This window comes from Patella vulgata, chromosome 1 (assembly GCF_932274485.2).
Source record: "Patella vulgata chromosome 1, xgPatVulg1.2, whole genome shotgun sequence".
NCBI classification, from domain to species: domain Eukaryota; kingdom Metazoa; phylum Mollusca; class Gastropoda; family Patellidae; genus Patella; species Patella vulgata.
The window spans coordinates 43,602,791-43,737,069 of record NC_065879.2 but is presented as its reverse complement, the minus strand read 5'-3'; the positions used below and the strand labels follow the sequence as shown (position 1 = coordinate 43,737,069).

At 35.8% G+C, this 134,279-nt stretch overlaps 3 protein-coding genes across 6 annotated transcripts; 1 reads left to right on the top strand and 2 right to left on the bottom strand.

Moving 5' to 3' along the window:
* Positions 1 to 15,159: 15,159 nt before the first annotated feature.
* On the bottom strand, positions 15,160 to 23,648 carry LOC126820874 (uncharacterized). 2 transcript variants are annotated; one of them, XM_050549017.2, is made up of 3 exons: positions 23,536 to 23,648; positions 18,893 to 19,101; positions 15,160 to 16,704 (listed from the first exon to the last, which is right to left on the bottom strand). In XM_050549017.2, exons 2-3 carry the CDS (start codon positions 19,079 to 19,081, stop codon positions 15,346 to 15,348), a joined length of 1,548 nt encoding a protein of 515 aa, XP_050404974.1. In that variant the 5' UTR covers positions 19,082 to 19,101; positions 23,536 to 23,648; the 3' UTR covers positions 15,160 to 15,345. The 2 variants fall into 2 exon arrangements, with proteins under 2 accessions (XP_050404974.1, XP_050404982.1); XM_050549025.2 differs by lacking the exon at positions 18,893 to 19,101 and having other exon boundaries at positions 23,536 to 23,642.
* Positions 23,649 to 25,538: 1,890 nt separating this feature from the next.
* On the top strand, positions 25,539 to 49,383 carry LOC126820958 (phospholipid scramblase 1). 2 transcript variants are annotated; one of them, XM_050549193.1, is made up of 9 exons: positions 25,539 to 25,668; positions 34,980 to 35,309; positions 36,269 to 36,400; positions 37,062 to 37,139; positions 39,691 to 39,830; positions 40,414 to 40,578; positions 41,187 to 41,348; positions 42,183 to 42,262; positions 45,244 to 49,383. In XM_050549193.1, the coding sequence occupies exons 2-8, from the start codon at positions 34,991 to 34,993 to the stop codon at positions 42,243 to 42,245; spliced, it is 1,059 nt and encodes a 352-aa protein (XP_050405150.1). In that variant the 5' UTR covers positions 25,539 to 25,668; positions 34,980 to 34,990; the 3' UTR covers positions 42,246 to 42,262; positions 45,244 to 49,383. The 2 variants fall into 2 exon arrangements, with proteins under 2 accessions (XP_050405150.1, XP_050405141.1); XM_050549184.1 differs by having other exon boundaries at positions 25,562 to 25,664.
* A 3,637-nt stretch (positions 49,384 to 53,020) lies between these two features.
* LOC126820948 (uncharacterized) lies at positions 53,021 to 90,810 on the bottom strand. Of its 2 annotated transcripts, none has more exons than XR_007680206.2 (6): positions 90,745 to 90,810; positions 64,670 to 64,818; positions 59,319 to 59,572; positions 58,108 to 58,243; positions 53,793 to 53,956; positions 53,021 to 53,268 (listed from the first exon to the last, which is right to left on the bottom strand). XR_007680206.2 is itself a non-coding variant. In XM_050549169.2 (6 exons), the coding sequence occupies exons 1-6, from the start codon at positions 65,833 to 65,835 to the stop codon at positions 53,024 to 53,026; spliced, it is 1,080 nt and encodes a 359-aa protein (XP_050405126.2). In that variant the 5' UTR covers positions 65,836 to 66,137; the 3' UTR covers positions 53,021 to 53,023. The 2 variants fall into 2 exon arrangements, 1 of the variants encoding a protein (XP_050405126.2); XM_050549169.2 differs by lacking the exon at positions 90,745 to 90,810 and adding an exon at positions 65,704 to 66,137.
* Positions 90,811 to 134,279: the final 43,469 nt, after the last annotated feature.

Here is a 134,279-nt window from a genome sequence, read left to right as displayed (position 1 = left end):
AGTCTTATGCGGGACATATTGTGATCAATGGCCAATGTACAATTCGTCTAAAAAAAACTTTTTCTGCTGAACATTATATGGTGGGGGGGGGGGATATTGGACCGGCCATGGAACTACGATGATGTGGCCGGTGTCTTTAACGGGCCGCCACGCTATCACTGGAGTCTGGAATGGGCTGGTATAATAGACTTTCTGGGCCGGGTGTGCTGGGTGTGGGCCGGAATTCGGAATCCTGCAATGGGGATTCCGAATTCCATCACAGGAGGAATCAACTAGGGCTCCGGCAACAAAAATGGGACATTTTACAATGAAAATATTCCTACTTATTCAATATTCCTAACTGGTTAATCAAATGGTCAAAATTTTCTCAACTAGTCCCATTTTTAAACCAGTTAAATTCTCTTGACTCTTGACGATACAATGATAATACGTTAATTAATAATATGACGATATGATAATTTCACAGGTTGATGGTTGTAAATTACTTGTAGGTCGGGGTTTTGGCCTAAATTAATCGATTTATGAGATATATTATTTGACAAAGATTATAATCAGATATGCCACCAAATCGCATATTTGGGGTTCATTAAAAGGGGTAGCTCCGACAAGGGAGCCCGGACCGGTTCCCGGCCCCAATCCGCCCCTGACTGAAAGTTTACCACTATATTTATGCCTGATCTTGCTTGACCCATTACCCACCTAGCTAGAGTGTCAACAATTTTAATGCGTAACCTACAGTTCCCAACAATTTTTATGCATGGTCTAGTCTGACCCACCTAGCAATTTTTGTGTGTGGCTTAGGGTTTTTTCGGTAATTAGTGTCGTTTTTTTCGTTATTTATTGATTTTTCGATATTTGGGGTTTTTCGGATTTTTTCGGTAATTAGTATCAAAAAAGTTTTCGGTATTTTGTCTGCATTTTTCGGTACTTTTCGCATTTTTTCGTTATATGGTACAACCGAACCGGTTTTTCATCAAAGACTCTATGCCTGGCAACTTTTGTGGTATAGTCTAGATAACGTATCCACAGATCCATTTCACAACAAGTTGAAAGTTTAAAAAGAATCGTTGCTAAGATAATTTGAAATGCATTAACGACTAGGCATCACAAAAGTAATGTCGACCAATTTCTTCTTTCGCTTTAGGCAGGCCTATGATATTAAAAGGATATCATCATTGTCGCTGACGAGATCTCCTGTTTCTTCTTGTACTTTGGCTAGTGTCCATTGCTGAAGAAAAACAGTAGTTGCGATTATCACAGTAATTCCAATGAGGTGGATGGTTGTGACATTAACAAATGTATTTCAAATTATCTCTGTAATTATCATTTTTAAACTTAGAACTTGTTGTGAAATACATTTTACACTTTACACCTTCACAATTGACAAATATGAATCCATGATACCATCTGGATAGATTCTAGATGATACCACAAAAGGTTGCCAGACTCTTCAAAGTAAAAATCTATCATATTACCATTTGTGGACCAGAAATGAAATGCAATGTGGGTTAACGTCCTACTGTTCTAACTTAGTCAATGAAGATGGCTATTCGTCATACAGTGTGAAATGAGGTAAAATTTGTCCAGACACAGGGATCGAATTCCGGACCTCGTTGAGCCTTACCCACTGAGCCACTATTTCGGCCAATTTCTGAACAAACAGAATAGATAAATTCTTAACAACTAGATATATTTGCAAAGATATATTAAAATTCCTTACAGTTTTGCTGGAATATTATTAAATCTTGTTTTCTGATTTACGACATCTTGTATAATTAATTCCATCCTCCCCTAAAAAACTACTACACATTTTTATAATAAGCCAAGCCAAGAGAAAGACTGACAATTGTCCCGTTTTGTTCTTAAGCAATAATCTACGATATCCAAAATCTTTTTTGAGGTAATATTTAAGTTTAGTGATCCTAAAAACCCCATAAATGGCATATTACAAGCCGTACAAAACAGAACAAGAGCATCGCTAACGCAGCAATATACGTCCACATTCCTGTTTTGTTTGATATGGTCCAGTTTGCATTGAGGGTCTGTGAAATAAAACTGGGTTGTAGGACTGCTATCAGTTTAACACTTCGTTCACATTAACAGAACACAATTTTATTTTAAAACAATCGATGTCTTTATTCTAAAAGCATGGCGTTTCGAATAGGTATGCAAAGTTTCAAAAGGATCTGTTAAGAATTGCGGTCTGTAGGCAAAACACAAGACACACAAACATTAGGCGTGGCTCTGTCCCAAGGGGTCGAGCATGCACCAAAAATAATAATAGAGGTCGGCCTTAGGATTAAGGAATAAGTATAAATAGTAGCCTTAGGCTATAAGGAATAAGTATAAAAAAGTTTTCAAGATGATCGATTAAGAAATGCGGTCTGCAAGTGACACACAGACATAAAAAAAGAAAATGGGCGTAGCTCTGCCCCTGGGGGTTGGGTATTCACCACAAATAATAGGGATGTTCCTTAGGACAGAAGGAATATGTATGCTAGGTTTCAAGGTGATACGATAAAAAATGCGATCTGTAGATGACAAACAAATAAATAAATATAATGGATGGGCGTGGCTATGCCCCTGGCGGTCGGGCATGCACCAAAAACAATAGGGATCATCGTTAGGGTATAAGCAATTCATATGAAATTTTTTCAAGACGATTAAGAATTGTGGCCTGTAGGTGACACACAGACAGAAAAAGAAAAGAAAATGGGCGTGGCTCTGCCCCTGGGGGTAAAAAAAACAATAGGGATCATCGTTAGGGTATAAGCAATTCATATGAAAAAATTTCAAGACGATTGATTAAGAATTGTGGCCTGTAGGCGACACACAGACATAAAAAAGAAAATAGCCGTGGCTTTGCCCCTGGGGGTTGGGCATGCACCCAAAACGATAGGGATGTTCCTTAGGGTACAAAGAATAAGTATGCAAAGTTTCAAGATGATACGTTAAGAAATGTGGCCTGTAGACGACAAACAAACAAATACAAAAAATGGGCGTGGCTCTGCCCCGGGGAGGCGAGCATGCACCAAAAACAATAGGGATCTTCCTTGGGGTATAAGGAATAAGTATACCAAGTTTGAAGAAAATCCAGTAAGAATTGCGCCCTGTAGGCGACACAAAGACACACGAAAAGAAAATGGGAAATGGGCGTGGCTCTGCCCCTGGGGGTTGGGCATGTACCCCAAACGATAGGGATGTTCCTTAGGGTACAAAGAATGTGTATGCAAGATTATAAGTTAAGAAATGTGGCCTGTAGACGACAAACAAACAAATACTAGAAATGGGCGTGGCTCTGCCCCTGGGGGTCGGGCATGCACCAAAAACAATAGGGATCTTCCTTGGGGTATAAGGAATAAGTATACCAAGTTTGAAGAAAATCCAGTAAGAATTGCGCCCTGTAGGCGACACAAAGACACACGAAAAGAAAATGGGCGTGGCTCTGCCCCTGGGGGTTGGGCATGCACCCCAAACGATAGGGATGTTCCTTAGGGTACAAAGAATGTGTATGCAAAGTTTCAAGATTATTAGTTAAGAAATGTGGCCTGTAGACGACAAACAAACAAATACTAGAAATGGGCGTGGCTCTGCCCCGGGGGGTCGGGCATGCACCAAAAACAATAGGGATCTTCCTTGGGGTATAAGGAATAAGTATACCAAGTTTGAAGAAAATCCATGAAGAATTGCGCCCTGTAGGCGAACCACAGACACACACACACACACACACACACACAGACAGGGGCGACGGCATAATACGTTCACATTATGAATGTGGACGTATAAAAATGACGATTATCTGAAAAATCATTCATTTTAGGGAAAATCTTGCCGCACTCTTGGATTTTAGCCATCTTGGATTTTGGAAATCCTTTTTTTAGATGTTGTATTTAAGTTTTGTGACATCGAAAACCCCTTAAGCGGCATTACAGGGCATATCCAACTGTAAAATGACGATTATCCGAGGCATCGATCATTTTAGGCAAATTTTGACTGCCATTTTGAATTTTCGCCATCTTGGATTTTGGGAAACTAATTTTATAGATCAATTGCAAGTACAATGACTATGGAAACCCTATATATGATATATCACAAGTTTTACCTTGCGTGATACTCATATCCATCCTAACAAGAAATTCATTTTTCGTCAAATTTTGGCGACCATTTTGGAAATCAGACGGATTCAACCGAAAAAGACGTCACAGAAGTGACACACTATCAAAATCGTCTTCAGTGACAAATTTTTCTTCAGAAACAACCGGTCCCCAAATATCGGTGTGATTGCGACAACCCTAAATAAACGTTCACATGGTTAGTACCCTACCTCGCCGAGGCACAACATTTTAAAATTGACAGTCTACTCAAGACTTTTGTTGAGTTTGCGGCCACCGCAGCTGTACAGACTGGGTCACTGACCGTATTTATTTATGCCAAATGAATAACTTAAGAAGACCAGACACAAAATTTGGCTAAATTTACCCTGAACATGATTTGGTAGTAAACTTTTAAAATAAATCTTGAAAAAAAATGCCAAAACGTTGCTTTTTTCAGAATAATCTGTTGATTTGGAAAATATATGATTCATTCACCAACATGTGTCATATAACAGCAGCTGTAGAATGTTATTGCGAACATTTTGAGCCATATTCCATATCAATAGGTCAATCTGTGAAAGAGTTCTGAAGGTTTCCTTGACACGCTCAATTTCAATGAAAAAACGGCGGCCATTTTTAAAGATGGCCGCCAAAATGGCATTTAGCAAAGTGACCCGGAAGTCCATCAACAAAATTTGAACACTTCGGGCACCTGGCTAACTGAAAATCATGGTTGAATTTATTCATCAAATTGGTAATGATACTCCGAAATCCGAGGTCTGCCACATGGACTATTGACCGAAATTGCTGAAATTCAATAGACCTCTGTTTCACAAATTTAAAAGATGAATATAAATTTCATACATATCAGATGATAACTATCATCAATCGAGCATTAACAAGGTTGAACAAAGTGAAACGAGGGCCATAACTCTAGAAGTAATAAACGGAAATTGCTGAAATTCAATAGTATTCTTCTTTTTACAGATCGGCAGATAACTTTTGATGTTAGAGCGTTCACAAGGTTCAATAAAGTGAAACAAGGGCCATAACTCTAGACGTAATAATCGAAAATTGCTGAAATTCAATAGCCTTCTTCGTTTCACTAATTTAAATAATGCATATAAATTTCAGAAAGATAGGATGATAACTTTTGGCATTAGAACGTTCACAAGGTTAAACAAAGTGAAACAAGGGCCATAACTCTAGAAGTAATAAAGTAATTTAAATATTGCATATAAATTTCACAAAGATCAGATGTTAACTTTTGGCATTAGTGCGTTCACACGATTCAACAAGGGCCATAACTCTTTACGTAATAATGCAAACAACATATATCAATTTTAAAACAACTGGATGATAACTTTTGGCGTTAGAGCGTTCACAAGAAATTGTGGACGACGGACGGACGGGCCGACAGACGGACGGACGGACTGGGTGAACGGCAATATACGTCCACATTTCTATGTGGGTGTATAAAAAAAAAAATATTCAAAGTAACCAATCTATCAAAAATTTTCTTCAATTCCCTCTCAAAACTTTGTATTCGCGGGGGATACCTATAGCTATAAGTTAAAGCTGTTGTTAAGACGCAATGTCTGTCAACTTAGCTTCACTGTTGGAGAGTCCATTTTTTAGTATATATTTATCATTACTGATTGTACATTTACAACACATATTGAGGACTAAGTAAATTCATAATTATTTCAGTCAACTTTTTTTTTCCGCGGTTTAATTTCAGTGTCTTTTGTACATTGACACCCCTCAATGTTCCCAAAACCACCTAACCATTTGTTCAAGAAATAACAACCGCTGCCTCACTTAAAGTAGCCAAGTCTCTAACTCAATATCATCCAAAATCTTCAACATTGAAAACACTTATTATTACTCAATTTAAATCAACATTGATGCTGTGATCTTACCGGAAAAAGATGGGCTTTTGATATCCAATATTTATGACAATATAAACATTTCACTATTGGTACACGAATCGAATCGTGTACCATAATGCGTTTCAGCCCCAGTTGTAACAAGAGACTCGAGGAACGAGGCTAGACACATTGCACCAAATCAAAGGCGTCGCCATAAATATTCTTATCTGGAGACCATGCGCAATAAATACTATGTAGACTGGAATAACCAGACGCTAGAAATTTGCATTCGATTGAGACTGCTGGCTTATTTCGCTGAACATAACTGATTTGAAATTAGATTAAAAACCGAAACCATTGAATGTATATACATTCATATTACAGTATTATACGCGTTGCGACCCAATTGTGTCAATTTCTAGGTCCCAAATGTTAGCGATTTAGCTCCTTTAAGCTGGCACACTATAAACTGGCAGATGCGAGTTAGTGACAACCTTACAATTTTGCCCAGTGCTTGCCCCATGGCCGTTTTTCAGGCAATCCAGTATTTATCTAGTGAGATTGGGTGTCTATACTTTCCATATATACCAAATTTGACATATTTTTATTGGAAATAACCACCCGATAAATACTTTTCTGTGAAAGTATCTTTAAAATGAGTATCACTAGCTCTTGGAGGACTTCAATTTTGGTGCACGTTGGCCCCCTGCCTTTTACGCAAAATGTGAAATATGAATGAAGTTTGTGGAACTTCCTGAGGCTACAATTTTTGTTCAGTTCATAAGATGAAACTTTAACTATATGTTAAGGATCAAAAGTACTTGGGTGAATTTGGTACGCAGTAGACCTCACATTCTAGAGTTATAGCCCCTGCTTTTTATGCAAAATGTGAAATATGTATGAATTTTTAGGTTCTTCAGGGGGGAGGGGGCTACAATTGTTGTCCCATTCTGATGAAACTTAACAAATATGTTAAGGATCAAAAGATCTTGAATGAGAGGATGAGCCATACTGATTTTACCTCTTCCCCAGTTCCATAAATTTCTTGGAAAATGTGGGCCTATTTTGTATGGCAACCGCTTGATTTAACTGGTCATAACTGATAGCAGTGACTTATTTGATAGATAAGGCACACAGGGAAAGAGTGTGGGAAAAACTCTATCCCGTCAGGTTTTTTTTAAATTACCTAATCTGTCATAGATACAACGGAAGTGAAATGGGCTTGAAATAAAGATCAACTGTTCAGTTAACTAATCGTGAGTCTCGCAGCTGGGAGTCTTTTTACCCATCGATCAGTATAGAGCATAACAGTTTTTTCTTTTGAAAGTCTACTTTCTAGATGTCTCACTTCTATGTTAAAATCAGACCTCGTTGTATCTAAGGCATAATTACTTGTGTACAATAACCCAGAGAAAAGAGTAGGTTTGTTTTATTTACTATGTTCACATAGAATTGTGAGTAGAATTGTTCAAGTGTAATGGTTTATTAACATGTATACACCTGTGGGATATACACAAAGATGGTGGTTGATCAGTATCTTCTAAATGACATGTACATTTGTCTACATCACAAGCGCAACAAAAAAATGGAGCTTGAAAAATCCTGAACTGGGACATTCTCATCAAATGTTTATTGCTGTAATCGCACTGTAAAGAAGTGCATTTACCCACCTAAAAAAACGTAATATAATGGTTAACAAGGTAATATTTTATTATCTTGAATTCTTTGACAAGAAAATACAAAATAATATACAAGTACTACCTAGCTAACAGCTCAAGCCTTTTTAACTACCCAAAGTAAATTTTAATGAGTGTAGTATTTATAAAATCTATTCAACAAATTCCTCTAAATAAGTTTCAAATATCACACCCATTGATGAAATACGCATGAAGGCCCAGCTTTGCTAAAAGCAGTGAAAATAGCTTTGGTATGAATTTAGGAATTTTTCATTGCATAGGTCTACAATATACTTTCTACAGATTGTCATTATCTTTATATCTTGCTTTAAGTTTAATTAAGCTGTGATTTTGACAATTTCCAAAATAGAATTCCTTTAATTCTATGTTAGCAATAACAAACAAATCATAAAAATCATGTATTGCCAGTTGTGGTTTCTGGGAGGTTGTGCTGGAACTATTTTGTTGTGGTTTTAAGTAAATCATAACATTAGAATTATCTCCCTTTGTTTAACCTCGGCAAGCATGGCCGCTACTTCAGCGGAAACTTATTTTGTTTATCCTGTGCAATTTACAGTCTTTTTACCCTTGAACATGTACGTTGGTTTGTTTGACAGTCATACTCGTCACTCAGCTAGCTTTCACAGAGAGTTTTCATTGGAATAAAGGTCATTCAAACGGATATTCGTCTATCTTACTAGGGTGAAGAGAACTCGGGGTTAGCTCACTGTAATTCCTCCCTCGTCCCGAGCGCAGTGGAAAGGCAGTTTAGTAAAAAGACTAGTTTGCACATGTAAACACGGACATCATAGCTTCAATCACAAGCTATAGGAACAAAATATCAACGTGAGACAACCTCTCATTGTCTGATATAGGTGCTTGGTACACTTGTAAAACAAGTCACGCCAAAAATTTCTGGAAAACTACGGTGGCCCGGTTCAGCCATTTGTAAAAAACAACGATTGCAGTTTTTATTACAAAACATTCTAGGAACTTTTTCGTTTGTTCTATTGACAATAACATTAAATTTATTTGTATGGAACACTATTCCTGCCAAAATAAATAATAAAAGGCATAAATGACAATAAAAGGATTCTTGAATATTTACATTCTTTTAACATTACTTACTACATATTCATTGAATAACGGTGAATATTATCACGGCAAGGTAAAACTATATTTGTATGGACAGCACTTACCGCAAAATATTAATTTTCCACATACAAATATGGCATCGGATAATGGACGTGACAACGACTTACAAGGCCCCTCTAGGTCGATGATTACAGTGTCGCGAGCGGCTGGAACAAGCAGATCGGACTCCAGCTCTATGATATTAGAAAAACAGACCAAAGCAGAGACAGCTCGTGCTAAGGCCCAATTTGCGGAACAACGAAAAACTGTTCGTCTAAAGCGTGCTAATGCAGAATTGGATGCCGAATTAGAATTTATTCAACAGCAAACTGACGTCGCTATCGCTGAGGCTGAAGTTCGTGTTTTTCAATCACACAAAGGCTCAAGTTTTAGATCATGCGAATCAGAATTACGAAGTTTACCAAGGGAAAATACAATGGAACGCACACAACAATTTGTCGATCAGAATCAAGATACACTATTTGAAAACAACCTAACCGATTATCAAAATCAACAATATGACCCTTACGATAATTATAATGAACAACATTATGATTATCAATCCCAGTGGTACCCGTCTAATCATCAGTATGATTATTACCACAGACCATATTATCCTGAAGTTGATAGCCCTCAAACACGGGTATTGGAACCTGCTGCTCAGCACACACAACTTCCCAGGCAGGCGCCTCCTCTATTACAGGAACGAAATAGGACTCAGGTACAACGTGGACCACCCACCAATGCACCATCTATAAAAACTGACGCAACTGCATTTTCACAACCTAGTTCACTTCCACACGCAACTTTAAATAGTAACACCACCATAACAGGTGAACTTTCAAGGTTTTTACTTAAGAAAGACTTACTCCTTTCAAGGTTTACAAAGTTTAATGATCAACCAGAATCCTACGCAGTATGGAAGTCAGGTTTCTTACATATTAAGTCGGAACTCCAAGTCACAACCTCAGAAGAAATGGATTTGCTGATCAAGTGGTTAGGATTGGAATCGTCTAGAAATGCTATTAGTCTTAAGGCAGCTAATGTCAGCAACCCAGCTCGCGGATTAGCACGGATATGGGAACGCCTTGATGAAAGGTATGGAAGCCCAGAACTGGTGGAAGCATCACTCAAGAACAAACTTGCTAACTTTCCGAAGTTATACACTGATAAAGACAATAAGAAACTCTTCGAGTTGTCCGATATTATTTCTGAAATCGAATCGGCTAAGGAAGACCCGATGTATGCTTCACTTTTGGCCTACTTTGACTCTTCATCTGGAGTTATCCCCATAGTAAACAAACTTCCCCGGGGAATTCAAGAGAAATGGACCGGCCAAGCTGTCAAATATAAGAAGACATATCAAGTACCATTTCCACCATTTTCCTTCTTTGCGGAATTTATACGAGATGTAAGCAAGACCAAGAATGATCCAAGTTTTGCCTACGACCGCACTTACAATCAACCAAATAATCAACGGGATAGGCTCCCTTCAAAGGTATCAGCTCCAGCTTTAAGGACGAATATTTCCACACGGAAAACAGAAGTTAAACAGCAATCTGAGGTCACGGATAATAGATCAAAATGTCCAATCCATCATACTAATCACTCGATTAACGAGTGTAATGCCTTTAGATATAAACCCATCAGTGAACGGAAGGCATATTTAAAGACTATTGGGTTTTGCTATAGGTGTTGCGCAACAAAAGAACATTTAATTGCAGCTTGTACAGAAAATATCAAATGCGATATTTGCAATAGCAACCAACATGCTTCTGCTATGCACGTGAATTCGGATTCAGTTACCAGTGGAACCTCTTCAGCTCCAGTCAACCACGGCGGGGAGCGTACGGAACCAAAACAACTTACATCAAAGTGTACACAAGTATGCAGCGATAAGTTTAGAGGCAAGTCTTGTGCGAAAATAATTCAACTAAAAGTCTACCAAACTGAAAATCCAGTTAAGACAGTTCAAGTTTATGGCATCTTCGATGATCAAAGTAATAGGTCACTCGGAAACAAAGGCATCTTCGACTCACTCGAAGTTCAGGCAGAACCATTCTCTTACACACTATCATCGTGTGCAGGCACGTTTCCTACGTCTGGCAGAAAGGCAACAGGAATAACTATTGAATCTTTGGATGGAAGCGCGAAATTTGAACTTCCGCAGTTAATTGAGTGCGACCACATACCGGCAATTAGAGATGAAATACCTTCTCCGGAAGTAGCTCTTCATCACTCTCACCTACAGGACATAGCTGAATTCATACCACCAGTGGATGATTTGGTTAATATACAGCTGTTAATTGGCAGAGATTTGATTGAGGCTCATCACGTCTTAGATCAACGGATAGGACCGCGTAATTCACCTTACGCTCAACAACTCCCATTAGGATGGGTAATTATTGGAGAGGCTTGCCTAGGCAACATACATAAACCGGAAGTAATCAATGTGAACAAAACTCACACTTTACCAAACGGTCGAAATACATTATTCGAGCCCTGTCCGAATAATTTGGAATTAAAGGATCTACATCCAACAAGGTACGATGTCTTCACATCACAGGATTCATTCAACGATGGAATTGGGGAAGCCGTATTTAGACTCTCCCGCAACGACGAAAAACTAGGACCATCGGTAGAAGATCGCGAATTTCTCGTTATCATGGATCGAGAATTCCAGCGTGATTCAAGTGGTAATTGGGTTGCTCCGTTACCCTTTAAGGAAAATAGACCCCGTCTACCAAATAATCGAACTCAGGCAGCCAACAGAGCAAAGTCGTTAGATTATAGTTTAAGAAAGGACTCAACTAAAAGAGCCCACTTCTTCACATTTATGAAAAGGGTATTCGATAACAATCATGCGGAATTGGCACCTCCTCTTAGAGACGATGATAAGTGTTGGTACTTACCCATTTTTGGAGTCTACCATCCTAAGAAGAAAGACCAAATCCGAGCAGTGTTCGATTCTTCAGCTCAGCATGAAAATATCTCCCTTAACAATGTAATGTTGACAGGTCCTGACCTCACCAACAGCTTACTTGGGGTACTTCTACGCTTTCGCAAACATGAAGTCGGCATCACAGCGGACATCCAGCAGATGTTTCATTGCTTTTTGGTACAGGAAAACCACAGAAACTTCCTGAGATTTCTTTGGTACAAAGATAACATATTCGAAAATGAAATTATCGAATACAGGATGAGAGTACACGTCTTCGGAAACAGTCCTTCTCCAGCAGTGGCTACGTATGGACTGAGACGGTCTGCACTCATAGGACAGGAAACATTTGGCATCGACGTCAAAAACTTCGTAGATAGGAACTTCTACGTCGATGATGGTTTGGCCTCACTTCCCACATCAGAACAGGCCATTGATCTTATGAAAAGAACTCAAAAAGCCCTTCTCGTTGGAGGCAATCTTCATCTTCATAAGATAGCTTCGAACAGCCCAGAAGTCATGGAAGCATTCGCTACCGAAGACCTGGCAAAGGACTTGAAAGAACTCAATTTCTCTACGGACTCGCTACCTATTCAAAGGAGTTTAGGCTTAGCTTGGAACTTAACGTCTGACACATTCACCTTTCAAGTATCACAGGAAATCAAACCTTTTACACGGAGAGGTATATTGTCTACCATAAACAGTCTGTTTGACCCGTTTGGATTTGTCGCTCCAGTCGTCATCCAAGGCAAAATTCTATTGCGGAATCTTATGTCGTCAACTACAGACTGGGATGAACCTCTGCCTACCAAACAACTCACGGAATGGGATAAATGGAGATGTTCATTACAGCATCTTGATAATCTACGTATACCTAGAATGTATTCTGATACTTCTTATGGCATTGCTCGTAAGGAACTGCATATCTATTCAGATGCTTCCGAAAAGGCCGTAGCAGCAGTAGCTTACATGAGAACTACATACACTGACGGAAATCATCATGTTGGCTTCATCCTTGGAAAGGCGAAGCTAGCACCAACTTCTGGTCATACTATCCCCAGGCTCGAACTCTGTGCTGCTGTCTTAGCAGTCGAAATCCACGACATTATCCAAGAACATCTTGATATTACTCCGGATGTCATCACGTTTCACACCGACAGCAAGGTTGTGTTAGGATATATCTACAACAGAACACGTAGGTTCTATCTCTATGTCACTAATAGAATAGACCGCATTAGGAAGTCAACCATTCCTCTACAATGGCAGTTTATCCCTACGGATAAAAATCCTGCAGATCTCGGAACCAGGTCCGTTCCGGCATCTGATCTGGAACATTCGGTATGGCTTAAAGGTCCTACTCACCTTTACCAGAAACAGCAATTCGAAGAAGATGACTTCTACGAACTACGGAATCCAGAAGAGGATTCTGAGGTACGACCAATTGTAACAACGTTACTCACTACTATCAACAAAGGCAAGCTGGGTATTCATCGGTTTGAGCGATTCTCATCATGGAAAACACTTACTTGGACAATCAGTAGATTAATTCACATTGCTCAAATGTACCACAGTTCAGGAAACTGTAAAGGATGGCATGTTTGTAATGAATCAAAAAATACTGAAGCCCAGCTTAATTCGGAACGGTTCATAATCAAACAAGTTCAACTCGAAACTTATGGAAAAGAACTGATCAAAATAAAAGCTGACAAACCGTTACCAAAGGACAGCACCATAATCACACTAGATCCAGTCATCGACGAATATGGCTTGCTGCGCGTTGGTGGAAGGCTGTCAAAAGCAGAGTTACCCTTTCAAGAGAAATCACCAATTATTTTACCGGCATCTGCTCACATATCAACTCTAATCATCAGGCATCATCACGAACTGGTACAACACCAAGGCAGACATTTCACCGAAGGAGCAGTTAGAGCGGCAGGTTTTTGGATAGTTGGAGGTAAACGTCTTATCTCCTCTATCATCTTCAAGTGTGTTAAATGTCGAAAACTACGAGGAAAACAAGAGTTCCAGAAGATGTCAGATCTACCTGGAAACCGCCTAAAGCCAGCACCACCCTTCACGTACGTTGGTGTTGACACGTTTGGTCCTTGGTCAGTTGTCTCAAGGCGTACTAGGGGTCACCAGGCAAACAGTAAACGATGGGCGATCATCTTCACCTGTCTTACCACGAGAGCTATTCATCTGGAAGTCATTGAAGACATGGGGACTTCAGGATTTATTAACGCTCTCAGAAGATTCATCGCAATTCGAGGCAACGTATCCGAGTTCAGATCCGACAGAGGAACCAACTTTATTGGTACAACTAATGAACTCAACATGGAAGTCATTATGGACGAAAACGGTCCTGTTATTAACTTTTTGAATAATAGGAAGGCTAAATGGATCTTTAATCCACCTCATTCATCACACATGGGAGGCGTTTGGGAACGTATGATCGGTATAACCAGACGCATCCTAGACTCTATGTTAGCTGAGGTATCTTCAAAATATCTCACACATGAAGTATTGGTAACTTTCATGGCAGAAGTTACAGCTATAGTCAACGCTCGACCTATAGTTCCGGTTTCAACAGACACACAGTCACCAGCCATTCTCTCACCACAAACTCTCCTCACTCAAAAGGTTGATCACATCACACAACCTTTAGGACAATTTAATATAAAGGACTTATATAAATCACAATGGAGAGCTGTTCAATCTATGGCTGATACATTCTGGAACAGATGGAGACGTGAATTCCTTCACACTCTACAACCTAGTACACAACCAAACCTCAAACCAGGAGACGTTGTTCTACTTAAAGATAACCAACTTCATCGCAATGATTGGCCTATTGGTATGGTGGAACAGATTTTCCCTGGAGATGACAACAACGTCAGGAAAGTTACTCTACGGATCATAAAAGATGGTGAACCAACTGTTTATACCAGACCAGTTACTGAATTGGTATTACTTGATTCGGAAACGAACAATTAACATTTTGATAATTTAAAGTGACTCTTCCCAAAGATTGGACATTTTATTTTTAAGTGTTTTATTTCATAAAGTGTTTTAATTTTATTCATTTAAGTGATATCCAGTACAGGATATCAGACGGGGAGTGTGCTGGAACTATTTTGTTGTGGTATTAAGTAAATCATAACATTAGAATTATCTCCCTTTGTTTAACCTCGGCAAGCATGGCCGCTACTTCAGCGGAAACTTATTTTGTTTATCCTGTGCAATTTACAGTCTTTTTACCCTTGAACATGTACGTTGGTTTGTTTGACAGTCATACTCGTCACTCAGCTAGCTTTCACAGAGAGTTTTCATTGGAATAAAGGTCATTCAAACGGATATTCGTCTATCTTACTAGGGTGAAGAGAACTCGGGGTTAGCTCACTGTAATTCCTCCCTCGTCCCGAGCGCAGTGGAAAGGCAGTTTAGAGGTGTTGAAGAGGCTTGACTAATTTACCCATACCCCTCCCTATTTTGGTACTGTGCTGAATAATAATGTTAATTTTGTTTTTAAATACGTCTACTTGGTGTTGTATTATCTGGTTTAATTGTACTGAAATGGTTAATGTCACTTATTACGAAAGAAACCTCATTCAAAACCAATGCAATACACAACACTAAAACGCTAATGCCGAGTTTTCCAGATGGCCGTAATTCCCGTAATCTTCATCGTCATCTTCTTCATAAATGTCATCTAAGTATTCTTTAATATTGCTGTCGAATCTATCTTCTAAGGTTGCATCTTCTGCATCATTACTATCAGCTATTATTGCTCTGCCAGTGAAACCCACAGACTGTTCTATATAGTATTGTAAAGAATTCAGCAGTAATATTTTATCTTCTGCATATTTTTCAAAAGGATGTAATTCGGGTCGATGAGGAAGAGAGGATGCAAAATTTTTCAAATACTCGTGCTCGTGTCCTAAGACTATGGGAAAAGCTTGCAGGTCTCTCAAAGAGAACCCCTGTGCTTGAAGAAATTCAACATTATTTTTCATATTAAGCCTTTCTGACATCCACTTTGAATCCAAGGAACGTCTGAGTTTCTCACAAGGCATCCCAAGTTTATCAGCTAAGTAGGCATATTGACGAGCACCACAAGATTGTTTAGGAATTTTTTTAAAGTTACAACGGATATAAATTTCGGCAATGGTTTGATTTTCAATACCAAACTCTGCTGCATGTTCCACAGCTTCTTTTATTTTATCATAAGAAACTAACATAATGTTCGGACGATTTATCACATCCATTCCACTGATTCCATAACTTTTCAACAATTCATATTTCTTCAGAATGAGATCCAAAGAAACCCGATTGAAGTATGTGACTGACTGCAAGTCCTTCTTGGTCACTTGTAAAGCTTCACTCAAGATATCAGCACGTTCAGGCAGAACACTCCAATGAGTTTTCTTTTGAATGCTTTCCTTCCTGGATACCTGACACAACCAAGGAGCGAAATTAAAATCTTTTTCAATATATCCAGCCTCTTTGAAAGAATCTATCTTATGAATCTTATCCTGTAAATTATCAAGGGAGAATTTTAAAGCCGAGGAATATTTGAAAATATCTTCAGGGGTTAAACCTTTTTCTTTCAAGTAGCCTATTTTTTGTCGAAGATCCTGTGAATTAATTTTTTTAAGAAATGAATATTTGCTCCACAAGTCAGTCACATCTTTATTAGATATATTTAGTTCATCAACTAAAACTTCACAGACTGGCTTATACTTTACTGGAATGCTGGAACCACCCTCGTTAAAAAGTTCTGAAAATTGCTGTTTACTGAAATTATTGCCCCGTATTTTCTGTGCATGTTTTAAAATGTCACACTCTGGCAATTTAACTAAGAAAGCATTTTCCACAATATCATTGATGGAAAGTCCAAGACTCTGTAATAACGTGACACGACTTTGTAATTCCTCGTTACTTGCCACGGTGATAATCCGTCCATTGATTAACTCATTAAGGTGCTCTATAACCTGAAAGACAGAAATTTAAATTGATTTAAAAAGATAGGTTCCAGGCAACTAAACATACGCCCACAGCAGCTACATGTATATCGTCCGGGCAGTCAACAAGAGTTGTCGCATATTTTTACTTTTTTCGGTAATGAAACATTTATAATACATTAAAATCTGATTAAGAGTAACATCTCATTGAGTAATTATCAGAAAACCATTAGAATTTGTTTGGTTTTTATAAAGTTCTGCCCCATACGTTTAGTATACGAAACTTTTAACATCACGGATTTATCTGTTCAAGTCATAAAGATTCATTGAAAATCAATATACTTGTTCGTCTCAAGACCTTAAACACTGTGTATCAATTTAAAGTCAATCGGATATTAACTTTAGCCTCTAGAGCGTCCACAAGATTTTTCAAAGTGATCAAGGGCCATAACTCTGGCAGTAATTATCAGAAATCGCTGAAAATCAATAGGCTTCCTCGTCTCATGACCTTAAACACTGTGTATAAATTTAAAGTCAATCGGATATTAACTTAAGCCTCTAGAGTGTCCACAAGATTTTTCAAAGTGATCAAGGGCCATAACTCTGGCAAAAATTATTGGAAATCGCTGACAATCAATATGCGTCTTCGTCTCATGACCTTAAACACTGTGTATAACTTTAAAGTCAATCGGATATTAACTTTGACCTCTAGAGCGTCCACTAGGTTTTTCAAAGTGATCAAGGGTGATAACTCTGGCAAAAATTATCATAAATCGCTAAAAATCAATAGGATTCTTCGTCTCATGACCTTAAACACTGTGTATAAATTTAAAGTCAATCGGATATTAACTTTGACCTCTAGAGCGTCCACAAGATTTTTTGAAGTGATCAAGGGCCATAACTCTGGCAGTAATTATCGAAAATCGTTGAAAATCCATAGGCTTCTTTGTCTCATGACCTTAAACACTGTGTATAAATTTAAAGTCAATCGGATATTAACTTTGACCTCTAGAGCGTCCACAAGGTTTTTCAAAGTGATCGAGAGCCATAACTCTGGCAAAAATTATCGGAAATCGCTGAAAATCAATAGGATTCTTCGTCTCATGACCTTAAACACTGTGTATAGATTTAAAGTCAATCGGATATTAACTTTGACCTCTAGAGCGTCCACAAGCAATTGCGTACGACGGACGGACGATGGCGACAACAATATTCGACCACATTTCAATGTGGGCGTATAAAAATGGAGATAAATGGGGATCAATGGTTGCTTGAAGACATTTTTATTTCAATAATATGCTCGGTGCAGGAATCTTTAGAAGTGAGAAGAAATTGGATTACCCAGAGAAAAGCCATGAAATTCAACAGCATGGAGCTTACTTCTTCACAAACCCAGGATCAAATCCATACATCATGCATATATGTAGTAGTGATGGTTCGATAAACGGTTTCAACATCGGTATTGGTCAAAAAGTGGCCTATCGGTAGAAATCGGTATTGATCTATACTCAGCCATATAGCAGTATATCGTTGAGTTGAAAACAAATCACTGGGTACCTTTATTTTAGTTGCCGTCCTTGAGGCTATTTAGACATAATATAAGATTTTCATGTCGTGGGGATGGGGGATGGCAGGCCCCTATTTGGATTCGCCCCTGTGTATTTTGCTGTCAATAACTGATATCAATAAAACCGATAGTAGTCATATCTGACCATCAATAATATGTAGATAATGTCTTATCATACAATAATATTGTGTTGGATCAGATGACTCAGCCCTTATCCATGATGTGTTATATTTATAAGGACAAGTCTGGCAAAAAAGATAATCTTTCTTGCTTTTCTTTCTGAGCATTTTGTGGTCAATGTCAAATATATATTGTTCCTATGAATTTGATTAAAACTACCCTATTCATCATAATTACCACCAGATGAACTTAAATGTTAAATGCTTACTTTTATAGCCAATGTTTTAGGCTTAGAGCGATTCTACAATGAAATTATGTGCATGTTGTGAGGGCAGGGTTGCTAACTTGCTTATTATCATAAATACTTTTTTTGAGCATTGTCGAATAAGGTACCGGTATGTTAAAGTATTTATTCAAGCATAACCCATTCATTCAAAGCGATTGTATCACTCAGATCCAATGGACACCTCTTGCAGGTTCGTGTACCGGTACCATCAAAAAGGACTACCTGTACTTGATACTTTAACTTACATCTCTTTGGACATGGTTTTCATTTGCTGGTTTATCTCTCCTTTTCCCATACTGGTTAATCTGGTCAGCTGTAAGAGCAAGTGTGGTGGACAATCTTTGACATTTAACTGGACAATCAACAAGAGGAGAAAACTGTCGATTAAAGTTCAGAGACCATATTCGGATAAGGGATCTTCCTATGGGTAACATTCTGTTGTGTAAACCCAAAACTGAAAAAACAAGCCAACAGTGAAGCTGATTTCCCCCGCCGAAATCCCAAAATAAATAGATGACACATATATATTAATTATTTTTATTTTTTTCAAAAGTATCAAGCAATCAAACTGATTATCAACTATACACTTAGTTTCATCACTCTCTATCAGATAGAATCAAAGTTAAAAGTTGAAATTCTAATGTTTGGGCAATTATTTCTGCCAGGTTTCAAAGCAATTGCTCAAAAAATAAAATTTGGTTGGTACATAACATATGCTAGTCGAAGACTCTGGATGATACTGGTACGGTATTGAGTTAGAGACTTAGCTACCGTAGGCCACTTGGCGCAGTAAGTTGATCCGGCTACTTAGGGTTAGGGTTAAAGTACTTAGTAGTGGAAGAAACGTACTAGGCCGGCCACTTTGACTTTAATTAACAGTTTTAACGCATTAAAGGAGCTAAATCGCTAATATTTGGGACCTAGAAATTGCCACAAATGGGTCGCAACCATCTGATTGTATATGAACCGATTTACATTTAATTGTTTCCATTTTGACTTGAATTTCAAATCAGTTAGGTCCAGCGAAATAAGGCATGAGTCTCAACGGAATAGAAATTTCTAGCATCTGGTTATTCAAGTCTATTGCGCATGCTCTCCAGATAAGTTATGGCGTCGCCGTATGACATGAGTTGTGGAATACGTCTAGCCTCGGTCTTTCTGGTCGCTTGTTACAAATTACGATGGAAGGCACTATGGTACACGATTCGTGTACCAATGGTAAAATGTTTATTTTGTCTTGAATATTGGACATCAGAAGCCTACCTTTTCCCGGTATGATAACAACATCAATGTTGATTTGAATTGAAAAAATAATGTGTGTTTTCAACGTGTAAGACTTTGGATGATATTGTGTTAGGGACTTACTTAGCTACTTTAAAGGAGCTAAATCGCTAATATTTGGGACCTACAAATTGACACAAACGTATATAATAATGTAATATGAATGTAAATAAACTGATTTACATTCAATCGTTTCCGTTTTTACTCTAATTTCGAAGCAGTTATGTTCGGCGAAATACGCCAGAAGTCTCAATCGAATGGTAATCTGTAGCGTCTGTATATTCCTGTCTACACTGATAGTATTTATTGCGATGCTCTCCAGATATGGGGTCACCGTTTGACATGACTTGTGGAATATGTCTAACCTCGTTCTTCCGAGTTGCTCGTTACAAATTGCGCTGGAACGCATTATGGTACACGATACGTGTACCAATCGTAAAATGTTTATTTTGCCTCAATTATTGGATATCAGAAGCCCATCTATTCCAGGTAAGATCAAAACACCAATGTTGATTTTAATTGACAAATAATTTGTGTTTTTATTGTCAAAGGTTTTGGATGGTATTGAGTTAGTATGACAAGCCAAAGCGGAATTAATTGCAAGACCGTTTTTCTGCATGGAAAGAGAAAAAATCGAGTATATATAACAATTTTTTCATCACCTTCCAAGCATTTTTTTCTGTACAAAACGACATATAAAGATTCAATAAAGATTATTTTTTTCCATTGCTGCTCTTGTATTTTGTTATAGTCAAGTCAATTTATACTGTTCATGGAAATATTTTACCACTTACTATATTCGGTTTTTATAAACAATTCAACAAAATTATTTTTCACATGTCAAGACAAAAAAAATACACATGTCAAGACGAAAAAAATTCATATGTCAAATAAAAAATTCACATGTCGAGACAGAAAAATTCACATGTCAAGACAAAAAAAAAATTATATATCACGAGCACGTGACCCTTTCAAGAGCATGTGACCCTTCAAGAGCACGTGACCACAAAAACCAACATGTGAATTTTTCCGTCTTGACATGTGTATTTTTTTGTCTTGACATGTGAAAAATAATTTTGTTGAATTGTTTATAAAAACCGAATATAGTCAACTATTATAGTGAAAAAATATTTCTGTGAACAGTATAATTGACTTGACTATATAACAAAATACAAGAGCAGCAGTGGAAAAAAAATAATCTTTATTGATACGTCGTTTTGTACAGAAAAAAATGCTTGGAAGGTGATGAAAAAATGGTTATATACTCGATTTTTTCTCTTTCCATGCAGAAAAAACGGTCTTGCAATTAATTCCGCTTTGGCTTGCCATAAGTTAGAGACTTAACTACTTTAAAGTAGCTAAGTCTCTAACTCAGTATCATCAAAAATCTTTGACATTGGAAACACGAAGTATTTGTCAGTTTAAATCAACATTGGTCTTGTGATCTTACCGGGAAAAGATGGGCTTCTGATATCCAACATTCGAGACAAAATAAACAATTTACCATTGGTACACGAATCGAATCCTAGCGTATTCAATACCAGGCTAATTCATTACCGGTAAAATCGGCGTATTCAAGACCAGTATATTATAGGGTTGGTTGATCGGTATATAAAGGTGCTAAGTAGTACTCATCAGTGTGGATAGAAGCCGATTCGATAATTATTATAGATGATTTTGATGATTGGTGTTTGATGTATTAAAATTGTTTTTTTTTTATTATTGAGTTGTTGTTTAAATTATTTAATCTTATTGAGTTGTTGTTCAAATTATTTAATCTTAAGCTTAGGGTATGTAATTATTTTATATTTAGTGTATTTACTTTACGCAATTGAATATATTATATTGTTTTGTGTGTTTAACAATGTAATTGAATGTAATAAACATAATTTAGTGTATTTACTTTGAATATATATATTGTGTTTTTCAGAAACAATCAGCTAATGGAAACACAAATTGGCGCTGTGTTCACCATCCGAAAGTGGACTACTGTCGGGCGACAGTAATACAGACAGGGGATGAGTACGTGGAGAACCAATGGATATCGAACCGAGTGTTTAGTGCGAAGAGTTGGTCCGTTTTTATGCGCTCCGTTCGCACGAATAATGACGTCGAGGGGTGGCATAACCAAATCAACTCTCGACTGAACACTCGGGGACCACTTCCATTTTATTTATTGCTTGTAGAACTACACAAAGAAGCTAAGAAACTCAAAATGGATATGGTGATGCTCACCGAAGGAAAAATCAGCAGATGCCAACGAAGCAGAGTTGGACTTATGCAGACACGCATATTCTCTCTATGGACCAACTACAATGCAGGTGAAATGGATACTAGTAGGCTATTGAGAGAGTGTGCGTTTCTGTACGGTCCCTCTGCGGAAACATCGTCGTAAGTGTATTGTAGTGTTGTTTGTGTTGTAAGTGTATTGTAGTGTTGTTTGTGTTGTATCAACCATAAAAGAAAAGAAAAAAAAATTAATAGTGTATCACATTTATGAACACAATACCCCGTTCAAGTATAAAACTAAAAGAAAAAAATTATGAACACAATACCCTGTTCACAGTTTTTTACGAACTATTATTAATCGCATCAGCTGAAAACATTGATTTTTGATGTGATAAATAAAGAAATATTAATAGTAACATCAACACAATACTCAGTTCAAAGTTGAATACGAAACTATGGCTATTATTAATCGCATCAACTGAATACGATGTTTTATATGTAAATATTGTCTTCGAATGTTAAATATTTCAACTCTTGTTTGTATTATGATTATTTAAAATATATAATATTAATAGTAACGTCAAGTTAAACACAATACTCAGTTCAAAGTTGAATACGAAACTATGGCTATTATTAATCGCATACGATGTTTTATATGTAAATATTGTCTTCGAATATTAAATATTTCAACTCTTGTTTGTATTATGACTATTTAAAATATATAATAAATACCTTGTTAATCCTTCTATTGTCTTGTCTTAATTGATCAATTAACACCCATAGACAGAGTACTACTTAGCACCTTTATATACCGATCAACCAACCCTATAATATACTGGTCTTGAATACGCCGATTTTACCGGTAATGAATTAGCCTGGTATTGAATACGCCTGATACCCACGAATCGTGTACCATAGGCATAATGCGTTTCAGCTCCATTTGTAACAAGGGTCTCAAAGAACGAGGCTAGACATATTCCACAAGTCATGTCAGATGGTGACGCTATATTCTTTTCTGGTGAGCATGCGCAATAAATACTATTGGTGTAGACTGGAATAACCAGACGCTAAAGATTGTCATTCAATTGACACTTTTGGCGTATTTCGCCGAACATAAATGATTAGAAATTACAGTAAAAACAGAAACAATTGAATGTAAATCAGTTTATATACATTCATATTTCATTATCATATGCGCTTAGAGCCATTTTTGTCGATTTCTAAGTCCCAAATATTAGCGATTTAGCTCCTTAATAACTCAACCGCATGGTTACGTAATTTCAATAAATTTGATCTTCACTTCATGTAACGGTAAATAATTAAGTGTCAATAAAAATGTTACACATGTTCGATCAAAAGAAATATGAATGGAAATTACCTTTTCCTCCATTAATTAAACAATGTTGTGCACCTCGACATTGCTTTTAACCATTTGCCCTTCTCTCCATCAGCTCACGTTTGCGCGTTTTGGACATTTTGTTTGTAGACTCGATCTCAAAGTCTGTGGTTGATAGACAGAACGCCATTAAACCTAAATCATACCTAAACGGCCAAAAGATTTGACCGAAACGGCCATAATAGATAGTCAAAACGGCCAAGTAAAATATTTGATATTGATTATAAATCCAGTATAGATAGAACTCAATGACCATTAAATACCGTGTATCCCTGCGCAAGTATTCCACGCCTAGCCCCCCCCCCCCTGCTCCCCTGGGCCTGCAAAGTATTCAATACAAGTACAGAAATATGAACGGAAACAATAATATGGACGGACATAAAATCATGCAGAGCATACATGATATGAAAATACGAAGCAAAACGTACAAAGTATCAATTCACATAACGAGACAGAATAAAACCCACATACAGGATATATACATATATGGATATACAAAACAAAACGTGCGTATTTAAAAGATAATAAAATATCATGCATGTTTAACAGTTCAGTTGTCTTTCCGCAAAAAAGAGAAATCTAATTAATTGTTACGGTATGAAGACATTTTAAATTCAAAGAAACGTAGGACGTTAGTACAGAAAAGGCCTAGTTTGTGTCGAGTGGCCGTTAAACCACAGTTACTGAGACATTTTTGTTGATATAGACCATACCGGGTGTCCTAAAACCTGAACTGCCGTACGGTACAATAACAAGTTAGTACAAAATGGAAAGCCGGGTATTTTTCTCGTTTTCTGTTTTTAAACAAATGTGTTTCTTGTCATTGTTCAGAAAATGTTTCCCAAAATGTAAAATTCTATAAATTACGTATTCAGATCGATATGCACATCCACAAGAAACATATTACAAAAATAGTATAATTACCGTTCAAAACGTTCAACTTTGTAACTTTGGCGTCTATCTTGTTATGTCATATGTCATGTATATGAATTGTATGCGGCATGAAATGGGTGTTATGATACAATAAAATCTTATCTTATCTTATCTTATCTTATGTCGTGAACTCGATATAGTTATAGTAGTAGAAATCACGACTTCCGAGGCAATTTTTGTAGTTACGATCGCCATTTATTTACCAATTCGTTAGTCGTATTTTCCATAAAACCGAGGAGTAACGAATACAGCAGAGTTATAGAATAAAATTACATAAATTTAAAGATGCAAATGTAAGAGATAAATCTGCATATTGCAGGTCTTTCTTTTGACCTCAAATTTGCCAATGACACTATTTGTTTGCTTATACCGTTTGTTTTTTTTGGGTTTTTTGTCTAATGGTTTGGATTGTTTGTACTTGGTTTTATTTCACTAATAGGGGACTACAAATTCACAATTGTGTATAGTTTCAATACTTTTTTTTTAAAACAAAGTAGGCCTATTTAGCAGCTCATTTCATCACAGAAACCAAATATTCTGTTTGACTACATTGGTCGTATTAAATGTAGGCCTATGTATAATTTGTTATTCATCATAGTGTTAATTTATGTGGTTTTGGACCTAAGGAAGACATATTTTATAAATCTCTTTTTAGATGTGTGAACCATGCTGGCTTGCTCGCTAATTCTTAAAAGTTACTCAGGATTTTCCAGCCTGGTTTCCCATTTATTGCCAGTCGCCGGATGGCTAATTGCTAGGAGAAGATGTAGATAGTTGTTGCAACAGTAGTTGGAATTGGACAAAAAAAAAACGGGTTAGCCCACTTAATTGACAACGTCAAAAACGGCGATTCCAGTGTAGGTAACGCGCACTGTAGAAAGCTAGACACAAAAAATACGTACACACGATGTCATTGAGTAATATAATAAACGGTGTCATGCCATTCAAGTTCACACACACACCCTTATGAGTAATTGTTTATCTGGTATTAGTGGTAATATTATTATGTGTATTAATCCGAGGAAATTAAAGGAAATTATTGCAGTGAATACGGTATTTTTGAAGGGAAGTAACTCTTGTAATTGTTTGGCGATCACCACTAAACATTGAGCGATACAGTCTAAATATTGAGCAACAAAACCGCACCCAAACTCAACCATAGAAGTCTAATCAAACTGGTTTGTTAGTATTTATATATATTTAAAAGTATTTATTCTTGTTTTCTTTGAATTCGTTGATTAAACTAGTCATATCGCGCGGTATGAAAATGGAACACAAGATCTTGAAGATGGAAGGAATGGCAAATAAGTCTAATATTAATAATGAATTGTCTGTTTTTATTCAGTTTACAATTAAGCCTACATGTAAATAATGAATAAACTCTTGCACACAGTGTAATAATATTACAACGAATGTGGGGATTCGTAATCAGTCATGCTGATATTAGTATCATTTCTACCGCAAAAAAGTAATGAATAGTCTTAAGAAAATCCAAGGCAACCATTTAGGGTTTACGAGAAGATTTCTAAAAATAGACAAAAAATAGGTCAAACTTCGGTACCGTGCTTTCTTTTATTTAATATACGTACATATTTGTAAAATTAAGGGTATTTTTACAATTCTTTGTTCTAATCACAAAGGGTAGCTTATTTTTTTTTTTCTTTTAATTTGCTTTCCTGGATCTTTAATTTAATTTAAGAATATTATGGACTGAGGCAGCTCAATATGTTGAATAACTACTGTCTGAACCATCGTAAATTTTAAATGGATTTCTTCGATTATGATCAAACTACTTAACTTTGGTTATTATAAACTTACCTGTGTGTTTGAAATCAACTCCCGTTAATTAAAATCCATTGCACAATTTAATATCCCAACGAATAAAAAAGTTCTCTCTTGAAAAAATTGACGTATTTACTTGTATTTTTGACTGAGTTCAAGACAACATGGCTTTGCTCCCGTGTTGGACGAAACCATTGAATTTGTTGCGGGGTATGACAGCTCCAGAAAAAAAAAATAGCCTTATTCTAAGTACTAGACGTGTTAGTGTCCTACCTGTTGTGTAAATTATCCATTAAATCCTATTTTACTTGTCCAGAGGGTTCAAAAATATTTTTAAATCCAAGTCACATTTGAAAAGCTTTACGTCAGGCTTTTCAAATCATTTAGTTGAATTTTTCCAATTTTTTAAATTAGGTGTGTTAAGATGAAATTTGTATCATCAATTAATTGGAATATTGTAAAATAGTACAATTTGTTGACCAGAATAAAGATTGGGACATATTATTCAGTTACAACAAGAGTTGTATTGAGCCTTTAACACTCATAATACTTATCACCACTTAGCGATAATAATAAAGTATGGTAGAGAGGTGTCTCACCTTAGACCACAATTGCTTGTGGACATTCTAGAGGCTAAAGTTAATATCAGGTTGACTTTAAATTTATACACAGTGTTTAAGGACATTAATTTTTAGCGTATTTCGATAATTACTGCCAGAGTTATGGCCCTTGATCACTTCAAAAACTCTTGTGGATGCTTTAGAGGCTAAAGTTAATATCTGATTGACTTTAAATTTATACACAGTGTTTTTAAGGTTATGAGACGAAGAAACCTTTTGATTTTCAGTGATTTCCGATAATTACTGCCAAGAGTTATGACCCTTGATCACTTCAAAAAATGTTATGGACGCTCTAGAGGCTAAAGTTAATATCTGATTGACTTTAAATTTAAACACAGTGTTTAAGGCTAAGGTCATGAGACGAAGATGCCTATTGATTTTCAGCATATTTCAATAATTACTGCCAGAGTTATGGCCCTTGATCACTTCAAAAACTCTTGTGAATGCTCTAGAGCAGTGGTTCTCAACCAGTGTGCCGCGGCACACAGGTGTGCCTCGAGATCTTCCTAAGTGTGCCACGAAATTTTTCACAGCACACTAAGAAAATGCGAAAAACCATGTGATCCTAATTGAGTATTTACTGGAGTTCATGGCTGTGTTTTTCTTTATTTAGTTTGCGTCATTTTGTGAGTCTATGACTAGTCTGTATGCCGTCTGACTTATCAGTATTCTATTTCGCAAAACTCAATTTTTTTTCACATATAGTTAGCCACGTGTGCCACTATCATTTCATGTGTCTCAAAGTGTGCCGTTGGCAAAAATAGGTTGAGAACCACTGCTCTAGAGGCTATAAGTTAATATCTGATTGACTTTAAATTTTTAAACAGTGTTTAAAGTCATGAGACGAAGAAACCTTTTGATTTTCAGTGATTTCCGATAATTACTGCCAAGAGTTATGACCCTTGATCACTTCAAAAAATCTTGTGGACGCTCTAGAGGCTAAAGTTAATATCTGATTGGATTGACTTTAAATTTATACACAGTGTTTAAGGGCATGAGACGAAGAAGCCTATTGATTTTCAGCAATTTCCGATAATTACCTCCAGAGTTATGGCCCTTGATCACTTTGAAAATTCTTGTGGACGCTTTAGAGGGTAAAGTTACTATCTTATTGACTTTAAATTTATACACAGTGTTTAAGGTGATGAGTCGAAGACGCCTATTGATTTTCAGCGATTTCGGATGATTACTGCCAGAGTTATGCGACATATCTTGTTGACTGCCCTAACGATTTAGTTGCTGTGGGCGTATGTTTCGTTGCCTGGCAACCTATCTTTGGTTTAGAAATTGTATTTTAATATTATCATATATATACAGTAGGGAATAAGCAAACAGGACACACATTAGCTTGAAAACTAAGTGACATTATTATCTTTTGTATTAGCCCTGAAGACGCCATTAGGCCGAAAGATATTGGCACTATGTAAAAGTTATTTAAATATAGATTATTTCATCCAAATATTAGTATTAAATATTATATATATATCCAAAAAACAATAGTATGAACTGAACAACTATATCATTATTAATTGTTTAATCACTGTGGCGGAAATATTAGACAATGATTAAACAATTAAGAGCCATTCCACGAGAAAACCATGCAGAAGGTGGGGGCAGCCGATTGAGTTCATATTTACTGGGTTTGGTCGACCCATCCAGCCTACTCCACAGCCAAAATCGCCGATTTTAGAAATCAACCGTTTCTGAGATACGTTTTCATTAATTAATTTCTGAATTAACCCCCTCCGATGTAGGATTTGTATGAGCAGCCACTCCTTGTAAGCGACATCTCCTTGTAAGCGGTCACGATAAATTCCCCCCCCGTCGAAATTCTATTGTTTCATCTCTTTAATCCACAGCCACTCCTCTAATGCAGCCAGCGGTCACTCTTTTACTAATAAATTTAGCAAAATAGCGTTTATTCAACGGCCATTGTTGAATGATACCATCTTGTCGTACTTCGTAGCACCTCCGCTAATCCCATGATTAATAGTTAATTATCTACCCCCCCCCCACCGATCAGGTAAAACGAACCGTAAAAATATCAATAAACCCGGGATTACCTGTTAATTAATCTTTTGTTTTATTAAATGACAAACCCTGATCATTGTTTTCACACGTATTGAAACATTATTAGATAATGATTGAATAAACTAATACTAATAGTACCGTCAAAGCCGAGTTTTGTCGCGATCATTTAGTATCTATTTTCCATTACCACTTTGTTGCTAAACAGAAGTTTTAGCACCTCCTATATTTCATACAGAGTTACACCCCCTAAATATCGGTGACAAATTCAGTGATGTTTTTTTGGAGATGTGCTTTTTGATAAAATAAAATTAATTCATGTATTTTCTTTGCAAAAATGGATAAATAATATTGAATACATCATAATGGTTGACAGTAGTATCAATATAGGTACAAAATGACACGTTTACAGAAGATATATCAGAGATTTGTGTCAAATAATTTTCCTCCCAAGCAAGTTTCAGCGACGGCCAAATTTACTGATGCAAGTATTGATGTTTGCCCCCAATGCATCCAAGCGTAAAATTTACTTGATTTTATTAAGCGGTCACTCCCGTTAGGCGGCCAGTAATGAAAATTCCCTTGAGTGGCCCTTAATACAGATTCTACTGTACAGTCTGATTACGTTTTTAGGCTGATTTTCGAACATTTTCAGGTCTAATTTCGACCATTTTTGTAGCATTGCTATAGCTGTTAATCGGCCAATGGCGACTAAGTTTTGGTTGGTGATTATAGTTAAGGTCTCACCCTACTATATTATAATGGTCACCCAGTGCAACCTCTCTTTCCGTAGGTGTCATGACACTACACATAATACGTGTCTGCAGAAACCTGAATTATACCTATCTTCAAATTGCGATAGCTCCACTGGAGCAGGGTTTGCGATAAAAATGAAAATCGTTTTATTTGTAGCTTAACCTGTTCTAACAACATAAAAAATAAAATCGTTGTCAACTAAACTTCAACAGCATGTACATTTGTCTCAAAAGTTACGACATTTGTCACTTTTCGCGTCGAATTTCGGTTTCTTAAGTCTTGGGATTTCGACGGTATATTCCTGACATGTCCTACGCAATTTTCGAAATGTCAGCCCAGGAGTATGCCCAATCGGACATCAAGATATGATGAATAATAATCAGAATATCAAAATTAATATAGTGAACTGAGTGTATAACTACCACTGACATTTTACTTTGTCGGGAAATTCATCAATCTAATCTTGAACAGAAGTGATTGCTTCTCTTTTGTCGGACTATTTATCAATGCAATAAGAGTGAGTATCAACCTTATCTACGTGATTACCTTGGTGATTTCTCCATTGGTGGACCATTTAATCTCATTGATATCAACCGACAGTACGTAGAAATTAGTCCTTGATGTCACATATTATCCTAATAGTATATATAACACCCCAAATCAATGGACAGTCGTTATAAATTTCAACACCTCTGTCTATTGTTAGCTATTAAAGCTTTAACTTATTTTCCGTAATGAAAATACTTCTTTTAAGACACCATATATAAAATCGCTTACTATATTAGGCAGAGCTTACTACGAAACTACTGTACATGTATGTGTTATAGTTAATGGTCATGTACGCCATACGCTGAAGTTATGTATGCCTTTTACAAGTGATTTAACTATCGATGTAATTTTAAAATACCATTTTACGAAAATGATTTGACATGACCACAAGCAATTCTTATTTTGGACGCCTTTCTTTCATTTGTTGCCGTATAAATGAACACTCAAAATTTTTGGGGAATATTACTGGCGTGAATTTGATTGAAACAGGCACGGATTGACAAATTTCATTCTATCGTATTACGAAAACACGTAATTTTGTAGGAATATTATGACATAAATTTGAATACCATACGGGAATTAATTATGAATAAGCGGTTGCCATGCGAGATACACCTACATTTTGCAAGAGATGGACAGAGAACAAGCTAAATAAAAAGGGATTTTTCGTACAATCAGGGGCCATCATTAGCGTGTAACGGTGATATATTAAAACGTTTTTCAAAATCGAATAAAAATTGTGACCTCTAGAGGGGCTACAAGCTAAAAACGCGACTTTTTGTACAATCATGGGCTATAATCCAGGAAGTTAAGATCTGATATGCGGGAATATCAAAAGGAACTGAGATCTTTGGGTTATAAACATACCTTTTAAGTTTCATCAAAATCGGATAAAAATTGTGACCTCCCGTGTCCGCAAACTAAAGCAGGATCGGCAAGCTTCCATTTAATGTATTACGAAAATGCTTAATTTTGTAGGAATGTTACTGACATAAATTTGAATGCCGTACGGGAATTAAATATGAAAATTAGCGAGGTTCACCTATTTTTTTTATTACGTACAGGATTTGAATATTTTGTTGACATGTGATTTTTAATTGTGGTATGAATTGCATACCGTACGTGAATTAAGTATGAATTTTTATTACGTACGGGATTTTAATATTTTGTCGACATGTGATTTTTAATTAATGTGGTATGAATTCTGCTGCTTAAATAATGATAAGAGTTATGCCCCTTTATTTTCGGTAAAATGTCCGACCAGAAAAATTTTGAAATCCCATCACTGCTGGATACCAAACCACACCAAGACTGAATATTTTGGCAAAGCAGGTTGAAGGGGAGCCGTAGTTGATATATTGACCCTTTGAATAACAATATAGGCCATTGGGTACCTGAATAATCCGCCAATGTATCCTAATCAAAACTAAAGTTTTTGGTAACTTTCGACACAAATTTTCATACTGTTGCAAGTTAACTGACAATGATTTTATTTCTTATGTTGTTAGAACTGGTCAAGCTGCAAATAAATTGATTTTAATTTTTATCGCAAACCCTGCTTCAGTAGAGTCATCGCGATCTGAAGATAGGGTACATTTCAGATATCTCCAGACACGCATCTTGTGTAGTCTCCTGGCACCTATGGAAAATGAAATTGAACCGGGTTACCATGATAATGTGATAGGGTAAGACCCCGACTATTTTGAAAAACCAAAACCTAGTTCGCCAGGGTCATGTAACAGCAATAGTAGTGCAACAAAAATAGCTAAAATTTGGCCTAAAAATGGCAAAAATCACCAATTTCATCTATATTACTTATGAGGCAAATTTTGGCATGGCCCCACTTTTTCCGGTCAGATTTATATTTTTTATATACATACATTGTATGGCAATGTTTGAGAAATAATTCTGATCCTAGTACTTATGAGGCAAATTTTAGCCCTTTTTGGCCCTTTTTATCTACCCCTCCCAGCCAAATGCCCCACTGAAACCTCGTAAGACTGGGTGTTTTGAATTTGCCCTATCAATAGCTGCCAGTTGATATGGACAAACCTTCTATTACTTAAGGGGCAGTTTTTTCGTCACTGGCTCTTTGTCTATATATGTTACCATCTCTTATCTCAAGACATGCTGGGTTCAGAGATGAGGTTTCTTATCTAGTTAACAGGAAACCATGATTTCATCATAATGGTGTTAATCACTACAAAGAAATTTCATTTGTCATAATAAAGAATGTACAGTTTGTAGCTGAGAATTAAGTTGAGAATTAATCAACTTCATTTATTAAAATTGTGTGCAGTAGACTGATTTACTCCCACTGTGCCAGTTTTATTGTTTAGGGATTAATCAAATAATTAACGATACAACAATGGGGATTAGTTAGGATTAAGGGTTAATGGTTTACCAGAGGATTAACAGTTTAATTTAATATTTTATTCCATTTTAAATCTACCTTTTTTTACATACATTGTATTATTATACTAAGATACAATATTTAAAATTTTTAGCATATAATGTACAAGTTAGCATTTAAACATTTTATTTGATCAAACATTTTCCTATTAATAATACATCTTCAACAAAATACATCTTACAATCCAACTAAATGGGAGACAGCATCCCCGTACTCGATGATGGTGTAATGCCCTTCATGGAGGCGTCGCTTTTCTGTTACCAGCTGGTCTGTCTTCCAAGTGCCGGTACTTCCTTTTTCTGGGTTTGCTAGAGGCACCAGCAGCAAGCTGTTTCAGGGTTACAGCAACGAATGCCTGTTCTTGCTTGATTAGATGGATAAAACGAAATATGTTTATAAATTTATGCCCTCTATACACCAGATTTTGGCCACCCTAAGCATTTGGTATGAAACTAACATCTACTTGAACGTTTGCCATCTTGTGATATCTGTCAGATCAATGTTGTTGACAAATGACAGTGGTTCCATATATATAGTGTCCTCTGAACGGAGTTCACCACTTAAGTAAGTTTTAACAAAAAATAAGATGAACACAGTTTACATGCCATATGCTGAACGAATAATCTGTTGAACACACACAGTTCTCTACACCATAAAATTGGCCCACTTGATTAAGCCAATTAAGGCTGTAGTTAAAATCTGATAATCCAGGATAATCCAGGGATTAAAAACTGGCACAGTGGGAGTACCCCAGTAGACTTGCCTTTAATGAATTGTCCTAGTTTAAATGGACAATTGTTGAGACTTTGGTGTATAAGGCCAAGCTAATTAATTTCTTTTTAAAATAGATTTTCTTACCCTAATTTTGTATAGAATTGGAAAAATGCCCAAGTTGTCTTCCAAACACAAAAAAAGCAAACTTTATTTTAAATAAAATTGTGCAACGATCATGTCTTACATGACAAATATTTGTATTTACTAATTTCCATTAATTAAATGCAAAATTAAAATGATAGTTCCCAATTTAGTGGATGTTTACAGCTGGCCCCTGGATCCATTCACTTTATTTGATATATGCGTTTGTTGTTTGTTGGTTTGTCTTGTATAATTGTACTTCCCCTGTACTTATTACTATAAGTAGCTTAAATTGTTTCAATGGCATTTAGTAATTTAACTGGAACATACAGGTCACAATGGAATACAATTACTGCTTATTACTGAGCGACGTTTCGACTAGAAAAGCCTAGTCCAAACATCGCTCAGTAATAAGCAGTAATTGTATTTCATAGAATTGTGGCCTGTGTATATGTAGCTTAGAATAGTTCTTAAGGTCTAACATTGAGTCAAGTATACATTGAGTAGTTTTGAATCGATCCCAGGCTTGTACATAACATTGGAGTAGGGTTACCTGAGATTCACCTTCCAATCCTTAAGACCCCTGTGGCAAAGAAATTAGTAAGATAAATAGTTAGTCCCAAAATGATACAGTATATGTTGAGTTGACAAAAATCAGATTTCTCTATCTCATACATACATTATTATGAAATTTAAAGCGAGAATTTCATATTTTCTAAGAAAGTCAAAACATAATTATTTCTATGTCTTTTGCTCAATAGGTTGTCAACTCACTATTATACGATCATAGGTATCATTCTCCTTATCCTTGACCCCGGAAATAATAACACAATTACCTCCCTTGTTTTTCTATTCCCCCCCCATGGAATAGCTATCTTCAAAGGTTTGAACTTGAAGTTGAAAATGATATTTTTGCCAATTTCTTAACTGGCAATATTGAATTATAGGATTAATAGGATTATTCTTTAACAAGGTAGGACTGTTTATAGTATCTATTTTAAGGCTTTATTTTAATACATTTTAAAAATATAACTTAAAAATATGAAATTGCAACTTTAAGAACTAGCAGTGACTAGTCAACTTACCAGATACTAGTAGTTGAGGAGCTGTTTTCCAAAGCACAATTCATAGGATATCATCCATATTTCAAAACAATTTTTATATTCCTTACATATACATATTGTATATCACTAATTGAATACTGTGGTGTTTATTTGAGAAAATGCAATTGATAAATTTTTTTCATACTGTATTACCGATAGGTTTTTACATTTATATGGTGCAGGATAAAGGGCTTGGCAAGAGACAACATGTAGTTTTCATATGGGACGCAAAAACTGATGTTGTGTGTACACATTGCCGTGGACATAAAATATCCCTTTGCTGTTGGAATTTAATATAAGATTAAGCTGAAGCACTGCGGTCTTGGCAAAAGTTTTTTTTACATTTATCAGTTATCTAAATTGTTATAATGTTTCCTCTTTTGACAGTTTAACTTAAAATGGAAGTCAAAGAAACACGAGCTGGGCCAGGTCTTGGGCCTGTTCCTCAACCAAATCAGCCAGGATATCCTCAGCTAGATCAGGGCGGTCAGCCAGGGTATCCCCAGCCTCAACAAGGATATCCACAACAAGGTCAGCAAGGTTATCCACAACAAGGTCAGCAAGGTTATCCACAACAAGGCCCAGTAGGTTATCCACAACAAGGAGGTTATCCACAACAAGGTCAACAAGGTCCTGGAGGTTACCCACAGCAAGGCCAACAAGGTCCTGGGGGTTATTCTGGTGGCCCACCAATGATGATGCAACCTATGGGAGGAGGTTTGAATTTTTACTTTAATCTGACTGGTCATTTATAATGATTTTTACTGGTAAATATCAGATTGAAAATACTGCTGTTTCCAGTTACTAGGGATTAAGGGACCATTTCGTAAACAAGCTCACATTTGAAGCTAGTCCTCTACGCTGACAGTGTAACTCACACTACAGGGAGGGTAATCACAGTCACCTAGGCATTGTCTGATTTCCCATGATTATAGTTAGGAGCCATAAATCCATTTCCACTAATTCACTGACTTTCCTCTGAGTTAGCTTGACTGATATTTTGGAACCTGTAAAAGAATTTAGATATTAAACAAAATACAAAAAATACTATTGTTTAGCTTTTTGTTCATGTACATTTTGGCATGCATGTTAAAGGACCTTTGAAAGTTGTAATTAAAAGTCAAGTAGGGGAGATGCTGCTGCCTGGGCAAAACAAATTTCATCTGTAACCATAGAAATGAATTTATCATATGTTATTCTCAAAATAAATAAAGAATTGTGTTGACTTGACTGTAAATCCCATTTAAGAATGTTTCACATGCACCAAAAATCTCTCTTTTGTAAGATCTTAAATAGTTACATTTTGTGGCAAACTATGGTCAATAAAACCAAAATATCCAAATTTATCTTACTGATCAAACAAGCCAACTGAAAATTTTAAGAATTGGGTCAGTATATCAAAATTATTGTTGTTTCTCAGTTTACCTGACATTTTATAAATTGTTAATTCCAATGTATAAGTTATAAAGAATCGATTTGCATTTTGGCTAAAATATAAAATTTGTTATGCTATATATATAGATGTATTATTTAACGCTAGATAATCTCCCGGTTTGGATTCAGTCTGTGCTACATCTGGTTATATACAAGCAGCATAGATGGATGAATTTTCAATAAAGTATTCTGATAGCGCTAAATGATGCATCAAACCTTAAACAAATTATTGCTTTATATAGGAGCCCCTATAGGTGGAGCTGGTGGTTGGATTGGAGCACCTCAACAGATACCTAAAGATTGTCCACCAGGTCTTCAGTATTTAGCTACGGTGGATCAACTCATGGTTAAACAGAAAATAGAGGGTATTGAAGGTTTGTACTGTATTCATTCAATAAACATACCTTATGATTTCCCCTGTGATAACAACTCTTTAAGGGGGTTGGGTGGCCAAATGCTTTAACTTTTGCGCATTAGATTATAAGCTCTGTCATTGAGTCAGCTGGTGTGACTTTGATTCCCAGCTTGTTCGTGACAAGGAGTAGGGTCACCGTGTAAAAGTATGTAATACAAAGGTTGTGGACGCTCTAGAGGTCACAATGTTTGTCTGATTTTGATGAAACCTAAAATATATGTTTATATTTTTTTTTTAGCTTGTTCTCTATTATCCATCTCTTGAAAATGTGGGCATATTTTTTATGGCAACCACTGGTTACAATAGATTTGTCTCTTGTTTGTAAATGTCATTTATGCTTGTAGAAAAGTTAACTGACATACCGTAGTTACTGTGTTGACTGTACCTGATATCCGGCACAAAGTAATAAATTCCAGATAGAAATTCATAAGTGCCTGATACATTGTATAAATGCCTACATTACATAAACGCCTGGATAATACCACGGTGTACACGGTCTTGCACGTCTGAAGACTTTGGCTCAGAAGGGAGTGCACTATAAATATATGCTGTAAAATAATGAAAAAATATTATTACCTACTTAACATGTCACGTTTTATTTTTATTTTTATTTATTCTAGCTGTAACCGGTTTTGAGACCAACAATAAATATGAAATTGTTAACAGTATGGGTCAAAAAATTTACTATGCTGTTGAGGGTAAGTGTAAAAGTCTGTTGGTTTATTTTTTTGTGATAAAACAGCTGCAATGCCATATTTCGGTAAATCGCTATTTACTGGATCTCTTATGTGTAATGAAGAGTCGCCTGCCTAACCCTGAAATGACCTAATCTCTCATATGAAATAAAATAAACTTCTGTAGTGATTGTATTTGCCTGTTTTTCATGGCCGATTTTCTAGTTGTGAACTCAAAAGTAATTTTAACACTCAAGTTGACGAACATCTTCCTTTTGCACAAAACACTTAATATTTGCATTCATGGTATGCCATTTTTATGCTGGCTGTAGTAGAGAGATTTAAGACTTTAAAATTTAGAAGCAGTAAGATAACCTCCCCTGGACGCTTCGTTGGCCAGATGTGCAAGGTTTGCACAAAAACCCATTGGTACTAAACTACAACTTTGACATCAAATGAAATAATATTTCCGATCTATGACTGTAAATAACATGGATTTTTCTCAAGGTTTTTGTAGTACCTTCCCACTCGGCAAGAATTCCTTTGTGTTTGTGTGTATATAAAATACTGGAATTAAGATTATAAGATGCATTATGTAAGACAGTTCTTGCTATAATAGTTCAAAAATAGATATATTGAAAATTTCTGTCAGATTACTTTATCCTGTTTGAAGTTATGAGTGTTTGAAGTTTTGACAAAAAGTAGCATACCGGTAGCTTGTTTGTCATTATAGCAATTAGAACACCCCGGCCATTTATGAGTTTAACAATAAAACAGATAATCAAGACATTCTTGATTGTCTTGATTATCTGTTTTATTGTTAAACTCATAAATGGCCGGGGTGTTCTAATCTACTTAAAATCTGAGCCATCCAATGGCCCAGAGGGTTGATTATAGGCTTATGTTAATAAATGTTGGAATAATAATTTATATAATATTTGATGCCAGAAAATAGACATACAGTAGACAAATTTACCTCTAAAATAATGCATCTCTGACCATATGTTGTCCCTAAATAAACTAATGAGTGATAATATATTTTTGTACACCTGTTGGTCGCCCATATTGAAATGTGATGTATATTGTCGTTGCCCCTGCCTGTCTGTCTGTCCAGTGGTCAGGTGTTCACAATTACTTTCGAAGGCTAGAGGCTAAAGTTAATATCAGATTGACTATAATTTTATACACAGTGTTTTAAGGTCACGAGACAAAGATGTCTTGATTTTTAAACCTTACCGATGATTACTGCCAGAATTATGTCTCTTGACCTCTTTGAAAAATATTGTAGACACTCTAAAGATTGAAGTTAATAAATTTTAATTTATACAGAGTCATGAGACAAGGCAGGCTATTGATTTTGAACAATGTTTATGGTTGTGCGGTGGCTAAGTGAGTAAGACGCTGGCTCACTAGCCTGGAGGTTCCAGGTCGAACATGCTGTTGGTCGAGAAAGTTTATCAGGATTTTCCGGCGTGGTTTCCTCTTGTCAGTGATGCTTGAATGCGGGGGAGGGGAAGGGGGGCCTGACAAGGACAGCTGTCTAATTGTGTGGATTGGATGAAAAATCATGCATGTAAAAGATCCCTTGGCAGTTGGAATTCGATATAAGAGTAGGCCATAGCGCCACTGTCTGACCAAAATTTTCCTCATAGCCCACTGTATGGGGTATGCCCGTCTTTATTAGCCCAGTTGGAGCAAAACAGTACGACATTAAACCCCATTTTATTTCATTTCATTTAAGGTCTTGTGACAAAGAATCCTATTGCTTTTCAATGATTTCTGATAATTACTGCAAGAGTTATGGCTCTTGATCACTTTGAAATATCTTGTGGATGCTCTAAATGCTACTAATATCAGATTGGCTTTAAATTTATACACAGTGTTTAAGGTCATTAGACGAAGAAGCCTATTGATTTTCAGCAATATCCGATAATTATTGCCAGAGTAATGACCCTTGATAACTTTGAAAAATCTTGCGAACACTCTAGAGGCTAATGTTAATATCAATTTATACACAATTTTAAGGTCATGAGACAAACAATCGAAACAAATTCTAATGATTTCTTATAATTATTTAATGGTCGGTTGTTACTCATAAATTGATTTTAGTGTGTTGCAGGAATGGGATTTAGCCTGTATATTCCGGACTTGTCCAACGCTATTTTCCAAAGGCCCAAATTTGTCCAACCGAGAATATGCCCCATCGGACATCAAGACATGGTGAATAATATTCAAATTTCCAAAATTAATATAGTTTACTGAGTGTATAACTACCACTCAACCTGATTATCGTTGATAATGCGCTGGATTGATTAGGTAATTAAGTAATCAACATATTTATCGTGTTATACCACCTATACACCTACCTTGATTAACTAGTTAATCTGCCTTAATCTTTTATCGGACAATTCATCAATCCAACCCTGAACACTTTGTTGTTTTCATTACTGACAAAAGAAAAAATATGGGATAACCCTTGTTGATTTCCCTGACTACTTAGCTGTTGTGGGCATATATTTCATTGCCTTGCAACCTGTCTTTCAAATTATGACAATCAGCTATTTTGTTCTTTTAGATACATGTTGTTGTACTAGAAATTGTTGTGGTGCATCACGGCCATTTGATATTAAGATATTGGACAATACCAGGAAGGAGGTTGTTCATTTGTCTCGACCTCTTCGTTGTTCTACTTGTTGGTGTCCATGTTGTCTGCAGGTAATTTATTTTCTCTTTAAAAAGTCCTTTTATTAGGTTGAAACTGTAAGTAAATTAATTGAGATCAAAATGACTGAAATATTTCTTTGAAAGTTACAAACTTTACTTTTGTTTTGATTATCAAACAGAGGTGAGTGACAAATTCTTGTTCTGGTACCTTGTATTCGGACAGTAAAAAAAGATTTTTCTGGCATGAGTATTATCTATTATCTGATTGAATTTTACTTAACATATGACAATTTTCAGCAATTTCTTCTCTTTCTACATATTTGTTAATTAATGTGAGATTCTCACTGTCATGCGATGCGTTATGATAGCATTGTTGCTATTGAGTTCATGATCTGCAACATGCAGATACATTCAGATACGTTTCGATACGATCAGCAAGATTACTATGACTGACAGCAATATATGATAAGAACTGATAGGATGACCATGATTACTCCACGATTAAAACCATGATTTCGATCGTGTTAGTGGAAACCTAGCATTATGAAATAAACATATATCATAGTAGTTCCAATGTGACCAAGTTGTGATGAGTGGATGTTAAACCCTATTTTTCTAACTCTCTTTTTTGCAGAAAGTAACTGTTGAAGCACCACCAGGACAGACTGTTGGATATGTCAGACAAGCATGGAGTTGTTGTAAACCTAAATTTAAAATCAACAATGAGAAAGATGAACCTGTCCTTCGTATTAAAGGACCATGTTGTCAGTGGAATATTTGTGGAGACATCGATTTTGATGTAAGATTTTTGAAGGAGAAGCTTTTCTTTAATTTCATTACTAAACATATACTTAATATCCGAAAAACTAATATTTCCAGTAATACTTATTATCATGAACAACTAAACATTGTCTGAACAACTAAACATATTATCTGAACAACTAAACATATTACTAAACATATTATCTGAACAACTAAACATATTAAACATTTTGTCTGAACAACTAAACATAGTGTCTCAGTTTAGCTGAACAACTAAACATATTATCTGAACCTGAACATATTATTTGAAAAGCTAAACATAATGTCTGAACAACTAAACACGTACCTATTACTGCACAGCTTAACCTATAGCCAATGAAATTCAACAAAAGACGTGATTTTACTGTTTTTACTGCCTAGCCTACCAGTATCAGATTACTGTTGGGTAGACTGGAAGACAAGGACAGTGTGTCTTATTCAAGGAATCAAGGATCTGATATCTAGTAGACAGCAAGTTTTATTGAAATAATGTGGTCACATATCTTACTGTAGCTAACTGCTCTGCTGTTTTCCTACCAAACTGCTCAATGGCATTACTGTCCTGACCCTTGTAAAGTTTTAATCCCATGGTATTTCCAATTACAGGTTACGTCTGCTGATGAAAGTACTGATGTTGGTCGTATATCCAAACAATGGACTGGATTGGCTAAAGAAATGTTTACCGATGCTGATAATTTTGGAATGAGTTTCCCACTTGATTTGGATGTTAAGATGAAATCAGTTATGTTAGGAGCTGTTTTTCTTATCGTAAGTAATCTTTTATACAGATAGAAGAGGGAGCTACAGTGTCTCATTGAGTAAGACATTGGCTCGTTAACCTGGAGGTCCAGCGTTCAATCCCTGTGTAACGGTTTTCTGCCATAGTCCCCCCTTGTCAGTGGTGCAGGATGGAGGGCCTGGGAAGGAAGAAAGTATAGTCATTAGGATGGGACAAAAAAATGTGTCCAAAGGAACACATTGGTGTGCACATAATAGAACCCATGACAATATGAATTTGAAATAAGAGTAGGCCGTAGTGCCGCTGTCCAGGCAAAATCTTCCTCATAACACGCTGTAAAACAGTAGGACATGGAGTCCCATTTCATTCATTTATTCACATATAGAAGATTCTGTAACACAATTTACACTAGGATATTAATACAGAACTGCATGCAGACCTGGAGTAATATCACTAAATTATCTGAAGCATATTATACATGTAACTATAAGTATTGCCATGAATAATTCCACACTTATTGAAATCTATCACAGTCGGACCTGGCATTAATAGTTTAGGTGATAATAGCAAACTTTGTAGCCTATTTATAATCCAATTTATAGGGATTTAAACGGACAATAATATTATTGTAGACAAAAGAATGCTAGGAGTTTCTTGTGATCTCTTATAACAATTCAGAAATTGCACATTTGATTTTGGACAATACCCCCTGGACAATAGTAAATATAAAATTAAAACTCTTCTGTTGCTTTGTAGAGTTGTAGTCAGATCATCAACTTGCTAATTGCCTCTTTAACACAAGTTAAATAAAAGTACACTTATATTTACACTTTGGATAAGATGCACGTTTTTTTCTATTTCAGGACTTCATGTTTTTTGAGAAAGATAAGGATGATGTTAAAGATGAAACAAAACGTTTACATTAAATGTAAACAATGGCAAGGTAAGGCTATACATAGATCTAAGGATGTATATAATTTCGAAAATATAATGATGATCTATATTTTGTAAAGTCAAAATTGTGAGACATATTAATTTCAACCTGGTAATTTGCATGTTGTGTGTGATCAATCTGTGTGAATAGACTTTTAAAAGTAAAAAACAAAGTCATGTAATTTTTATTGTCTTTCATCCAATTCCTGAGAATTGTTCTATGACTTTGGTTTCATTACTGTTCTTTTCTTATCTCCCTTTTGAGAGGTTATTTTTCAGTTACAGTCATAATTGTTGTTTTTAGTTTTACCTAACACTACCCTTCAGATACCCAATAGCCTTGAAAAGATAGTTTTCTTTCCAATTTAATTTTTATAAGTCCAGATTCATATTGACATATATTGCTGTGTTCTGACGTCTGTGTGTATGTATGTGTGTGTGTCTGTGAGTCACCTACAGGCTGCAATTGTTAACTGATCTTCTTGAAACTTTACATTCTTATTCCTTATACCCTAAGGATGATCCTTATTATTTTTGGTGCATGGCTGACCACCAGGGGTCTAGCCAAACCATTTTTGGTATTTGTTTGTTTGTCGTCTACAGGCTGCATTTTTTATGGATCCACTTGAAACTTTTCATACTTATTCCTTATACACTAAGGTTCATCACTATTATTTTTGGTGCATGTCTAACCCCCAGGGACAGAGCCACACCCATTTTCTCTTTGTGTATCTCTGTGTCGCCTAAAGGCAACAATTCTTAATGAATCGTCTTGAAAACTTTACATACTTATTCCTTTTACCTTAAGGATGAACCCTACAATTTTTGGTGCATGCCCGACCCCCAATTATTAATAGATTTGGATCCAATTTGGCATGGTCCATCATACAGTTGTACCTATTTATATTGGTCCATGGATCATCTTGGAACTTGGCACGTAAGGATAGCAACTATTTAATTTGGTGCATGTGGTACCACATCCACTTTTTTGTTAATTTTTTGTCTGTAAATATTCTACAGGTTGCAGTTCAAATTCAGCATGTCAATCATTTCAATAACAGGGTGGTACCTATTTATATTGTTCCATATCCAACACCCAGGGGCAGAGCCACAACCAATTTTTGTGTTTATTGTCTACAGGCTGCAATTTGGAATGGATCATCTTGGAACTTTGCATATATATTCCTTATACCGTGAAGACAGCAACTATTTATTTTGGTGCATGCCCCGACCCGCTGGGGTGGTGTCACACTCACTTTTTGTTAATATTTAGTCTGTAAATTTGGCAAAACAAACCAAACGCCTAGCGGTCTTTATCTCTTGTCATATTACAGTCATTGCAGCCATTTCGTATATCATGCTCTTCATTTTAAAAAGTACCATATCAATCTAAGCAGGAATGTGGACGTATATTGCAGCGTTAGTGATGGTCTTTTACCTTGTACTATAGACTGAAGTGCAGAAAAGTGTCTTATCTTAGTGTGAATCACAGGGGCTTGTAAAATGGAAGGGGGTTCGATGGCCAAATGGTTATCACGTGCGCATTGTATCATAAGGTCAGCCATTGAGAGTCAACTGGCGTGGTTTCGATTAACTAGTTGTACGTGACAAGGAGTAGGGTCGCCTGTCCAACCTCATCGGTTTTCTCAGTGTCCTCTGGTTTCCTCCCACTGCTAAAGACCCCTACAAAGGAATAAATATGTGACAACCCTTGTTTGTTTAAACATAGTTTATTGTACTATAGAACATAAATAAAGTACAAAAGGATTGGGACAAAAGTTACGAAAACTTACCGATGCCCTCTCCACATACATTGTAATTGACAGTTATGATAGTACAATTGAAAAGAACATACAAAAACGGAGGATATAGATGTTATAATAGATAGTTAAAAATCCCATTATAAAGAAATTCTTAGATATTTGGTTTATGAAAGTAAATTTTCCGACATGCTCAAAGAATCTCACTGGGGGATTTAGTATCTTCTTTTGAAATTTAATATGAGTAATCACCCTTGCGAATAAAAATCGAAATCGAAAGTTTGAAGGGGAAACTCACAAAGTAGTAGTATTACGTACACAAAAATAAACAACAACAACAATCAACACATTTTTACAGTTGTGCAAATAGAAAAACAAAACAAAAATGAAACTACACTACGCATACTTATAAATTGAACCTTTTAGTTGATTTAATATATTTTTGTACTTGATTAAATATATAAATGTTAATGTCAGTATTTAAACTAGAATCACCCCAAAGAAGTATATTTAAGGTTATGGTGGTGAAGCTACGTATAGAATTGAAAAGTTCATTTCTTTCAATATCAAACAAATTACATTCCAAAAGATAGTGCTTTGCGTTTTCGGATGACGCGCCACAAGAACATTCAGGATTTTCAATTAAATTTATCCGAAAAAGATCTGAGTTGAGGGAACTGCACCCATGACAAAGTTTTGTGTGTAAAATACACAACTTTCTATTACCACTCGCATAATAATTTGGAGCCTTTATTATCTCGAATCTCTCAGACAATTTTATTTTGAAAGTTTTGATATTTTCTATTTTCTTTGTTGATGAATCCAATAAGTTCCAGTCTCGAATTGTTGACGGAAAGAACGAATTTTTATATAATGATGTTCTACAGAAGGGTGGGGAAATATGGACAATTTAGCTGCTGTGGGCGTATGTTTCGTTGCCTGGCAACCTATCTTTTGTTTGCTTTAATCAAGAATGAGCATTGAGCAGCAGATCGGATCCTAATCCAGTAAATATTGGAGGCTAGCAATGACATTGTGAGTTGATTATGATCTGGATAAGTTAATTAATGTCTTATTAATAATTTAGATAACATTTCAGCCCGAGATCAAGCTGGCATACAATAAGCTACCATACAATAAGACCACTCACCATACAATAAGACCTGCAATAGGCAGATTTAGTTTTTGCATAATGCATGTTTAATTGGTTTGTTTTGGGTTTTTTTTGTAGATAATGCTGCTGTGATGGTTAAACCACAACCCACCAAGAGTGAAATATACTGTAGATATTATTAACATATACTTTTAACATCTCGATTTTTTTTTTATTAATTAAATAATTTTTATATTGTTGTCATCTTTGCTTTTTATAAACACACCTACACATAATCTTTATATTTATAAAAACAGAAATTGATTAATTTTATTTTTAAAAGTTATTCACAAAAGAATTCAAATACTGGTACAAGGTCATGATTACAGTTGTATACAATGTACTGATCTCCTCATTAATTGTGAACTATTTGTTGTTTGTTCTAATATTAAAATAAAAGTCTATTGATTTCAAGCCGCCATCATAAATATAACAATGTAAGTCTGAAAACATTTCCACAGTAGTCCATTATACAGCTTATTTGTGCTTGGGTTAAATTGTCTCTTTATTACATATAAAATTATTATTACATATATAACTTAATATGACAAGGTGTATGTCTTAAGGGGTTGCTTAATAGAACAATTTGTATGTCTTTGAAATTGTTTATAATTGAATTTTATCCATAATGTACCACATATACTAAAACATGTATTATAGTACTTATTATATACCAGGATTTCGTATAGTTATACATACATGTATATAAATCCTTACTGATATTGTAAATGTTATTGTAGCTATTACTAATACTGTAGTTATTATTGATACTGTCGTTGTTACTGATTTTGTAATTGTTACATATATTGTAATTGTTACATATATTGTAATTGTTACATAATTAATATATTGTAATTGTTACAGATATTGTAACTCTTACGTAACTGTAATCATAATACATGCAGTTTTGTACCTGTAACGCCTATGTATTTTTCTATTGAATTAGCTTTTCAAAGCATTTTACATTTTTAATTCAAAATTCATTGATATTCTATAAACTATATGTATCTATCATTTGGCTGCTGAATTTTTCGAAGGTTTATTTAGAATTTAAATACTGTATGTAGAACAGAAGTTGATTTTGAAGTATTTTTTTTAATCTTAAATTAACATATTTAGTTAACAGTTTTTCTTTCACAGAATTAGCATAACTTAAAACAAATTTTAAAAAAAGTTCTTAGCAGATAATATTTTATACTTTAGAAATGATGAAAGATTTTATATTTCTTGGTCAATTGTAATATATAAATAATTCAACTAATTCACATAGGGTTTTAAATGACAATTTGTATTCTTTTTATACTATTACAGGGAGTAACCAAGTAGGCCTTATTAGTATCATGTTCTATTAAAAACTGGTTTGTGATAATGATTTTTTTGTTACATTTGTGCATACATACAGGGTCTAAACAAATGGCCATGTTCATCTTTAACTGTTAATTAAAATATTTACATTATTAAATTAATACAGTTTTGCTCATTTTGTATTGCCTACTTTTATAACTATATGTATATGTATATTTTAAAACTGAATTAATAACTGTTGTTGATAACCTTAAATCACTTGAAACTGAGATACATTGTTTAATGAGATTGAGTTTATTAAAATCACCAACCCACTTTTCTTGATCAATTATTTTTTATATTTCATTTATATTTATCCTTTTGAAAACAAAATGTAGTTCTAGATGGAAAAAGGGGTACAAATTTATTCAGAAATAATGTCCGAAACATAAAGCAAGACCACTTCCTTTTTAGTTGATATCACTTGTTAACAACCTTTATATTACTTTGCTTTTTATGTATTAAGAAGTTAAAAGTTAGTCCCATGTTAAATTTGATGGCTTTTGGTTGTGACCATTTATTTTTAGAATGTTAAGTCTACTTCTTATTTTGAGATCAAAATATCTGGGTTGGGGTTTTTTTCTGTTTTTTTTATATTTTTTTTAACAGAAAGGTAAAAATACAATGATTAAAAACTCTGTTTTTAGTGAAAGAATATATTGCTGTATTCCATATTCTTGGCTAACTTGGATTACTTGAATCATAAATATATGCACACTGTTATTATATTAAAATTTTGAAACCTATTTGTTTAAATTAATGTAGAACCCAACAATGACCTGGAAAATTCTTGGTCTATATTTGAAATATTATTTAATTTTATGCATAATACTGTTTATATATTCAAAAATATCATGCTGCACATAGGTAAATGCATGTGTAGATAATAATGGATTATATGTATATTCTACTTTTTTTATTCAAATTTTCTTATTTATACACATATTCATTTTTAATAGATATTGTTTTTATCCTTTTTTTTATATTCTTCCTTTGTCAAAAATAATTAGCCTCAAATTACTTTCGTTATCTGGGTGTCTTTATATCAAACAGGATCACAAAAGTTCAGGTTAACATGTCTTGTTTGCTTGCAACGAAAAGCACTTTGACCTCGAAACTGGTCTCACTTAACTAACCTTAATAACTACTGGTAGACATTGTCAAAACAATGTTGCGAATAGAATCTGCATCAAGCAGCCACTCAAGGGCATTTTCATGACTTGCCCCTTAACGGGGGTGACCTCTTAAAATCTCAGTGTTTGTTGGTGGCGTTGGTGCTGACCTCAAGTAAATTTTACGCTATACTTGCTTGGGACGAAAATTATTTGACTCAAATCTCTGATAATATATCTCCTGTAAACATGTCATTTTGTACCAACACTGATACTACTGTCTACTTTTGTGATGTATTCATAATATTTATCCATTTTTGTGAAGAAAATCCATGAATTAATTTTATTTAATCAAAAATGCACATGTCCAAAAAAACATCGCTGAATTTGTCACTGATTTTCAGGGGGTGTACCTCTGTATGTAATACAGGAGGCGCTAAAACTTTTGTTTAGTAATAAAGTTGCAATGGAAAATAGATAATAAATGATCGTGACAAAACTCGGCTTTGGTAAGCTACCCGTAGGCTCATACCATGGCCCACCGAGGCCTGCCTGTGATCATCACCTCCTGATCCTCTTGTCTTGATACCATACGTGCGTTGTACATTGTGAAGCGTGTTGATCTACTGTCACTGAACACGTGTACTCGCTCATCACACTCACGTACTCGCGGCTCCTCTCGCGTAATCCTACCGGCCTAGCACCCGACTCTGTCCAGTGTTGCCATTTGCACTGGCAGAACATTTTTGAACGTTTTGAGATTGAGAATTCGAGCGCCAGAGGCTACATAGTTTATCGCCATTTTCCTGAGACCGGCCCTTTTATACCCAGGTTGCGGGTTAAAAGAGGCCCTGGTTTATTCGTTCGCCTACAAGGCGCCGGTTCAAATGTTGCCTATTGTGCAGCCTATACTGTAATTCTATAATAGAATACCCATAGTTCACTTGAAATTTGATACTACAGCTGTATTGCCCGGTCTAGAGTTCTCCGCGTAAATCAAAAGACACTCTCTACTACCCTAAAGATGATATCGGCGGGATGGGTCGATGAAAGAAATTTCAGAAAATTCAGCCATAAAACCCTGCCTGAGGCACTTCAATTTGACGCCCAGGAATGCACTCAGATGCGAGGAGAGAGTACCAAATTTTCAAAATTTTCTGGAGGAGGACCCACGGACCCCCCTCGCCCTGGCTCGCGCCTTTGGTGCTTCGCCGGGCGGTTTAGCTGACACATCCACAGCCCCTCCAAAGAATTCCATAGCCCCACCAAATTTTACGAGCTGGCTACGGGCCCGGACGGTACTTTTAGTTTATTCAATCAGTATCAAATAATGTTTCGTTGCGTGTGAAAACAATGATCAGGGTTTGTCATTTAATAAAACAAAAGATTAATTAACAGATAATTCCGGGTTTATTGAGAGACCGTTGATTAAAGAGATGAAACAATAGAATTTCTACGCGTGAAGTCATGGTGACTGCTTACAAGGAGATGTCGCTGAATAGGAGTGGCTGCTCGTACAGATTCTACATCGGAGGGGGTTAATTCAGAAATTAATTAATGAAAACTTGTGGCATATGTATTTGGTTTACTTTCAAAACTGATATTTAAGGATTTTGTTTTTGTTTTGTTAGTATATTTAGTTCATTATGTGTACTGTTTTGTTTGGTGTGTTTAGTATACCTATTAGGTTTGTATTGATGTATTCTTTATTATGCTCAATCTGTTCATATTATACATTAAATAAAGTTATAATACAAGTATATATCATAGGTGTGTTCTTTCTCTGTTCGACATTTACAGTTAATTCAATGATATATAGTGCAGAAGGTTTAGTATAAAAATACGGGAACCGCAGCCGCAGTGACTCAGTGAATATAACACTAGCTTGCTAACCAGGAGATCTCGAGTTCGTCCAAGTGTTGGCTGATAAAGTTCCAGATTTCCGGCACGGATTCGCCTTGTCAGTGGTGCAGTACTGCCTTGTCAGTGCCTAGGCCCCTGTCAGTGTCTAGGCGTATGGGTGGTCTGAAAAAAGAGGTTGTGTACACATTGGTATGCGCGTAAAAGAAACCCTGACAGTTGGAATTCAGAATAGCTGTAGGCCGTAGCGCCATGTCCCGGCAAAATTTCCCTTAATAGAACACTGTATGGCGTAAGTCATCATTAGCCTCGAAAAGTAGGATGCTAAATCCCATTTCATTTATAAATCTGGATTAAAGGTGTTTTGCTATCTCAGTTCAAATTAGTAATTAAGCATGTAACATATATCCGTGTATAACTGATCAGGACGTGTGTCATTAATTCTTCCGGATAATTCAAAATTGAAAACTTGTGTATAAATTTATGTTTCTGTTGACTCCCGAAATGAAAGCCGTGCTTTAAATATAACTAATAAGTAATTGATTACTTCAATAACAATGAGTTAAATCACTGAAAATATCCTTCAAATGCGATTGACGATTTCACAATATCCCAGTCCACCCAATCCTAATGCTACCCAATTAGGTAGGATTGACTCTATAATATAGCCGTTCTATTAAGCAGGGACCACAGTCAATCCCACTTGTTTTCACACGGTGCATATATTTTTAAACAGGATGGACTGTAATGACAGTAATAAATTATGTTCGTCTTCTATTTAACTACGTTATTTTATTCTTTACTATAAGGACTGAAAGCAAAGGAGTTTAGCGCCTCGTTAGCATAATATTCTGGGAAAATCAGACGGTTATTTCTGCTACATGGGTGGTGCGAGGTCAGTGTTGTTTCCGGACGACTGCATTTCGACCTATAATATTTAATCAGAACCTATTTGTCAATAAAATAGAATGAATACACGGCCAGTAATTTTAAATTTCGTTGAATTTTCGGATATAATCAGATGAAATGTTTTTCGTTCTACGACCCTTATCGCAAGGACCATGTGTAGTTGTTCGACGGAGAGAAAATCGGAGGTCCCGTGTACATTTCGGCGTGCACGTAAAAGAATCACTGACAGTATTCAGCTGCTATCCGGGGAAAATATCTCTCCTACCACACTGTATGACACATGTTCGTCTTCTTTAGCCCGGTAAAGAGTAAAGAAAATAGAGAGAGACGGAGAGAGAGAGAGAGAGAGAGAGGGGCGTGGGGTAACGTCCACTCGACACAAACTAGGTCCTTTCGGGACTAACACATGGTTCAATTTTATTTCAATAATTCGCTTGACAGTCGACACTACTCCTTGTCACGTACAACCGGGGAAACGAAACCACGCTAGTTGACTCGATGGCAGACCTCATGATACAGCGCGCACGTGCTAACCATTCGGCCATCCAAAACCCAAAGAAAATAGAACGTTAAATCCATGTCACTGAGTCAAGTGGCGTGCTTTCGATTCCCCGAGTTTTCCCCGGATCCCCCGGTTTCCTCCCACAGGTAAAGACCCCTACGCGCAAGAGAATTATTGAAATAAAATTAAACCATATGTTAGTCCCGAAATGACCTAGTTTGCGTCGAGTGGACTCTAAACCCCATTTCTCCTCTGTATATATCACTCTTAAACATGCCTTTCAATGTACAAATTGTGTGATCATGTTGTTTTTTAATCCTTTGATCTTGTTGTTGTCATGCATGGTTTCTGAATTGTTGTTATTGCTTGTCTATATATAATTGCTCTACACACTTGTTTCTGTACTTGCTTGAAAACGTTGAGAGAATACTCTTCGAAACGTCGCCCAAATAAATCAGTAATTGTTCTTCCATAAGTATGTGTTATAGATTTGTGCCGTATTTGGCGGAATGTGGACATCAAGGACGTCAAATTTAGATATTATTTGTGTTGAGAGAGAGAGAGAGAGAGAGGTGGGGTTTAACGTCCACTCGACACAAACTAGGTCATTTCGGGACTAACATATGGTTTAATTTTATTTCAATAATTCGCTTGTGCTTAGGGGTCTTTAGCAGTGAGAGGAAACATTTGTGTTTAGATATGTGTTATTATAGTAATATGATATTGGAACCGTTCTTTATAATTAATTTATCAACACATAAAATAATGATGTTTTAACCCCTATTCAGTTCCCTATCATTCCAATTGTTAAATCCTGTTTCAAAGATGCTATAAATATGTTTAACTTTGTTAGTATCATTACAGTCAACTTGAAAGACCATCAGATTATAATATACTATAACAGATAGGTAATTTCTATTTTCTCTCGAGGTTAAACATATTTGTTTTAAGCCAAAATAGTATGTTGAATTGGGATAATATAGTAGGTTATTTCCATTAGTGATAAGACCAAATCCATACGATAAATTTTTCATTTCCAAATTTTAAGCTTCAATATGTTTATGTACGATATTTAAACATAAAATCCGTTACATCTCAATACTTACTTCATACACCAAAGTGTGATATTAAAACATAGCATAAAAAAGGACAAACCATGGATATAAGGTCCATGGACAAACTAGCACTAATTTATATGGTATCAATACTTCAAATGATGTTTCAGTGCCTGTTCAACTACCGATCGCCCAAATTGTTAAATCTTGCAGGGCTGGGGCCATTACATTGCCAATGTAATTAATTACATTACCATTACCATTACTTTTTAAATGTAATCATTACAATTACTTTCTCATTTTTAGCAATGTAATTAATTACCATTACCCATTACATTGAAAGTAATTAATTACCATTACCCATTACTTTATGACTATACATGTATAAATAAAAAAAAATGTTTTTCATGGAAATTAAAAAGAAAACCTTATTTTTCTGCCATGAAGTACCTACAAAATCAAACTAATCCTTGATTCATTAATAGATATTTGTTTATGAATTATTATTTCTAGCAATTATAACATCAAGGCAAATTTTATAGTGATGGGCAGTGGTGACAAAAACTGACATTTTCACTGTATGACTTGAAAAATGAATCAAAACTATAGTTAATTAACTGTATTTTCTTTTTATGTAATTTTTTTAAAATTGTAATCAGTCCAAATAGTTTTTCTACAATATATTGTAAAATAACTGGTAAATTATTCAGCATGACTCTAAAACAAAATATATATTAGTTTTAAGTAACCATAAAATGATGAGATACTTGAAGGTCATTGTTTGGTCTGTCACTTGTTACCTTGAGATTAAGATTAAAGTGCAGTAAGACTATTGTCTTTGAATCTTTGAAATTATGCGTGTACGGAATAAAGGTCTGGCTGAAAGAGGCAAAGGTTTCTATGGTCAAAAGAAACATTTTTCAAATCGTTACACGGAACATGAACTCACATATTCCTTGTGATATCTGGGTACATGTCTGAGTAGAAATATTTTATGAGTGAATAGGGTTCTGATAGAAAGGATATATATTGAACTAATATTTATTCAATATAAAATTTATCCACCAAATCAATGCTTATGGAATATGATATAAATCAACGGTCCCATTTGGGTTGCTCCCAGACAAAGAACAGTAAATGTTCTCTTTATAAACAGGCTGATGTGTTGTCACTGTGACATCAGACGCATAGAATGTGACGCTGTTGTTACCAAAAAACTGGCCAATCACAATATCTGTTACAAATCCTGCTCCTTGATAATTGGTTATCAGTTTTGATTGGGTAACCCTTACTTCCTGTGTTGCTTGGACATAGTCATAATCTGAAACAATATGCGGTAAATACGCCTTTAATTAATCTGAAGAAAGATGTACGACTAGTTGGTCGGGGTTCTACCTTTCGCTGCAGATTCCGTAGGTGCATATCACTAGGGTTTTGGGGCTTTAATGGAGCTGTAATATACTTCAACCCGCCACGATCAAACTTTAAACAACAGCACTATATGGACCAGACATCGAGAATAACGTCATCTCCGTCACCTTGGAATTGTGATGTCAATCCAAGGACACGTATGTCATTTTCAAGTCGATCGTACTTGAAATGGCGGAGCTTGGGATGTTTTGAAAAGCGTCGCCTCTAAAAAGAACAACAAGATGAGAAGTGCTTGGGGAACAGTTTCTGGTCCCAAGGCAAGACACGGATGACCTACACATATTTGACTCTAGATCTTAGGCTTAAAAGTACAAGAAAATAGTAATAATGTATACATCTCATTTTCATGTAAGTTATACTAAATACCTCAAATGTTACCTACAAAAGAATTGGATACAAGCACAACAATATTACCTTGGATAACTCCACCTGATATTGCTCCAGCTGATATACCAGTACATCCTCTATAATCAGCAGTAAATCGAACACTGGCACCTTGTTTTAAGGCTGTGTAGAGATCATAGGTTGATGAAATATGTGTTATTTGTTTAAAACTAGTATAAAACTGTACACTAGACCTGTAACATGAAATCAGTTAATGGTTATAGAATGTAAATTATATGGTCCATTGTTTAGTTTACGCACACTAAGTATTGGAAACCCGTCTCAGATTACCAAGACCATGATAATTTTTCAGGGGGCCATTTCATTATTAAAAGCTGAGTTTAGATTCTATTATAAGAGAGGAGTGTCATGTCATGTCCTACTTATATTACTTCCAAACCTTTTTAAGTATGCATTATTTAAAGGGGAATATTATTGCAAAAACCTGTTTTAATATGAAAAATAACGTTAATATTAAAATAATTTTATCCCTGCAAAGTTTTAAAAGTCATTCTGAATATTTTTACAAAGGAAAAATATACCAAAAAAAACAAAAACAAACCCGAATTGACATTTATGCATATCTGCATCCTGTCATTTTGAATTTTGACTAACTGGAAGCATTAACATGTTCAATTGCTTGGGGATGTACTAATGACAAAAAGAATAAATCAGGAAGCACGTGTCATTTTTTTTAAAAAATTTCCAAGCGAGGCAACACGTAGAAAGGTCTGACCAAAGCGATATCTAAGAGGCGAGAAGGGCTGGTCTCCATCAAAAAACGCTCCTCATTCTCATTGTTCGGAGCATTCGAGTTATCTGCTTACGAACGTGATTTTAATAATATTATTATGCCGATCAAGATATAGCAGTTATGTTATATTTCTATGTTAAAGAGGGGGGGGGGGGGTGCATGGCCGAATGGTAAGCACTAGCTACGAGAACGTAGCTAAAAACGTTAAGATATACTGATGTGTTTGTTTTTAGCTACGATTGGATGCCTTTAGTTCCAAGTGGCAAACTCAATTTCTTTATTAATGCATATTACATCTTTAAAATAAGATGAGGTTATGCTATTATGATTAATTAAACTTACAGAGGCCAATGTAGTGGCACAACTGTCGCCTAAATATTCGCGTTTGAATTAATGAAGCGCTGTTTTTGTCTGACTTTCACCGCCATCGAAATCCATTCATAGTTAAAATGCTTTAGATTGCCCTTTTGATTGGCTGTTATAAAAGCCTTATATTTAGCCCCGCCTTCATGATGACAGCGTATCGTTTAAAAAGATGGCGGTCTTAGTAACGGCTTAACGCCTCGATTTTAAAAATGACGATTTGTACCCGTTTCAGGTAGGATTATATGCTAAATTGTAGTTGGATGTGGCAGAAATATTATAAACTAGCAGGATACCCGGCTTCGCTCGGGGTCATAACTCCGAAACCGGAAGTGGTAGACTAACGCCACCTGGCCTATGTTACTCCCCTGTCCGAGCTACCCCTATACCCCAAATTTCAGACTCGGGGCAGACCTAATGTAGCCACGAACCCCGACCAGACCGGCTTCGCTCGGGGGTCATAACTCCGAAACCGGAAGTGGTAGACTAACGCCACCTGGCCCATGTTACTCCCCGGTCCGAGCTACCTCTATACCCCAAATTTCAGACTCGGGGCAGACCTAGTGTAGCCGCCAACCCCGAACAGACAGACAGACAGATAAACGACAGTCACAAATATATATATAGATAACAATAATAAATCGTTGTTTTGATTAAAAATATTGTCAATTTTGTTTACAAATGCCGGGTGCGAATCGCCCCCGCATGTGCTACATTGGAGTTAATGGCATCATTTCTTATCTCGAAACACGGAGGGTTGATAGGTAAGATTTGTTATCTAGGTAAGCACGTGCGTGCTGCTGTATCATACTGTCTGTCATTGAGTCAACTGGCGGGGTTTCGATTCCCCGGTTGTACTAGACAAAGAGTAGGATCGCCTGTCCATCCTCGTGGGTTTTCTCCGGGTCCTCCGGTTTCCTCCCACTGCTAAAGACCCCTACGCGCAAGCGATTTATTGAAATAAAATGGAACCATGTGTAAGTCCCGAAATGACCTAGTTTGTGTCGAGTGGACGTTAAACCCCATTTCTCCCCCCCCCCTCTCTCTCTTTCTATGTTAAAACTGTGCATAGTTCTATGGTGAAATGACTGATGTAACCATAGCAACGAAATGTAAACAACACAGCTAGGTAGCCTAATTACTAATGTAAATTAATATTCCCGTTTCGAAGGGTCTTCCGCGTCAGTAGTAGGTGTAGGCCTATGTCGATGATTTTGCAGTCGATCATAGATAGTCCTAGATGTTTGAAGTCTGTCAGATTTAACTAGGTAAATGAGTGTGATAGAAAACAATTTCAGCGATAGGTAGCAAATGCTAATATTGCTATACGACGTGACCCTCGTTTTTCAATTGTTGCACAAAGAAAGTGGGCTAGGGCATATATTACCGTATTACCCAATGGCGAGGGAAAACTTGTTGGAATTAATAGTTTTTCTCTGATATATTTTCGCCGATGAAGCGTGAACATCAATAAATGAAGCGAAAAGTTATGAAGAATTGAAGGACTGTGATAAGACAAGGTACTTTGACCTAACCAGAACACAGCCTGCAGCGATTGTTCTTCTTCGCTAGAAATGGTAGAATGTTCCGAACCATCATCGTCACCGTTGTTGCTCGCATTTCTAATTGGCTCGCACTGATATGGAAGAACATTCGGGGCGAAATCAATGTCTGACAAGCGGTCACTTTCTGCCGATGCCATATTGAAATATAAATACCTGGACTGCTACGAGTGTCGCCTCTTACGTCATATCACGTGATTTAGCTTCAGCTCATTAATTATCGGGTGTTTCCGTAATCGCGGTAATCCGAAAGTGGTTTTTTTTTTGGTTTTTTTTAACGTTATTTGGTAATAAAACTTAAAAAAATAAATAGATAAATAATAATTCTGAAATGCGTTACACAATGACCTAAGTAAATGATAAAATTAAACTTTTATTATAGAATTCTCCTTTAAGAGAAACAAATGCCTATTGCATGTTTTTGTTTTCTGGCTTCAAATGTTCTATAAATTATTATTTTGTCCAGCCCATACTCAACTCTCTAGATCATCGGATTTCTACGATACTGAATGGATTAGGCACTGTTGGCCATATCTTCGTTAAACGTTAATATGGACGCCATTCACTGCGATTCAGGGACTGAAAATTGAGACTTCTTTTATTATTGTGTCAATGGTACTTGGCACTTGAGACTATTTCTTGTCAAAACTTCAAACACCGATATCTCCGCTCAGAATAAAGTGATTGAAAGTGTCAATATATACATTTGTCATTACGTATTTGTAAACGATTATTGCAAGAACGCAAGCTTTTTTATCTAAACCTTACATAATGCATCTTTAACTGATACAAATTGGTGAGCCATACTACACGGCTAGCATACATCTGAATTGTAATATCTAATTTTAAAGATACATTATGGGAGATTAGATAAAGAGCTGGCAGTTCTCACTATAATAGTTAAAAACTAGATAATGTAAAGGGAATTTGCTAAAAATTTCATTTCAGTCAAATTGGTCCACCCTGAACCGAGTATTTAGCGATTGAATTTTGGGCCTAGCCTCGATCGGTACGATAAAAAACATAGTCTCGATTATCACAGGCTAGCGGTGCCATCGAAAGTTATTATGGTCTGGATAAGTTAAAGGAGCTAAATCGCTAATGTTTGGTACCTAGAATTGACACAAATGGGTCGTAACGCATATAATAATGTAATAGGAATATATATAAACTGATTTACATTCAATCGTTTCCATTTTTACTCTAATTTCAAATCATTTACGTTCGGTGAAATATGTCTGAAGTCTCAATCGAATCAAAATTTCTAGCGTCTGCTTATTCTAGTCTACATAGTATTTATTGCACATACTCTCCCGATATGACTATGCCGTCACCGTTTGACATGGCTTGTTGAATGTCTAGCCTCGTTCTTCGAGCCCCTTGTAAGAATGGGCCTGAAACGCATTATGGTACACGATTCGTGTACCAGTGGTAAAATGTTTATTTTGTGTTAAATATCAGAAGCCCATCTTTTCCCGGTAAGATCACAACATCAATGTTGATTTAAATTGACAATGTCGAAGATTTTGGATGATATTAAGTTAGAGACTTAGCTACTTTAATTAATGTCTCATTAATAATTTAGATAACATTTCAGGCCTAAAGAAAGACCTGCAATTGGCAGATTTAGCTCTTGCATAATGTATGTTTTATTATGTAATATTACCCAGATGCTGAAAAGCTACAGTTGATGGTGACAATATCCAGAACAATAGACAGGTCAGATGTCAAAGTCGTGATTCTCATGTGGACTCCATCTTTTTCATATACAAAACCCTCCTTTAACACCATTACCAATTCGCCTGCATGATCAAATGATAAATATATTTACATTAGTAAATCAGTATTACAAAGTGTGACACTAAATGCTTATAATTTGTTGATTATATCTATTGGTAGACATGGAGTTCTGGTCTGTGATTGAATCATGCACCCTAGCTATAGACCCCTGCAAGCAGTAGAATTATGGACTTAAAGGACATCATTGGTGTCAGTCATCAGATATGTGATAGAACTCGTTAAACAGGTTCCAAATATAATTTTAATACAGAGATCATTGCTTCTACAAAGGGAAGTGACGAACACAGAAGGAAAACACGAGTTATCCTTCTATATAAATGGCTGAAGTGACGAGTGATAACAGATACACGGGCGAATTTCTGCTCACTGACAATTCCCTCGAAGACGAAAGTTGTTACGCGAGACTGTAAGAGGATATCTGACAATTCAATAAAGTAATTGGATGTCATTAGATAAGAGAACACGAGAAAAATAGAAATAGTCCGTACATTCACTTGTTTTATTTATTCTATACTTAATAAAAACATGGTAATGCACGGACTTTTTCTATATTTTTTCGTTTTCTCTTTTCTTGTGACAGTCAATTTCTATTTTGAACTGTCAGACATTCCCTACAGTCTCATATAACGACTTTTGGTCTTCGAAGAAATTATTAGTGAGCAGAAATTCGCCCGTGTATGTGTTATCACTCGTCAATTCAGCCAGTTATATAGAAGGATAACTCGTGTTTTCCTTTTGCGTTCGTGATTTCCGTTTGTTGAAACCTTGATTACGCATCTATCGTAGCAATGATCCTTTTTTAAAATTATATTTGGAACGTGTTAAACCAGTTCTATTCCATATGTGATAATGACCGACACCAATATTGTCCTTTAACGCTATGCGATATCCGCAAGGATCTAGTCTGTGGTCGGTGGTTGTTTAATTCAATTTTTCTATCCTGTGGTTTTCAAAATGTCTCATGTAGCTGAGGTTCCTTCCATATTAATTCACAACGCTTTCACATCCGGTGCCCAGGACAGCACCCACAAAAACCATCACAAGATCACACAGCTTAAAATACACAATCATAATTACCAGACTTATTTAATGCCACGTTTGATGTGGAGAAACCAAAATAATGCTGAGGTCCAAACAAGGGATCAAAAAAGTATTCAAAATCTTCTATATAGCCACCTTGAACCATCATTTTACCACTTGGTGAACTGACTTGACATTGGCCAGGAGAGATAAAATACCGCACCGCATGTCCTGTAGTTAGAGCTGTAACTAATGAATTGAAATCGAGCAGTTGTCCTTTCACAGTATCGCCAATATGTTTTTGTGGTATCCTAAAAAACAGAAACAGGTTAGTAGTGGCATAGTGTGTGTGTGTGTGTGTGGGTGTGTGTGTGTGTGTAATAGCTTTATTCAAAGTCTGTTTCCAGCGTAGTGATATCGCCAATAATGCCGTGGAGATGTTGTTCCTACCTTTTTTAGCCACTTGTAAACCAATTATTTATCAAAAGCTTTTTGAAAATCAATGGATTAAAGACCAGCGGCTGCCAGCCAGGATACGCCTACATTTTGCAAGAGATGGATAGAGAACAAGCTAAATACAAAAACGATTTTTTGTACAATCAGGGGCCATAATCCAGAAAGTTATGGTCTGAAATGCGCAAATATCAAAAGGGACTGAGATTTTTGGAATATAAAGATATGGTTTAAGTTTCATCAAAATTGAATAAAAATTGTGACCTCTAGTGGGTCCATAACCTTTGTATTACATACTTATACACAATTTGCGTACAAAGAGAGGCCCTGTTGTCGGGCAGTTTCATTTCGATTTTTTCCGAAATTCCAATTCAACCTTCATTATGGTGGAATGGTGATATATCTAAACGGTCTTTAAAATCGGAAAAAAAATTGTGACCTCTAGAGAATACACAAGCTAAAAATGAGATTTTTCGACCAATCAGGGGCCATAATCCAGGAAGTTACGTTCGGATATGTGGAATAATCAAACGGAACCAAGATCTTTATGATAAAAACATATATTAAAAGTTTCATCCAAATCGGATTAAAATTGTGACCTCTATAGGTCCCACAACCTTGATATACCATATTTTTACACTATTCGCGTACAAGCAGCGGCCATTTTGTCCTGCAATTTTGGTCCGATTTTTACGAAATTCGAACTCAAACTTCATTACGGGGTAACGGTGATATAATCAAACGTTTCTTTTAATTGAATAATAATTGTGACCTCCAGAGTGACCATAAGCTAAAAGGGGCGATTTTTCGTACAATCAGGGGCCATAATTCAGGAAGTTACGATCCGATATGCGCAAATATCGAAAGGATCCAAGATCTTTGGGTTATAAATAAGCATTAAAATCGGTTTAAAATTGGGACCTCTATAGGGTCCACAAGCTAAAAACGTGATTTTTCGTACAATCAGTGGCCATAGCCCATGAGGTTTCGATCCGATGCATGCCAATATCGAAGCAACCGAGATCTTTTGGAGAAAAACCTATACTTCAAGTTTCGTCAAAATCGGATAAGAATTGTGACCTGTAGAGTGTTTACAAACAATTGTGGACGGACGGACGGACAGGGGCGACGACAATGTACGTCCACATGAAAATATGGGCGTATAAAAACTAGTAATTGTTTTAATTTTTGCAAGATAAAAACGGTCATCAATAATACGAGTTTTTTCTTGTATACTCTTCAAAAAGAGATGCTTTGAGAGTATGTCCACAGATGAAGAACTTATCGCCCCAACAGAACCATTGAGCTGCAGGCGCGACACGCAATAGCGCCATACGCGTGGGAGGGGTTCATTGTCTATTTTGACATTTCAAGGAAGGGTTGATGAAAACTGCCGAGTCCTGGTTTATCCTATCCATGTTTACTGCTTAGCGTATCTTTGCTTTAGTGTGTTACGTTTAATTTGCAATGAGACGTCTTCAACATGATGAACGTCTACGTGCTGTTGGTATGCTTCAAATGGGTTCTACACAGCGAGCAGTAGCCAACATGCTTAATGTGTCACAGTCTGTGAACAGCAGACTGTGGAACCGGTACCAACAAACACACAATGTTGATGATAGACTTCGTTCAAGTCGTCCTAGAGCCACTACACACGCCCAGGATCGATGCATTCGTACACAGGTCCTGCGAAATCGAGGACAAACGGCCAATCAGCTTTCTGTAAACCTGTACCAAGTTACAGGAATTCGAGTTACACCCCAGACGATTAGAAATTGTGTTGTGCCTTCATTAACTCGCCAGCACATGGCAATCAGGCGTCAATGGTGTAGGCAGCGTAGAAATTATGGTAATCGTCGATGGTCGAGTGTAATGTTCTTAGATGAGCCCAGATTTACTCTGGATTTCACCGATAGGCGTGCTCGTGTTTGGAGGCGTGTAAATGAGCGTCTTGCTAACGTTAACGTCAGACAGCATGACAGATTCGGGCTTGGGTCTGTTATGGTGTAGGGAGGAATCACCATGACTGCAAGAATTGGCCGTGGCAATGTAAGAGGAGTGGGTCAGATTGTCCCAAATCGTGATTGGACGGTTGATTAGGAGCATGCCACGACGAATAGCTGAATGCCTGAGGATTGGTGGAGCAATTACTCATTATTAAGACAAAAAAACAAAAACGTCCATTTTCACTTTTGACAGTGTATCTCTGTGCGAGAGAAATGGGGCCGTCAGATAAGCCGCCCATATGAACTGTTTATGTTCATGTGTAGGCAATTGGCCTGTTATTAACATACACTGGTTACCTCTAATAAAAGTGAATTTCCGCAGTTTTGTATTGTTTCTGAATATCCCCTACTTTTTTTTTTGAAGAGTATATACGGCGTTTAGGTATAAAGGCAGTTTGATTTTGATATATTAAATACTAAAGGAATGGTTTTAAAATCCACTTGCTAATTTTACGTCTACAGTTATAAGTGTAATGGGGCGCCAGTTTTTAAACCAAATCGTGAATTTACGTTCGGAAGCGTATAGGGGGTCATGCAAAAATTTGTAGAAGGTCTCGAGATCCTGCGATCCTGTGATACTTTCTCGAAATCCCGTGATCACCTGGTAATTTTCTCGAGATCTCAATTTAATGTTCTCGAAATCCCCTGATAATTTTCCTGAGATATTGACATCCTGTGTAAATTTTCTCGAGATATTGACATCCTGTGTAAATTTTCTCGAGATCCCGAGTTAAAATGAAACCTTATATGATAGTGCCTCCACGTTGTGATGCAACCATTGGCCCAATACTTTGCACCAAATTTGATACAAAAAAAACTCTAACATTTCAAAGGAAAACTGCTAACTAATGAAAGAATAATCGGACAATCGATAGGGTACCCATGATTTACACTAAATTTGAAATACGTCGTAAGATTAAAATCGATAGGGTTCACCGTCTTATGGCTCAAATACTTCATACCAAATATGAAATTCAACCCCCTACCATGTTATCTTTAATATGTGAAGCTTTGAATTACAGACATGCTTGTTAAATTATTTCAATTTAATGTTTGGGCGAGTTTTAATAGAAAATGTCATTTTTTGCATGGTTTTCAGACCATATTTTAGAATAAAGCTAGACACAGAGTTTATTGTCTTGTGGTACAAATGCTTCGGAGCAGATTTTAAATCCAAAATCTTGAAAAACTCTGGGCTCTAACGCGTTCACAAGGGTTACCGGAAGATAGGAATAACGCCATAACAAAAATAAATAAGGTTCCTCTGCTTATGACACTAATGATTCAAATGATAGCAACACAAAGTGTGCAGATACGCCTACGAAGCATCTATGCCTCAACAGCAGATTATTCGAAAGGAAAACTTGGATGTTTAATAAATTGAATAAGGATCTAGCATTCTTCAAGAAATCTAATCTCTGTCGTGTTCAGGTGCTTGTTATATCTCTGGGAAAGAAAAACTTATATAGCTGAAAATTGAATATCAATAAAGTTCATGACCCCAAAGCTTCACACAAAATTTTAAAAGTGAAGCCTCTATGGCGAGAACAAGGCTTTCGAGGGGCGGGGGTATATTAAGGAAGACAAGGTCACAGAATGCTTCACACCACATTTGAAAAACAAAATCAGTTAAAAACTGTAGCCTCTATTGCCTTAACAAGTTTTTCGGATAGGGGGATAACCCCAGAACGATAAGTGTGAAGCATTGGGGTCTTGAACTCTATTGAAAGCCTTGTTAACGCGGTAGAGAATTGCGTTTTTAACGTAATTTCGATATTCAGTGTTCCGCGACAAGGATGACTCCTGTTGAATTTTAAAAATATAAGGTTTGCTGTCACAGAGATATAAAAAAACGTGAACAGATAAAGATTAGATTTCTCGAAGGATGCTAGATCCTTATTCAATTTATTCAAAATCCAAGTTTTCCTTTCCGATAATCTGCTGTTGAGACATAGATGCTGCATGAGCGTCTTTCCACACACTGCGTGGCTATCTTTCCAATTTCTTTTGAAGCATTGGTATTATGAGTAGAGGGACCCTATTTATTTTCGGTGTTCCGTGGGATTAATCCTTGTGACCGGATAGATTTTCGGAGGGATTGTTGCAACTAGAGAAAGAACCTTATTCGTTATGGCGTTTTTCATATTTTTCTGTCTGGTGAACTCGAGAGGTTTTCAAGATTTTTGTTTTAAAATCCACCGCGAACCATTTGGGCCACAAAACAATAAACCATGTACTTATAGCTTTATTCTAGAAGAAATATGGCCTGGAAACCATTCAAATTATGACATTTTCAATAAAACGTTGCCCACACATTAGATTGAAATAATTTAACAAGCACGTCTGTAATTCAAAGCTTCAAACATTCAAAGCTAAAGCAGTAAGGTTTTGATTTTCATATACGGCATGAAGCATTGGGGCCATAAAACGATGAACCCTATCGATTTTAATCATTTTTCAAATTTAGTGTAAAGCATTAGGAGAATGGACGAACCCTATCGATTGTCCGCGTATTCTTTCATTAGTTAGCAGTTTTCCTTTGTAACAAATGCTAGAGTATTTTTTTTTGATCAAAGTTGGTGCTAAGTATTGGGCCAATAGTTGCTTCACAACGTGGGGACACTATCATATAACGTTTCATATTAACTCGAGATCTCGAGAAAATTCACACCGAATGTCAATATCTCGAGAACATAAACTCGAATTCTCGAGAACATTTACACAGGATGTCAATATCCCAAGAAAATTATCAGGAGATTTCAAGAACATTAAATTGTGATCTCGCGAGAATTACCAGGTGATCACGGGATTTCGAGAAAGTATCACAGTATCGCAGGATCTCGACACCTTCCACACAATTTTGCATGACCCCTATACGCTTCCGTAGTTTTGTATGATTGTTTTGAGATTTAATGAGAGAAAATATCTAAAAAATCATTAAATGCTTACACGTTAGATTCCTGATATTTGAGTGGAAATTTTGTCATATTATATGGAGATGGATAAACTTTCAGAACTGACTGATTCTTGTAGAAAATCCAAGTTTCGTCGGCTGTAAGATAGGCGTCTGTTAGATTATTACGATCAATAATCAAAACCTGAAATAAAATAATTGTGAAGTAGTTTGCCAGGCAAAGAAACACTGAAAGATAGGTTGTCGGGCAACATTAACACCCCATTAAGTAATTATCAGTGACATTGGCTTTTACTTCTTTCCGATACTGAATTCCGACAATGTAAGTTTTGATGAAATAAATTTCTCCGTCATTACCCATCAGGCTGAAATGAACTTTATATTTTTGAAACGCCTACTCGAACCAGTATTCAATGTTTAATATTCGTTATATTTAGTTACAAGACATATATTAAGGCAGCATCGGGTCACATTGACTGAACATCACTGAGCCTCGGTTAGGTGTGCATTAAACATTAAAAATCATAAGTTTATGTTTATGATATCCTAATTAATTTCCCCTTTGATCAGATCGTCGGCCAAACCACGATGCGTGAACAAAATAGAGCACTAAACATGCGGCAAATCTGTGTGCTTACTATAGAGAGCAGCGAGCATGTTGAGAGCCAATTTCATCGTTTTTATAAGTGTTAATTTTGCGCTTACAAAAAAAATGGTTTTGCTTGTTATATACATGGGATTATTTCTGAATATAAATTTAACATTTATAGAAACTTTGTTGGGAAACATTGGTCTTCTCCTTTAAATCGGGTGATGGCGGGTTAGTGCTAAATAATAAGGCCAGCTCAAATTTTCGTCATTGGTCACGAGATGTAAACAGGGCTAGCGCTAATCCCAACGCTAACTCTAACCCTGGACCTAGCCCCAATGCTTACGCTAGCCTACAATCTCGCCAACAATCTCGTGCCCTGGCCTTATTTACATCTCAGCGACCTTGACAAAAATTGAGCTGAGCTTAACAAATAGAATTAGCCGTGATGGCGTGGCATAAGCTACATGTTTATCCTACCTCAGTGCCACCTATGTTTACAATGCACGTATTAAACATGTGAGACCGGAAGTAATTATCCGCAAGCCTGGTCCAGTATACGTCACATCCTTCAGCATATATTATATCCCCCATGGTAAGAGCTGTAAACATCGGGGAATTAGGAGGAGCGTGAAGAAATTTGGAAGGGTCTTTAAATGAATATAGCTTCAGTACAACTTCATTTGTTTTTGCGTCAATTCCGTAAGAGTAGATTCTCTGCCGGATAACATCACTGGTGTTTCCATTGAGGTACTGTTCTACATAAAAACTTTGATAACCAATGAGAACTGGCACCTGCTCCGGTGTTGCAGTGGTAATGAGATGCAGATGTCGCTTTGCGATTGGTGTATGCTCTATATCGTAATTGTACTGTGCAATGTTGTCATATTTTCCAGGGAATAGCTTTACTAATGTGGCCATATCATCCTGAATGTCACAAATGACGGCACCAATCAAAACTACAAGGAATGTCACGTAATGAAGATACGCCATTTTTTAATATCTGAAAAAGGGAATATTCATTTTAATTAAAATAATGAAATAATCAAACCTAAACTTTAGACGCCTTCCCAAATTTCACCTGGTATGAATGCTAAGTTAAAGAATTTACTTTGATTACTAGGAACGTCGGAATACTGATGGACAGACTAAATCAACGACCCCGGCGAAAATTATTTTTGACCAGTGGTCGGGTGGAAACTTGTTGGTGTTCAGAAAATCGTTTGAGTGTATAAATAGTAAACAAGATGGCCGCACAAAAGTTCTATTTTACGAGATATTGTTGTAAGTTAAATGTGTGTAAAATAAAACGTTATTGGCCGATTCGTCTGAAATTTGGTTAGCAGTCATACCCAGTCACCGTGAGTATCGCGTTCAAATTTCACTGGAAATACTATATATACGGAAGTGCAGTAGCACCGCCGAAGCGAAATCTTGCATGTGTACAAAAAATTTCACTATTATGATAATCAATCAATCCTAATATTATATCCCTTAGTGTACAAAATTTTCTCATCTTTTCTTTCGGAGTTTGAACACTTACCTTTAATTAGTACACATCTATATAGGTTGAAATTGCAGATAAGAATGACCTTGGTATACACCTACAGCCCATATTTATAGCTGATAACAATATAGACACGAATTATTTGTCAATTCAAATCAACATTGGTCTTGTGATCTTACAGGGAAAAGATGGGCTTCTGATATCCAATATTCAAGACAAAATAAACATTTTACCATTGGTACACGAATCGTGTACCATAATGCGATTCAGCGCCATTTGGAACAAGGGACTCAAAGAACAGGGCTAGACATATTCCACAAGTCACGTCAAATGGCAACGCTATATTCTTATCTGGAGAGCATGCGCAATAAATACCATCGGTGTAGACTGGAAAAACCAGAAGCTAAAGACTGCCATTCACATGAAACTGATTAGAAATTACTGTAAAAACAGGAACGATTGAATGTAAATCAGTTTATATACATCCATATTACATTATTATATGCGTTGCGACCCAAATATTAGCGATTTAGCTCCTTTAAGTAGCAAATAAAACAAAAATCTTTATTAATGAAGCCTTGACACATAGAAAATCTCAGCTGTATAAAAAGACACGCGAACTCTTCAAACTGAATAAAATTAAAAACTGCTGGACATATGACGGTCGAATATTTGTCAGAAATCTAAATGATGACAAAAATATATTAATCAATTGTGAAAATGACATCAATCAGTTTTATGATACGCCAATTGTTGAACAGCAAATGAACACTGATCAGCCCGATCACCTGACATTGAATAGTGCATCAGCCATGTTAAACCAACAAACAGCTAGATCAACTTCATCTGTATCCACAGCTCAACCCGTTAATATAGCTGAATTAAATCAAACAAGCCCCTTGTTACGACAACAGTCCTTGTTAGATTTAGGTTTATTTACTTCTACACCCAATCCAAAACTGAATGAAAATGTTAAATAAGGTTGATTATAAAGGATCATACAAGTAAATACTAACACTAACATGTTAACATGCTATGTGCGCCATCGAACTTCCAAATGTATTTCAAATAACAAAAATGCATGCTGCTTACATTATACCCCTAACTTTAGTCGTTTCTAACTTGATTACTATATATATAAAAATATTGATTGATTTACCAAAATGACATAGCATTATACAAAGAGTTAATAATCACCCAGCACTAACAAAATGAAAGTAGTGTTGAATGAAAGATGATATATCAAATAATACTATATATATCCTGATGAAAGTTCACTAACTTAAATTATTGAAGTTAGAGACAAAAAAAAACAAAAACCCAACAACCTTATTTGTACTAATACAAAGATAATATTGTAGTTATTGACACAACCTATTATAGGTATATTGAATATCTTTTTACGAACTAGAATCAATTAAATTATACAGAAATCTTGTACTCAACAGTATTCTACATAGAAAAGTACTCTGACATTGAAAATATTTTGAGATATTGATCGAATAGCACACTTTCATCCAATTGTCCTTGTTACTGTAGATGTAATATTAAAGATCATTTAGATCACTATCAACGAACTTTACCTACTTGCATCTTGCATATATGATTAGCCCCCCCCCCCATACACTAATATTACTCGACTCCAAGACTTGAAATACAATTTAAGTACAATGTAAGTAATTTATCTGTTGGAGATGTAAACTCATACCTCGATATAAGTATGAATTTGTTTGTAATTGTGATTGTAAATACTGTTCTGATGTTTTCATTATTGTTATGTAGTATATTGTATATTTGTTTGTCTCATTTTCGTTATTCCATGTATCTAACTTCTAGGAGTGTAAAATGTATTAACTAGATATTTAAAGAAATCTCTAATATGAAGCCATATCTCATTATGCATACGTACCTAAATATATATAAATATATGTCTGATTGTTCCGATCTTACATGTGAACGTAAAATATTACTTAATGACAGCCACGATTAAAACTAATACTATTTGGCCTCTCAAACGGAACGATCAACATGCCTTATATGTGATCTTACATCCTATCTCGTGTTATGGTATAAATATGCATCTATTGCTGGTAATTAAAACTTTGTTAATTGTCGGTTGCATAGAACAAAACCCTGGTCCGTTTAATACATTAAATACAGGGAACATTTCCATTGTCCACAATAATGTATGTAGTTTATTGCCAAAACTTGATATAATTGAAGCTAAATTCTCCAACTATGATATAATATGTATTACTGAATCTCATTTAGACAACACTATTAATGATTCAATGATTTTACTGCCCGGTTATAGAAGTCCAGTTAGAATAGATAGAAACAGGCATGGGGGTGGGGTTGTTGTTTATATAAAAAATAATCTACACTTTCAGATTAGGCATGATCTCATAAACTCTGATATTGAATTAATTTTTATAGACATATTTACTGATTACACCAAATTCCTACTCGGGGTAATATATAGACCCCCAAATACAAAGGTTGCCTTTTGGGACATATTTTACGATACGTTATCTAATGCATTAGATAGAGGTTCCTCTTTTATCCTAACGGGGGATTTTAATATCAACATTTTAAGTAATTCAAGTAATTGTGCTAAATTTAAAAAACTATTACAAAGATTAAATCTTGAAAATCTGATAAAAGAACCGACTAATTTCACAACGCTCCCAGGTTCATGCATTGATCTTTTTATTACCAATAGGAAATCCCTTATATCAGATACTAATGTTAATGCTCCTATATGCAGTACACATTCACCAATAACCTTATCTTTAAATATAAAAACATACAAACAATTAACATACAAAAGAACTATTAGAAATTATAAACTTGCAGATTATGAAGGTTTAAATAACGAATTATTAACTGTCGATTGGTCAAAAAATGTTTTTAAAAATGATGATATTAATAAAATTTATCAAAGCTTTTTAGATGTTTTAAATAAAGCATTAGTACAATATATCCCAACAAAAGTAGTAACTATAAGACCAAATGATAAGCCATTTATGAATAACGCCATACGTATAAAAATTCGAAAACAAAATAGAGCACACAGACGCGCCAAAAAAACAAATAGTCCTAATCATTGGCTATTATTTAGAAAAATAAGAAATCAAGTAATAGCATTAATTAGGGAAGCTAAAAATAGTTTTAAAGAGAAATTAGAACAACAAATAAATAATAAAACCTTGCAACCAAATAAATGGTGGAAAATAGCTAAATCTATTACAAATTATGATAATGTAAAGGTACAAACCTCCCCATTATTATTTGAAAACTTGATAAGGCAAACATCCTAAACTCTTATTTTGCTTCGATTTCAAAATTAAATGATGTACCTGACCTTCCATACTTTGCTTCTCGCAGTAACAACGAACTACAAAATTTCATTGTAAGTGAGCAAGAAGTGAAAGACCAGTTACTAATTCTTAACTGTTCAAAACCTTCTGGTCCCGATAATATCAGTCCAGCTGTATTGAAAAAGATAACTCCATCAATCACAAGCCCTCTCACTAAACTTTTTAATCTTTCATTAGAACTCCAATTATTACCTGATATCTGGAGGACTTCACATATCATTGCAGCGTATAAAGGAAAGGGTGATCCGCAGTTCCCTGAAAACTATAGACCAATTCTTTAACATGTTCATTGTGTAAAATACTAGAAAAAATCTTATTCAAAAATCTTTATAATTTTATAAAAGAAAATAACCTGTTATATAAGTATCAGTCTGGTTTTCAACCTAACGATTCTACAATAAACCAACTTTTAGAAATTTATGATGTTATAATTAATAATCTTGATAAAGGAAAGCAAATTCGATTTATATTTTGTGATGTATCAAAAGCGTTTGACAAAGTTTGGCATATAGGCTTATTGTCTAAATTAAAACAATATGGAGTTGATGAAATATTATGTAAATGGATTGAACACTATTTAAGTAATAGACAACAATGCGTAGTTTTAGAAGGTTTCAAATAAAACTATTTGTATACTGATTCTGGAGTCCCCCAGGGAAGTGTGCTGGGTCCTTTCCTATTTTTAATTTATTTAAATGATATCTCCGATAATATTACTAACAACATAAGGCTATTCGCCGATGATACTTCACTTTTTACCATTATTCATAATGATCCTCTAAGTAGCGCGAACTCTATGACTGAAGATCTGAATAATATCTCATCATTGGCTAAACAATGGTGTATAACTTTTAACCCCAATAAAACTAAAGATATTATTTTTACTAGGAAAAATACAATCCATCCAGACGTTATTTTTGAAAATACAAAAGTTGAAAACGTAACTACTCATTGTCATTTGGGAATAACATTTCAGTCTAATGCATTATGGTCAAAACACATTTCAAATATATACCAGAAAACTTGTGGTCCATTAAATATTTTGCGTATACTGAAATACAAAATTAACAGAATTTCACTTAACAAAATATATCTTGCTTTTATTCGTCCGATTTTAGAATGTGCCGATATTGTATGGGATAACTGTTCAAAGAAGGATTCTGATCTATTAGAAAGTGTTCAAACTGAAGCAGGTAGAATAATAACTGGCCTTAGAAGAAATTCATCTAAAAACAATTTATACAAAGAGCTTGGTTGGGAATCATTGTCTAATCGCAGAATAAAACACAAATTAATTTACTTATACAAAATAAAGAATAACCTAAGTCCCACTTATCTATCTGAAGCCTTTAAAAAATTTGAACCGTCTGTATCAAATTATAACCTTCGAAATGAAAATCTGAACCTCAATCTACCATTTTGTAAAACGAGTTCATATTCTAATAGTTTCTTTCCCTGCACAATTAAACTTTGGAACAACTTACCTGAAAATATTAAAACTTCACAAACGTTAAGTACATTCAAATTGGGCCTTTCACGCGTGTATCCTTTAATTAGACCACTACTATATTATAATACTGGAAATAGGAAAGAGAATATTATCCATTGCCAATTAAGAAATAAAGCTAGTAACTTAAATAATCACTTATTCTACCATTTTATTAGTGACACAAAGATGTGCCCTAGGTGTAATTCTGCAGACGAAGATAATTACCATTATTTTTTCATATGTCCAGCCTACTCTGCCCCAAGAAAAATTCTAAAAAATAATCTACACCACCTTAATCAAAATGTTACAATTGACCTGATCCTATATGGCAACCCCTCTCTTTCAGATAATACCAATTCCAACATATTTGAAATAGTGCAAAAATACATAAAAGACAGCAAGAGATTTTAAAACTTTAACATTTAAAACTTAAAATTACACTTCAAAATGTATATATGTTTGTTACTCACTGTCTGTACATATGTCACCACTGTATTGTAAACATAAGATTTAACTATTTTATATGTTTGGAGAGAACTTATATAGGCCTTGCCTGTTGTTCAATCCAATTCAGTTTATTGAATAACATATTGTTTAAACTAAACTAAGTAGGGTTTATTCATGACCGGTTGTGATGAACTATCTATTCAATATTTTAAGATAGCCACACAGTATGCCCACACAGCAGCTACGTCTCATAATCGGCTTATCCGAAATGAAAATTTAGAGAAAGCCAACCTCTATCGTGTTCACAATCTTTCGAACTTGATTAAAATACAAATCTATATTTCGTTTCGTTTGTTTTTATACTTTCAATGACTTCCACTACATGAAGATTTGACCTGTTGTAGTGGGAGTGGGGGAAGGGGTCGCCCCAGGGGTCATACTAGCGACTTTTGGTCCTATGACATCAGCCATTTGATATTTCGTCAAAGGGGATAGGGTTCGTCCCCTAATGGCAACAATGTTTCACACCAAATTGGAAAAGAATTCGTTAAAATCTTTAGCCCCTATTGTACTCGTAAGTGTTTCACCAAAAAATATTAAAGATATTCAAGGGTGAAGTCCAAGGCCCGCCGTTCTCTAATCAAATAATTAAAACAAGAATTTCGATGTCAAAGTTTGCGAGGAATTCAGTTTCCAACAGAGAAATGGTTAAGTTTTTTATAACCGTAATTGAAGTAGTTTGTTCATAATCGAAGAAATCCTTTTGAAATTTATAAAGGCTCACACTGTAGCTCATTTATCTTTACTAATAGGATAAACTATTTGATTCTGTACGTGACCAGGACACTTGATATGAAATGAGTCGGCGCTCGTGAGTCATAATTAATATGGCCAATCATGTTATATAGTAAATAAATGTGATATTATTTAAGTCGGTTATTAAAACTTCAGATAAATCCCAAGAAACGGACAATGCGGTTTGTTTTCGCCCACAATTTATTTGGACATACAACATAGTTTTGAAACTGATATGTGTTACCCTTTATTACTAAAACTTGTTATCATCTTAGAGATTTCAATTTCTAAAATCAAAACTGGTTATTGATCCCATGAATCTTTTTGGTTTTCAACGATATTTGATAATAACTTTATTCCCAATTGTTACGAAACATTATTCGCGCCCGCGAGGCTTTAATTTTGATCTTTTCGAAATCGTTATGAGTTGTTCAGCTCATTTGAACAACTTAGCTGCATGCTGATTGACGTATATATTTTGGACGGAATATGGGTTATGTTGGGTAGACTGAAGTCGTATTATACAGTTCAATACGAGATCTTTTATAACTTGGGACGAAGTTCACTGTTTGCATTTTGTTTTAGAAGGAGCTAAGAGTTTCATATCTTAAAGTCACCAGTACACGCATATCTTTCTTGTTATTAGTACTTTGAACTCTTAGCAACAGACCAGCCGTAAATGGTTAACATAAGGGATAAGACAAAGTCCAAGGTTATTTTGTAGAAATAAGAGACGAAATACAACGTTGTAGGTTCTAATCCCTTTTATCTTTTCGATAACCGAATACGAGGGTTATCTGAATACAGGATCTTTTTTTAATAATTTGGACGAAGCCACTCATTGCTTTTCTGTTTTAAATTCTGTGAACTTTCATAGAAACAAAAGACCAACCCTAAATGGTTATTTATCATTAGGGTTATGGGGGAATCCAACGTTATTTTGTGGAAATATATTATAAACGAAATATAAAGTTGTTGGGTCTAACTTTCAGGAAGGTTTTTTCCTCGAATTTATCTTTCCCACAAAAACCGATAACCAGGGTTATCTCGAAAGTGCGTTGTCTAAGTTTCCATTTAACCGTCAACACAGTTCTCGTAGTGGTGACCCATGTATACTGGACAGATTGTTCGAATGTGAGTTTACCAAATTCCAGTTGTCTTAACTTTAACAATTCATAAATAAAATAATCGAATCACTGTCTTGTTCTTAAAATAAGTTGAATAAAATTTTAGAAAATATATTAATAATAAATTATAATTTTAACTAAAATGACTAGAACTACAAGATACGTAAAATGACAACGTATATGCTCATGCTATTTTATTCACATTTCATTGCTGACGTCAATCGATAAATATTTTTCAACTTCCTTACAAATAAATTGTATTTGGAATTGCATAATCCATACTGTGTCAATTTTATGCATATCAATTTATTAAAATCATATAAAATTTATATGTTTTCCAAACTATTTTTTTTTTTGATAATCAGACCTGATTAAAATGGATTTGAAGATCAAATATTAAGATTAAGCACATGAAGGGGGAGGGGACGTTGGATGAGTGCTAAACCAATTGTGAGAATTTTGTTTTTGTTGCAAATTGGAACGATACTGATGCAAATTATTCTAAACGTTCAATGGAAAATACGAATTATCATTATATATAACTGACTGAAGGAACGAGAGATGGCAGATACTGATATTTCCGTTAAAGACGAAAAGTTGTTATATGAGATTGTGCGAGGATATCTGACAACCATTAAAAAAAGGAAAAAAAGATCTTAAGTCACTAGATAAGAGGAAACGTGAAAAAAAAAAGAAAAAAAAAGAAAAGACACGTGCTTTCGCTTGTTTTTATTCATTCTCTACCTATTTTCTACTTATTTCGTGAGCTAAAATTCGAAAGTGTATCTGTTATAAGGATAACCCTTGTTTTCCATTTTTTAAGTCACTTCCCGTTTTGTCAAACCATCATTACGCGTCTACTGTAGCAATGATCTATGTGTTAAAATGTAATGTGTTTAACCAGTGTAATGATTGACACCAACATTGTCCTTTAATACTAGATGAAAGACTAAATTAGATATCTATGCAACAAAAAATTAGTTTCCAGTTTAAGCATGTAAATATTTTAGACATAATCATTTGGAAAGTTGTTAGGTGCATTTCATTCTACTCTGTATAACAAATTAAAAAAGTTTTTTAGAGCTTCGTCTATCTCAACCTGCTTGAATCATCTTTTAGACATTGACAAAATAACATTATTTCCGCCGGTTTCGTTCCACTCTGTACTCTGCGTGTATCATCTTTTCTTAACCAGTGATGTGAATATTGTTGCTTTTAGTTAATCTGTGTTATCCAGAAATCCCTGGAATCTGATGGGTTTTTTTTTATTATCTTCTTGATATGGTTTTTTACATTTCTGCTTTTGACTTGATATCAGTTCTATCAGATTATCGTATAATTTATTAGGCTCTATATTATATGTTTATGAATGCTTTTTGTTTGCTAATCCACCTTAGCAAAGGTATTCATATTATTAATTTAATATTATTGAGGTCGAGTCTTTCCTTTGGTACTAAGACACGTTTTTTTTTTAAAAAATAAAACAGATCAATAAATTTGGATGATTTTTATAAGGAATTTGCACTTGCATAATGAGGATTGACTGACTGACTTTATTATAGGTCTAATATCGGGTAACATTATATACTTGCTTTATTTAATGATCTATTTTAGCTGAATTATTTACCAAAAAATCATGACCTAAATTAATGCGTGATATATTTATTGAAAAACGCAAAACAAGTTGCCGCTGCCCGGGCAAAATTTCCTCCCTCATAGCACACTGTATGGCGTATGCCCGTCTTCATTAGCCCGGTATAGGAGCAGAACAGTAGGACGTTAAACCCCATTTCATTTCATTTCATAAATTTCAAAATCGTGACCGCGATCCATTTTATCACCACAGCCATTTTATCACCACAGTGCTAAACTATGTTTACTAATCGATTTCCCTGCTAAAGCCGGTTTTGTTTTATTAATATTATTGAAAAATTGATATTTTATATTGTTCGTTATTTACAAGATATCAATGGATTATGTGGATACCATCAGTATTAACACCAAATAAATTATTACACAGTGTATATGACATTTCGCTTTTATAACACAGGCCAGGTCGGTCACATTTATCTCAAAAGTCAAAAATATGTAGTCGGAAAATAATCACTTCAAGTAACAAATATTTATATGGCTAATGCACATAAGTATGGATGTGTGAATTCGATAAAAATAACAATGTAAACTGTAAATAGATTAACCTTAAAGTGGCAATTTCATGTTTTCTGAGAAAGTCAAAATACTGAGCGCCATGGAAAACGCATCACTTTTTTTTCCCAAATATTTTATTACTAGGTGTTTTTGTATGTATAATATTATGCAATACTATGAACTATTGTTTCACACAATGCTCCCAAACGTAAAAAATATCGGCCCCTGTGAAAAAAAAAAATTGCACAAGATGCATATGAAAAACCCAATATTCACTTGCAGCATTGTGTGTGAGCCCTTTAAAAGCATGTTTTCAACTTAATGTGCAGTACATGAACTGTGAAACGTCAATCTCTCGTAATTTGTTGTTGGACGTGTGAAGGAATCGAGCTAGAGATGCCGAGACTTACTGAAAATCAACGGAATGAAGCCATGGTAATGTCCAGGGCTGGCATGTCTACACGTGCTATTGCCAGACACTTCAATTGTCATCAGTCCACTATTGTAAGGTTGGTGGAACGTGTTCGAGTTACTGGATCAACACGTGACCGTCAACGTCCTGGTCCCCAACACGTTACAACCCAGGCTCAAGACCGCTACATCCGGGTCACTCATCTGCGTGACAGATTCCGCCCAGCGACTCGAACAGGTGCAGCAGTCGTCGGAAGACAAGGACCAGTAAGTGCCAACACCGTAAGACGTCGTCTACGAGAAGTAGGACTCCGTGCACGACGACAATATGTTAGAGCTATCCCCAGGGATCATCACCGTCAGCGGCGTTTGATATGGGCTCAAGGACATCAGACATTGAGAAAAGTAGACTGGCAAAGTGTGCTCTTCAGTGATGAGAGTCGCTTTCATCTTTATCACTCTGATGGCCGTCAACGTGTGTGGAGACGTCTTGGGGAACGTCTTGCAGACTGCTGCGTCTTCGAAACGAATCGATGGGGAGGCTTCACATTTCATCACCGGACCGCCCTACACATTTGAAGGGGTCGCGTTAATGCCGTGATGATGTCTTGCAACCAATTGTTGTTCCGATGTTTCGAGCGCACCCACAACTTCAGCACTTCCAACAGGATAATGCACGTCCGCATACCGCCCGTTTTAGTATGTACTACCTGGCTGCTAACAACATCAATGTCTTGGACTGGCCAGCCATGTCTCCGGACATGGCATCGATAGAACATTTCTGGGATGAGATTGGACGGCGTCTGTATCGGACACCACAGATGCACACCATTGCTGCTTTAGAAGCTGCTCTTGTCCAAGAACTGAACAATTTGCCCCAGGCCCTCTTTCAAACATTGGTAAATTCCACGCGACGTCGCTGCACAGCGTGCGTAAGAGCCCGTGGAGGACACACGCGCTACTGACATCTGTGTCGTACTTTTGGTTTTGACCCCTCTGACTTTGTACCGTTGATTACAGATTAAACATCCATAAGTGTACAAATGTGTTGTTATTGATGTGTTCCCATTTGAATATTGTTCACAATAAGAAGCAAAATAAATAAGATATGTTTACAGAATCATTTTGTTATAATAAAAACTAAGTGATGCGTTTTCCATGGCGCTCAGTATATAATTATTTCTATATCGGTTGCTTAACAGGTTATCAAATCAATAGTATGCCATCACAGGATAAGTCCTGGCCATTCAAATACAAATGTTTAATATTTTCTACTCGTATGCGGTACTTGGACATTTTTCAGTGTTAAGAAAAACAAAGTCTGCATTATGTAAGTAGAGAATTGTCTCAATTGTCAATGTATGCGGTTAAACCGATAAGGATAATGATGCCTGGTTGACCGAGGTAACAAAACCTCACTTTTCAACAAGAAATTTATATATTTGACTATTTTAACCATACCATTTTTTAAAATATGCAATTGTCGCTTTAAGGTATAATCGATTGATTTAATAATGTTAATTTCGAATGGATGACTCGTAAAAAACGTTATCTTAGTATTCATCAAGTTCCATGATACTTTTTCGCAGATAAACATAACGTGGTTGGCATAGGCCCAAATATTTGACGCCTGCGTGGCTATATCTACACATTTGCCTAAACTGAACATTGGACTACCCTACCTTAAATGGGTTAATCGCTTAGTAAATCTAGCAGTCATTTCGAAACTGCTTTAAAATGTAATGAGACACCCTTTTAACAACGGGTAAGCAAAGGTGTGGCATGTGGAAATTTTGGAAGGATCTTGAACATGTTGTCAAGGATATACATTGAACCTGGGCTTTTAATACATCCGTCTTGACTCCCAGATAAATGGTAGTTGGATCTTAATGAAGTGTAGCCGAACAAAATATATTATTTCAACCTTAATAGAATAACGACGTGGGTTTAATTGTATTGTGGATGCACGCATTGTCGCGCTGTTGGCTGTCTGAAAAGATAATGCATGTAACGGTTTTTATATGTAAGTTACAAAGTATGTATTAATGCAATAAATGGCGTTGCTGTGTCAGTGGGATGTCGGTTAATTGTTCACGAGCACAATGTTCATCAATAGCAAAGCGACGTAGGAAAAAAAATCATTAGTTTTGCTATATCGACTGTCCATTAACGAGGACGGAGAGTGCAGATTCCCTAGACATTAGTAACAACCCCGAGACAATGTATTCATGGATGTTTATTGTTTGAATTATAAGTAGTACAACTTAAAAGTTATCAATAATATAACAGACGAACTTCCTCAGTCGGAAGGAATTCTCTTTATTATATGGCGATCAATTTTCCTGTTATACTAGCGGTTCTAATTATGAATCAATCTTTTCGAAATATATCGATGTTATTTGTTCGAATTATCAGAACAGCTGAATAGATTAAATAACATAACAGACGAATGTCCTCGGTTAAAATTTTCTTTTTAAATGCGTAGTTCCGTTATCTTGTTATCGTCCAACACGTGACGAAAGCCAAGATGTCTTCCACTTTGTAGAAAATATAAGTAAACACGTCAAATTTTTCAAGTGAGAACTTTTTTATTCGTTGGGATATTTAATTGTGCAATGGATTTTATTTAACCGGAGTTGATTCCAACCACACAGGTAAGTTTATAATAACCAAAGTTAAATAGTTTGTTCATAATCGAAGAAATCCGTTTATAAAATAGCAAGGTTCAGACAGTAAAAGCATACTCAGTGTTTTCGACTAAAATCGTCGATGTAGGAATTAAAATGTCGGGTAATTAGCTTAGGGCCTGTTCTCAGGCGGAGCTAGCTGTAGACAGACAGCCTAAGTTTGGGATGCCTAAATGAGAGAAGCTCAAATTATTCTAAATGCGTAAATTAATGATGACCGGACCAAATTGCCAAGTATACGTTCAATAATAATAAACATAACAGAATGAAACATTTCAGACAAAGAACGAATAGTAATAATAATAACAAAAATCAAACATATAGATGTTATACATATTTGAAATCAGCGAAACATACTACATATTTTGATAATACAATTAATTATAAATGAATTTGAAATATATACATTATTTACATAAATCATTTATGAATTTGGTTTATTACCCTTATAAAACGAAGGCGAAACGACTGGTTTGTAGACTGTTTCTTGATTGGTTCGTAGACCTTATCTACAATCAAGGCCATGGCAGATAATTTGAAATCGTGGAAACCCCATGGATTAACCCAGGGTATAGTGGATTAGAACGGAATGAAAGGACTGGGGATACCGAGGATGTTTGCTTCCATAAGCAATCTTTCTTTTTTCAAATTTGTATATTGTTATATCTATAGAGGCCCGGATCCAATTGTTTGTCGGACTTTTATTTTATAATATACCAAACATGATAAAACCAGCGGCTGCCAGGCAGAATACGCCCACATTTTCGAGAGATGGATAGAGAACAAGCTAAAAACAAAGTGATTTTTCCTACAATCATAATTCAGGAAATTACAATTCGATATGCGCAAATATCGAAAGGAACCGAAATCTCTGGGTTATAAACTTACATTTCAAGTTTCAACAAAATCGGATAAAAATTGTGACCTCTATAGGGTCCACAACCTTGATATACCATATTTTTAAGCTATTTGAGAACGAGGGGCGGCCATTTTGTCTGTCAGTTTTGGGCCGATTTTCACGAAATTCGAACTTAGCCGTCCTTAGGGTGTAACGGTGATATAATAATACGTTTTTTTTTAAAATCGGATAAAAATTATGACCTCTATAGGGTCCACAAGCTAAAAACGCGATTTTTCGTACAATCAGGGGCCATAATTCAGGAAGTTACGGTCCGATATGCGCGAATATCGAAAGGAACCAAGATCTTTGGGTTATAAACTTACATTTCAAGATTCAACAAAATCGGATAAAAATTGTGACCTCTATAGGGTCCACAACCTTGATATACCATATTTTTACGCTATTTGAGAACGAACGGCGGCCATTTTGTCTGCCAATTTTAGGCCGATTTTCACGAAATTCGAACTCAGTCGTCCTTATGGTGTAACGGTGATATAATAATACTTTTTTTTTTAAATCGGATAAAAATTATAACCTCTATAGGGTCCACAAGCTAAAAACGCGATTTTTCGTACAATCAGGGGCCATAATTCAGGAAGTTACGGTCCGATATGCGCTAATATCGAAAGGAACCGAGATCTTTGGGTTATAACCTTACATTTCAAGATTCAACAAAATTGGATAAAAATTGTGACCTCTATAGGGTCCACAAGCCAAAAACGTGATTTTTCGTACAAACAGGGGCCATAATCCATGAAGTTTCGACCCGATACATGCCAATATCGAAAGCTGCCCAGATCTTTTGGAGATACACCTATATTTCAAGTTTCGTTAAAAACGGATAAGAATTGTGACCTGTAGAGTGTCCACAAACAAATTGTGGACGGACAGGGGCGACGGCATAATATGAAAGACGATGACGATTGATTCTCTTATTTTTTATACGCCCACATTTTCATGTGGACGTATACCCACATTTTCAAGTGGGCGTATAAAAAATAAGAAAATCAATCGTCATCGTCTTTCATTTCATTATGGTGTATTACAAAGCTGGCCATCCTTATGTCAAGGGTATTCTTTTTTAAATGTGGCTGTATAATGGGACTTTACCATTAAAGATGCATTATGTAAGAGCTAAATCGGCCGATTACGGGTCTTTATTTTGGCTTCCAATATTAAATAAACTATTATTAGACATTTATTCACATGACAAGCCTAAATTCAACTCTCTTGAGCATCGGATGCCGGAGAGTTAAACGGTTTAAAGTAAGGTCGAATAACATCCGTTGTTACGACAATAAAGAATCTGCGCCCATGAAGACGCCGTTTTCATTGGACGCCAGACGAAGTCAACGACCAACGTGTCCATATCAGTATGGGCGCAACATAAAGCCGCCGAGTGATTGGCTTCCTTCAAATTTTTAAAATGTTCATATCAAATATTAATATCATAATACGAAAATATGCAAATTCAGCCTCAAAATTGAAATTTTCCGTCATTTTCTTATTTCCTCTCCTCAGGTGCAAACCCTATTTCGGCGCCCCCAGAAGCCCCCCCCCCCCCCAACATTTTTCTGCTAGCTACGTGTCCATATCAGTATGGGCGCAACATAAAGCCGAGTGATTGGCTTCCTTAAAATTTTTAAAATGTTCATATCAAAATGTTATAATACGAAAATATGCAAATTCAGCCTCAAAATTGAAATTTTCCGTCATTTTCTTAGTTCCTCTCCTCAGGTGCAAACCCTACTTTCGGCGCCTCCAGAAGCCCCCCCCCCCTCCTCAACATTTTTGGGCTAGCTACGAGCCTGGGGCGTGCGGTTAAGACACTTTAATGACGTATTATAAAAGCGACCATTAGTCAATAACGATAATCTAGTTTTTATCGTAAAATGAAATACATCGATAAGACTACAGGAGTCAGTATTGATTATATTCAATAATTTCAGAGTTCATCCCGGTCTTTAATATGTATGTATGTTTTGTGTCACTGCCACAGTATATTCAGATACTTATCTTGGCCAATTGAATTCCAGATGACGATGACCACAGATTTATTGTAATTTAAAGGGGTTGTGCATGTTCTAATACCTTGCGTAAAATGAGTATTAAACCAGGTTTTGGCATACGTACGGGCCCGATAGATATTAGGGAGGGAGGGGCGGTGCAGACCTGAAATGCCCGAAACAGAAATCTCAGAGTTTATCGTGTAGAAGCCTCCCCAATTGGAAAACTTGGTAAACATTGGTAAACATTAGCTGGTTCTGTGGAAATAAGAATATCGTGTATTACACGTGATAGGAAATTTATGATTGCCTCATCTGGCTTGTTTAACCAATCCCTATACTTATTACATCATATTTGACCAATTAGATAATTGAAGGTCCAAAACCCAAAGCTACAAAACTATCATACTTGTGAGAATTTGCCAGACAACAGACAGATTCTGGACGGGAAAAGATGTAGCAATTTCTATCAGCAGACTCGCACAGCGAGCCTGAATGGTTAGTGTTTGAGAATGACTTTAGTATTGTAATCTATACTATGTTTGTATCCATGTATCCGGCTATGATATATAAAATGTAAAAACGAACTGTTGCATTGTTATAACTACTGAGAAGACAAACGTCTTAACTGAGATAGACAACAAGAAGTAAATACACAACGTCAAGGGGAAGCAAAGACAACCAGATATGTAGTAAGAAACGGTGCATGGGTCATACGTAGGATGTGGCGACCGGTTTGGGAATATCCCTCTCTCCACGTCTGACAGAACCGCCCATGGTGCTACAAAACAAATTTTGGGGGTAATGTGAACAGCGCCCTTTGTGGTACCCTCAAAAGCATATTAGGAGGTCCCGGTCACACAGCTACTAATTTCAGGTCTGATACCCTCTGTACTCAATAATTCTAATTAACTTTTTGCCAGCTCCTGGCTATCGGGGTCATGAGAGTGATGAACCCAATCCATTCGATATTATGTTTTCTGTGACTATCCATTTCAGAGCCATTTCCCCCTGTGAACATAATAGAGGCTGCTATACTTATTATACGCACACATTTTCGTGTGGACGTATATTGTCGTCATCCACGCGTATCGGACTGTAACTTCCTGGATTATGGCCGCTGATTGTACGAAAAATTGCGTCTGTGTGTGTGGGGGCGGGGGGCGCCTACAGTGCTGGATCTCAACACAAGGACTTGTGTTCAAAATATGCTACACAAGCTTGTTTTGTTTTACATTGCATTAACACAAGTTTGTGTTCTTTGCATTGTCTTAACACAAGTTTGTATTCTTGCCAATGTCTTAACACAAACTTGTGTAGATTTGTAAAATCTTGTGTGTTTTTTTCATATAATTAATTACGTCGAATATTAAGATAACATTTATTATGTTACTTTAATATATTATGATTTTTATTTATTGAGAAAATCTGAATGGGATTCTCAATAAATGTGAATTTGAATGTCGAGGAATTCACTCGATTTCTTTTAAATATTATCTAAAACCTTATATTAATTATTACAAACATTAATGTACAAGTGGATAGAAGATTTTCTCAACGACAGGCACATCAGAGTACGAAAAATTCAAAATAGAAAACGGAACGCCGCAAGGATCCGCCATCAGTCCAATACTTTTTAACACCATGATAAATGATCGTCCTAGTTATATGGGGAAGGGCACAGATGGCAGCTCGTTCTGGAAAGCATCCAGAGATATAGGTAAAATCAAACAATCACTTCTCCAAATGGGCAAATGACTGGGGCTTCAAAATATCAGCGGGAAACACGGTAGCAATTCCGTTTCATCCGACTGATAATAACAGGAAAATGGATTTAAACCTAAACGGTATTAAAGTTGAATTCAAATCAGAGGCCAAATTTCTTGGCATGACGTTCGACTCGAAACTAACTTGGATGCCGCACCTCGATGGCATAGTAAGTCGCACATCCAAAACGCCCAACATGATGAAATACATTAGAGGGACTCACCGGGGCGCCAACATGAACACTCTGATGTTAATATACAGAGCACTCATCCGCTCGGTAATCGACTACGGATGTCTGGCGTATGCAAACGCAAGTGACAGTCAACTTAGTACGCTAGACACAATACAAGGCAAAGCGATAAAACTAGCATTAAGAGCAGCAACAGGGACCAAAACAGTTGCCCTATTACACAAGCTTGGAGAGCCCCCGCTTGATCTTAGGCGCGAGGAACTCTTACTCAAGTATTGGGGTAAACTACAAATGCTAAAAGAAAGATGCCCAACCTATAAATGTCTCAAACAATTTCAACGGATAGGTTCCAGGACAAATACTAGGCAAATGTCATTTGGGCAAATGTCAAACGACATTCTAAATAAGCACAATTTGAAAGGAACGATTATCGAGACAAAAACCTTCCCCGACACACCACCTTGGCAATTAAGCGACCCAATCATCAACACGCACTTATGTGACGTCACAAAGAAACGCGATAATTCCATCGAGACTAGAGCACTAGCAGTAGAATTAATAGACACCAAATGGTACGGCTTTTGCATACCCAAAGCAAAGCTAAATATCAGGAAAAGGCTACCAGGACATTGTTCTGTGTACACCGCAGAACTGATGGCCATTAACACTGCAATATAATAGCTAGCTACGCAAACACACCAAAAAGCTGTAATCTTGTCTGACTCCTTGAGTAGCATCAAATCCATAGAATCAAACTACTCCAAAAGCCGACAGGACATAATCCATTAAGTTAGGGACCTTCCCATGTCAATATTTTCGGCAACGAACAAGCCAACGAAACTAGCCAAGCAGGGGTTGTCACTAAAAGAACTAGAACAAAAAGTCCATGGGAATCCCGTCTAAAACAAGAAAACACCCATCGCTATCAAATAGATCGCATTCTTGTAGACAAGGCTTACATCAATCATCTTTCAATCAAAATATGCAAGCTCATCACGAGTCTAAAAGGCTCAAAACAATAAAGGTAGTCAAAGACTACACCTATACACCAATCAAATGCCCGTGTGGACGTATTGTAACCGCCTCTCACTTACTAATAGATTGCAATCAGTTAACAAACAAACGACAACCAATGATTGACAATCTAACAAAGAGGGGCATAACCTTGTGTCTCAATTCTCTCCTTTCCCCACACCCAGATGTCAGATACTGCCCCCCCCCCTCCGCCTTATCTGGGACTTCACAGAAAGTATAGGTATTGAAAAATTCATACAATGATAAACGAAAACAAAAAGCTAGATAACGAACCAACATCAAGGTGGCGCGCAAAAAGGTCCCCTAGAGGGTAACGCCAACCACCTTGCACCACAAAACCAAATTAAATACATGAACTAATCAATTTAAAAGCACAAAGCAAGGAAAGGCGCAAAAAGGTATCCTAGAGAGAAACGCCAACTGCCATGCACTACTAAAACAACTCGACAAGGTCAAAACGTAAAAATGTCCCCACAGAGGGAAACGTAACACACCCTGTCCAAATAGTATCTCAATTATTTTTTAGTTATATTTTATTTTATCTCTATTTTTATCTTATTTAAAATAAATAAACATTGATTTTAGATCAAATCATATATTCATGTATGTAAATTTCAAACGAAACTACTGCCATAAACACTACCAATTTTCCCCACCCCTTCTCCTCGAAGCCTTACTAGACGATTCAATCTGATTAAAATACAGATCTATATTTCGTTTTTTATACTTTCGATGGCCTACACTACATAAAGATCTCACCGATTGTAGCAATAGGTCGCGTAAGAGGTCATACGACCGACTTTTGACCTATGATATCAGACATTTGATTAACCAATCAGCATTGATGTTACTAGTGGATTATCCACAGTTCCGTGCAAAACACACCTAAAGCTGGCCGTAACAAACCGTTTCATTGGCTAATACCTCACACCTTCCAGAACACGTCAATGATAACAATTCTTCCAGATCCTAGTGTAGTAAAGACAAGTAAAACGAAATTTTGAACTAAAAAAAACGAAACGAAGTAGGATCTGTGTTTTAATCAGATTGTAGACGAATCTCTCTCCCCTTTCTTTTCAGTTGCTGGATTCTTCCTTCAGAGAACCAATAATAAAAGGAAAGAACAAAAAGAAGCAAAGATGAAACCTACCACCATACCGGATTAGAAGATGAAATGGAAGGAAGAATGGTCCAGGCCCCACACTCCCCAACAAACCCCAAGAAAGATGTGCACCGCCCTGCCATTCAACCGGACAAATCGACCTGACCGACAGAAACGACTGTACATACTATGTCTAAATGTTTGTCCACGTCCATCGCTGTCCATTTTGCACTTGTCATAAAAAGTTTGGTCCCGTCTTTTACTGTCTTCTGTACATATATATATATATAAATATCTAATAATTCTTTAATACTTTTGTTCACTAATCAAATTGTAAATGAAATGAAATGTAATGTGGTTTAACGTCCTACTGTTTTGCTCCTAAACTGGGCTAATGAAGACGGGCATACGCCATACAGTGTGCTATGAGGGAAATTTTGCCCGGGCAAATCGAATTCCAACTGCCAAGGGATCTTTTACGTGCACGCCAATTTGTACACGGGACCTCGGTTTTTCGTCCAATCCAATTTTCATTGGCCGAAAGACGTGTGGCTAATAGTAATATGGCTGGCGGCCAAACTGACCAAACATTTCGAGGTGTTTCTGTGTGATTAAATATTCAAAAAAATCATTCTTAGAATACAACCCCAACACCAGTCAGTCCTGAATTGCAATGTTTGTTTTGTCTTCTGGGCGCCATTTCGAAAAACAGACATGACCTACATTCATAATAGAACTGATTGTATTCCATTTTTCAGATGGCAGTAGATTTTAGCAATACAATCCAACGATAGTGCAGTCTAATTGCTTTAAAAGGAAATTTGAATTCGCAGAAAGACCTACAATAAATACACGTGCATTGGGAAAATTATTCATGTACTTTCTTTATGAAGAGTAGCTATTTAAATTTGTAAATGCCCAGTTGTCTTAGACAAATAATTCAAATCAGTTATATTCTTGATATGTTGTATTTATTCAAATCATACCACGAAGAATTGTATTTATCCAATTGCATAATAATAAATACTTGACTTTTATTTTTTTATTTCTTTAGGCCAAGAACATGGAAAATTGGTAATTGCCTTGTATCACTGCAAACTACAAGGCACAGGGAATCTTGAGCAGAAATGATAATAAAAGGTAATACTTTTTTTTAAAAAAATACTTATATTAAACTTAATAGGTTCAATATGGTTCTCAGACATGTTGCTGTGTACAGACTGCACAAAAAAACATTTATACACTTGCTATTAGGTTATTTTGCTCATAGAGAAGCGGGTGTGTAATCATCAGAAACAGATGTAAACTGAAAATTGCTTGGCATTCGCATGTGACCATACATATGAGTCTCAAAATAATACCTATTGTTAAATTATGCTCTTTTTACCGCCCCCGCGACTCAGTGAGTTATTTTACTTTTTTTCTGCCATCTAAGTAACTCTGTACTCATGACTGGTATGCCAAGGTAAAACCAAATCGAAACCAAATGTATCTATAAGTGTATTTATAATCATCACTTTTATATTTTTCAGAGACTTGAACATCCTTGAGGAAGTACATGTATTTAGTAAATATTAATGCCAAATAAAGAAAACAACTCTTAATTCTGAATATAAAGCCATCAAATTCTTTTATAGATCTTATTGTGGAAACCAAAAAGTTATTTGTCACCATTGCCCTTTTTTTGTTTTATCTCTTTATGTTTTTGTTTTTAATGTCAAATGCCAAACTCATTATATAGACTCCAGTGTAATCCTAAACACTAACAATTTGACCTGAAAACTTAATGAGGGATTATCAATAATTAATAGTAACAGTCGATAATTATAAAAATGTATCATATTGTGGGATGAAATCAACCTTTATTTTAAAACATTTAGTGAACATTTCGAATGTTAATGCCTCTTTTATAGGAGATGGTTTTATTCATCAATATTTGTTTTACAAATCTTTAAAATTCTCCATTTTATTTGATTTTTATGCTATTTATTTTATCTATCTATAATTATTTGTCCGGTACCTTATCTATTAGTTCCCTTTTATGTACTGGAGAAATTTTTGAATTCCTAATCTTTTAAAGGGAATATTTCTTCTTAAAAGTATTTTAATTTAGTGCACAATTAAATGTCTTTAATGCTTGGTTTGGGTTATAAAAATGTATCATATTGTGGGATGAAATCAACCTTTATTTTTAAACATTTAGTGAACATTTCGAATGTTAATGCCTCTTTTATAGGAGATGGTTTTATTCATCAATATTTGTTTTACAAATCTTTAAAATTCTCCATTTTATTTGATTTTTATGCTATATTTATTTTATCTATCTATAATTATTTGTCCGGTACGTTATCTATTAGTTCCCTTTTATGTACTGGAGAAATGTTTGAATTCCTAATATTTTAAAGGGAATATTTATTCTTAAGAGTATTTTAATTTAGTGCATAATTAAATGTCTTTAATGCTTGATTTGGGTTTGGTTGTTATTAAATTTATATATATTTAAAATGTTTTGGGGGCATGGGGTAGGGACATTGTGTACATATCAATTATATTCTCAGTTCTTGTTAAGGTTAATGGTAAAATTTTGTGATTGGGGATGGGGAATTTTGTTACTATTGAACACAATTTTATTGTATTGGAATTAACTTTGTTTATTAATATTCCAAATGTCTCAGTGCTTGTTTTTTTTTCATTGTTAACACAATTTTATTCGTAGTATTGGAATTAACTTTCTTTATTAACCTTCGAGATATCTGTTTAGTATTGATTTGGCATTAATTTAATTTTTCATATCATTTATTGAATAAATAATAATTTAACAAACAAAATTATTGTTATGTCATTTATCAAACATTAGAGTTTAAACAGAACAAACTGACGGGGTTGCATGGGAAAGGTTGCTATACTGGATATAAATTGGCAAAATACAACACAAGTTTTTGTTGGTGGTTATACACAAGTTTGTATTAAGTAACACAAGTTTCAGAAATTTCAACACAAGTTTCAGAAATTTTATCACAAGTAATGTGTAGATCTTCACACAAGATTGTGTTGTTTGATATATTTTAACACAAGTTTTGTGTTGTTTCAAAATTTAACACAAGTTTGTGTTGTTTCAACACACGTTTGTGTTGTTAAATAGAGACACCTAACTTGCGTTAAAAATAACACAATTTTTTTTATAAAGCCAGTTTTATTATATGTTGCTGAGATATGAATATAGAAAGGATATTGAAAAAGTTCAGTCTCAGTTTTGTAAATTCGTTCTTCAAATACATAAGAGTAGTTCTCCATAGCAGCAAAGGGAGAATTTGGCAGGTATTACATATCGATCCACTATATGTTAGCTTGCGTAAAATACTGGCTTAAACTTACTGTAATGTCAATTTACGTTAGCCCACAATTTGTTTAGACGTAACTAAAGCAATAGTCCTATTTGTACAATATGTAACTGTAGTATTATCGAAGACTTGTTTCATCTAATTCTTGAGTGTAACCATTATACACATTTACGATCAATTTATATACCTCATCAGTATATCAGCCACCCCCTAATAAAGCAAACTGCCATCAACTATAGAGAGTGCTCGTTGACGTCACGGGAGTGTTGGTTACGCCCACTTGCCGCCATCTTGGTAGACAACAACAATGGCGAAAGCTAGGCCTGTATGTCTTGACATTTCACAGCGTAAGTTGTCGTATTATGACACGCTAGAAACTATTTATCCAAAATATCGACGATAGATAAAACTGATCCGTATAGCATACACAAAGATAAATGGGGCAGTGATCACGATTTATTTCCTAACGTGTCATACCCTGACATAGTTAACTACCTCGTATACACACCAAGTAGTTATACATTAGATGACCTAAAATCGTATAAAGGCCTTGATGCATACAATCAGCTGGTGTGTGGATGGGTTAGAGAGGTTGTATCAACAGAAATAAACAACCTGAAAATTATTAGTGCAAGGTATTTCAAATAGGCTAATTATTATTTAGTTTACCACAATGGACTGTAGTTTATGGACATCAATGGTCTGTAGACTGTACCCAATATCCCTATCAGGCGGAAATAATGGACTTGTGGCTCAGTCCTCAGTGAATAACTTCAATAAGACCATACATCGTTGTCCCAGCCCCCCCCCCTCGGTCGATGGTGCAGAACGGAAGCCCTGCCGCTCGTATGGAAGGGGCTGAAAATTTAGGTCCTGTGTATACGTACAGGCCTAAATTGCCGTGCACGTAAAATAACCCTTTGGCAGTTGGAATCCGAAATAAGAGTAGGCTGTAACGCTACTGCCCAGGCATAATTTCCCTCATAGCACATTGTATGATGTATGCCCCTGTCTTCATTTGCCTGGTTGGTTCAGAAAATTAGAACGTTAATAATACCCCCCCCCCCCCAATTCCATTTCATCATTTGCAAAATCAAGCTTCAGATGAAGTTACGCTTCACTGCATAGGGTTAGTAAAGGATATGTATACAAAGATTAAATACAGTGTTACACACTATTCAAACTTACCTTAGACAAGACATGTACATCGGATACATTTCGTTTTTACTGCCATATATTATAATTAATTTTTAAATTTCTCTTCGCAGGTGATGCATTCTCAGAGAATGAATGCAAGTCCACTCAAACCCTGGATAATAGCTGAAAAAAAATGGAATAATTGTTTCAGCACACTGTGACTGTATGGCTGGTTTAGGAGAGGCCTGCACACATATAGCAGCAACATTGTTTTGGATTGATGCCACTGTCAGACTCCGTGATTCAAAAACTGTCACACAAGAAAAGGCTTATTGGATGTTACCTGCAGGAGTGAAACATATCCCATACTCCAAGTTGTCAGACATTGATTTTACATCAGCAAAATGTAAGAAGTCCTTGTTGGATAAGAAAATACATACCGGCAACAACGACTTGAATGAGACAAGCACGAGAAAAACTCCAAGTGTGAGTAAACCGACATCAGATGAACTTACAACATTCTTCAGTGATCTTGCTTTGTGCGGGAGTAAACCAGCTATTTTATCGCTTGTGCATCCATACTTTGACAACTACATACCGACACCTTTAACAAAGTCATTCCCAAGTGTATTAACAGACTTGTACGACACTAATACGCTTACCTTGAATTTTGAGGAATTAAAAGTAAAATGTGAAAATATCTGTAAGTGAAATAGAGGCACATAATGTGTTTGATGCAACAAAATTACAGTATAAATCAAAACTTTGGTTTAGATTTAGAGCAGGGAGAATTACAGCGTCCAGAGTGAAGGATGTATGCAGGACAAATTTGACAAAACCATCACAATCACTGATCAAGTCTATATGTTACCCAAATGAAAGAAACTTTTCAAATGCTGCAACGCATTGGGGATGTGAGCACGAAAAATGTGGTATCGAACAGTACAAACAGAAAATGACTGAAATTCATGTCAACTTTCGTGTTAATGAAAGTGGGTTGTACCTTAATGCTAGCTTTCCTTATTTAGGTGCTTCTCCTGATGGAATTATTGTTTGTGACTGTTGCGGTGAAGGATGTTTGGAAGTAAAATGTCCTTTTTGCATACGCACTGAAGACATCAATGAAAATACTGTTTGAAAATTGTTGATGGACAAATGCAATTAATAAAATAAAACCAAGTCCTAAAAAACGTTATAGGCAAAATAGTGTATTCAAGCAAAATAGTGTAATCAGCAAATGGACTGCTCCTCGTGTACAAAATACACGACAAACAGTGGTAACAGGTGTCTGGAAGAGTATGCTTACCCTGCCTGGCGCCACACCCGCCATAGCTGCATCCAACTATTAGGCGAAATGTCGGTATAATAGCGTGATTGGTCAATGAACTATCGGTATGCAAAATGCACGCGATGAACTGTGTTAACGATGTAGTAGACATTATCAGGGAGATAGTAATAGTATACGTGTCAATTAAATATATCTAGAATAATAGCCGAGAGAGACACGTTATATTTACCAATCAAATCAATATGACGGCCATAAAACCTTTTAAAGGTTTTAATAAGTTTAGTGCGCAAGTATCCTTGTAGTTGAAGCTTAGATGACAAATGCCTCGATCTACTTAAAAAATCAGAATAAAAGGAACAAGCTCTCGCGTAACGAATTAGCTGAGACACAAACACTCCATAAGCTGGTGATATTGGAATGTTACTACTAATAAATGGAAAGTTAACATTAAATCATGAACATAAATACTATTACCAAGTACAAACTCAATTATTAGTTAGTGAGAAAGAAGACGTTGATTTTGTTGTTTGGACATTAATGGGTTTGCACATTGAAAGGTAGTTCAAGAAATCACTTCAAAATCAATCACGTTCTTTAAGCATGGACTCCTGCCTAAACTAGTTGGAAAATACTAAACACGGACACACATACCTTTACAGCAAATTGACGCCAATAGGCCTACATGAAGTGGGGACACTGGCAGTGATCTAACTGACAACCAAATTGAAGACTGCGCAAATGTATTTTGAATATGTAAAGGACCAGAAAATGGTCGAATGGTTCAGTGTGGCAACGAAAATTGTAAAATTGGTTGGTTTCACTTAAGTTGTGTAAAGTTGAAGCGTTCTCCTAGGGGGGACTGGTATTGCTCCAATTGTTCAAAAAATTACAGTACCAGTACTTTTATGATCTGGAAGGGGTTAGTGGCGAGTGGTCTAACCTGTGCACTTTAGATGATAAGGTCTGCCATTGAGTCATAGTGTGGATTTGATCGCAATCATGTAAGTGACAAGTAGGGGTCGCCTGCCTAGCCTTGTAGGTTTCTCCGGTTTCCTCCCACTGCTAAATACGCCTACATGTACGTGAAATAGTATTATAATATTAGTTTGATAATTCTACAAAATATACATGATATCATGTAAGTATTCTGAATTAAAATAAGTTAAGAACTTTTTTTTAATTACATTTAATAAACATTGAGTGCATGAGGAAATATTTACTACTTGAAATGGTATTATTAGTTTGATAATTGTACAAAATCTACATGATATGTAAGTATTCTGAATTAAAATAAGAACTGATTTTTTTAATTCCATTTAATAAGCATTGAGTGCTTGAGGAAATATTTAGAATGAGTAAATAAATAATCCAAGACCTTTGCCATTTTACTTTAGTTCAGTAAATTTTATAACTGCCATTGTTGATAAATTATACAGAAAGGGTGATGTCTAATTAAAATATACAACAGAGTCACACAAGTTGGTAAGACCGCAACAAATACTGACGATTTTGTCTAGTGTACACTATTCAATTTCTCCATCTTTAACATTTAAATAATCAATTGGTAAAGTTCCCTGTAAAACAGTATATTTCTGTCTGACAGATCCTATAACACGTTCTACATGAATACGAACATTGGCAATATTTCGAGTTGTTTCAATGTCTTTAGCTGACAACTGTTTTTTTTTCCTTTAGTAAATGCTGGAATGTATACTTCGGCACACCTTACACCAACACTCTCGCTGATATCAAAACCTCTATCCGCAAGAACAAGATCACCTGGTAACAGTTTGTTAAGGAATCCTGAGTCTTACGTAATTAGCTTGTCACTGACACGTCCACCATATCCACTTGATATAAATGATATTACACCCTGTGGAGTAATCTCAATAAGATAGTTTGCCGTATTGTAGTGTTTGTAAGATGACCAGGTTTGTGCGCGTGCCATTAAGTTAGAAGGACGATCTATAAAGATTTCAAAACAGTCTACTATTACCGCCACTCTGGTTCCAAAGTTAGTTCGAAAACTCATTGGCATCGTTTTTCTAAGTTCTTCCCTACCTGGCCAGTGTACAAGAGGTTTCATCCGCACACACATTATTTCAACCATACTTAAAAATATTCTGGATGTAGTTGCCATAAATATTTTAAAACGGTAGGACAAGTCTTGCATTGTTAAATTTAACCTAAGTTTAAACAAAATAAGCAACATTTGTTGAAACTTAGAAAGCAAACTTCTACCAGTGTATACAATACATGGCTCCAGAAACTTGAACAGATCATCAGTACAATGTAATTTGTTAAACCTGTGAAATTTTTTACTTTCTCATCTGAATCATTAAAGGTCTCTGGTGAAAACAGTTCTTCAATTTTTTTTTTTAATTCCTTATTTTCTACTCGAAGACGTTGGACCTCTGACTCCATAGATGTTATAAGGTCCACATTTACAGAAGTCTGAGTGGCAACACCAGTCTCGCCTTCCATCTTTTCAAGAACAGGGTCATATTGTTGAAGTTGTTGCAGTGTCATTCCTGCCTCACTATGTTTTTTCTTGGTTGATCTTTCCAAATTACGGGAATACCTAGAAGCTGCATCAGTTGGTAGTGGGGACACGAGATGTTTGTCATGACCTAGTTTAACAGAATGTATCCAGTCTGGATTTAAACTGTCATACAATGCAGAAGGTTTACCTAAAAAAAGAAGTTAACCAGTGCAAATAATGACATAAATACACCATTTTTTTTTCATACCTAATGTGATGTTTCAAAACGTGAGCTTGGGGTTCCTATTTTTAAAAACCTGCAACAAACTAGGCCTATTCGTGCCTGTTAATGTTATGTTACATGTAGGCCTACATGCCTGGGCCATATACATGCGTCCACTGTGACCTACAAATGTATTTTTGTTCGTTTTTAAATAGATATATACTGTAGTTAAATTCCGAAGCATTTCAATTTATTAACAGAACTTCCACAGTTGATCCCTTTAAGTTTAAGTAGGCCTACCTTTACCTATTGCCCCCCCCCCCCTTCTTTTTTATTTGGAAAATCAACACGAAAATTTACATCAATGCAAATATTTATAATTACCAGTAATAAAATGATCTGAACACACTCGTGTATTGACCAGGCTGTCCTGTTTTATGTCAGCTCTGGAGATGTTTGACAGCCATTAATCTCGCCGGTGTTTTGACAGTTCCTTAGTTATGTCACCTTGATGTTCAATTTCTTTCGGTAGCCGATAAAATGATTTCTGGTCCCTGCCGTGTCTGTTTGAACAATTAACAACTGCACAAAAGGAAGGCATTATGGTAATATCACAATTTGTTGTCAATCGATCGGGTCTGTTAACTTCACTCAAGTGAAAATGTCACGGATATCGTTATATCTATATTTAGCGCTCTTTTGTTTGTCTACCAATATGGCGGACAGCGTCAGCGAGAACCCTCTATGTAACAGTAACAGTATAATTGCTTGAAAATATCACTATGTATTATGTTCGAATGTTATTTGTATCTATAGATCGTATGATCTCCATACTGAATAAATAAATATTATAACTAATCACGGCCATAATGTTATTATAAATATGTGTTCTATTAGGAGACGCCTTGAAAACTTTCCATTTTCTAACCCAACATCCATATAATTATTCATGCAACATGCAAATATATATATACGCTTACTATAGATTAAACATGCAAGATTAAAAATGACCAACGCTCAGAGTTTTTATACCAATAAAAACATAAAACAACAATATTAAAGAAAAAACACAAATAATCGAAAATCAATAACCAGAAATCAAACCTCGCATGCAAAAGCTCTTCAAAGGTTTATCATGATAGTTCACTTTAACCTAAACACAGAAAATCACAATTATAATTGTTTATTAAATCTTCAAGTGTCCTAACTTCAAAATACTATAACACTACACTTAATATTTCTAAAGTTCAGTTTCAGCTTAACTTCTGTCTCGTGAAATCTCAATTTGGTAAATTGGTAAACCATCTCTTCTTCTTGGATTTCCATCGGTCTGTTTCAACTTCCATAGTCTCAACATGAAAACATGTTCTTCTAAGTAAGAATTTCGCGTAAATCACAAGTCCCCACCTCTAAGAATTTTCAATCAGCACTTCTTCGATGACTAGTTTTGGACTATCCTCAAATCAAACATTTCATTGTCATCACACCAAGTATTCCTAATTTAAAACTTTATTTTAATAATAATCTAACATTATTATTCCCAAATCTTATTATTTACTTCTACTGTTAATTAAAATTAAACCTTCATTTAATTATTAATAAACTCTGATGTGTCTCTTTAATCATCAGAATTACTTTTTGACCTTAACGATCAAATTTAGCAGTTTGACTTGCGATTTTTATGTCAACCAAAACAACTATATTGTTATCACGCACCACTGAATGTCTAAAACAAGCCAGATCCTTAGCCTTGTTCAACATCAGTGTTACATAAACATTATTTAGAATAGAACTAATGTCCCAAACAAACGATTGCAGTTTCATTCAACTGAACATTAGTCTATTTTTTTTTTATCTAAACCCAAATATCAGTCTACGTTGTTTTTTTTTTTATCTAAACCCAAACATGTATTAAGTTTTTACTCATTAATAATTATTCCAGCCACCCATTAATAAATCTCTTATCTAATGGCGTTTTTGTGAGTCGATTAGATTAGGTTTTGATTTGCTAGTACGATTTGGTATGATTTCGATTTGATTAGCTATGGTCCACAAATGTGAAATTGGATTATTACGATTTGGTAAGATGGCTGCCATCACGAACACCGTTCAGAAAAAAAAATTGTCTCTGCTAATTATTGATGACTTGTTAAAGACAAATGAAGGTTATCTACGCAAAAAAGGAAAAATGGTTGCCGTTAGAAACAATCTCCTATGTCCAACAAGTTCAAGTATTTTTTTGAAAACTGAAGTGACAAAACATGTAAAAAGTTTACAGAGAAAATCTAGGATCGAGGAATATATTGAAAAAACTGTAAATGAATAAAATTGCTTAGAGGTGATCTAACATTCTTGTGGACTATAAAGTTAACATTAAACACGTCAAATGCGTTTTAAAAAAAACATTTTTTATGGAGAAAAACAACAATAAGCATTAAAAATTACTTACGACGTCGAACATTCCGCCATTTTGAAAAAGTCAAATCTAATCGCCTAAACACCTCCTGGGACGATTAGGTCGATTTGCCTAATCAGTTGAGTTAAATCGTCTCACAAATGTAACGATTAGCATAATCAACTTGGTTCACAAATGCGTATAATAGCTAATCGGTCTAATCTAATCGGTTCACAAAAACGCCTAATGTTTTCATCACGTGACTTGCACACTCTGAAGAGCAGACGACATAATATCAGAATCTATTGGGTTTTTTTAATAACCAGACTAGAGAGTAAAATATAAAATCATCTCAAATTACACATTCTTAATCACATCGCGTGAACAATTTAAAGCAAAATTTAATGACACAAAATAAAATACATAACGCTTGCAGCTATATAGGATTATACATTTTAAAGCAACAATATACGACATCGTAATATACTAAACCACGGACTCGCTCGATAATCTCGTAAATTTAACGATTCTGTTATTATAAACACATACGCGTATTCTCGCGATTTATAAGGCACAATAATTAATACTGGCACTTTTACTGCCATAACTTTAATCTCAATACTCAAAGGTCATATAACTCCCTTTATTCTTAAATTACTCCCTAAACGCTATTCGAGATTTACACAGTTTTATTTTTGTTCCTATTATAATCTAACCTTATATTCAAAAGTTAAACTACTTATTTTAGCCTTTACTAGCCTTGCCATAATTTTGAAACTTGGCCTAAGAGTCTCAAAATCAATTTAGCTATAATTACTGTCTGTTCCAAGAGATACTCTGACTCTCAAATTCCTTGCCATTTCTTCAGTTTTCAATTTAAACGGCCAAAAATTGGTGACATACCTGAAATTGTCATCCCGTTGTTCGCTTCGTCGAGCCCTAACGCCTAAAAGTTCGATAAGATCCACTCTCCTCTTGGAAATTTCACATATTTCGACATCGTTTCTTTCTCAAAACATCAACATTACGAGTGCGTCTGCGTAATGGGAGACTTGCATTTCGCGTATAGGGGAGACAGGTATCTCCTAATCGGGTACATTCGGTTAGAAATATATAGTGAAGGAAAATTCGCCCGTTTCTTTTGCGGCAGTAATACTTAGGTTTCAGACTGTGGATCATGTTTTTTTGTCGGATTAATATTATGTTCTGTTTGAACCCGCTTTTTTGCAGAAACTGCGCATTAAGCCACTCGGTTTTTGGGAGTAAGGTCTAGAAATATGACATTTTTATAAACACTTTATTAGTTTTCCAATGTACATAGGTTCTGATCAGCTGTATATGAATATTCAAAATATATTTGTCCAGATTATTTCCCTTTGGCCTTGCAGTTTTTAGCCTTTAAACTAAATAATAATTATCCGATTGACACAGCATCAACGGCATGCTATACATGTTGGCACTATCTATAATAATAATTAATACAAAATATTATCGTATCGCAAATTAGCTGATATATATCTGGATAGTCCTTGTAAATATACAGAGCAAGGCGGGAATCGATTTTCGTACTCCGTTTTCCCGCAAATGTTATTTAACTTTTTTATTTTATATTTGTATTCTAAACATTTATCCACACGTAGGGTTGATATATAATACAAACCAAATATCCATGAATCATTTTGAATTTTTGCTATTTCTGAGAAATAGGCAGTTTTGTGGGAGTCACTTTTCAAAAGAATAAATTATTGTTCTATTTTAGTGACATTTGCTCGATTTGATACTGCAACTGTTCATTATTGTAACATTCTTGTCATTAGAAATGGCATCATTTTGGCAAAATTGGTACTTTTAGCCCTTATTAAACAAACTTTAATTTCAAATATACCTGTTTGTTCATAATTAAATTTTAAAACTTTAATTCCACATATCGAAAAGCACAAACCACTGCGAACATATGAATATATCAAAAGATAGTTTGTAATTTTATGCAATTGTTTACCAAAACACATCTACAGTGATTTTGAAAAAAAAACCAACAACATATTTTCAACCCTTAAAGCAAACATGTTTTTTTCTAAAGAGTGTTATTCAGTGCCATTTAATAATGATGTTTACTAATTTCGTTTAAGTAATATTGTGTAGATATACGACCAAACATTGGTCATTTTGTAAGGGTTCCACACGTTAACATGCTATTATAAATGGCATTTTCGCCTAAATACTTAACACGTGTAACATGCTCATGGGAATATGTTAAGTGACGTCCGTTAAAGGATTACGAGCACCGGTGAAACCCGTCATGACTGCATCTCAGTTAAAGTTTTCCATAATTTTCTGAGCTCTTTCTAAACCCCCTTTTTTACAACATAAATACCGTTATTTTAATATTCCTTGCAGTTCACTGCTGGATCTTAGTTATTCATAGTATTGTTATTTGACAACAGTTCAGATTTATTTCAGATATTCAGCTAGAAAAGACAAAAAAGGGGGATCTTCGAAAATATAACCCCTTGAATAATTGATTATTGTTATCTACAGTTTAATATTTGAAGATGAAAATTACGCGAGATGTCAAGGAATGAACCAAACTATTGTGTAGTTATTTCGAGAAACAGAATTAATTACTCCTCGCAGTGTTTCATTTGAATAGATCTAATCCCACTTAAAGGCTCAATACCACCCTTGTTGTAACTGAATAATATGTCCCAATCTTTATTCTGGTCAACAAATTGTACTATTTTAGAATATTTTAATTAATTGATGATACAAGTTTCATCTTAACACACCTTATTTAAAAATTTTGAAAAATTCAACATAATGGTTTGAAGCGTCTAACGTAAACCTTTTCAAATGAAACTTCGATTTAAAAATATTTTCGAAACCTCTGGACAAGTAAAATAGGATGTAATGGATAATTTACACAACAGGTAGGACACTTAAACATCTAGTACTTAGATAGAGATATTATTCATTTTCTGGAGCTTTCAAGCCAGCAAGAGTGTTATTGTCCCTTTAACACTGCTGTAATGGAAGCAAATGCCTGTTGCAAATTATGACTGGTCAATAGTCCGATTAATAACCGATAGCTAACCGCGTAACAATTTCATTAGGCTTTAAACAGAGCTCCAAATTGGACCAAATATCTTTACATAACGTTACGTCATGACTCAAGAAATTTACGCCCAATTAACCAGTACATAGCCAAAATTGCAGAAAAACTTATTGCGTGACAAACGAGGCTGTCAAAACGTATACAATATAAACAATACTGTTTGGGGACCAATAATACTTTTACCGTTTTTAATACCTTAAATCACTGTCCAAAGATTCAGGGAAAACCCAAGATTAAACGAAGCGCTGTGAATTTGCTGTACTTGGGATAGATTTGATTGAACGGGAAGAATAGACACACTCCAGCAAAAGCTCAAGTATCAGAAGTCAATCCAGCAATGGCCAGAAAGGGATTTCTTGGGACAATAGCTTCAGGAATATGTGTTCTGCGTTGCATAACCTTGATTGAAGATATGAAATGAAATGATGTAATTGATGTTTAATGGCACGCCAGCATCAACCGGGCGCAATCTGGTTAATAATAAAACACAGATCCCATTTCGTTTCGTTTTTATAGTTCAAAGAAACGAAACGAAATATAGATCTGTATTTTAATCAGATTGAACCGGGCGATAATACGCTAGACATAATTATTATATAAAAATCGTTTTACTTTTGTTGTAGGCTTCACGAGAAATTAGGTTACATATACATTTAGTCTAATCATTGCTCCAGCCTAAATTCAACTTTAAATTGTCTAAAGGCAAAGTCGTAAGCAAGGGAATAACTTATATTAACTATGCAATTCGCGATTACTTTTGCATATTATGGACCAAGTTATTGTGTACGCCTATAGCCCCCGTCAAAATTTCCATCACATGCAGTTCAGGATAAAATTTGTACGCCGTTTATATGAATATCAAAACGCTACAGCCCTTGGGGCCAATTAAATATTCAACTCAGTTGGACAAACTGCGGTGGTCTTTGATTCCCTAAAAATAAAAGTTATATACTACTGGGCCGAAACAACTTCCTTGACATCCAGGTAGATCGAAACGACTCGAGCCAAACCAACGCCCCCTCCCTCTTCGATTCTTCCGGATTACTAGGTCAAACATGGCTGATGTTCCACAGCGGTATGTAAACAAACTATGATTTTTCATGAGAGAGAGGTTATATAGCTTGATCTGAATTTGGTTTCCTCGTGTAAGAAAGTAATGGGGTGGCAATTCCAGGTATGTCACTAAGTTTTAGTCGTCTAAATTAAAAATTGAAGAAATGGCAAGCAATTTTCGTGTCGTAGTGTCACTTGGAACAGACAGTAATCATATTCACATTGTTTATAAACCCGTTTATCAAAACTTAATAATATATTTCATTCCCTACGGTTAAAGTTATACCTGTATTTAATAATTTAACTACTGGGCATTATTTGATCTGTTAAACAAATTTAAACATGTTTATTTTTCAGAAATATTTACCCAACTGAAAATATTTTCACAAATTTGTCCACCAGATTTCTTTTGGTTTCTGGTTTATACACGGGTTTTCTCCTAGACAAATTCTCCCCTTAAAGGTCGAATCTGAGTTACAGCCTCAAATTAAGAATGTAGATTCCGTTGAAGGTTGAATCCTTGGAACGGGCACCAACTCAAATATATTTTCATCCAGATCACTTCTATACCTTAAAGGTCGATACTGAGGCACGACAACGAAATCTAACTGTAGTACTATTCGATCTTTAAGCTTCACGTTGCCTTCAGATTCGTGGCTAAAATTATAACTGCAGTTCAGTCATTAGTCACAAATCTTCTTCGTACTCAATTAAGTAATGGTTGTTATGATAGGCGATGTGAGTTCTGCCAAATGCTATCCACCCACTCTCTTTTATAGGGCCCGCACCTTAATTGGGTTGCGTCATAGATTGACCATTGTCCCAGTTTACAACTATGGAATAGGCATACCCCCTACTCTGCACTCTTGTTACTAAATTTGGTCAACAGACACATGGCATTCCTGACCATGAAGATGACATGACAAATGTGTTTATTAACCTATAGTTCAATTCATGTAGATTTTTGTTGTTTCAGGTGTTATTTTGATTGATTATCAATCCATAAACAATTAATAGTCAAGGCCATTATCACAATTGGTGGAAATATTCTCAATTGGGTAAATACATCTTTTTTGAAAAATTAGACATGTAAATTTGTTTAATAGACCAAACATTTTAGGAAATGAAATTATATTCATTATTAAGTTTTGATGGACAGGTTTATAACAATTTAATATGATTAGCTTTCGGAATAATAAGCTGGATTTAAAGTGAGTATAGGGCTAGATTACAAAATTTGTCTTCAGTATAACTTAGGAAAAATAATAAGGAAATAGGAAATAAAATAAGGAATTAATCCTGTCCCCGGATCAAAGTAGAAAGACGGCAGAGCTAAGGATGAAGTTTGTGAGAGATTACTCCTGATTGTCATGGCTGGTCTCCTTCTGCTGCCATTCGTTATGTTGTTTGTATCGTTCATGTATGTGTTTAGCTAAGTAAGGCTAATATAGTTGTCAGGCTCTTAGCCCAAGCCCAAAGTTATAATGAAAGCCAAGTGAAAGCTTAAATAAGTAATTTAACTTTTGAATATATAGTCAGGTTAAGTAAAAAAAAAATTGCTGGTATAAGAACAATGAGAACAAGGTATAGTTTTCCTAGGAACTAAAATAAATTGCTAGTTGGAATTACAAGATTATCGCAAAGTCATTAAATACGAGTTTAATTAGAGCCAAATTTTATTGTTTTGGGTATGTTATGTTATTGAAATGTAAAGGTTTCCTGTCACCTTTTCCAACTTCCCAACCGTACCTATCAAAAAAAAGCTATTCTATGGTTAATATGTATAAAATATGTTAATATTAACCATGGGTGCAGTAACATTGTATGTTTAATAAAGGAGAAAATTACAAAATTCTATTTTGAAGGCAATTAATTCAGAGCAAATTCAGACAGTCAAAACTTTCGAATCCCAAAGGGATGGTGCGATTCTTGCGAGGTCTTACAGGTTTTTTTTAGCATTATAAACCCACCCAAAAGACGCTTCCAAGGTTGCCGTAACATGCTTATAGATGTCAACTGGTTATTATTGGATTGTAAGAATGATATCAAATTGACAATACTCTCGGAAACTTGTAATTGTCTTCAGTTGATATTTTTCGTTGCCCAAACTCAAACGATCGAAATGAGGACGCTTTGTTTTGATTGCAACACGTGGTTGTCAAAATCTCTGTCAAAGTTAAAATACCCCCGCAACAGCTTCAATGGTTTCGTCCAAAATATGAGGAAAGCCATGTTGTCTTGATCTCGGTCAAAAAACAAGTAAATACGTCAATGTTTTCAAGAGAGAATTTTTTTTATTCGTTGGGATATTAAATTGTGCAATGGATTTTAATTAACGGGAGTTGATTTCAAACACACAGGTAAGTGTATAATAACCAAAATTAAGAAGTTTGATCATAATCGAAGAAATACGTTTAAAATTTACGATGGTTCAGACAGTAGTAGCCCCTTCAGACGCTTATTTTTAAACCAGTTCATAATCGCAGGGGTTTTTAAGACAGCATCGTGTTGCGTTCACACGTACAATAAGCCAAACCAGTTTAAGGACAAGGTAAAGTGACACCATCTTGTTGCATAGTAGTCTCAACACCAACAAGGCTGAAGATATTATTTCCCAACACAGAATAGTTGGATACAAACGTCCAAAATAAACTCTACTACTCACAATACACTATTTCACTTTCAATACCCCTTTAAATCGTACATCCGCGTGTTATCACGTAAACGAAAATTTCAGTTTCATCACTTTCTTGCCCAATCGCGGTTAAACCTACAGACAAAACGATAAAACTTGGTGACAGCTATTATCTCTCTATTTATACTCTGGTCTATGTAGTACAGTAGTCGAGTCTTAGATTTTCGAGTTGCTTTCCTATTTCCTTGTAGTGTGAGATTTCCGCGTCCTTTCTACCACGCGGTTGGGATCCGCCATTTTCTTTTTCAATCTTGAAAATGACTCTTTACATCTTTAGACGAGTGCTGCGAATAATCGTTAAACTGACAACGCTTAGCGGAACATTGTATCGATATGCAAAGGTTTCATTTACATCACCATACATACTATTATGTCGTATTCTCTTTAGTAATAACACATTTCGCCGTTGTATAAATGTAAACAATGTTTCGTAGGTAGCTTTCGTGTCCGAATATCTGGTATGTCCTTGACCTTATGTTAATATCAATGAGCAAAGTGTTAATTTTAAATACAAATTTTTATTTTTTTAAATTAAAGTAGCTAAGTCTCTAACTCAATATCATCCAAAATCTTCAACATTGAAAACACGATTAATTTGTCAAATTAAATCAACATTCATGTTGTGATCTTACCGGAAAAAGATGGGCTTTTGATATCCAATATTTAAGACAAAATAAACATTTTACAATTGGTACACGAATCGTGTACCATAATGCGCTTCAGTCCCAGTTGTATCAAGAGACTCGAGGGACGAGGCTAGACACATTGCACCAAATCAAACGGCGTATGTAGACTGGAATAACCAGACGCTAGAAATTTGCACTCGCTTGAGACTGCTGGCTTATTTCACCGAACATAACTGATTTGAAATTGGAGTAAAAACGGAAACCATTGAATGTAAATCAGTTTATATACATTCATACTACAGTATTATATGTGTTGCGACCTACTCTTGTCAATTTCTAGGTCCCAAATGTTAGCAATTTAGCTCCTTTAGCTACGATTAATTCATATCAAAATACAAATGTGGTGTCATTTGCGGGATTTGATAATATTAAAAAAATAGGTCATCCATGAACTTATTGATGCAAGCAACACTTCCTTTGAGCGGTAATTCGACACAGAAAGGTAAATAAAAATGCAGTAAATACTTTTTGACTTATACTATAGCAATTATCCTTACATCAGGTGGTAAATCGTAATATTATAGACTATTATGCTTCATTTGCAAGAATTGTCACATCTTTTAATAGCAACATTATTCATATGGACCGTTCTGTAAATTGATGAAAACAGATTTGTCAAATTCTAAGCTATCATGGCTGCCGTTGTCATGTGTTGGTAAATGTTAGCAAAAAGCCTTGTTTCTAAATTTTTGGATATATTATTACTGATTTATGTTAGAATAATAATCATGTTGACGGTCTGATATAGAATTTGTTACCTAGATATAATTTTTGTGGGGCAAATTCATTTCTATGGAGTACCATTTGAAACACATCATATTTTCCAATCAATCATTCAGCTGGACCTTTCCACATTCAATAGTGGGCTATTAAACAATGTGTTGAGTGTGGATAAATATTGAATAAAATTTATAACAATTTATTTTACTGTAAAAATGTTCAATGTTTAATTGTCAATGCATCTTTATGCTCCCTGGCACAAAGTTTCAAGGGGTGAATTAAGAAGTAATACAAATGATACCCATGTGTATTCATTATAAACAAATTGCTGAAAACTAAAAGCAGTTTCAAGGAAATTGTGATGCAGTGTTTACAATTTTCCATACAGACCCGAAACATTTAATCCAAGTGATGTTTATGATAGTACTCCATACAAAAAGTCTGAAAGTAGTCCCTTGAAAAAAATAGAGGATATTTGAAAAAAAAGTTTTATTATATAGCCGTGGTGTGCTAAAACAAAGATAGTTTTCAAAATTTGAAGTCTTGATGGTTGTAGTGTATATATTCAGGTATCTCTGTGAGACTTTGTGATTTCCCATGTTGAGTTGTTTACCCTGTAGCTGCGCAGTGCTGAATGGTATATTTGGTTCATATTTTCCAAAGTTAAAAATTCCAAAGTCATTATTTTTGATTTTCATCCATTTTTTGTTGTTCAGTATCATCTCAAGCACATTCAGACACCAAAATAAAGGCACTAAAGGTGTTGTGAATGATTTTTTGAGGACCCCCCATTTCAGGTTTTGTAACATTTTTTGTCACTTTACCTTGCCCTTAACTGTTCTGACCTCTTCGGTCGGAGGTTGGAGTTAACTACGCATGGGTAGCTTCATATTCTTTATTCGGTTCTCGCACGCTTTCGATAACATTGGCACCGTCTGACCCCGATATTGTCACAAGAATGTAACTTACTGCGTACTGCGTATGCTCAAAGCAAGCTGGAGCCAGGGTTTATAAGCCAACCCGTTCAGACGGCTAAGATGAACCAGTTTAAAATAAAGGCCTTCTCGAAGACTGGTTTAAACTGGTTTATTTGCCCCACATTTTCGTTCAGACGCTTAAGTTAAACTGGTTTAACGACCCCCGGGTTTTTTTAAAACCAGTTCAACTTAAGCGTCTGGACGGGATATTTTTAGGCTATTTTGGCACGGAACCCTTCAGGTGGAAATGATGTCACACTGTCCTTCAGTCTGGTTATTAAAAACAATAAGTTCTAACACTGTGTTAGATTTGACGTGTACAAGTCACCTGATGACGTAATAAATTGGATATAGTTATTAACGATTAAAAGCTAAGTATGTTCTGAGTGTTGTGTTTATAAAATATAGACTAATGTTCGAGTGAATGGGTGCGCAACATTTGCTTGGGACATAGTTCTAAATAAATTATAGTCTGGTATTGTCATAAGTTTGAGCTCCGCTTGTGTCAAGGTCAGTCTGATAGGAAATGTTTATGTAATATTGACTCGTGTTTATAAAAAAAAACGAAATACGAAATTGTAAATGATTAGGTCAAAAGGTTAAATAACTGATGGTTAAATTTTAAAATAATAGTGTGGTTGTTTTGACGGAATTATAAGACAAAAAAGGAAAACTGTTTCAGAATTCTGATGATTAAAGAGACACACCAAAGTTTATTAATAATTAAATGAAAGTCTTATTTTAATTAAGAGTAGGAATTAATAATGAGATTAAGCAATATTAATATTAGACTAATTATTAAAATAGTGTTTTAAATTAGGAATAGTTAGTTCTTGGTCTGATAACAATGACGTTTTGATTTGACGGATAAAATTGTACTTTGTCAGGAGATCACTGTGGCTAAGTGGGTAGGTAACACGCTGGCTCGCTAGCCTGGAGGTCGGGTGTTCGATCCCTGCATTGGCCGAGAAAGTTCATCCAGATTTTCCCGCGTGGTCTCCCCTTGTCAGTGATGCAGGACGGGGGGGCCTGACAAGAACAGCAGTCTAGTCGTGCGGATGGGAGGAAAAACCGAGGTCCCGTGTACACATTGGCGTGCACGTAAAAGATCCCATGGCAATTGGAATTCGATATAAGAGTAGGCCATTATAGTGCCGCTGCCCGGGCAATATCCCTCATTGCACACTGTATGGCGTTTGCCCGTCTTCATTAGCCTAGTTTAGGAGCAGAACAGTAGGACGTTAAATCCCATTTCATTTTTGTACTTTGTCCACCCAACTAATCACACTTAGAAGAAAAAGAAAGTGTTCATTATTGAGACTATGGTAGCTGAAACATACCAATGGGAATCCAATCAGAAGAAATTGTTTACCAATTTGCCGAATTGAGAATTTCTGAGACATTATTTGAAGATGTTATACTGGTAACCAAAGATATTGACTTTAAAGGGAGAACTGAACTTTTAAAAATTGAAGTGTAGTGCATTAATATTTTAGAATTTGGACACTGGAGGAGAAATGAAGATTTACAATTATTTGGTTTTATGTGGTTAGGTTAAAGTGAACTATTATTGGACTTTGAGGTACAGTATGAACTTTATTTTGATTTTTGTTTATGTTTTATTTGACACTTTTATTCTAGAAACAGATTGAAGCAGATTGTGAGCATATGTAATCTTGTATGTTAATCGTATAGTAATCGTATAAAATACATCTATTTGCATGTTGCATATAAAATTATATAGTGTAGTAAACGGAAGTTTTTAAGGGTCTCCTACCTAATAATTTCGCACAAATCTTAAAACAAGGGGAGGTAATGTGATATCGATAGCGAGATTTGTGCTACATGTATGAATACTTATATAATCCTATATATGTTGGTATGGTCGTTGTAAAGGTTTCAAGGGATCTTTTACCTGATACAGAGCAAAAAGTCTTAAGAAAGGGAGAAATGTAAGACTATTGTAGAATTTTTGCTTTTTAGATCAATAATAGCATTCTATTATATCTTTAACTAATTATTGGGTTCAAATTATAGAGAAGTCATGCCTCATGCATAAGTGACGGATTGATACATAAAGAGATTTATAAAACCAAAACATAGCTGGTTCTATGTGATAACAAAATATCACCAGATCACTCATGGTGGAAAATTCATATTGTATCATTTGGCTTAGTAACCAATCATTATAATTAATTACGTCATATTTGACCAATTAGCTAATTCAAAGTCGAAACCCAAGGGTAGAAAACCAACAAACCTCTGGCTGTTCGGCGCTGGAGCAAGCCTATTTTGTGACTTCCTCTAGCAAGTTTCTTAGGCAACACTTGTCTATGATATCACCCTTGGTCGAAGTGGACGTAAAATTCCAGGTACGAACGAACAGTCGGTAAATTCGGGAGAGACCGCCGAGGTTCAAGGGACACCAGCTAGATTGACTAGACCCCACTGAATTGTAGGAGAGCCATATGATGTTGGCCATCCGTCAGTAAATTCTATTTGCAAATTAGTGGGCGGAGAGAAAGACGTGTTAATTTTAAGTATTGTAGTGTAATCTATTATGCATTGTAACCATATGTATCGAGTGCTTGACAAAAAATGTGGAAACGAACTGTTGCATTGTTTTTTCCTGGCAAGACAGACGTCTTAACTACTGATATAGTATGAAGAATACACACAACGTGAGTGCTAGCCAAAAGAAGAGAATTAAAAATATAACCATAGATAATACTAGACGATCTCAAGGCTATTAAAATATGTAGCAGAAGAGAGTATGCCTCACACGTTGGATGTGGTTTTTTTTTCGGCTTACTGGCTTTCCACATCTATCCGGCGACGCATAGCACTAGGCATAGTACTACAGATCAGGGGCGAGGTGGCCCATAAATTTGCATGGGGAACAAAATCCTGCCCGGGCCCCAAGAACAATATTTATGTGTGTGTGTGGGGGGGGGGGGTCGCCCAGTAATATTGGGTTGTATGGAGCATGCTAGAGTCGATTTGTAGCATATCTGACCCATGGTTTATATTGGACGCTGGTTGAGGATTATAATGATTATAATGTTGAAAACAGCATTGTAACCGCGTGATTTTTTGCCATTTGCAAGGGGCGCAAAAACTGAAGGGGGCGTTCCTCTCACTTAACCCATGCTACAGACCTGTGGCATGTCATTTGGATTGCCTTGTCATAACTCTTACTTTCGTTAAGTTAATATTCTATCGGGATACGACGTCGTCAATTATTTGTACAGACTTATTTGGGATGTGTAATTGGTTGATTTGAACCGACAGTTTAACTGGAACCGTCGGTCTTTAAATATCGGCTTCTTAAGGTGTGTCGCGTTGATTTATGTTTAAATACATATGCAATGAGCTTTAATGGTTTGAAGCATGTTCTCCGGCTTTTGGGGAAAATATTCTTCGAAAGATATAAAAAGTGATTTGATACAAACGGACCTGTCATCAAATGCACTATCCCTTGATCATAAAATACCCACATCTAGTTGTTGATTTACCTTCATTCAATCTGCGGGCCTTGTGGTGGTATGCAAATCTGGGATGGGTAACCGCCATGTTTTGTTCAGTATAAAACAGTTAAAATTATCTTACAGGTCGCTTACAGTGGATGTAATACCAAGAAGATAGGAGCATAAGTAGGCCTACAGTGTCAACTATTATTGGAATAATCTTTAAGCCTGTCAATGAACTGTTCAAATTTGACAAGTATATTTTTGATGGCCTGCTTATAATCGACCCATTATCTCTGTCTACAAATATTTTAATATTTAAAAATATGTGAGAGGATATGGAAAAGGTACGATTGGCCCTAACCAGTATTCAAAAAGTAATGCCGTATACAAATTAGATAAAGTGAAGCAATAGTATATCGCACACATAACCGATCTCGTTAATGAAACATTTAGATTCCGATTCAAAATGAGTGATATAAATACCGGAAACATGAACTGCTGATATGAGCGTCTAAAATATTATAAAATGAGATTTTATATTTTTATATTTACTAACAGAGTGTAAAAATGTATTAATAATGGTTTTACATACATTATCATATATTACTCGTAAGACTTAGGTTTACACTGCATAACATCGTAAACTTACAGTACGACTATCGTATTTAATAGATATACGATGTCGTTGTTTATTACAATCTTTCTGTGTCATTATAGCCAGCAATTGACATATATATTTAACTGGTGTAAAATACACAATAATCACCATCACTGAAAGTGGACGGAATACATTTGGTCGGAAATTATTATACATCATTAAATATTACCATAGTTAATAGTACATTGATTGAACAGGGGTTAATAAAAATCTTAATAAAAAAGATGGTGTGGATTATCGAAAATTGCCACAATTTAGTTTATACAGAGATCATCACTAATATTATCTAAAGTTATTCAGTGTGTTCACCAGTTTTCTGCAGAATTAATGGAAGATAGATCAAATTTGTCTGTTTTGAAGAGCAACATGAACTGATATCGAATCCATTGGAATTGAAGTCAATTAAATAGTTTTCAAATAAGATCGTTTTAACCCATGGTAGTCTATGTATACTCCAATAACCGTACTTTCGCCCTGGGCTGTGGAACATCAACCTTACCCCCACCCAACATTTTCTTCTTCATAATTCCCATTAAAGAATACCACAGGGCAAAGTAACGGGACGAAACATTGCACCAATCATTCTTATAATATTAGTAACTTTGTATATTAGTAACAACGATCTAACATTCATAATACATGCAAATCTAATAATAAAATGGCTGTATATACTAATGGTAACTATTTAGATACAATGTCTTAATATACATTATTATAAATTAATTATCCAAAATGGTTGACCTGGGAATCAAACACAAAAGTGTTGTTGTTTCGTGGTTTAAGTCAATATTCAAGATATATCTACACAGTGGGTGTCTACCTATGATTGTCGTAAATTTCATTTCTCAATCCTGAACAAAAATAATAAAATGTTATTTCTACATTTTTCTACTCTCTGTTTCAACTAGCTCATCATTTAAAAATAGATAATTTGTCATCTTGCGACCTTCGACGTCACTGTAGATGTGCACGTGATTACTTTGGATGTCAAACTTCAGATCAAGGTCAAATCCTTTATCCGTAATATAAGCCTGAAAATAGAGAGATTTATTATTGATTTATTACCATCAACTAATACATTAACATTTAATAGATATTTGAAAAGGTGCAGTACATTTATCCTTTATTATTTACGATAACCTTGGCGAACTTATGCGACAAATCGGCTTTCACTTTACTGCGCTACCAACATGGAAAATGAAATCCAGATGTTAAATCCATGATAGTTCTTGGCCTATGACATATCGATTATCCTAATCCTAATAACCACAACGAGTCCAACATGTTCAACAGGACCGGATTAACCTTGTGGGGAACTAGGAAAAGTCAATCGAGGGGGAGGGGGTGGGGTGGAAGGGGGACGTAAAAAAGGGCGAAAATTACCGAAGTAATCACGTGCATGTTTTTGTTTATACGTCGCCATTTTGGACTATTGAATTGAAATAAAAAACAAAATGGATAGTAATACGAAGTCAGACGAATAATCAATTTTCTTTAGCCAACATATTGACGATGGAATAGATGTGAATGCAAATATCGACGAGGATCTATTCAAAGCCTGCAGAAATTTTGGACCAAAAGGCATTCTTTTCCAAGAATTCTGACAGTGAACCATGATTGAAGGTTTTCGGTATGTTCAGAGAAGGATTTGACCGACTGTTTTAAGTGGACTGTACCCAAAAATACTTTACAAAGGAACTATTGGGCGATAAATACTTTCAAGTCTTGTAGTGTGTGGAGAAATAATCGCAATGTGGACGAAAAGAAAATTCTGAAAGATGTCTTAGACATGGATAACCGATCTAAATACATGTATGTCAATAAGTACGCCGTCTATTTCGGTCCTGAATGTTAGAAACTGTACCATAACAATTTTGAATTGTCAAAAGAATAAAAATTTATTTCTGTGGTTTTTTTTTGTATTATTTCGATCATCTACGTCATCAGCGGTTGATATGAGCCGAATATATTGACCTGAGATGACGTCATTAGCGGTTGATATGAAATATCAACCTGTCATGACGTCATCAGCGGTTGATATGAACGAATATATCAACGTATGATGATGTCATGACAGGTTGTTATGAGATATAACTGCTATGGACATCAAAGTAAAAACTACCGCCAGTTGTATATGAGATAAATATTACCCTAATCGTGGGTTGATATGCATTCAGTTATCGACTGCGACAGAGGGGTTCAAGTTAGATGAACACCCGAGTTAGCGTAATTGAACACTTCCAACGCTGACGCGTTCTCAGTGTACAACCTTGCACGAGTTCGGGTGTTCATCTAACTTGAACCCCTCTGTCTCAGTCGATAACCCTTACTAACCGAAGGCCGTGGGTTATTTTACATATCGACCGAGGGTAATATTTGTCTTACATACCGACATCAATGTAAAATCTATCCTAATAGATTTCACCTGAATATGACAAAATTAAGAACCAAGTCTTCAGTTGCACGTGCATTACATTTTAGTAACTGCGCGTACACAAACTTACATTCATTTTGTGCAATGTTGTCAAACGATTCGGACTATGAACTGATCCGAGCAAGTCAGTTTGTAGAAAATATGGTTGAAAAAGAAAACGTAGATTCTGACAAAGAATCTAGTCAAAGTGAAGAATTTATGCAGAAAATATTTAACATATGGATTTAAAGATACATTATGGGAGATTTTTATCAGGAGTTAGCCATTCTTGCTAAAACAGTTCAAAAATAGATGATGAAAGAAGATTATATTGAAAATATCAGTCAAATTACTTTATTCTGAACATAGTTATCACCAGTGTAATTTTTGACTAGAAATGGGATTGAATTCCATCTTCACCGATTCTTAGTATGGCCGATCATTTGATTGACAGGCGTTAACTCCACCTACATAATCTCTGCTGTCTTTTGTCTGCTGTCATCATATCCGAATTTGTGTTTTACCTTTTTGGATTTTTATAACAATTGGACAAAATGAGTGAGAGGGTAAATTTTCATTCTTACTTGTATTTTGGACATGCATTAAATCAATTGAATATAGGACATATTATAATACAATTATGATAAATCTATACGTATACACCAATGGCGTATATTTTTATTGATATTATTAAGACAGAAGACCTGTCCGTCTGTAGGAATTGTATAATTTGTCATTATCTGTGTTTAGTTTATTGCACTTTAAATAGTTTAGATGTCATTTGTTAAGGCATCACTCAACAGCGGCCTCGCTTCATACACTCTATCATTTAGCCTCGATCCGGGCGTATGACGTCAACGTAACGGTTAATCTCCGCTCACGACGCCATTTAAAATTAAATCAGTCAACGAAATCCCGTTTAAATCCAAGCTGAATCTAAGCCATCCGTGGGTCTACAGAGTTGATTTTGAGCTTGTGTAAATAAAGATCTAATTTATAATTTGTATGACATCTGAAGCCTAAATAAAGACTTGCAATAACCAGATTTAGCTCTTGAATAATGTATGTTTAATGTACTCGGATATTTCGGGTTGTTAGGAAGATACAAATGATAAACGCTTTTCAATTTCGAGTGACAAGACGTCAATGAATGTGCCAACAATTCCGTGCCCATAAATACCTTATGCAGACATCAGTGAGCTGTGAACTTTGTTAAAAGTTGGTCAGTGTGACAGAAAAATAAACACGATAGTGAGCGAAAAATCCTGTGTGAGCTGGAAGATATAAGGATACATGATCTTATGTTTTGGATGTCTAGATTCGTCTTGGAGGTAGGCAAAATAAAATGATGAATATTACCCACCGAATATTTAGTTATGGGAATAGTTTCACATTTACGGATTACGAATAAAACTGATGTGGATATACTACACAATCCATATTTTGAGAGTTTCAGACAAATTCTTGATAGTCAGATGAAGAAACTAAGTAACATGGGCCTGGCAAAGTTCGTCGTCCGAATCGTTTGACAACATTGTACAAAAAAATGATTACAATGTAAAAAGAAAGAATGTTTGTCACTTTTCATTGAAGAATGATGTAAACCTGTTGTGACGTCATCAGAGGGTGATATAATGTGCATGGGGGGGGGGGGGCAAAGGAATTGAGAGGCTTTCGCCAAATTTCAGAGTAAACCTCAAAACCGTATACAAGCTCTCATATATATTTATTTATTGAAATTATACGCGATTGTACTGTTTTATTCAAGGTGATCACCCGGGGTTTTAAATGCGCCACTCCAACGTTACCCACTTACCGTGCATTGAACTTGTTCGCCATCCACCAATACATACATATTATCCCGAGCTGAAATATAATAAATGAGGTATAATAAAAGAAGGAAGATATAAACGAATCTAACCAGTAGACTTCTTATAGTCCTTGGAAAAGTAAACATACCCTGTTTAGGACTCTACACCACCGGTGACATTGCGGTTAATTAAAGCCGAACGCAGACGATGGAACATTTATCTCGGAACAAATATTTTTGTTTTTGTTGTCAGCAGACGACGAACATAGTCTCGCAGACAAATGTTTTAGCATAGAACTGTACTAGAAAGGAAGTCCGATTGGTTGGTTATGTTATACATCGCATGCGCGAAGGGGTTTTACCCCACCTTACTTCCGGTCAAACAAAAACATTAAGGACTGAGTGTTAGTTTTGTGAGTTTGGGAATAAAATACATAAGAACTACTTCTGCACAATTACCAAGATATATCCGAAATGAATGTTTAAAAATCTGTAAGTTATTTTGTATCGATACGATTAGTTGTCAGTAAATGTCTCGTTTGTATAAAAGGGTATTATCTACGTATTTTACCATACAGGCCTAAAACTAAAAGAGTACAATTTAACTTGTTGGATTATAGTAACCAAAACAACTCGATAAAACATAACAATATGTGACCAGGAACATATCTTATAAAACCTAATTTGTTTTTATCTGAAATAATATTTTGTCGAACGGTTCGTCGACTCGAACCTAATAAAAACCAAGCAGCTAGTCTAGAATCTACAATTTTCTAATTAAACAGGCATATTATAAGGCAGGGTGATGATTTTTTATCTTCATTTCTTTGGCGTAGCCTGTCATTTTTATTATTTCAAGGTTTCTTCATAGCCTCAAAAAAGTATGTTAATGGCTAACATTTCTTATTTGGATTGTCAGAAAAACTGTTCGCGTAGAACTTTATAGATATACATGTATAAAAATAAATTAAAAAAAAACTTTGTTTTTGTTAACTGCATTAATTATGTAGGAAAATTTCCTTAAAATTCTAAGGAAATTCTCTATAAAAGTTTTTACCTTGATTATTGGTTTCAGTGTTTTGCCAATTTCAAAGAGCTATCGGTATTTTAAATAGAAACACATGTGTGCAGACTGAAATTTCAAACTGAACATTTCTAAATATCTTTTGAAGGGGTCTTTGTGAACCAAGTTTCTAAGCTTTGATATAATATTTAAAACATCATATTCATTCTAATCCAGTTGTATTGGTGTATATTAAAAGAGGCACATCGCTAACTTAATATCATCCACAGTCTTCGATATTGCAAACACGACTTATTGGTCAATTTAAATCGACCTTTCTGTAATATGTAACTAAGTCTCTAAGCTTTGATTTAATATTTAAAACATTATCATATTCATTCTACTCCAGTTATATTGGTGTATATTAAAATAGTCATGCCGCTAACATTGCAAACACGACTTATTGGTCAATTTAAATCGACCTTTATGTTGTTATCTTACCCTGAAAAGATGGGCGTCTGGTATTCAATACTTAAGACCGTTTTTTTATTTATTTTTTTTTTGTTGTTTTTGATCTGAAAGAGGGCTTGAACTTTTTTACTTAAATTTGAAAAACACGGTTATTGAACTGGAGAAATCAAACAGTTTAAATATAGCAAGCGGTTGCCTTGCACGGTGCGCCCATACTTTGCAAGATACGGACAGAGAACAGGGAAAATCGATAGTGCTCATCCTCTCATTGCCTCAATGCTTCACACCAAATTTCGAGCAAACCGCAGTGACTCAGTCAGTAATGCACTGACTCAATAACCAAGAGGTCTTGGGTTCAATCCTGGTGGTGGTTGAAAAAGTTCCCCTTATCAGTGATTCAGGACAGGGGGCCTGGCAAGGACATTTTCTAGTCGTTCGGATGGGAAGGGGACCTGTATTCGTTGGCGTCACCTTAAAAACCTTTGACAGTTGAAATTCGAAATATGAGTAGGCTATTACGCTGCTGTCTAGGCAAAAATAGAACATAAAACCCATGTTTCATTTTACATCAAATTTGTAGTATCCATCGCGTTCACAATGTTTTTAGTAGAAAAAGCGGGGAACTCAAAGAATGGAAGGTTGTGGACAGTGGAGCACTGAATATCGACAGGTTGTCCTCCAATGAACCCAATTTTCGTAAAATCAGAGGCATGATCAAGAAATTTACGGGAAATAAACATACATTTTAAGTTTTATGGAAATCGGCATAATACGTCCACATGGAAACGTGGGCGAATAAATAGTACTTATAAGAATGAATAGAATGAATAAAGAAGTCGTTTTTATGTATCAGATTGTTATTTGTTTGGGGGGGGGGGTATTCAAGAGCTTAATTAGGCCGTATTGATGTTATATAAATTATTAATTAGACATTTATTAACTTGCCAAGACCATAATCAACTCGGATGCCATCGGATGCTCTAGATTTTCAACAGATTTAAATACGATTTGCGCTAAGCCCTTTAATGGTTGTAATTTCAAATTATTCTGATTTTGATATTGCAGAATATAGCTAATTCTCATTGACACATTATTTTACAACCTCAACGCATTAAACGTTTAATTGATAGAAATAAATACATTAATATCTGATTTTTTATTTAATTTTATTGACGATTAACATTCATAAGGTTTTCCTTCGCAGTAAATGTTAGTCGTTAGAATAAACAAGTGGTTACCATGCAACAAACGCCTATATTTCGCATAAGATAGGACCCATCCTCTCTTTTTCGCAATGTTTTACATCGAATATGAAAAAAATATGTTAGAAAATCGTAGCTTCTATCGCGTTCCAAAGGCCTTTAGACAAGGGAGATAGCTCCGAAACGGAAGGCCTCTGAATACTGAATATCGATAATGTTTGTCATCTTATGACCCCAATGCTTCACACAAAATTTGAAATAAATCCGGCACGGAAGGCGCTGGAACGCTGAATATCAGCAATGATCGTCCTCGGTATGCTTCACACCAAATTTGAAAAAGAAAATATGTTAAAAATAATAGGCTCTATTGCGTTAACATAAGGTGGGCGGTGTTTTAAGATAATCACAAACTTCTAACAGTAAGTCAAGATCCTGGTTTACATTTAATAATCTTAAAATGAGTTAGTACACAAATTAGTACACAAGTGAACACGATCACATACATTGAAAACTTTCCTAAATAAGCAAAAAAATCAACACAATAATTAATGTCGTCCCATTAATGTCGTGTTTGATTTCCTACTTTTCTGCACCAATCGGACTTTTGAGGATATGCATTTATTCATCGAATTCAAACTGTAACGGGATCAGTGTGTATACTTCTAATATTGAGATGGGTATGATTAAAAAGCTCAAGTATGAAGAAATGAAATGAAATGAAACGAGGTTAACATCCTACTGTTCTGCTCCGACTGGGCTAAATATACAGAAACATAATTTTAGTATGTCACGAATTGTTTTTTGTTGTTTTTTGCTTTGGAAATATTTCTAAAGCATCTTTTTTTTCTTTGGAATATTTTTGAAGAATCATTTTGGTTTAAAAATCCCATGTTACAAAAATAACCTGAGGCAATTTACCTTCGCGCATGCAATGTACAACATAATTCGTCGTCCAATGACAGCTACTGTAGGGTCAGTTACGGTGTCCATAATATTATATTATTCAATCTATGGTTTTAGTTCAAACAATACACTACCGCACAATATTAAAGATACATTAGTTAAGAGTTTTATAAAGAGTTGGCCATTTTGCTATAATAATTCAAAAATAGATGATAAAAAAAGAAAATGTTGAAAATTTCAGTCAAATTACTTTGTTGTGAACGGAATCGTCACTGTTAGAAGTTTGGACTAGAAATAGCCATCAATTGTGTCTTCACCGTCTATGAGAATTGGCGATCGTTTGATTGACAAACGATAACTCCACCCCCATATTCTCGATTATCGAGTAACATGCTCAATGGCTATGGTAGCTTCGCTTGGCAGGCTTTTATCACCGATTTCCGGTTGTGACATCAGCGAGTAACGGTAAACGTTAGCTTGGTCCGCCATTTATTGATTTTAAATAGACGAGGCTGTTTAAATCCAAACTGTACCCAAGCCATCCGTGGGTCTACAGAGTTGATTTTAAGCTTGTGTAAATAAAGGTCTAATTAATAATTTCTGTAACATCTGAAGCCTAAATAAAGACTTGCAATAGGCAGATTTAGCTCTTGCATAATGTATGTAACATGCGTCATTACTACATAAAATCGCGTGATTTCAAAATGGCATACATATCGCGTGATAGCTTCAACGCAGGCGACGGACAGAGTTCCAAATATCTAACACGTTTGATTTCACGAACATTTTTAGGAACATTTTTGTTCGTGTTTTTTGAACCCGCAGACTGCGAATAAATTGATAGGAACAATGTTTTCATGAATGTTCGGCTAAAATGTTCCATCGTCTGCGTTCGGCTTAAAATAAATACGGAAACATTCAGATCAACAAATAAGATAATAGCATTTAGATATTAATAGTTTCCTCGGGACATAAATAATAAACTCGGTATGATCTAGCATATTGTATTAAACGGTAAAACAAATGAAATGAAATGGGGTTTAACGTCCTCTTGTTCTGTTCCGAACTGGGCTTATGAAGACGGGCATACGTCATACAGTGGCTATGAGAGGAATTTTGGCGGACAGCGGCACTGCAGCCTACTCTTATATAGAATTCAAACTGTCAAAGGAACTTTTACATGCACGCCAATGTGTAGACGGTACCTCGGTTTTTAGTCCCATCCGAACGACTGGACAGCTGTCCTTGCCAGGCCCTCTATCCTGTATCACCGACACGGTGGAACCACTCCAGAAAATCTGGATGAACTTTGTCGGCCAATGCAGAGATCGAAGACCCGACCTCCAGGCTAGCGAGCCAGCGTCTTACCCACTTAGCCACCGTGACCCCCGCGGTGAAACAAACACTCTCGTTTCGGAAGGTAGAAGTTAGTTACATTCACAGTGGAGGAGATTTGGAACAAGTTCGGACTTTCAAGATATATCAAACATTTCAGTAACAATAAATTTCAGTCTGGTCGCCCTTGAAGTGACCATCCAAGAATACAATCGTTGCTGTTCCAGACACATATAGCTACTGCACATGACATTAGCAAAACATCAGAATTATCCATGAACATTTGCACATGAACAGAGTGCCTGCCACTGTGTGTCCAAGAACAAAAACGTCAGAGAGTCATATTTAGTCAATAGTTTACTGAAGGACTATCGAGAAGATCAGCAAACTTTCTTGGGTCATATTGTTACATGGAACGGTCGAAGTATGCAGTGGAACCATTTCAAAAAGTTACGAAGAACGTCTGCCAGTGACAAATTTTCTTGGACTCCTATTACGCAAGTGAATTGCGATGGTCAATTCTCAAGATCTAGCGCCCTCTGAATTCTTCATCTTCCCACTACTCAAATCTTAGGGGCCGCAGATTTCGAACGGGTGATGAAGTCATCACTGCCATAGAAGAGTTTTGTTGAAGTGGGGGGTGGGGGCACGTGACAGACAGTAGTTTTCTGACAGGTTAAATGTGCTGGAGCAACGGTGGAACAAGTACATTCATGCCAAGGAGGATTATGTTGAAAAGAAAAATATGTTCAACAATGTGCATTGCAGATTGCATATTAATCTTAGAGGGGTCGGAAACTTTGGAAATACTCCCGTAGAAACCATGACCTGCGCGATTATACGGTTGTATAAATGTGTCCAAACAGTGGATTCTGGATTTCACACCAAGTCAAAATACAAGCTAGAAGGAATGGCATGAATACCATTTTGTCATCTCTGGATGCAATTATTTACAACGATTATCACTTGAATTCTGTTACATTTTTTGTTAATTGTCCTGGCTATAAATGTACACTATGTAACCTAAACGGAATTGAAGATGAATTTCATTTTATTTTAAACTGCTCTTGTTATAATGAATTTCGTAATCGATTCACCAAATCTTACTTTATACAAAAACCTAAAGCTCAAATTAATTCAATAATTATGTACTACTTCAATTACCAAACTACGGAACTTATCCAAACTTCTCATTCCTGCCAATTTGATAATAATGCTGTACGAGGTGTATACTTTATGTACGACCATGCATATTACAATGTGTGCATATGCTGATGTTTTCTGTCATTTTTATGTCTCTGTGTCCTATATATGCTTTAATCCTAGCCATTTATTTAACTCAATTTATTTACCCCACCCCACACTTCTTTTGTGTGTTTATTTATATTTACTTGTCATGACATATATGTTGTTTGTATGTAACTATATATGTAATCTGACGAGTCAGTAAACAGAATGTAGCCTCTGTATCCTATTTATTCTTTAACCCTGGCCATTAATTTAACTCAATTTATTTACCCCACCCACACTTCTTTTGTGTGTTTATTTGTATTTACTTGTCATGTCATGTATATTTTGTTTGTATGTAAATATACTGTGTATATATGTCATCTGATGAGTCAGTAAAGAACTGAATTGTCAATACAATGTAGTCCGGCTAGATTAATAAGATATGGGCACATGGTGTGTGGAGATGTAAAGGGTATTCAATACTTACAGAAAGCTATGGTAGTTGGTTTGCCACCAACACATGTAGTCCATGAATGGGTTAATTTAGGCTCCCCACTTTTATCTAACACGCCTACTTTCCTGAAAAAAATATGCATTTTATTATAAAGATGTTCATAACATAGTTATTGTCCAAGAGAATGCTATACAACTGAATAATGAAGCTTTCATATTTTGATTTGTTGTATCTATGTTTGATTTTACTGACCACAGGATAAAATAATATAAATAATTGTTGCAATGATATCACTGATGTGTATTTGATAATGTATTGACATATTTCATTGATACCAGATGTAATGTTCAAAATCTTTATAGCAGTAATAATATAATGTGCCAGTGCATACATGCAGAACATAGGTTAAATGGGCGTTTAATCGAGTCTAATTAGCATCATGTAGAATAGTACCTAGTGTCTAGTAAATCGAGTATATTGCTTAGCAACCTAGCGGATGTTGAGAACATGTGTAAGTGAAGCAGAAAGTTTGTGACTTTAGCTGGTGACAGCGTACTGTTTTCTACCGCAGTCCCATAGGCGTACGAGCTGGGGGTGGGGCTGGGGGGGGGGGGCGGCTGCCCCCCCATTTTGGGCACCAAATGCTGGGGAAATTTGGGCACACAATTGTATTTTGTAAAAGTTGTATAAAAAAAGATATTGTGTTCTTGAATGTGTCCAATTTAACAGCGAATTTACTTTTATTATGTAACATACTAAGAACCTAACTACATTTTTTGGGCACCAACCACCACCGCCACCCCCCCCCCCCATTAAAAATTTTCCCCGTACGCCTATGCGCAGTCCTCAACGCAAACGCAACGTTATGATTAATTTTACGTTTGACATTTGATTATCTGTGTACAATAATGTATCCAAGAGTGTGACTTGCAACCTGTGAACTTTGTGTGTAATATGTGACGGTGGATACATAGTTGTTATTGTTTCAGTATAGTATCGTGTTTCTTAGACATGTCATGGTTTTTCGACCCCGTATGGAGCGATATACTGAAAAGGGACTATAGATAGCGATGCCATGTGAAAATTTAAGTGAACATCATCGAACTAGTCTTCGCCAGCTCCGCATATTGTTTATAAAAAAAAGAGAAGTTATATCCTTAAAAGTCGTCAGTGAAACGCACCATCACTGCATCTTAATTTAAGCCAAATGGATTTTGTAATGAATAACAAAAGGTAATTTTGGCAGAAATAAAGGGAATTGGGCTAATCAAGTCGGGCATGTGCGGCCATGCAGTGTGCTATAAGCTGCATTTTGTTATTCACCGAATTCCAGCTGTCAGTGGTTCTTTTACCTGAAAACCAACGAGTACATGGACGGATCTGGAACGGCATGTGCGGCCATGCAGTGTGCTATAAGCTGCATTTTGTTATTCACCGAATTCCAGCTGTCAGTGGTTCTTTTACCTGAAAACCAACGAGTACATGGACGGATCTGGAACGGCATGTGCGGCCATGCAGTGTGCTATAAGCTGCATTTTGTTATTCACCGAATTCCAGCTGTCAGTGGTTCTTTTACCTGAAAACCAACGAGTACATGGACGGATCTGGAACGATACTTTTCCTTGCCAGACACGACAGTTTGCACCACTGTCACCGGAAAATCAGGTTGTATAATCCAAAGAACTGATGGTCTAATCGTTCGAATGGGAAAACAATATGAAGTCCACCCGTGTATACTAGTGTTAGCTGTATGTTAAATATCCCTTGATAGTCGGAAGACCATTAGGGCTAATCAAATGAAAACCAAATATTCTGATTATCTTGTAATTACAAGATAGCTATCTTTTAACTAGCTGACGATACGCAACTCTACATAGCATTTAAACCATGCGATATTAATTCTTCGAAGGCAAAACTTGAACAGTGTATCAGTGAAATTAAATGTTGGATGCGTACTAATTTCTTGAAACTCAACGATGATAAAACTGAGTATCTCCTATTAGGAACAAAATCTTCTTTAAGTAAAGCAGAAGCGGGGGGTGATACAAGTATACAAATCGGTTCCCATACTATATGTCCGGTTGAATCCGCCCGAAATATTGGTGTACTTTTTGACGATTATATGTCTATGAATGCCCAAATTAACAATATCTGTAAACTCTGTTATTACCTTCTAAGAAACATTAGTAAAATAAGGTCAACCCTCACTATTGATGCCATTAAAACTGTCGTAAACTCCCTAGTAACATCAAGATTAGATAACTGCAACTCCCTTTTAGCAGGAATACCAGATGTTTTAATTAATAAACTACAAATGGTTCAAAATAGTGCAGCAAGGCTTATCACCAGATCAAAGTTTAGAGAGCACATAACCCCTATTTTAATTGAAATACACTGGCTACCTATTTATTTTAGAATTCAATATAAAATCCTTCTTTTAGTTTTTAAATGTCTTAATGGTCTTGCACCTCTTTACTTACGAGATTTACTTGAATTATATACTCCGTCCCGAACGCTTCGTTCCTCCTCTGATCCATTAATTTTATGTTCTAAACGATCAAGACTCAAAACAATTGGTGATAGAGCTTTTAGTGTACAGGCGCCAATTGCATGGAACAAGCTTCCATTTTCTATCAGAAACGCTGTGTCTCTTTCTGTTTTTAAAAAATCTGTCAAAACTTTCTTATATAAAGAAGCCTTTAGCTTATAACGATTTTAATTATTTGTGAATCTCTTAGTAATATTTTATTTTACTGACTTCTGTTATTTTGTTTACTAAATAATTTATGATTATATTGTCTATCTGTGATACTGTTTTGTAATAATTTATAATGTGTGATAATTTATAATGTTTTGTAAAGCGCATTTGAGCACCTAGTGAATTGTGCGCTATAAAAATGTTCATAATAATAATAATAATAATATTGTAATTACAAGATAGCTACCTTTTAAAATACAAGATACGAAAAGCCGTGTTAGCAGTATGTTAAATATCCCTTGATAGTCGGAAGACCATTAGGGCTAATCAAATGAAAACCAAATATTCTGATTATCATGTAATTACAAGATAGCTATCTTGTAACTATCTTGTAATTACAAGGTAGCTATCTTGTAACTATCTTGTAATTACAAGATAGCTACCTTTTAAAATACAAGATACGGAAAAGCCGATTAGGGGCAATCACATGAAATAAAAGGGTTCTAACTAATATATACTCTTCAAAAACAATACAAAACTGCGGAAATGCACTGCTGTTTTTATTAGAGGTAACCAGTGTATGTTAATAACAGGCCAATTGCAAACCCATGAACATAAACAGTTCATATGGGCGGCTTATGTGGAGACCCCATTTCACTCGCAAAGAGATACACCGTCGAAAGTGAAAATGGACGTTTTTGATTTTTGTCTTAATAATGAGTAATTGCTCCACCAACCCTCAGACATTCAGCAATTCGTCGTGGCATGCTCCTAATCAACCGTCCAATCACGATTTGGGGCAATCTGACCCACTTCTCTTGCAGTGTCACAGCCAATTCTTGCAGTGTTGTCCGTTGACGTCGACGAACACGTCTACCGATCACATTAAACGTAACACACTAAAGCAAAGATACGCTAAAAAGGTAAATCGTCTGCAAGAACCGATAGGAAAGCAAACATGGATAGATAAACCAGCAAGCGGCCGTTTTCATCAACCCTTCCTTGAAGTGTATGACGCTATTGCTTGTCGCATGTGCAACTCAATGGTTCTGTTGGCGCGATAAGTTCTTTATCTGTAAACATACCCTCAAAGCACGTCAAGTGTCCATGACTATTTATCATATCACAACCTGCATAGATATTTGCATTTCAATATCCCCTACCTTTTTGGAAGAGTATATTTCAAAGACGCCCTACACTGATTTATCGGATAGCTAGGCCAACGAAGTACTTTTTTTTATGTTACGGCATCGGCACATTCAGTTCATGCTCCAATTAATTTCATTCGTTATTTCATGCCCTCATTAAAAAAAAACATCTATTAGGTTTACTCTCATTTACTTTATAGTCCCACCAACTTCATACTCTCATTGATATCATTTATTAATGATTTATTGATTCCATGCTCTCCTTAAAGCCACGGAACGCTATTCACATTTTTCAGAAAATTTTATAATAATAATACTAATATCGTCATTTATAAAGCGCGCTAATACTGTAGAAAACAGTTTCTAAGGCGCTGTTGGTTTTTATATTCACTGATTATTTACAGATCAGGCTTTTGAAATAGGAATGTTTTGAGTTGAGATTTAAAATGGCCCACAAACGGTGTTTTATTGATTGTGGTAATCTATTCCATAGAAAAGGACCAGCCTAGGAAAAGGCACGTTTTCCAACTTGTAAGTTAATGGCTGGGGATTTTAGAAGATGTTTTTTCTGAGAACGGAGATTTCTGCTGGTAGTATAGGGTTCTACAAGACTTTTTATATAAGATGGAGCTTGACCGTTTAACGCTTTGAAGACGAAGAGGAGTAACTTGAACTTAATTCTTTGCTGAATTGAGAGCCAATGTAAAATAGCAATACAGGGGAGATGTGTTGATGTTTTCTAGTTTTAGTGAGGAGTCGAGCTGCTATATTTTGAACATGTTGTAGTTTGTTAATCTGATAGTCTGGAAAGCCACATAGTAAACCATTGTGGTAATCTAGTGTAGTCGAGATAAATGCGTGAATGAGTTTTTCTTTATTTTCATAATTGAGATAGCGTTGGATCTTTCCAATTCGATGTATATGATAGAAGGCAGTGGAGCAAATACTTTGTATTTTATCTTTAAACGATAGGTTCGAGTCTAATATAGCACCAATATTTCGAGCTTTATGGGTTCCTGAAATTATTTCTTTATCAAAATTAACTAACGTTTGATCAATTTTTCGGAGTTGTTGCTTGATTCCAATTACTAGCAGTTCTGTTTTATTTGGATTTAATTTCAAGAAATGGTCTGTCATCCACGCAAGAATTTCTGTGAGACAAAGTTCTATATTTTGTATCGTAGAATGTTGAGAGTCTGTGTCAAATTCAATATAAAGTTGGGTGTCGTCTGAAAACAAATGAATATTTAGCCCATAGCCTTCAGCAGTCTTAGTGATAGGCTTTGTGAAGATAATAAAAAGTACAGGTCCGAGTACTGAACCCTGCGGTACACCACAGAGCATTGTATTATCGTCGGATGTTGAATCTCTAATTCTGACAGCTTGGGTGCGATTGGTTAGATATGACTTAAACCAGTTAAGGACAGAACCACGCAAGCCAATTTCACACCATAATGCATCAAGGAGATCCTCGGTATCGAGCGTATCAAATGCGGCTGATAGATCTAAGTGTACCAAGATAACGCATGCTAGAATGTACACAAATTGATTATTGAAGTAATCAAAAGCAAGATTGCAACGATACATAATTTACAGGCTTGGATTCAATCGAATTAAATAGAGGCGCATCAAGTATGGATATAGACAAAACGGCGCTAATCCAAAACGACCGAAACTTATATAACTGTGTAAAGTTAAAACGCACGAAAACAAACCGGGAAAAATGTGATAAAAATTTATCTAAATATACGCCATTGGGTTCTTATTCAACATACATTATGCAAGAGCTATGCGTTAAATGTTATATAAACTATTAATTAGAAAGTTATTAAAATGACAAGACAATAATCAACTCTCGATGCCATCGGATGCCTACGATTTGAATCATATCTGCTGGCAGCGGCTGTTGATGATTAACCGTAAAAATAGATAACCGAGACATTGTTTATTATTGTAACAACGGTAAAAATGACAATCGAGTCTACAGTGTTATTAACATGTTGTTTTCTCGGCCCAGAGTGAAGTAATTTGACTGAAATTTTCAGCATGTTTCCTTTACATTATCTATATCTTATGGCCATAATGACGGGCTTATGGTCGTTTTGACTAAAAGTTATAATTAACTTTTAAGTTACTGTATTTTGATGCCTTGCGATTCTGTGTTCAATTAGTATTGAGCTTGATTTTATTTATACACCATGGCGAAATGAGGAACTTTGGATGAAATATTCTCCATAAACTGTCTAAGATTTAAAAAAAAAGCCCTTGTTTGATCTCACAAAGTGGCGAAAATATGAACTGTACCATTTTATTTATTTTATCTTTTTTTTCGCACGAAATGGCGAATGAAACTATCATGACCTTTGACCCTTTTTAAAGTGAAAGGTATCACAAGTAACAAATAAACTGGTAAGGTTATGGTAGTTAGTCGTCTAATGTATTTGTGTGGCACTATGGGGTAGATGTAACTATCTTTCGTTTATGAATTTCTTCGACTTCACGTCTGGAACACCGTTTATGTTGTTACTAAGTTTATATTTAAATACAGGAAACTACAAAGTTAAATCCAGGAAAACTACAACATATATTATAGAAACTTTAGGCGTTATTAAAATATCTACGATCTGAGTTTAGCATCCTTTACAACTCAGACCTAAGGGGTTAAATACTACATTGTCTCTATCGCAGCCTCTCAGCCGAGAAGGCTACGATGTTCCCCTCTCGGGTCGCTCTATGATATCTGAAGTGAAATTAAACTCGCTCTTTCTCATATAGAAATTGTAAATTCTTCTGCTATTAGGGCGGGACAATTACCATTTTGGGGTAAGTGTTTCGTATAGGCACCGTTTTACGTCAATACTATTTTAGTTAATTGTACTAATCCGTGCACGAGATGACTGGACTATAGTACCCTACTTCCAGCAATGGATACTGACATAACTGTCGGTGAGTTAGTCTAAGATAGTAGCAGAATAATGCAAGCTCCTTCATTACCTTAGTTTTCGTCACACATCATATAGGTAACGAATTTCTATATTAAACAAAACACCTCTCTTAGTACTAAAATAAGCCCTATAGTATTATAACACGCCCCTTTGCAATGCGTTAAATAATCAATGTTGCTTAATTAACGCTTATTATGTCACATGCAATAAATACAAAACAATATCAATACTTAAAAGCTCTAAATATGTCCATTAAAATTTCAAGTCCTAATTCTAAAATATAATTATACTGATAAACATACTACAATAATATAAGTTCATTGATTCACTGTCAATATAAATACTCGGTTATACGTTCCAACACATTAAAAAAAAAAACCGTTTTAATGTCAGTAAGTTCACTGTTTCTAACACTACATAATTTCAGGTCCTGTTCAGAATTGTTCTGTGTCTTGCACTTAAAACATTTATTTTAATATTAATTGGATACGGTTATAATTTATTCATATTCATACCCTTATGCTTATGTAAACTTAATTTTTTTTCCTCGTTGTGAATACACCTGTATTAATTCTTAATTATATTTACTTTTAACAGAATAAACTATTAACGCTATACAACTTTTAAGTTGTAAAATATGCCCCTTTAATATAAATTAGCAGTATGTACTTATCACCTACAGTAATTAATAAATTAAAAACTCATTACTTTACTAACGCTCTTTACTATTAGTATTACTTGCGAACACTGAACATTTTACCTCATTAACAAACCAATTAATTACCCTGACGGTATCTGGTTATTGTTTAAGACATTCCACCTGTGCTATAAACCCACAGTTAAAGTAGCTAAGTCTCTAACTCAGTATCATCCAAAACCTTCGACATTGAAAACACGAATTATTTGCCAATTTAAATCAACATTGATGTTGTGATCTTACCGGGGAAAGACGGGCTTCTGATATCCAATATTTAAGACAAAATGAACACTTTACCATTTGTACACGAATCGTGTACCATAATGCGTTTCAACACCATTTGTAACAAGGGGCTAGAAAAACGAGGCTAGGCATATTCAACAAGTCATGTCAAACGGTGACGCCATGTTCTTATCTGGAGAGCATGCACAATAAATACCATCGATGTAGACTGGAATAACCAGGCGCCAGAGATTATTATTCGATTGAGACTTCTGTCGTATTTCGCCGAACATAACTGATAAGAAATTAGAGTAAAAACAGGAACGATTGAATGTAAATCAGTTATATACATTCACATTACATTATTATATGCGTTGCGAACCATTTGTGTCAATTTCTATGTCTCAAAATATTAGCGATTTATCTCCTTTAACATTAAGTATATAGGATGGAAAGGTGTACCGTCCAATATATAGAACTATAAAGCACCCTCGTCTCTTTCGACCTGCTCCATAAATCAACAGATACGCACCTTTTCTAAATACGATATAGATACATCAAGTAAACATCTTAAATGTTTTTGATTTCTAAATTTATTTTTTCTCTAAAATCAAACAAAACAGCATCTGGAACTAAATGTGATCAATATTTATCTCAAGACCAAATTGTACTCTACTCTTGGCTCTAATAGCCAATACAACACAACCGTAAGTTATTATATTCCCTACTTTCAACACACATAACATATGACAACTTACAAATAAGTTCCTGACGTTTTCGTTGTCATTAAGTAGGGTTTTACGTATGTACTACGCATGGCATTTCCGAGAATTCAAAATTTATTCGACAGCTAACCGCACATTCGAATCCAACGTTAAATTACCCATTTTACCATGGTATATTTTCCCACTTTTAACTCTGAACTTATTCTCCGTTATACATTTTGTTTTTACAAAACAACACGAACATCTGGAAACCGCTACATTGCACGACCCCGCGTTTCCTTTAAAACAAAACAACACGACAACCTGGAAACCGGTACATTGCTTATATTGCAGGACCCCGTGTTTCCTTTAAAACCTTTAAGAGAACCTCGAAAATCTGGAAACCGGTACCAAATAAAAATAAGACTGTGGCACTATGGGGTAGACGTGACTATCTTTCGTCTATGAATTTCTTCGATTTCAAGTTGTGGGATCAATTATTTCAATCATCAATTCACTGACTCTGGAACAGCGTTTATGTTGTTACTAAGTTTATATTTAAATACAGGAAACTACAAAGTTAAATCCAGGAAAACTACAACATCTATTATAGAAACTTTTGGCGTTATTAAAATATCTACGGTCTACTACTACTACTACTACTACTACCTGTCACAGAAGTGATATCGCAGACAAGGCCTAGGAGAGCCGAAGCTTCTTCCTGTTTTTAGAATATGATTTAGCAATCTTTCCATTTGCGGCCTTTAGGCCATGGAATAGGTTTAGTTGGATATTCATCCTTTTATTAAATACAAAAAACAAAACGTAATGTTTTGCTAGTCGATTTCTCTTCTGGATTGGTAGATGTCGTCTTTGTGGGATTAGTGTTTAGGTGCCAGACCCGTCTTATCGTGGTCTCCCCTTACTCCACTATCCCACTCTGCAGATTTGGTGTCGTTTTTAGCTATTTAGTGTTTAGATGCCGAGTCCGTCTGATCGTGACCCTCCCTTACTCCACTATCCTGCTGATTTGGTATATCTTCCCTTTGTAGCATAGTGTTTAGATGCCGAGCCCGTCTAACCGTGGTCCCCTCTTACTTCACTATTCTACGGTGGTCATCAGATCGTGGATTAGATCGAAGATTTGCAGCTCCAGTTCTGGTCTCGGGAAAAGTAGGTTTTTAGTGTTGAGTGGTATGTTGTTGGTCTCCATCATCCCCACTAGTTCCCTTCTCTCTTCCTTGTATGTTTCACAGTCTACTAGGACATGTTGGTGGTACATTCTTCTCCGCACTCACAGACGATGACTTGGTGTTTGAAGTCATGTAGCCGCTCTTTCACCCTTAGTTTCGATATAAGCTTGCATATATCTCTTCTAGGGTGATTGATGGCTGTCTTTGTGTAGATCTTTTCATCCAGCTTCAGTTCCCAGATTAAATTGACCTGTCTTTTTACCATACTGTAGATTTCCGTGGTGCTGTAATCTATGGTGCGGAGTGGTGCCGTGTCATTGAGACCCTCGTTGGCCAGCCGATCTGCCTCCTCGTTTCCTCTGATGCCCACATGTGATGGAATCCACACGAGCTCTAGTTTGCTTCCCTTCTCTATGACCTTCTGGTATAGTTGCCTGATTTCCAAAATGACTTCTGGTCTTGAGTCCGAGTTGTCATTTTGGATTGAAATCAGACTGCTGAGAGAGTCGCTTGGAGTAACGAACTTACTAGTCTTTTGATAGGAGATCCATGATATAGCGTCACGAATGGCCAAGATCTCTGCAGTGTACACCGAACAGTTGTTGGGCAGTTTCCTGCTTATTCCATGTTCCCCGTTTGGCAGGTATATTCCAAACAAGCTGGTACCCCTTTCAGGATTGTGTGATGCATCCGTAAATACATGGACCCAGTCATCAGACGGCCAGTTGTCTTCCAGGTGTTCTCATCCGGATTTTCCGGCGTGGTTCTCCCTAGTCAGTGATGCAGGACGGAGGGGCTGACAAGGAAAGCTGTCTAGTCGTTCGGATGGGACGAAACACCGAGGTCTCGTGTACACATTGGCGTGCACGTAAAAGATCCCTTGGCAGTTGGAATTCGATATAAGAGTAGGCCGTAGTGCCGCTGTCCGGGCAAAATTTCCCTCATAGCACACTGTATGGCGTATGTCCGTCTTCATTAGCCCAGGTAAGGAGCAGAACAGTAGGACGTTAAACTCCATTTCATTTCACTTCCAGGTGTTCTAGAGAGAAAGCACGTGCAGCAGCAGGGTTGTTTCTCTTGTCCGTTTTCTGTAGTAGATCTAGATTGACAGGGGGTATTGGGAGTGTCCAAGGGGCGATCGCTGGAGGGTCGCGTTCATTTATCGCGAGCTCCCCCAACCGCAGTTCCTTGACTATTCCCTTGATACCCTGTCCGAAGCTTTTTTTTTCTAGGATCTCTCACATATCTTGTCTTTTTTAGGCTGACAAAGGTTGGGGATCTTTCGCCCAGTTGCTAGATCTTGTCGCTAGTTCTTTTCTTCTTAGGGATAGGGGCAACTCCCCGGCTTCCTGCAGTAAAGCTTCTCTCCTAGTCCCAGGCCCTACGCCAGTCGCAATACACAGAGCTTTGTATTGGATGGTGTCAAGCCTACTTAAGAGTGTTGGCGCACAGTTCATGAAGGCAAGAGAGTCGTAATCTAGTACAGAGCGTATTAGACCCCGGTACACCATCATTAGTGTAACTCTATTGGCTCCCCACGAATTGCCCGTTATTTTTCTCATCAAGTTTAGGATTTTGGGGCATCTCTCTACAGTCCAGTCGGTTTCCAGGTCAGCCTTCAGTCAAAGATTACGCCAAGGAACTTGGTTTGGTCTTTAAACTCGATAGTTTTCCCGTTCATACACAGAGTCATTCTGCTAATCCCACTATCCCTACTCACAAGCATGCCGACAGTTTTCTTCTCTGAGATTTTGAATCCCCATGTCGTTAATTTGTTTAAGGCCTTTTGCATGTTGTTTTTTTTTAAAGTTCACAGTAGCTTGCCCCTCTTCTCCAAATTGTACTGTCGTCAGCAAATTTTGCCTACTCAGTTTTGTTGTTGAAGAGAGTGGGACTGATGACTGACCCCTGAGGCGTGCCATTTTCTAATGTTTGCCCGGCACTCAGGAATCTACCAACATTCACCTGTATCCTTCTATCGCTCAGAAAGCTTTTGATCCACCGAAACATTATGCCCGTGATGCCGATGCCTCGCAACTTGAAGAGCAGCCCGTCTAACCAGACTAAATCGAAAGCCTTGGTCAGATCTACGAACACGGCACATAACAGACTCCCCGAGAGGAGTATCTGAGACATGGCTTGCTGTAGTCTTACCAAGTGGTCCATTGTTGATCTTCCCTTCCTGAACCCGCTTTGATTTTCGTCGATCAGTCGGTTGCTCTCCAGGTAGAACTGTAATCACATGTTAACCATTGTTTCCAAGGTTTTGCACAGTGTGGATGTCAAGCTTACTGGTCGATAGGACTCTGTCTTTGTCTTCTCTTTCCCCGGTTTCAGTAGGGGGGGGGGGGTACTTTGGTTTTCAGCCATTCTTTAGGTACCTCTCCTGTTAGCCAGGATGTGTTGAAGAAGTTAAGTAGTATCGTTTTGGCATTTCTAGGCAGATGTTTGAGCATTGAATACTTTACTTTGTCCTCTCCAGCCGCACTATCCTTCTTGAGGGAATGAGCCTTATTTAACTCTTCTTCAGAGAAGGGTAGGTTGAATGGTTCAGCTTCTTCATTAGATTCGAGTACTAATGAAGGGTGCTGCGAGTAAAATATTTCCCTCCTCTTCAAGAATTCTGGTGATTGGTTTTCATCCCTGCTTGCATCTGCAAATGTTTTAGCAAGTAGATCTGCCTTTTCATTGCCGTCGGTAGCGTACTGATCTCCATCTTCCAGGTTTGGTATGTTGAATGATCTGCGTTTCCCGTTCACGGCGTTCAGTTTCTTCCAGACGACACCTGTTTGCGTGTTTTGGTTCAACGCATTACAGAATGCCATCCAGTGCCCACTTTATGCCTTCTGGATGATTACTTGAGTTACCCCGATCGCTTGGACGCTGATTGCCCAACAAAGAGATAGAACTGAAACCCTTATAGCGAGAATATAGATAAATTGAAATATATGAGAAGAAAAAACAAGAATAAAAAGTAGTCTAAAAATAGAAGCAAAAAGAAACTGTAGTATGAAGCTGGTGGTAAAGACTAGATACTGAAGTTAGAATAGGAAAACTAAAAGCAATTTAAAAAGAATACCTAGCGGGAAAGTAAATGGGTAGTTAATGACACAAGACAGAAATAAAACTGAGATCAAATTTAAGATTAAAAAAAACCTAGGAAAATTAACAAACAACTGGGGAAAAAAGCACAGTATATAGACCTATAAGCAGTGAAGAAAAAAAAACCCAAGATAATCCAAGGAAAAAAAACAGCGGCTGACAGGCAGGATACGCCCACATTTTCGAGAGATGGATAGAAAACAAGCTAAAACGAAAGAGATTTTTCCTACAATCAAGGGCCATAATTCAGGAAATTACAATTCGATATGCGCAAATATCGTAAGGAACCGAGATCTT

Excerpts from the sequence above, each read along its gene's own strand:
- LOC126820874 (XM_050549017.2), bottom strand. The coding sequence starts at position 19,081 with ATGTTACCCATAGGAAGATCCCTTATCCGAATATGGTCTCTGAACTTT. Across the intron at positions 16,705-18,892 it reads AAAACCATGTCCAAAGAGAT|GTTATAGAGCACCTTAATGA; the intron begins GTAAGTTAAAGT and ends TCTGTCTTTCAG.
- LOC126820958 (XM_050549193.1), top strand. The coding sequence starts at position 34,991 with ATGGAAGTCAAAGAAACACGAGCTGGGCCAGGTCTTGGGCCTGTTCCT. Across the intron at positions 36,401-37,061 it reads GAAAATAGAGGGTATTGAAG|CTGTAACCGGTTTTGAGACC; the intron begins GTTTGTACTGTA and ends TATTTATTCTAG. Across the intron at positions 41,349-42,182 it reads TAGGAGCTGTTTTTCTTATC|GACTTCATGTTTTTTGAGAA; the intron begins GTAAGTAATCTT and ends TTTCTATTTCAG.
- LOC126820948 (XM_050549169.2), bottom strand. The coding sequence starts at position 65,835 with ATGTTTACAGCTCTTACCATGGGGGATATAATATATGCTGAAGGATGT. Across the intron at positions 59,573-64,669 it reads AAATATCAGGAATCTAACGT|GATACCACAAAAACATATTG; the intron begins GTAAGCATTTAA and ends TCTGTTTTTTAG. Across the intron at positions 58,244-59,318 it reads CGTGGCATTAAATAAGTCTG|GCGAATTGGTAATGGTGTTA; the intron begins GTAATTATGATT and ends TTGATCATGCAG.